This window comes from Leptodactylus fuscus, chromosome 11 (genome assembly GCF_031893055.1).
Source record: "Leptodactylus fuscus isolate aLepFus1 chromosome 11, aLepFus1.hap2, whole genome shotgun sequence".
Taxonomy (NCBI): Eukaryota; Metazoa; Chordata; class Amphibia; order Anura; family Leptodactylidae; genus Leptodactylus; species Leptodactylus fuscus.
The window spans coordinates 33287925-33432103 of NC_134275.1; the positions used below are offsets into that span (position 1 = coordinate 33287925).

Consider the following 144179-nt stretch of genomic DNA (forward strand, 5'->3'; position numbering starts at 1 on the left):
GGTGTGTGTGTGTCCCTTGTAAATCTGAGCCTCAGATATATTGCTGTTTTTGTTCAAATGCAAATTAGCTTTTTGGAGCAATGAAGGAGTTGCCATAGCTTCAGAGAGGTAAGCAGCTACACCCTTGTTGCTCCGAAGAGTTCGTATGAAAATTGACAAAAACAGCGATATCTCAGCAATAGAGGCGATTTACAAGGGGGAAATGCCAATTGATTCAGGTGTCCCTAACCTATCTATCTATGGCAGGGGTCGGCAACCCCTGGCACGCATGGCGCTCTTGGCACGCGTGGCATATCTCACTGGCAGACGGGAGCTGCAGCAGGGGAGCGTCCCTTCAATTCTCTCAGGACGCTCCTCTTTATCTGGCTGCTCTCTGCCCACCAATGAGAGATGAGAGGGTTAACTGGTATTAAAATGAGGCACATGTAGTTACTAAATTGTAAGGCACATGACCAGACTTTGTATCCACAATTGTGGATAATATTTTGGACTATTATATTTTAATGGGCTTGTACACATGGCCGTTGTTTTTGCAGACGTGTGTCAGGCCAAAATTGAAGAGTTGCACATTATGGTGCAGGTCCTATATGTGTCCTATACCTGTCCTATATGTGTCTGCATTTGCAGCCCTGTCAATTCATTTTCATGTATAATTCAGTGAAAACTACATCCGTCCTGGTTTTTGTGCGGGAGGCTTAAGGGGTGCAGCTCATGACTATGTTTCACATATGAAACACTGTATGTCAGCCGGATTTACCAGCTTGAACGTCATGCTGAGAGGGGGACTCCTGGCAGTGCAGTCATCCGATACTAGGACTCCCGGCCTCCTAGCCGCATTCTGCCCCGTGTCAGTTACAGTGCGGGACAGTATGTTGCTGGTTTTCCATGTTGTGGAAATGCAGAGTATTTGTTGCAGATTTTGCAGCAATTTTTTGAGCCAAAGCCAAGAATGGCTACAAGAAGAATGGGAAATATCGAGGACCCTTCTTATATGTCTCCCTTCTGCTCAATCCACCCCTGGCATTGGTTCAGAAGAACTCAGCAAAATCTGCAACAAAAAAAGCTGCATTTCTGCAACGTGGGGTATAGGTGCATTCACATGGATGAAAATGTGAAATCTAGTCCCCAGGCAAACAGTGCTGTCACTTTTGCAACTGCAAAATCACGGCCGCAAAATAACGCGGCGTATACGATCCGAACTCCCATTGAAATCAATGGGAGCTTTTACGGCGTGCAAAGTCTCACACGCCATATACGTGCCACGTTACTCCGTGTGAACGCACCCTAACTGCGGGTTACACATGTACTTGCATTGCTTCTAATGCAAAATCACATGTGAATCCAGGCAAATAGCGTTAAACATATGTGGCTGGGAGCGCAGTATGACAGCATCTCTATGTTTCGGTTTCTGCTATATGACTTTAGTATAGGGGTCGTCAGCCTTACAATTTTTGACCCACACTCCGAGTACCTCATCTTTGATTTTTTAATTCAAATCGGCACGCCGAACAAAAAAGGTTGCCTACCCCTGATCTATGGGGTTAGGTTGATATGCTGGTTCTGGTGACACACTCCCTTTAAGTACAATCCATTCTACTTTCACATGTTGAACGTCTAAATTTATGATTGTGTTGAGAATAGATGATGATGAAATGGCCATAGCCAAACAGTAGAAGGGATTCACTACCATTGATATTATGAGACCTGGTAATCTGATCCTCCCCTCTAAGTAGAGTCAATGAGTTGTGGTCAAGGAATGCTGGTAAACTTGAATTTGCAAACTTTGCTTTGGGCAGTGGAAGGTGCATGACATCTAATAGCCTACAATGGTGGTGTACTAATGCTTACAATTTGGTTTCCACGCTTACTGTCCCCACGGGCAGCTCATGTTAAAAACTGAACAAGTAGTTCCTGGGCTAACCATGTATCTATTGCCCCGACTTGGACATTTTGACCTGGAGCTTGTGCTGTGACAATTCCATTACTTGCTTCACTTAGTCTATGTTAATTTTTGAAGGGATTTTTCAGCTAAATACCCTAAAATGTATCTAAAATAGTGATATCTATAACTATTACCTACCTTACCTGTGTCAGCATGTGCCCAGAGCTACGTGTGACGGGAGCTAGCTGGTCCAGGCACTGGGGCGCCCAATGATCATGATAACAGGGGACTACAGCCTCTACCAGGTACCCTAGTGAAAATAACAATGGCATTACTGTTCAGTCAGTGCCCCATTCACTTCTCTAGGACCACTATCTCCCTCAGTCTCATAGAAGTGAATGGAGCAGTGGTCAACCATGGACACTACTGCTTCATTTTTTTACTTTACAAAAGTAAAAAAAATTTAAAAAAATAAAGTATAAAAAATTTAAATCACCCCCCCCCCTTTCCCTAGAACACATATAAAACTAATACTGTGAAACACATACACGTTAGGTATCCCTGTTTCCGAAAATACCCGCTCTACAAATCTATAAAAATATGTATGGTAAACGCTGTAGCTGGAAAAAACAGTTGTCTAACTGCCCCTTCCCTGAGACTGGTTTTTTTTTTCCCCCACTTGGAATTCAATCTGACTATAGCCAGGCTAAATATAGGGTATCTGCAGTGCTCCTGTTCCGTCGGGAAGGGGTTAATAGGAGCACTGCAGATACCCTATATTCAGCCAGGCTGAATTCCAAATGGGGGAAAAAAAACCCAGTCCTCAAGCTCAGGGAAGGGGCAGACAGACAACCAAAACACCCCCTCCCCATCCCCAGCACCCAGCAACTACTGCACCCAAAAACTCCGACCATTTTCATTTTTGAAATTTTGAAGTTTTTTGTTGTAAAATTAGGGGCCTCGGCTTATATTCGGGTCGGCTTATACTCGAGTAAAAACGTGTCTAAATGCAGATTCGCTATTATTATACTGAACTGCAGAATAAAATTACTAGTTATTTATACCTGTTTTTTGTTCATCTTACGTACCAAAAATGGAATTAAATATAGTATCAAAGTAAAAAAAAAAGTAAAAAAAAAAAATTAAAAATACTGAACAATGCCAGAATTGCTGTTTTCTTCTACTTCCAAAAATGGAATAAATCAATACTTTATATGTACACCAAAATAAAAAATAATCATACAGCTACAGTATGTTGATAAAAAAAGTCACTGTGATGGTAAGGGAGGGGTTAAGGATATAAATGTAGAAGACACAATGGGCAAGCTCGGGCTCTTGCTATAATTTCTAGTGGATTGGCTATTTTTACCACTCTAGGTTCCTCTTATAATCTGATAAGAAGGACATTTCTATTATATTACATAAAGATAGACTGCGGCATTGCTGATAACACAAGATTTCTGTGCAAAACCAGGACGTATTTTATCCAGAGATAGGAATCAGCCCATAAAACTGCAGCATGACAGAGAAGATCAAAAAAGGACATGTAGAGGCTCCTCGAATGTCACCAAAGAGAGGGGCCTTTATATAAGAACGAGATGGCTCATCATGTGTAGTACAAGGAGCAGCACAACTCCAAACACTACAATGGTGGCCAAACATATGGGACCTATTGACATGTAGGCTTCTATATACCGAGTAGATATAGAACACTACAATTCCTAGAGATAGTCCAATGTATTATAGCTGGCCACATACTTATTTGGCTGACAGCTGTACCATGTGGAAAGCCTCTTTACATACAGTACTGGGTCCCAAAATAGCGCATGCGCATGCCATGAGCATGCCACTCAACTCATCCCCAGTGAGACATATGTGAATGGGGGTTCGTCATACACTCACACTATGGTAGTGCCGGATATTGGATTCCTTTCATTTCTGGGGAGATCAGATCCATCAGCAGCTTTCTGTCTGACTTCCATTCAGTCCACATATACCACATTGTAGTGGAATATTTCAGCACACCAAAATTCAATGTATGAAAAACTTTATTCCAGAATCTTCATATAAAAATTAAACACACAGCCAATCAAAAATAGAGAATCTGGATATTCGATGTCAAAGTTATACACGGCATTGGCCAAGCATGTGTGTGTGTCGGGGATCATGGGAGATACATGTCAGATACTATATGTCTATGGCCTTGAGATAGTACAAGATACTTGTCAGATACTATATGTCTATAAAGAGTTAACTTACTAACAACTAGTGATGGCTGAACCTCCTGAGATGTAACAATTAAAAAAAAACAAAAAACAACGCCTCTCTTGGGCTCCAGCACTGCATTCTCCATCATTCAGGTCTGCCATATCTTCCACCTCCAGGTCACTGCTGAGGTCTGTGACTGGGCCTCAGTGGTCATGTAGGGGGCGCTGATATCACCACTCTCAGGTCACTTGGAGCATGGCATATACTGTATCGTGGAACAAACTACACATCTAATTCATTATGCAATTTCAATAAATGTATAGAGTAATTCAAAATAATAATTTTATGGTGGAGCTGGAGTTGGTCACTTTATTCTGACTCCAACTCCACCCAAAACTGGTCCTGAATCCAACTTCACAGCTCTGACGCTACAACCCTGGTGGCCGTGCTCCGGTATTGCAGGTTTAGGTTTTATTATATTACCGGTACTTGGATTTAAAAAGGTAAGAAAAATTTCAGTAAAAATTACATAACTGGAAACTAGAAAGACGTGATTGTCTTGGTCATGTTGTATAAGAGGGGTGTAGGGTTATGTAAGGGGCTCACAGATACCAGTGCTGCTACTTATCTCCTTGAGAAACAATAGGATTAGGGAGACAAAATCTAACCTGTCCAGTAAATGTTTTCTGAAAGGACATAGAGGATTGTCTTATCTATAATATGTGTTTACGTAGGAATGTAGATTGTGGTGTGAACAGAGACCTATGTGATTACTTCCAGCTTTGTTGGCACGGTCTGGACAGCATTATATAAAGGAGCCAGCTCTGATGCTGCCTAGTTCTGGCCTGTATGGTGAGCACTCTGCGGCAAACATTTTGGAAACAGAGGACACTCTAGCTCGTACATTTGGGACAAAGTCATATGTGGCATAAACACTGCGGGGAAAAAAACGAAGCGTTTTACAATCACTGCAAGGTAGATGGGGTCCTAGCGAATCCCATCCGCACCTTGTGGAAAAATACACGCATCAGACACGTAGTGATTTTCATTGTGGTTTTGGAAATCGCAGCATGTCAATTATACGTACAGATACGCCGGTGGTTTCCCTATAAGTATAATGGAAGCAGAAAGTCTGCAGAAGAAACCTCTGCAGATTTTATGTTGAAAGCAATGTGGGAAAACCCACAATGCCTTGCTGCCGCGTTTTTTTCACGACGCTTTTCTGCTGCAACAAGTGATTATGAAGATAATCTTGTTTCCCTTAGTCCTAACAGCGGCACAATGTGGGGTATTTCTGCCCCTGTGTGCTGGTAGGACAGGCGGATTTTTAATTAGCCAATCAAAAAGCGTGGCTGGCCCTATAAGAGGGCACAAGAACCTCCCCTCTGCGTGTCAATACAAAAGTACCTCCATATTTATACACAGTTTTATACATAAGATATGATTCCCAGGGTGGGAAATCTTGTGCCGCTGTTAGGACTAAGGGAAACAAGATTATCTTCATAATCACTTGTTCCCTGTCGTCCGTACCAGCGGCACAATGTGGGGATATAGCAAGTAGGCCCCAAGATGGGTGGGATTATTCCATGACTGAGCTTAAAATGGTCTGGGCAAAGGCAGAGGAATCTGCCACCCGGTCCTTCAGGCGGTAATGCCGAATGAAGGTGGACTCAGATGCCCAGGAAGCAGCTGCACATATTTGATCTAAAGACAACGCACTCCTCTCAGCTCGAGAGGTGGACACTGCCCTGGTTGAGTGGGCATGAAGAAAAGATGGGGCCGGCAGCCCTTGGGCGGTATAGGCGACCTTTATAGTCTCGGAAACCCAGCGGGATATCGTAGCTTTGGCGGCTTTGGCGCCCTTGTTTTTCCCCGTATAGCTAATTAGCAGGTTTTCGGCCTGCCTAAAAGGGTGAGTGCACTGCAGGTAAATTTGCAGGCATCTGACTACATCCAGCTTGTGCCATCTTTCCTCTTCAGGTGAAGAGGGGGAAGGACAAAATACTGAAAGGGAAATTGTTTGGTTCCTATTAACAGCGGATGGTATCTTGGGACGAAACCCTGGGAGGAACCTAAGCTGCACATGGTCCGAAAAGAAAATAGTATATGGCTCTTCAGCAGATAAGGCCTGTAGCTCACTAACTCTTTTGGCAGTTGTAACTGCCAATAGCAGTGCCATTTTGCCGGTCAGTAACTTAAGGGAGACATCCTCCAGGGGTTCGAATGGTTGGTCACAAAGAGCGTTCAGGACCGGAATAAGGTCCCATTGGTGGACAGGGGTGTTCACCACCGGTCTCAGCCTAGTTGCTCCTTTAATAAAGGTGCTCACTAAAGGATCCTGAGACAAACGCCTCCCCAGATAGGCGGACAGGGCCGCTACGTGTACCTTGAGTGTGGCCGCAGCAAGACCTCTGTCTAGTCCGTCTTGAAGGAAGTCCAGGATCGCCTCCGTCGGGGGATCAGTGGAGTCCACTTGATGCTGCAGACACCAGGCATTAAAGATGTTACTAATTCGACGGTAATTCCTGTTAGTCGAATCCGCTCTGGCGCTGGATAGGGTCTTCAAGACGGCTTGTGACAGTCCTCTATTCCTCAATAGGGACTGGTCAACCTCCAGGCTGTCAGGTTGAGTCTCCTCAGATCCTGGCATCTCAGCTCTCCTTGGGTTACCAGGTCTGGGAGAGGGGGAAGCCTCCAATATATGCCCTGACTCATTTGTATGAGCTGAGCAAACCAAGCCCTTTTTGGCCAGAACGGGATTATGGCTATTCCCGAGGCTTGGTCCTGTCTTATTTTGATCAATACCTTCGGTATGATTGGAATTGGAGGGAATATGTAAAACAGCCTGAACCTCCATGGGATGGACAGGGCATCCACTGCCAAGGGATTGTCCTCCTGGTATAGAGAGCAGAAGGTCCCTACCTTGGCATTGAGTCGGGTAGCCATTAGATCGACCTCCGGGAGACCCCATCTCTGGACGATCTGTTGGAATACGTCTGGATTGAGAGACCATTCTCCTGATACGGTAATACCCCGACTCAGATGATCCGCTACTATGTTCAGGGAGCCCTTTATGTGAACAGCGGATAACTGGACCAGATTCTTCTCTGCCCAGGTGAATATGAGATTCGTCTCTCTCAGTAAGGTTGGTGACCTGGTGCCCCCTTGTTTGTTTATGTAGACTACCACCGTCATGTTGTCTGACCTGATCTTGACAGACTTGCCTTTCAATTCCGGGGCAAAGTGTACTAGGGCCAGGTACACTGCTCTGAGTTCCTTGAGATTGGATGACCCCAGCTCCGGACATCTCCATCGTCCTTGAACAGTCTTGTCCTGGCAATGGGCTCCCCATCCCCACTGGGATGCATCTGTTGTCAACAGGGTCCACAATGTCGGGACCGTGGACCTTCCGTCTTTCAGGTGTATCCACCATCTGAGGGAAAGACGGGTAGCGGGAGAAAAGCAGATCTTCTTGTGCAGTCCCCGTGGAGACCTGTTCCAGGTTCTCAACACTTCCATCTGCAGGGGACGCAAATGCCATAAAGCCCAAGGGACTGCTCTGGCCGAGGATGACATTAGGCCGAGGACTCTCATGGCGGTGCGAATAGTTACCCGCCGGGTGTGTAATAGAAAACGTGCACTGGCCTGGATCCTTTCCTTCCTTGGGCTGGAGAGGAAGATCTGCATCGCTTCTGAATCCACTATGAACCCGAGGAATTTCCTCCGTGTGGATGGAACGATTTCGGACTTCTCCCAGTTGATGATCCATCCTAACTCTTGTAGGAAGCTGATGGCAAGGTTGAGCTGCTGGAGGAGAGCAGCAGGAGACTGAGCTTTCAGTAGCCAGTCGTCTAGGTAAGGAACGATGAAGAGACCCTGCAATCTGAGGGCCGCGGCGACCGGAGCGATCACCTTGGTAAATACCAGGGGGGTGGATGTGATGCCGAATGGCAGAGCTGTGAATTGAAAATGCTCCCTGTGGCCGGCCATAGAAACGGCAATCCTGAGGAATTTCCTGTGGGAGTGAGCAATAGAGACATGAAGGTAGGCGTCCTTCAGGTCGAGGGTGACCATCACATCTCCTGGCTGGAGAAAAGCAGTCACGGAATCCACGGTTTCCATACGAAATGACCTCTTCCTGATAAAGCGATTGAGGTACCTCAGGTCTATTATCATTCTCCAGCCCCCGGTGACTTTGGGGACCAGAAAGACGGGGGAGTAAACTCCCCGCCCGAGGTCTGAGGCTGGGACCTTCTCTAGGGCGCCTTTCACAACATACTCGGCGACCGAGGCCTCTAGACTGGCCTGTTGAGAAGGTGGAAGGGTTCTGGTGGCAACGAACCGATCTGGAGGTGGAAGCTGAAAATTGATAAGATACCCGTGCTGTATAATTCTTAACACCCATGGATCTTGAATATGGGTGACCCATGCTCTGAAGAAAGCGGAAAGACGTCCTCCCACAGGAAGGGGGGCCACAGGGAGCTGCCCCGCGTCAAAACTCCGGCTTCCTCTTGGTGTCTTCCCTGGAAGCACCTCGTTCAGTTCCTCTAGGGCGATATCTGGAACGCCTTTGCTGAGCCGGGCGTCTATAGTTGGAGGCCGAACCTCTGCCTCTAGAGGGGGCACGTCTGCCCCTGGAAGCTTGAGGTAAGGACTTCCCCTTACCTTCTGCTAATCCCTCCATGATGGTATCCAAGCCTCGGCCAAACACTCTTCCTGGCTCAAAGGGGAGAGCACAGAGAGCAGCCTTGGATGCAAAGTCTGCACGCCAAGGCTTTAGCCACAGGGGTCTACGGGCCGCAGTAGACAACGCCATCGATTTGGCTGAAATTTTTAATTGATGGCGGGAAGACTCCGCCAAAAAATCTGCAGCCCTATGAACATTCTTCATGGAAGCCAAGATGTCATCCCTGTCCACGCCGGAATCAATATCCCGCTCCAAGGTAGCTAGGCGGCTACGTAGAAAATCGCCCACAGTGGTAGAGGCTATGGCTACTGAAGCTTGGGCAGAGGAAGCAGAGTAAACCTTCTTCAATGTGGCATCAGCCCTACGATCCAGAGGATCCTGAAGATTTGATCCATCTTCAAGGGGCACCAGGGTTCTACGAGACAACTTCGCCACGGCTAGATCCACCTTCGGGGGAGGCCCCCAGGAATCCCATTGAGCCGAATCCATAGGGAACAAGGTCTTAAAGATCCTGGAAAGGGAGTGTCCCTTCTCTGGCTGTTTCCACTGCTGCCCCATAAGGTCGGTCAGCGTGGCGTCCGCATGGAAGGCAATATGTCCCCCAGAGGCAGACGTGGAGGCTTCCCCGTCAACATCTCGGCCCACTGTAGACCGGATGGACTTCAGCAGCCTGCCTGTTTGTTCATAGTGGAACACAGGTCTGCTGGAAACTACTGAGTCGTCCTCGGAGGAATCATCCTCTGCCACCCGTAGATGTTCCAGGGGAGGGAGGGACGAGGAACGATGCTCAGTGCATGGTCTCTTGGTGAGCTGAGACAAGGTAGACTGTATGCCTTTAAGGGAATCATCCTGCAAAAAAATAAAAGGAGAGTACAAGCAAGGGAATTACATTTACCCGAGCGATGCCCAAACTCACCATCTCCTTGACCCAGGCCATCATATCTCTGGGAGAGGGCTCCTCTGGTGAAGGGCCTCTGCAACCGCGACAACGGGCCCATTCGTAGCCTAAAAATAATAGGCGGGTTATAGGACCAGTGGTACCCCAGAGAGGATGACCCTTTAAGCCGCTACCTACCATCAGGGAGCGGTGTGTCACAGTCAAAACAGGAAAGATGCTTCCTTTTAGCAGTAGCTTTCCTCCTAAAATCCCCCGGAGGGGTAGTAGAGGATGACATATCCTACAGAGAGAACAGACCATGCAAACCTTTGTACCAAGACATGTCAAGAATAAAAAGGGGTAGATCTTACCAGGTCAGAAGACCGGATAGCAAGGTGACATCCAACAAGTTGGTAGAAACAGCAGTAGAAGCAACAGGAGCTTTAGGGTTACACAATACCCAGCCTTCAGCGCCACTAGGAAGCAGAAGGTAACTGCTAGCCGGCCGGCCTGACCTTTAACCCGGCCGGCCGGAAATGGGCGGAGCTACAGCTCCAAAAGTCTAACCCAAACAGGGTTAGAAAGGCAAGATTCCCCCCCCCCCCCTCAGCAAGCCCCAACAAGGGCACCTACCTCAGCCTCCTAAGGCCAATTCCTGGCCCAAAACGCGGCCAGAGCCCTGCCGGAGCCTGGAGACCGCCGGCGCCAGTACTAGCAATGGCGCCGCCGTACTTCCAGCTTCCCAACCGGAAGTGCGCACCCGGCCAGCGGTCGCCGCGAAACATCGCCGGGAACTCTTAGTTCCGGCTGCCGCTCCATAGCTAATACAGCCACCGCATCAGCGAAGTGGCCGGAGGACGGGGATGCGGCGTAAGATGAAACAAACAGGTTCACCGGCAGCAGCAGAAGGCAGCCTAGGAGAAGAGAAGGTAGGAAGGAGGACGGAGGAAGGAGGGGGGGAGGGGGGGGTAAGCCACTTACAGGCTAATAACATTAATTCCCTCAACAGGGCCAGAAGATAGACCTTCAATCAAGAAGGGCCCTGGAGTAAGAAGCTAAGAAATGTGCTCAAAGGGTAAGTAACCCTATTGAGCCCAATAAGAGGACACAAGTCCTCCACCTGTCCTCTGTCCACACAGGACAGAAAAAAACACGCAGAGGGGAGGTTCTTGTGCCCTCTTATAGGGCCAGCCACGCTTTTTGATTGGCTAATTAAAAATCCGCCTGTCCTACCAGCACACAGGGGCAGAAATACCCCACATTGTGCCGCTGGTACGGACGACAGGGAACATGCTACGTTTGGCCTTATCCTTAGTGTGCACTATCCAACGGATATATGGCCACTCTATCTATCAGGCAACGTTTATTGGGGCACTTTCTGGCAAAGAAATCTTAAAGGCAAGGTTATACATAATGGGGACAGCCTGGAAGCATTTATAGCTGCTATTGATAGAGTAGAACTGAAACAGAGGGGCAACAGAGATGTCAATGAAGACAATTCTACAACCGGAAGAAGATTTCATGACCGCCTTGGCTGGGTAAAGAGGAAACCAAAATGAGTGTCTGCAATAAGAGACGTCAACAGCGAGGCTCTAGATTTACTTCTCATATCTATGACTATACCAGATCAGTATTATATCCCCTATCTGCAGTGTGATCACGCCCAGGAGCCTATGTGACATTGATTTGGCCACTATGTGGTAGTATTTTTGTGTTCCTGTATGGCGCTATTTATACATTTAGACGTTGCATTGCCCTACACTTTTATAGGTTTATTCACATAGGAACCAGAAATTGCATACCGGTTGCCCAGAATTAGGAAAACATAGTTTCTTCCTAAATAGTGCCTCACCTGTCCACAGGTTGTGTGTGGTATTGCAGCTAATCCCCATTCTTTTTGAGCTGAGTTACAATATGCGATACCACCCATGGATTGGTGGGATCAAGTATCTTTAGTTTGGGCAATGACAGTAGTGGTTCCCACTAGAGATGAGCGAACACTGTTTGGATCAGCCGATCCGAACAGCATGCACCCATAGAAATGAATGGAAGCACCTGTGATGCCGGCCAGCCGCTGGCAAAGTCAGCGTCACAGGTGCTTCCATTCATTTCTATGGGAGCGTGCTGTTCGGATCGGCTGATTCGAACAGTGTTCGCTCATCTCTAGTTCCCACCCTTTAAAGGGGTTGTCTTTATTTTTATTTTGATAGCCTATGTACCCCTGGACAGCTGATATTTGTCATGGTCTTACTCATAATCAGATATTTATGGCCTTTCCTAATGCACAACATAGACCACCCCTTTAAGTACAAAAGATTGCCTGGGAACAAGAAATGATCTCGGCCCACAAGTCCAGACAGTGTCACATTTCAGATACCGCCAACCATATAACTTTTTATATCGGATTATTTCTATGGTTTAAGCCCCATTTACCTTGCCCGATTATTGGGCCTGCTATCGCCCAGTTTATTTGGCTTCCGCCTATGTAATAATGAGCACCTAATAAAGCATCATACCCTCGAGTGGCGATGACCTGACATTGGGGCAGTGTGAATACACCCTTACTTACATTACGTAGACGCGGACACACAAACAGTGCGGCTCAAATGGAGAAAAGGTAATTACGGAAGAAGCCATCCAGGGATGGGCTAATCTGATCGGTGTCGGATCCTTATCTTCTGCTTTTGTTGATGATGTCCCAGCCACAGAAGCCCATTAAATGATAACCCCATAATATAAATATAGACGGTGAGGTCAGCCGGTGCAGAGAGGCGCAGGAACTAGTTCGGTGTTATTAACACATTACTGTACGCTACGCCGCCCTCCGTACACAGAACTACCTTTACAGTGACAAACACCTAGCAATTTATTGACTACAGTCTTGACAGGTCACATAGGTCCCATCTTGAGATTCAATTACAACCTGTAAGAGATATTTCACTCTCCAAGAAAGGCCCCCAGATCCGAGCCCTACCCAGGATGAGATGTAACGTAATAGCCTCTTAAAATTCTCTGGCCCTAAAGCAAAAAGAAAGGTTTGTCAGACAGTCCTGGTGTCGCTTTATGCTGCTGTGTGACCAGCAGGGTAGGCCTGCTATCTATAGTTGTAGCTAACAAAACCAGGAGAAAATATAATAGTAATGTGAGGCTCTGTACACTGCACGATGGCATAGGATCTGTATTCTGCAGGTCAGCCAGGGACAAGTATCACAAGCAGAGCATCAACACTCCAGGGTACATAGTCCTCACTGTGTGTCATTGTGGGAGGTCAGTGGCATGGTCTCAGCATAGTACTGCCGTCCGGGGCTCTGGGAATGAGAACAAAAAAGGTCTGCAAATAACTGTCAGCTACCCACCTGATGCTGAGCTGTCACACAGACCCAAGTCTATAAATCAGAATGCAACCTGGTTCAAGTAAAATTGTATCAGCCCCTCTGCATCTACACAGCCGAAGGCATCATTTATCCAAACCTGCTAATAGTTGTACCAGAATTAGCAGCATCAATAGTACTAGTGGCGGTAGTAGTAGAAGAAGTAGATGTTGTAGTAGTAGTAGTGACAGTAGTAGAAGTAGTAGTAGTAGTGGCAGTAGTAGTAGTAGTAGTGGCAGTAGTAGTAGTAGTAGTAGTAGTGACAGTAGTAGTAGTAGTAGTAGTAGTAACATAATTAGTTGTAGTAGTAGAATTAGTAGTAGTAGTAGTAGTAGCAGAATTAGTAGTAGTAGTAGAAGTAGTAGTAGTAGCAGAATTAGTAGTAGTAGTAGTGGCAGTAGTAGTAGAAGTAGTAGTAGTAGCAGAATTAGTAGTAGTAGCAGCAGAATTAGTAGTAGTAGTAGTGGCAGTAGTAGTAGAAGTAGTAGTAGTAGCAGAATTAGTAGTAGTAGCAGCAGAATTAGTAGTAGTAGTAGTAGTGGCAGTAGAAGTAGTTGTAGTAGCAGAATTAGTAGTAGAAGTAGTAGTAGTGGCAGTAGTAGTAGAAGTAGTAGAAGCAGAATTAGTAGTAGTAGTAGAAGCAGAATTAGTAGTAGCAGAATTAGTAGAAGTAGTAGCAGTGGCAGTAGTAGTAGAAGTAGTAGTAGAAGCAGAATTAGTAGAAGTAGTGGCAGTAGTAGTAGAAGTAGTAGTAGTAGCAGAATTAGTAGTAGTAGTAGTAGAAGTAGTTGCAGTAATAGTAAAAGTAGTAGTAGGAATAGTAGTAGGAAGAGGAGGAGATAGCGGCAGTAGTAGTAGCAGCAGAATTAGTAGAAGTAGTAGTAGGAATAGTAGTAGTAGGAGATAGCGGCAGTAGTAGAAGTAGTAGTAGAAGTAGAAGTAGTAGCAGAATTAGTAGTAGTAGGAATAGTAGTAGTAGTAGTAGTAGTAGGAGATAGCGGCAGTAGTAGAAGTAGTAGTAGAAGTTGTAAGGATAGTAAGGGCAGCATGGTGGCTTAGTAGTTTGCACTGTAGCCTTGCAGTGCTGGAGTCCTAGCATTGAATCCAGCTAAAGGCGACATCTGCAGGAGTTTTATGTCCTCCCCATGTTTGTGTTAGTTCTCCAGTTTCCTCCCACACTCCAAAGGCATACTTATAGGGAATTTAGATTGTGATCCCAGTGTGAGACAGTGACCACTTACATGATAGCACTATATAAGTAACATTAATAGTAGTAGTTGCACTTGTAGTAGACGTGGTGCAGTAGTAGTTGTATTAGACGCAGTATTAGTGGAAGTTTGTACAGTAGTAGTAATAGTAGATGGACTAGTGGTTGTAGCAGTAATCCTGCAGTTCTCATGGTCAGTTATTATGTTGCAGCTATACTCTCTCCAAGCCCAGTGGTTTTGTTGAATATTCTTCTATGTACTTTACTATGAAATTGTATTTATTTTTAGCTCTAGTCAGTAAACATGAATTTCCAAAGCAACTGAAATTCCAATTACCAGGTGTTGTTCACTTTCTTCTGATGCGGATATCTTGCTGCCTCTCCCCTGGTGTGACACCTGCACATAGTGTCAGCCCTGGCACTTGTATAAAACATGACTTCTATGTCATGTATTACAGTATCCTGCAGAAGAGAAGAAATACATTTCTATATGTAACATGGGGAGAGATCAAGGTGCTGTGCAGGTCAGAGGGTAGAATACTACAGAGGGTGCCAGGGGGCAGCATAGTGGCTCAGTGCTTGGGACCCGCATAGGGATTGTGTATTCTTTCTGTGTTTTAATAGATTCCGTCTCACACCTCAAAACATTAAGGCGGTTGCAGACAACTGTGTTGTGGGTCAGTGTTGTATCCATGTATTTCAGGGAGAGCACACTGACCCGTTCTTTTCTATGGGCCCTCATGACCCAAACACCTGATGCATGACCCAAAAAACGCAGAAAAATCTGCAACGAAAAAGCTGAATTTCTCCAATGTGGGACTTCAGCCTTAAGACCCTTGCCCCTGACTGTTTGTTAGGTCAGGGTGCTACCTGGGTTTTTCCCCAAATAGCACACTGATCCGTTCATTTCTGTGGGCCCGTACAAAAAAACGTATGTTACATGAACCAGACACGTAAATTGGTCAAGGTTTGGGTCTGAGTGTGAGCCCCAGTGGGGGCCAGGAGTAATGGCCTCTCTGTAGAAGGCTGGAAAATAGGTCCACGTTGTATAGGCTCTAGAAATTAGGCTTAACCACTTCATGACCGGGTCATTCTCCCTGATTCATGACTGGACACATTTTGGGGTTGTTTGCTATATAGGATTTTGAAGGGTGTAACATTTTGTTCATTTGGGTTATTCAAATACTGTTTTTTTTATTTTTATACACCGTATTTTTAATTTTTTTTGTAAAAAGGGAGGCGGAAGACGTTTCTGCTTTTCACTTTTTTTTTTTACTATTTTAACAGCACAAACCATTTTTTTTATATAATTATCCGTCTCCATTCCGGGAATTTCTATGTAGGTAATACACAGTTTTGTATCATAATAGACCCCTTGGGGAACATTTTAACATTTCATTTTATTCTGATTTTCCCTGTAACTTAAGCTGATATGTTCATCCGATTTAAGGCGAAAGACAACTTTTTTCGTTGCAGATTTTGTTGCATTTTTTTGAGCCAAAGCCAAGAATGGTTACCAAAGTAAATATATTGGAGACATATAGGAAGTACTTATGCGTCTTCTGCTCAATCCGCTTCTGGCTGTGGCTCAATAAACCGCAGCAAAATCTGCAACATTCTGCAACGTGGAAGTTGGAATACAGGGTTCAGGGGTACACTGCAGCTCCCTGTAACATGACAATCACGCGACTGCTGGGCAGTTCCCTGGCACGTGCCAATCGCATGACTGGTTGTTAAGAAGTCGCATGATGATTGTATACACAGCACTCATTGAGCTAGAAGCTGCCTATGCCTCTCTTTGGGAGTGCGGCTGCCACTGACAGCTCCCTGTCCTGCTGCTCCCTGTTCTTGTGCAGACGCTAATTCTGCAGGGACATACGACGCCTATAGCCCGCATGTATAAAGTAAATGTACGGTAAACACGTGGTTAAATCCTGGTGCCTTTACAAACTAAACTGAGGGGCTAAACTGACCCAGGCATGACTCAAAATCATGTCATTGCTTCTGATAAGAATTATCTGGGGAGAACTACAGAGTAATGTGAACAGAGGTATAATAATGAAGGAGGCAGGTTATCAGCAGGTTAATGTATTAACCCCTTCCTCCACCATTCTCCCCATAATCAATAGTGATCAGTACAGTTCAGGCTGTGTTGACATGAAGATCCTTCCCCCATTGCAGTCCATGTAACTCAACACAAGTGGCCTCTGCTACCAGTTAAAAGAAGCCAAAGGTTACGGGGTCACAGATTGTGTCCTTAGGGAGGACTCGGCCATTGAGACTTGCTATGTGAAGTATTCCAGGAAAGGACCACAAAACATGACAGTATCTGGCAGCGATTTTTCTCCCAGATATCTGATACTGTGACAAGCTCTGCATATGAAGGATATTTTCGGAACTTGTTTATTTTCTTGCCGGTATGTTTTTCCTTTTGCATAGAATTACTTTGAAGGACTGAAGAGCCTGGGGGTTGGGGAAATGCAAAGACAGGAGTGTAAACCGAAATTAATGGTTAATAGCGCACTTGGTATTATCAGTCTGAACAGGCGCCAGTCCAGGAGTCCCTACTTCTCCAAACACTCATTGGTCTCCATAGTAAGATACTGTATAAATAAGCGTATGGTTAGAAAGATGCACTCGCTTGACAAGCACGACTGGTTTATGACAGCCCCTTCAGAAATGGCCGTTTAGGGCGTTTTTCCCAATTAGGACACCTTCCTGTTGGTGTCCCTTTTACAAATAGGTTAGAGACGCTTAACCCCTGTAGGACCATTTTTGACTTTTAGGACAAAGCATTTTTTTCTTTTTCTTCTCATCTTCACTTTCTAAGACTCCCAACATTTTTATTTCTCTGAAAACCAAAGCTATACAACGCAAAAATAATAGACCAAACCAATATAAGCAATATATTTCTCTGTTTGTGTAGCTCTGTGATGGTTTGGTTTTTGATGTGGTATAAAAAATCTGAACTAGATAGATAGATAGATAGATAGATAGATAGATAGATAGATAGATAGATAGATAGATAGATCGGTAGATCCAGTGGACCCAGTGGAGTGTTGCCATTTTTTCTCCTGATATGACATTAGGAAGTGTCCATATTCCCTATAATTTGCACCCAGATTATATTATTGGTTCAGCTGTTTTGCACTTTTCTAGATAGATAGATAGATAGATAGATAGATAGATAGATAGATAGATAGATAGATAGATAGGTGATGAGAGGCAACAACCGCAAAATAGCTGTCCACGGATTGTACTCTCTTGCTTTTGGAGGTGTTTTTGTGGTTTGGCTATTATTCCGAGAATATGCCCTTACATTTCTTTTAAATCCAGGCATTTATCTATAGGGATAAGACATACAGACATTGGGAAAAATTAGTGTCAAAAGTAGGGTTGAGCCGATCTTGAGATTTCAAGATCGATTTTAAAATCCGATTTCCGATCATTTTCCAGCCGATCTCGATCCCGATCTTGAAATTTGCTCGATCGCCGATCGGAATCCGATCCTTTCCGAACCCGATCTTCAACCCTAGTCAATGCTTCTCTATGGAAAAAGTAACTTTTAGGGTTGAGCCGATCTTGAGATAACCTCCGATCTCGATCCCGCTGGAAAAGATCGGGTCGGAATTCCGATCGCAATCGTGAAATTTACTCAATCGCTGATTGAAATCCGATCTTTTCCAATCCTGATCACTCAACCCTAGTCAAAAGGTTAAATTTGGGCAGAGGCTAGTTATTGCTTAAAAAAATTGTGTCTGTTTTAGACAGATAGATGATAGATAAATATTTGTTAGTAGACCAATAATAAAAAATGATAGATAGATAGATAGATAGATAGATAGATAGATAGATAGATAATAGATAGATAGATGATAGATAGATAGATAGATAGATAGATAGATAGATAGATAGAAGATAGATAGATAGATAGATGATAGATAGATAGATAGATAGATAGATAGATAGATAGATAGATAGTAGATGGATGAGATAGATAGATAGATAGATAGATAGATAGATAGATAATAGATGGATAGATAGTAGATAGATAGATAGATAGATAGATAGATAGATAGATAGATAGGCAGCATCTTATAAAAGACGCAATATATTTATTTATTTATTTTTCTAAGATGCTGGCAGAGAGATTTTTTTATTTAAAGGGTACCTAAGTTTTCGTGCAGGGTTTTGCTGAGCCGTCTATTCCATGACTGTATAAACCACCTTCATACATGGTGTCCTGTCAGTTTTTTCTGCTGCTAATAAACCGTAATGTAAGAGATCCAGGAACACTAGACTGCAAACACAGAGCAAATACGTGCAACCAAGCAGATAAAACGCAGGAGAAGACCAATCTATGAGCACAGCCAGTAAAGCTGCTATTATCTGTGAATAATATCCCATCTGTAACCACACAAGCAGCCAGAAGTACACACAAGAGCATAGAAGACTCTTCTTACATTGTAAACTGGGAGATTGTAAATAGTAATGAACGTCCTCATTTTCTTTATGATAAGTCGGATTGTAGATAGATGTAAGACTGATGTATAATACAAAGAATGTGACTATAACCTTGTCTTGATTTTGCTGTCTTTGCAGCTAAATCCTCATCCAGCCTCCATTGGCCCCAATAGGTTTCTGCATCATTATATCAGTTTTAAAACTACAATAATGTTGCTGCCAAGCTGAAGATCATTAGCTCCTTGTATTGCTTTGGGCTTTGTTCACATATCCCTGATGCAATGCGGACTTGGTACTTATTTGCCACCAACATGTAAAACGCACAATGTCCGCAGTTCATCAGGGGCATGTGAACACTGCCTAAACTAATACAAGGGGACTTTACCAATGATCTACAGCAGGGGCGTAACTACCGGGGTAGCAGCAGTAGCGGCTGCCACAGGGCTCAGGACATTAGGGGGCCTGGCGGGCCCCTGATTTAATTTTTTTTTTTTTTAAATAAGCTGTTACCTGCTGGAGTATAATGATCGGAGGTCTAGGAGAGGTGAGGGAACATTAAGAACACTGTTACTTACCTCTCCTGGGTTCAGGAAGGCTTCGGGCTTATTTGGTGACGTCCCATATGTCACGTGGGCCGAGACTGCATCATCATGTGTCGTGAAGCAAGCCCAGCTCACATGATGTCTGAGCCATTTTTAAAGATGATGAAGACATCAGTGGGGAGTGCGCCATAGAAATTGTTCATGGGTGATCCACAATGAGGCGTAATACTGCATGCACCCGCCTAACTTCTCACATACTCCCTTCAACATTTACCCATATGCCTGGGGTGGTTATGTGACAGCCCCGGCCACATTTTCTGATTTTCTAGTGATGTCCCATTTCGCTGATTATGGAGACAGGAAACCACCAGTACTCCTCTCTCCCCCCGTCCCCCTCATATTCATCAGCACTCACCGCAGAAGCAAAGAGAAGCAGCATTCTATTGCGTGTCTGTGTCTTCTGCCGGCGTTCTATTGTGCAGGTACCAGTTCTTGATCCCAGGTACGGGCAGAAGAGGGGACAGCGATACCCCAAAGTCATCTCCAGGATAAGTCAGGTAAGTATGATGGGGTGGGGAGAGGGTTGGGGGACTGAGTTAGTTAGCTAGGTAGGTAGATAGGGCTTGTAGTCTGCGGACTAGGTGGGGAAATGGGGGGGAGGGAGAAAGTGAGAGTGGGGGGTCTGAGTGAACTGCAATGCATCATGGTAGGTGTAGGCTAAGACAACATATAAACAAATGCAGAGGACACCAGAGAAAGTCAGAAATCACTCAAAACACTGCGAAAGGTTTTTGGGTCCACTTAGTGGGTTAATAGCAGACCTTTTTTTAAAAAAAAAAAAAAAAAAACATTTTTGCCTGGAGAACCCCTTTAAGGCTGTATTTTATTTTGCTCATTTTTGTGCCTGAAGTGAAGGTTTATTTATTTTGCTGTGTTTTTGTAAATGAACTTGTTGGCTGCAAGATTTGTGTTCCCGTCTATGACTTGGGTCCGCACCACTTCTGTTACCGAGCTACCTCCCCTCCCCCACAATATATGACATACATAGGTAGGTAGATAGATACATAGATATGTGTGAGATAGCTGGATGGATAGATAGATAGATAGATAGATAGATAGATAGATAGATAGATAGATAGATAGATAGATATGATAGATATAAGTTGTAGGGCAGACCAATAAGGATAGAATATAGATAGTATATAGGTAGATAGACATATTCTTAGTATGTATATGATACATACACTGATAATATGTCTGGTATGATCAGTAATAAGGAAGTTACACGTCTGATAACATGATTATTTCTAATAATATCTGGAATATATCACACATAGAGATCTTTGGTCACTGCACTAGTTCTGACCGTGGTATAGTATGGAGACCTCAGTAGTATATGGTCAGTGCTGTATACACCTCCCCTGGACATGTGTCCAGCCCTAAAACACAGGGTTAAATAGTCTGTTTTACATAACAATGTTACCATTACTGTTGCCAAAAACACTAAGAGCATGGGGAAAGCAAGTGCAAAGATTTAGTGATGCAAGTGCCAGCCCCTGTGTATGATACACCCTACCCTCCTCCTCCTCCTCCCTGCAGCTCCCAGTGCACAAGTAACAGCTCCAGCTCCTGTCACCACATTAGTCCTACAGCCTCCAACCCTCTGCAGCTCTGCACTTACCCCTGCCCTATGCCCCTGCTGGGGAGCTAGACCACAGCACAGCCCCTCCTCAGGATCTCAGGGTCTCAGGACAGGTGTTGTCCTCTTCTTGGACTAATACAGCAGCAGCAGACAGATGCCAGGATAGAAGAAGGGTGACCCTACCAGGACCCAGCACAAGGTAAGGGCACCTAGTGTGAATAAGGGGAACCCTTCTCATACCTCTCTACTAACTTTAGGATACATGAAGTCATGTCTTTGTGGGGATTTGGGGGAGAACAGGATATTTGTGGCTGAGGTGAGAGGTGATTGTTGCTATTGATATAATCATCATCATCATTATTATTATTATTATTATTATTATTATGTTACTATTTATTATTTATATTATTATTATTATTATTATGATTATTACTACTATTATTTTATTACTAGCTTTATTTATATTGTACTACATATACATTTTACTCTATCATTATTATTATTATTATTACTTTTAGTAATATTATTTTAATTATTAATGTTATTTGTACTATTAATGTATTATTGTTTCTATTATTATTATTATTAATAATAATAATAATAATAATAATAATAATATACTTTTACTTCCCATTTCATTCCATTGTATAAGACTCTGTTCAAACTTACGTTCAGAATTTCCTCGCAGATTTTTTTTTGCAATTATGTCTGCAGCATTTTTTTTATTTATTTATTTTTTTGCTTGTCAAAAATATCAAACCCCAGAGAGACCCCATTAAAGTCAATGGGACCAATGAGAATTCCTTGTGTCCAATTAGAAAACTGATCTGGCATAACTGTGTTTATAACATTGGCCATAACATAATGTGAACAAATACTATAAATAATACTGTATACTGAACCTTTGTTTTACAACCACTTTGCATATTTAGGGAATTACATGATGAGCAATTTTCTGTGAATTCTGTCAGAAATTGAGAAAATTCAGAAATCTTCTAGTTTTCCCTTTCGGTCAAGTGTTTTAAAAGTCTGCTGAAGTTACATCTGTTTGTGGGAAAGCTGGGCTAAAACTAATGTAAGGCTCTCATAGGGTTGTCTTTTGTCACCTGGCTTTCCTAGACTCCTGAAAAACAAATCTTCCTGGCAATACTGAATAACATGCTATTATATAGTAGGTGAGAGACAAGCCACTCAGGGGTCTAAGAAAGCTGGATGACAAGCCTAATTGTGGACATATAAACATCTCAGGAGTCTAGGAAAGCTGGGTGACAAGCCTGTTGGTGTTTATTGCATAAATTGTACCAAAATCCCATTTTTTCTTTGTTGAGTTTTCCATCCCATGCTGTTGCAGCTTGTACTGTACATGTAAATATTCTGTGTTGCTCCCTTTGGGGGGGGGGGGGGGGGGGGGGGTATCTGTTTTTCTAACCAGCGGGACTCCAAGATCTAACCTGTCTATATGGGATCTGCTGTATTTTATCTTTACACATATTTTATTAAATTATATTATATTAGGAAACCTTTCTTGTTGGGTAGGTGGGAAAAATGTTGTAAAATGATATTGTTACCCACGTGATGTATAAGTACAGTATATACAGTGTATCGTGCCATCTGCATTGCAACTGATAGTAAATGTGATCGCTTTGAGATCCACTAATGGCTACGACTGAAGATGACAGTCATGGTGATAGTGACTACATTCACTTTCACATGCTCTGGACATACAATGTGTGTGCAGCCAAAGCCGCTATATAGCCCCAGCCACTAAACATTGCAAGCCCCTGACATACATCAAGTCTTGGTATGCTAAGTAGGTTTCCTCCAGAGCTAATCTGCATGTTCTATCCAAAGGAGCTTTACATATAAGACACCTAACACCAGCCGAATCACAGCAAGGAGAACCAGCACCCTCCAGGAATCTGTCAATGACATTTTCAAGGGCTTATACACAGTGCCATAATCATATAATGGTCCTTATTATGGTGCCCACAGACTGTTAGGGGTCCACACTATACCTCTGTATGCCTCCAATTTCACATGTGGCATGTAAATTACACATGTAGAGAAAAAGATTACATACCACTGTGGCACATAGAGAGTTTATAGGTCACTTACAGGGATGGTGCGCTTGCTATATAACTTTCTGCATCTTCTTGCACCAGGTAACCCCCTAGGTAGAGAGATAGATAGATAGATAGATAGATAGATAGATAGATAGATAGATAGATAGATAGATATGTAGACCTTTTTTGATCACCCTTTGCTTTCCATCAATTCTTCTTGGTACTGCAGACAGTTTTTGAAGGAACTCATCAAAACGTTGTTCTCATCAAAGATGTTGTTCTCGTCCCACAATCTTGGAGAATTAAGCAGCAATCTTCTGCGGTTGTAGGCTTGTCCCAATCCTTCTGTTTCTTCACATAATCCAAGATAGACTGGATGATGTTGAGATCAGAGCTCTATGGGTTCATAGCATCACTTCCAGGATTCCAAAGGGCAAAAGCCATACCAAATATTGAGAAGATTTACATTTTTCTTCATTAACTTCATTTTGTTAATTGACAAAAAATAAACTTTTAACACTTTCATTTCTGAAAGCATTCTCACGTTAAATAATGTCTTCTACACCTACCTAAAACTTTTGCACAGTGCTGTAGATGTGATAGATATTGATATAGATAGATGGATTGATAGATGGATGGATAGACAGATAGGTAGATAGATAGATAGATGATAGATAGATAGATAGATAGATAGATAGAAGATTGATAGATAGATAGATAGATAGATAGATAGATAGATAGAAGATTGATAGATAGATAGATAGATAGATAGATAGAAGATTGATAGATAGATAAATATAATATACAGTAGATAGATAGCTTTTTATTTCTGTCTCACTACCTGCGATTGTGTTGTTCTATGACATTGTAATATTGTCACAATTCTAACTTAATATTATTATTATTATTATTCCCAGTTGAGGATCATTTCATGCTCAGGCTTCAGTGTCTCGCACGGTTTGCTATTTTTGGACACATCTCATCTATTGGAATTATTTTTACATCTCTTTTATTTGTAGAAATAAAAAAAAAAAACACCTAACATATATTTGATCTCGAGCTGGAGTTTGACAGATTCCCCGCTGAGGGCTGTCTGGTTTGCTCATGACTTAAGATCTGTCAGGTTTGGAGAAGTAGTTTGTGGACTGAATCGCATATTTCCCATATATCTAGATCTCACCATCAGGTTCAGTTTTGTGTCTAAATCTTATGTTGCTGTCACAGTTGTTATCAGTATTAAAGGGGTCCTCTGCCCTAATAGAATATGAGGAGTTTACTGATGGGGTGCCTGGATTCAGACGTCTTGACATTGCCTAGGTGTTTTGACACAGTGGCCATGGGTATAGCTGGCGGGCTGGGCTGGATGTGAGGGGTGCGCCAAGATGCCCCACTGATTTGGCCCGAATATTTAGACAAAGATAGGACAGCAACCCAAAACTTCACCCCAGATTACAGACTTCTATCCAGGTACCAGCCTATATGGATGTGACACATATATGGATCAGAAGCAAGAAGTCCATACAAGATGCTTTGTCAGTGAGGGTAACAACATCTCCCACCCCTCACCCTCCCGCCACTTTATTACTCAGGTCAGTAGATTAGTGCTCAGTCATTTGAGACTTTTTGCAAAAACCAAAGAACCAACTCGGTGAGAGCAGATTGTATGGCGGCCATGACAATAAGTGAAGTATATGGTACTCATATAGGGTTAAGTCAATCTATTGCTCAGAGCCTGAGATTTACCACCCTCAAGACTTGATGGCTTATCACTTAGATAAGACTAATGTCCCTCTGACCTCCCCATTGTGACAAAGATGGTGTCTGGTCACCGCAGGCTACAGACATGGTCATGTAGACATGTAGACTTGGTCATCTCCCGCTAGACTGTCTTCCATTAAAGTTACAGAGTTCACGGTCACTGGACAGTCCTATTTCAGAGATCTGTTGGGGTCTAACCAGTTCTCTTCAGCTTGTCTAGAAAAAATCTTTCTCATGACCACGGGCCGATATCAAAATGTTTCTACAAGACACAGGAAATTCATAACAAAACAAGCTTGAGATATTCTTCTTTTTTTTTTCATCTTTTTCTTTTTTTCTTAGTGTTGACTCTTCGAGGTCTATGGGATCATTGTATAGGCCTGAGTCAGTAGTGGATGTAATGATGGGTCAGTGGTGTTATCATTAGAGTTGTTATCTTCTATTGTAGTTCTGGATTGTGATGTCAATGTGGAGATTGCTGCAAAGAGAAACCCTACAAGCATGGATTAGTCTATTGTTAGACTGCAGAACGTAGAACGTTTGTAGAATATAGATAGTGAAAAATAAAGAATAAAATCATCCAAAAATTCTTTAAAAATTGATTTGCAAAAAACTTGGTTATATGTTGGTGTCACATTCCCTTTAAGCCTTCGGGGCATTTCTAATAATATGATGCTGTTCTGATGTGCCAACATGTGTAATAATGACATTGTATTCTATATTGTATATACTGTATATATATTGTATCAGTCTCATTCCCTAATATACTAGTTACACCTGAGTGTGACATATCGGCCTGCTGAGCATTGTAGTGCGGCTGCTCTATGTAATCTGCCATACCTAGCTGAGCACATTGTGGATAGATACCATAGCCTTGTTTTTCCGCTTCGATCCTTGCAGTAACGCAGTCTACTCCATCTGCACATGTAGTCGTCAAAGCTGTCCTTATGTGTAAGGAAGGAATAAGGAATGTGCTTTGCAAAGACAGAAATACTTGCAGTCTAAAATAACTGGAATAATAAGGAGCAAGTATTTCCTAATGTCCAGCACCCTCTGCCATTGCTGCCGACCTCTCGCTATATAAGTGTGTGGTCATTGGTGCAAAACCAAGGACATATTTCTGGGAAGAATTGTAGGGCAATTGCTTAAAATCGATCAATGTATTGATCAGAGGTGTAACCTGAAGCTCCCAGACCAGCAGGGTTCCCAAGGGTGTCCTGATGGCAGCAGATATCTGGGAAAGAAAGGGTCAAGTATGTTGAAATTTAATAGGGCAAAAGAGCCTTTGGGTCTCCTCAAGCACTGATCACACTGACCAGCAGTCAATGACCCAGGAAGACAGGGGTTAATGTATTATAGCCATGATCCTGTTGGGTGACTGAATCTGCATGTTATACTAATAAGGGGGGTCTGTCTGATAAAGATGCAAAAGACAAGAAAATCTCCATAGTAAAAATAAATGTACACAAGTGCACATTGCAAAATGCAGCAGTGCTCTGTAGAGGGCGCTACGACATACGCAGACATTAGGTATCTGCATTACTGCTATAGCCATCATCTGTGTATATAAAAGTGAAGCTCTTAGCACACTAGATGATCACATTTTGACATCGGCCCCAGCAAGGCGACCTTTTTCTGTTTGCTTGCTTTGGAGGAGATGTTCTGGTTTAGGTTTAATCTCGGATCTGGGTTTGTAGCCCTACAAATATTTTCCTTCCAAAAGAAAATTTGTATTACAGAAAATTTTCCTTTTTCCATGAAGGAGAACTTATTTGCATGTTCTGAAGCCTCCACTGAAGTGAATGGGAACAGGGGTGCATGGGAGGTATCTGGCAGTGCTGTCACCTTCTCTCCCCGCCGAGACTAACAGCAGAAACATCCGGGAGTCAATACAGTCAGTCAGCAGAGCAAACATTCGTCTGGCAGCTGTCTAATATGTACGGACAACCTAATGGAGGATTGCTTGGACCGGGCACAGTTGTAGAAAATTCTAAGTGTAATTCTAAGTCAGAAGCATATATATATATATATATATATATATATATATATATAAGCTTTCAGACGTATTTACTGACAGCAAGCATAGTTCTGGTAAGTACCAGAGAAGTAGAAATGTGAAGGATGTCCATTTTGGATTCCAGGGCTATGTGGCGCCATGCCTGCAGCCATTTTACACTCCTCTTTGTTTAGAGATCTCCCATCCCCCTCCTCATCCTTGGGATGTGACTTCTCTCCGTCCCCTTATCCAATAGCCATGTGCCAGATCTATTTTACACCTTTGCCACCAATCATGTTATGCTACTTATACTAGCCCAACTTGTTCTTTGTCTATACAATGCATTAAAACGACCTCTTTCCCTCCATTAAAGCAGAACCCTCCATGTACACCATAGCTGTGTGTGTATATGTGTTCCTCTATGCTAGCTTATACATCAGCTTATTAATTCGGACTTCAGTATGGCGATACTTAGAGCGGATTGCGCTCACAGAAGCACAGGGACTATATTAGACAGTTGTAGAATGTCTTTACATAATATTAGAAAATCCCTTTAAGTAGATGAAGTCACTGGATACACCATGGTCAGTGGGAATGATAAATTACATCTCTCCAGTGGGTTTAACCTTTTAGGTCGGATTCCATTATTAGTCTTTGTATTGAACTGACTAATCCCTTTGTCAAATTCTATCCTTGTGGTCAAACAAGATTGAATAATGATTGTATTGTGCATATATAATGCTGGACAAAGGGAATAGATCAGCACAATGGTCATATAATACTCCTATTGTGATGATCTGTTATTGAAGTCCTCCCAGTATATTATTAAAGGCTGAATGTAGACAATCGTCCTCTATTAATATGATTGTCCTAATGAATGATCATCATCCGATTACTATATGGAGGCGTCTGTATCAGCATCTGTATCAGCAGGTTGTAGGTTACAATGGATCTGTCGGTATAATAGAGGCAGTTTATTACGAATGGCATTTCCTACACCAGTTTTGATCAATTTCCCCAATGGCTACCCCATTAAACATTATATGGTTGGCTGGTCTTGTTGCAGTTGTCGGATTCAGCAGATCTAATGTTCTTTGTCAGTGACTCTACAAAGACATAACATTATGGAAAGCTTTTAGTCCTCCTTCTCCATTTTAGTAATCCAAAGGGCCCCAGAAGAAGGAACACTATGTTATGTTGTTTTCTGAGTTAGGCATCTGTATCAGTTCACATAACCATAAAAAATCAGTAGATAAAATCATCACCCATCCGGAGACGGTACATTTTGTATATGTTCCCTGTATATAGTCAGCCATTCACATAGTAATGACCTACTCTACTACGCAAGCTACATATCCCAAGTCCCTGTATATACATAAACATTGTATCCACATTACAGTGATACATTTGTGTATCCCAAGAAAGAAAAAAGATCCCTGACCTCAAGACTCGCAGTTTACATGCGTATTAATATGTTTATTTATGATGAGAGATAAGCTCATATTACTATCGCTATGTGAACGTCTAGTTGCAAGCTCCTTCCTGGAAGGGATCGCCCCAGCAATTCTAGGGTTAATTTGGAATTGGACGAATTTAATGTAATGGAAGGATATTACTTTGTAGTATTATATTAATACTAGTGCTAAGAATATTATAGCATATTATGTAGAACATATTATGTAGAACTCTACAGAGGAGGCTTAGAGAAGATCATGACTCTCTTACTTGGTCTTCCATTTTGCCCCAATGTACAGATCAAAATGCTTTGGGTCTTGGATATGGTGGCCATCTATTGAAATTGACTTGGAGATGTCATCAGTATTTATATATGGCCTCCTGAAGAACATGAAATCCATCATCATGACGTAAGACTGTTGTGTTTGGTATTGCAACTGAACGGCTATCAAACCATGCGACCAATGGACATGATATCACATGGTCTGATAGCAGCGGCTCATGCTTTATACAGCTGATCCATGGGGATGTTAGACTGCCATAGATCTTCAATAGATTATCTATCTTAATGGGGTATTCCCACGTCGCATACTCACCAGTCTTCGCTGCTGTAAAATCTTCTTTCTTCCTGCTTTGTTGCGTCATTGGTGGGCGGGGTTACATATGCAAAGCCAGTGGCGAGATGACGTCGCTTCTATGCCACTGGCCCTGCATGCACGCTCCCGATGCAGCTAGGCATTGGACGTACAGCGAATAGTGAGACCAGTCAGTTCCCCAGCCTTCACAATGCCAATACAGACCCGGCATCCGCTGTAATACAGAGGCGGATGCCGGGGAGGGTTAGACACCGGCACAGGTGCCTGCAACATCGCTACGCTCCTGCCCTGCATGAAGCCAGCAGCGGCAGAAGCGATGCTGCTATTCTGCTCCTCCGCTCCCCCTCCCACCGGAATAGCAGCATCGCTCCTGCTGCTGCTGGCTTCATTCACGGCAGGAGCGTAGCGATGTTACAGGTCCGGCACCTGTGCTGGCGTCTAACCCTCCCCGGCATCCGTCTCTCTATTACAGCAGATGCCGGGTCTGTATTGGCGGCCCCTTCCCCCCAAAGTGTAAACAACCCCCCTCCAGGCTCGCTCCCGTGCACTTAGCCCCTCCTCCCTCCCCCCTCAGAGCAGCAGATACATCACTTGACTTTTGACCAGATAAGTCAAGGGCTGTGTCAAAATGAATTGAATAAAGTAAGATAGTGGACAAACAAAGCAGTTTTGCTGAAGCAATGTATTTAAGAAAAGTCTTACATCCACATTAACAAGCAGTATAGATAGGATCCTTGTGATGGGACAACCCCTTTAAGGATAAGTTATCCATTAAGTAAAAAACTTTATAGATATATGGAAATGTTAGACCACCCCGTAATATCTCCAACCATTTCACCATTGAACTCTAACATGGTTGTTGTCCATTACCAAGTACCGCAACCTCTTTATTTGCCCTATAAAGGATGCTGAAAAATACTTAACAACACCCAGAAATCTTTTTGAGTCTGGCTTTATGTCAAGGTATTCATGAGAAAGCAGTTTTATGCTCATATGTGGTCAGACCGGCTGGACTGCTAAACAGATCGTGTATTAAAGATATATGGATGAATAATTGTAAATATCTTGGTTTTCCTCTAGTCATAGGATCACAGCTTATTATATGTGAGGCATTGACTGTAACCTGGAATTGACATTATACTGAACAAACAATGGTGTAAAATGACCAGGGCCTAGGGCATGTAGGGAAATCTCATTATATATCATTACCTTAACGTAAACCTTACACAATGTCACACATTCTGTTAACCTGATATTATGGAAATCAATTTCCACTACGGCTTCATGCAATGGCAGTGGCGTAATTGGTAGCCCTGGGCTCTTATATACAATGTGTAATGGCCCCTTCACCCACTGTGTGTCATTCTTATTACTAGAGGCTTCCTAAGTGGTATAACAAGTTGGAACCATAGCGGGGGTGCGACTCCTACCTCTGCCCTACCTATGCCCCAGTAAGGGGTTTATGGTAAACAAACACATAAAGGAGTTGTCCGAGATCATACAATGTTATACAGGTATAAAAATGCATTAATGTATACCTGCATCCCTCGCTCCATTCCTGCACTTCCCCTCCATTCCTGTGCTGGTCATTACCATTGTCACTCTGCTTGCATGTACAGCGGCTGTGGCAGTGATGCCACATCAATGGGACAACCGCAGTCAATCACTATATATAGTCAAGTGACACCAAGAACAGAAGTAGCCCTTGTTGTATACTTCCTTATCCACAGCAGAACCATGTCAACACCTACTTAGAATGTGGGCAGCAGCGATGACTGACTGGTCTACGAAAGCTTGATATGGAATGTAGAGGCGCTCAATAACAAGAGCCAGAGTCCTTTCCTTCATACCAGAGAACCCATGCCTATGGTTGGGAGTTAGTTTCCAGCTCTGGTTCACCCCAACCATTGTCTAGATCAGGGGTCCTCAAACTGCGGCCCGAGGGCCACATGCGGCCCGCCAAGCACTTCTGTCTGGCCCTGCCGACAACGCTGGCAGGCATGCATTTATAATGAAGCTCCTGGGGAGCTCGGGCCAGGCCATGGAGCGCACTTCACTTTATCTATTGGAGGGCACCGCTCCCGATGTCTGTACGACCTGCTCTGCCTCCAGCCCACTGTTTAAAAAGTTTGAGGACCCCTGGTCTAGATGTTGTCACCACAGCGGGGCCAAAGAGTAGGTTAAGGGAGTTTGGACAGAACAAGTGGCAGACCCAATGGTGGGCATAGTGGCAGGTCCAACACAGAAGGATAGTTTTTCTAAAGACTCCTTTTATATACAATTTTGAAGTCTACATTCCTACTTAGGAAAATCAGTGACATGCGCGCCTTCATATATTAAAATTTATGGCGGACAGAAACCAAGTTCAGGTGGTTCCGATTAAAGTTCCAACAAAATCATCAGTCATGAAAAAATAAAGTTTGTCCTCTTTTGATCTTGTTTTGAAGCCAATAATCTTAGCTTTGAAGTAATGATACCTGTACCCCAGTGGTTGAAGAGTTATCAGTGGTTGAAGTGGGAGCAGCATATACTCACCGCTCTCACCTCAGCCAGTGTGCAAGGGAATGTGTGCCGCTGACTGTGTACAGGGAGAAAAGAAGAACTTCTTATTCTCCTGTCTCTGTGATTTCAGATGACCCCAGGGGACGGAGTGTCGTGAACGTTTATACACAATATCATTCCTCTTCAATATTTAAGAGGGTTTTTGCAAAGTTAATGTGACTGTTAGGGGGTAATTTTATGTCTTGCTACACCATGACCGATTTATCTGGGTACCACATACCATAAAAATCCTGCAGCCTATTTTCCAATGATAAAGTCTTATTCTGTCTATTTGATAAATCGCACCGCAGAAACCTGCAGTGCGCTTCACATATGAATACAAATGGCACTAAAAGTGAGATGCTTTGTTTTATTCCTGCTATTCATATTATTTATGGACCCATACACGGAGTCACTGAAGGCAAAGGCCACAAGGTCCCCGTGTCTCAAATACACAACTGCAATTCAGAAAAAATCCAAGGACGGCTATGACACGAGACAGTAGAAGTCATCGCAGAAGCACTTGGATCATACGACAATGCAACCAAATCATGTTAGCAGAGCGAAGGAGACGGAACATCCTGACATGAATTTATGAGGGGTTCCTAGGTCCTGAGGATGTAGGAAATATATTCTACACCAAGGTCACTGCCTGTGTCTTGTTATGGTTGACATTGTCTTAACTAGATCCAGACTCATTTGGACTGAGCAAAATTGGTTCAATGTTTCTACAACAGTTTTGGGCTTTTTGCCTGTTATTGCAGTGTGTGGTCTCAGTATAATTAAAGTTGAGGGAACAAGTTCATAAAGAGGCGGATTTGGATTCAGTTCAATTCAAAATGTTTGGGGTTTGCCACCCACAAATCTCTATTAAACTCTTTGGTATCTTCAGACCTCAGAGTATAATTGGTGGAGGCCCAGAGATGGTGAGGAAAAATAAACATTGATACTCATGTTCCCTCACCTCTCCTGGGTTCCTTGCGCTGTCCTGGGATCCCTTTGGGTCCTCTTTGGTTGTCTTTAAGCCTCTTCCAGTCTTTTGGGTGATGTTACAGGCTCTGGGGGCAGTTAAGGCCTGAGATCAAGGAATACAACCAAAGAGGAATGCAAGGGAGCCTAGCAGAAATGATGGACAGCTAATGACGGGGATTACGGGTGTCAGAACCCACAGATCAGATATTGATGACCTGTCCTAAGGATAGACCACCAATATTTGAGTCTAGAAAGCCCCTTTAGACTGAAGTCCCATGTTGTGGAAAAGCAGTTTTTTTGTTGCAGATTTTGGTGCTATTTTTCTCCATTCTGCTCAATCTTCTCCTGTTTTTGGCTCACAAAAACGCTGCGAAATCTGCAACAAAAAAAAGCTGCATCTCATGCGATAGGTGGTAAAGATGTCTTCACTTATTTCATGGCCAGGCCAGGGGTAGAGCTACAGGGAGTCTGGACACTAAGGGGGCCCTCTGCAATATAAGTATTCTAACTGGTATAAGGAAGGTCGGGGCCCTATTACAGATTTTGCGTTGGGACCCCGGAGCTCTAAGTTACACCTCTGGGTCAGGTAGTCTATGTGTTAATCCTACCAGTTCTCCAGTATAATGTAGTACCAGTAATACCCTATATAGAGCTTGTGTAGCCTGTATACCACTGCTTTCCTACAGCATCTTATTAATTGAGCTTTGGCATGTGGCTTATTTCCAGCTGTTTTCGGACCATTCCCCTCGCACATCTACATTCCTCCCATCTATAGTTAATCACATACAGCACAGCGCTTCATTACTTTGCATTTACAGATTGAAGCTTTGGAAAAATCTCTGAAATATTTTAGTAAGGCTTAAAAACCTATTTGCTTAAATGAAGTCGCTATCTCTGTAACACCGCAAGTAAATCTCTCCTCCAGAAAATCAGCTGCAACTCATAAGCTTTTCATACATCCATAAATCTCAACATTGCTCTTTCCGACCCTGAGTGTTTGGGATCAGAAGACTTGATGTCATGTAAAACATTGCTGAGATTTCGTGATGTGTGTAAGGCTAGGGTTAAATTTTGGTTTCCCATGTAATGTGTGAATATTCATCTCAGTAGACTATGGCTATAAATCAGATGTATCATGTGGTGCCTCATACTAGAGTCGTGTCTCCCAGCCAGGGTCTTCTGGTACCCAAAGGTCCTTGGAACCTTGTCAAGGTCACCATAGGTTGTCAACTTGATGGACATGTAGATCAAGAGGGACACACTGTGTCTCCAGGGGTGCCCAAAATATCCTTGGGACTCCCAAATGCAGTAGCTGAAGACTTCCATATGCTTGGACACATCACATTTTGTTGCAACTTTTCTAACATCTGGAAAAAGAAATTAAATCATTTCACTTATAACTACATTATTACGGTAGTTTATTGACCTTTTTAGCATCTCAGAACATCGCCTTGTTCTGACAACGTCCTGGACGTCTGTTGTGCTTCAAAGAGCAATTTCATTCAGAACTGCTTTTCTACAAATCTACAAAATCTACTCTCTGAGTAATATCATATAGTATTACCAATAATTCAGCTTCTTCACCATTGCTCACAGTACAGGAACAATAAACACAGTGATGTCACAAATTACTAAGAAAAATACACACAAAATTAGTAGAAAATCTATAAAATTTTATTAATGCCAAGATTTAAAAAAATGTGATTCAAATAACATAAGACACATATATAGGGGGATATAATAGCGAAATACCGAAAATTACCAAACCATAGGTGGCTAAGACTATAACACTGAGGGGTAAATATAATGCATTATAATACAACACACTATAGTCATAGGTGCCTGGATGTAATATATATAGCTGCACGGCCAAGGGTATCTCAAGTCATAAGGCTAATGGGCAAGTAATACCATGGCCCATAACAGAATGCCATACAACCAGACACAAATACCAGATGTAAGTAATAGGAAAAAAATCCCCCCACCCCCCAGTGATATAACATACCGCCTATGGAGTAGAACTGCCCGACGCGCGTTTCGTCCACCGAGATGGACTTTGTCCACACAGTGATGTCACAGTACAGAGATAATACACACAGTGATGTCACAGTACAGAGATAATACACGTAGAGATGAGCGAACAGTGTTCTATCGAACTCATGTTCGATCGGATATTAGGCTGTTCGGCATGTTCGAATCGAATCGAACACCGCGTGGTAAAGTGCGCCATTACTCGATTCCCCTCCCACCTTCCCTGGCGCCTTTTTTGCTCCAATAACAGCGCAGGGTAGGTGGGACAGGAACTACGACACCGGTGACGTTGAAAAAAGTAGGCAAAACCCATTGGCTGCCGAAAACATGTGACCTCTAATTTAAAAGAACAGCGCCGCCCAGCTTCGCGTCATTCTGAGCTTGCAATTCACCGGGGACGGAGGTTTCCGTCCAGTTAGCTAGGGCTTAGATTCTGGGTAGGCAGGGACAGGCTAGGATAGGAAGGAGAAGACAACCAACAGCTCTTGTAAGAGCTAAATTCCAGGGAGAAGCTTGTCAGTGTAACGTGGCACTGACGGGCTCAATCGCCGCAACCCAGCTTTCCCAGGATCCTGAATGGAATACACTGTCAGTGTATTCCCGTATACCCGATATATACCCCGATACCCGTTCCAACGGTGTGCCCCCCCACCTTCACCCCAGAAATACCCTGCAAGTCCCCTAGCAATAGAATTGGGGCTATATACACCCACAATTTTTACTACTGGTATACAGTGCCATTGTCTGACTGGGAATTCAAAGAATATATTGGGAATACAAATACCCTCATTTCTTGCTACTGCCATATAGTGCCAGTTTCTGACTGGTAATTCAAAGAATATATTGGGGTTACGTGCACCCACAATTTTTACTACTGGTATACAGTGCCATTGTCTGACTGGGAATTCAAAGAGTATATTGGGAATACAAATACCCTCATTTCTTGCTACTGCCATATAGTGCCAGTTTCTGACTGGTAATTCAAAGAATATATTGGGGTTACGTGCACCCACAATTTTTACTACTGGTATACAGTGCCATTGTCTGACTGGGAATTCAAAGAATATATTGGGAATACAAATACCCTCATTTCTTGCTACTGCCATATAGTGCCAGTGTCTGACTGGGAATTCAAAGAATATATTGGGGTTACGTGCACCCACAATTTTTACTACTGGTATACAGTGCCATTGTCTGACTGGGAATTCAAAGAATATATTGGGAATACAAATACCCTCATTTCTTGCTACTGCCATATAGTGCCAGTGTCTGACTGGGAATTCAAAGAATATATTGGGGTTACGTGCACCCACAATTTTTACTACTGGTATACAGTGCCATTGTCTGACTGGGAATTCAAAGAATATATTGGGAATACAAATACCCTCATTTCTTGCTACTGCCATATAGTGCCAGTGTCTGACTGGGAATTCAAAGAATATATTGGGGTTACGTGCACCCACAATTTTTACTACTGGTATACAGTGCCATTGTCTGACTGGGAATTCAAAGAATATATTGGGGTTATAAATACCCTCATTTCTTGCTACTGCCATATAGTGCCAGTTTCTGACTGGTAATTCAAAGAATATATTGGGGTTACGTGCACCCACAATTTTTACTACTGGTATACAGTGCCATTGTCTGACTGGGAATTCAAAGAGTATATTGGGAATACAAATACCCTCATTTCTTGCTACTGCCATATAGTGCCAGTTTCTGACTGGTAATTCAAAGAATATATTGGGGTTACGTGCACCCACAATTTTTACTACTGGTATACAGTGCCATTGTCTGACTGGGAATTCAAAGAGTATATTGGGAATACAAATACCCTCATTTCTTGCTACTGCCATATAGTGCCAGTTTCTGACTGGTAATTCAAAGAATATATTGGGGTTACGTGCACCCACAATTTTTACTACTGGTATACAGTGCCATTGTCTGACTGGGAATTCAAAGAATATATTGGGAATACAAATACCCTCATTTCTTGCTACTGCCATATAGTGCCAGTGTCTGACTGGGAATTCAAAGAATATATTGGGGTTACGTGCACCCACAATTTTTACTACTGGTATACAGTGCCATTGTCTGACTGGGAATTCAAAGAATATATTGGGGTTATAAATACCCTCATTTCTTGCTACTGCCATATAGTGCCAGTTTCTGACTGGTAATTCAAAGAATATATTGGGGTTACGTGCACCCACAATTTTTACTACTGGTATACAGTGCCATTGTCTGACTGGGAATTCAAAGAGTATATTGGGAATACAAATACCCTCATTTCTTGCTACTGCCATATAGTGCCAGTTTCTGACTGGTAATTCAAAGAATATATTGGGGTTACGTGCACCCACAATTTTTACTACTGGTATACAGTGCCATTGTCTGACTGGGAATTCAAAGAGTATATTGGGAATACAAATACCCTCATTTCTTGCTACTGCCATATAGTGCCAGTTTCTGACTGGTAATTCAAAGAATATATTGGGGTTACGTGCACCCACAATTTTTACTACTGGTATACAGTGCCATTGTCTGACTGGGAATTCAAAGAATATATTGGGAATACAAATACCCTCATTTCTTGCTACTGCCATATAGTGCCAGTGTCTGACTGGGAATTCAAAGAATATATTGGGGTTACGTGCACCCACAATTTTTACTACTGGTATACAGTGCCATTGTCTGACTGGGAATTCAAAGAATATATTGGGAATACAAATACCCTCATTTCTTGCTACTGCCATATAGTGCCAGTGTCTGACTGGGAATTCAAAGAATATATTGGGGTTACGTGCACCCACAATTTTTACTACTGGTATACAGTGCCATTGTCTGACTGGGAATTCAAAGAATATATTGGGGTTATAAATACCCTCATTTCTTGCTACTGCCATATAGTGCCAGTTTCTGACTGGTAATTCAAAGAATATATTGGGGTTACGTGCACCCACAATTTTTACTACTGGTATACAGTGCCATTGTCTGACTGGGAATTCAAAGAATATATTGGGAATACAAATACCCTCATTTCTTGCTACTGCCATATAGTGCCAGTGTCTGACTGGGAATTCAAAGAATATATTGGGGTTACGTGCACCCACAATTTTTACTACTGGTATACAGTGCCAATTTCTAACTAGGAATTCAAAATGCGCAAGGCTCCCGGAAAGGGACGTGGACGAGGCCGTGGGCGAGGTCGGGGGAATGGTTCTGGGGAGCAAGGTAGCAGTGAAGCCACAGGGCGTCCCGTGCCTACTCCTGTGGGGCAGCAAGCATTGCGCCACTCCACAGTGCCAGGGTTGCTTGCCACATTAACTAAACTGCAGGGTACAAACCTTAGTAGGCCCGAGAACCAGGAACAGGTCTTGCAATGGCTGTCAGAGAACGCTTACAGCACATTGTCCAGCAGCCAGTCAGACTCTGCCTCCTCTCCTCCTATTACCCAACAGTCTTGTCTTCCTTCCTCCCAAAATTCCGAAGCTTTACAGAACAATAACCCAAACTGTCCCTGCTCCCCAGAGCTGTTCTCCGCTCCTTTCATTGTCCCTCAACCTGCCTCTCCACGTCACGATTCCACGAACCTAACAGAGGAGCATCTGTGTCCAGATGCTCAAACACTAGAGTCTCCTCCATCTCCGTTCGATTTGGTGGTGGATGACCAGCAACCCACCCTCATCGACGATGATGTGACGCAGTTGCCGTCAGGGCATCCAGTTGACTGGCGCATTGTGCGGGAGGAGGAGATGAGACAGGAGTTGGAAGAGGAAGTGGTGGATGATGAGGACACTGACCCGACCTGGACAGGGGGGATGTCAAGCGGGGAAAGTAGTGTGGATGTTGAGGCAGGTGCAGCACCAAAAAGGGTAGCTAGAGGCAGAGGCAGAGGTCAGCAGCTTAGGCGAAGCCAGGCCACACCCGGAATCTCCCAAGATGTTCCAGTTCGTACCCAGCCCCGAAAAACTCCCACCTCGAGGGCACGTTTCTCGAAGGTGTGGAGTTTTTTCAAGGAATGCGCCGAGGACAGATATAGTGTTGTCTGCACAATTTGCCTCTCGAAATTGATTAGGGGCTCTGAGAAGAGCAACCTGTCCACCACTTCAATGCGCCGTCATTTGGAATCCAAGCACTGGAATCAGTGGCAGGCAGCAACGGCAGGACAAAGGCCGCCTGCCGTTCACGCCACTGCCACTGCCTCTGCCTCTGCCTCTGCCACTGCCACTGCTGACTGTGCTGGCGATGCACTCCAGAGGACGAGCCAGGACACCACTTCATCTGCCTCCGCCACTTTGTTGACTTCTACCTCATCCTCCCCTGGTCCTGTCTTATCTCCTTCTCCTGCACCATCAAAGGCACCATCAGGCGTTTCTTTACAACAACCCACCATCTCTCAGACATTGGAGCGGCGGCAGAAATACACTGCTAACCACCCACACGCGCAAGCCTTGAACGCCAACATCGCTAAACTGCTGGCCCAGGAGATGTTGGCGTTCCGGCTTGTTGAAACTCCCGCCTTCCTGGACCTGATGGCAACTGCGGCACCTCGCTATGCCGTCCCTAGCCGTCACTACTTCTCCCGGTGTGCCGTCCCCGCCTTGCACCAGCACGTGTCACTCAACATCAGGCGGGCCCTTAGTTCCGCGCTTTGCACAAAGGTCCACTTGACCACCGACGCGTGGACAAGTGCATGCGGACAGGGACGCTACATTTCACTGACGGCACACTGGGTGAATGTAGTTGAGGCTGGGACTGCTTCCCAAACTGGCCCGGTGTACCTCGTCTCCCCGCCTAACATTCCTGGCAGGGACACGAGAAGAACACCCCCCTCCTCCTCCTCCTCTACCGCCTCCTCCTCCGCCACCGCCTCCTCCTCCGCCACCGCCTCCTCCTCCGCTGTTAGATTGACCCCAGCTACGAGTTGGAAACGTTGCAGCACTGGCGTTGGTAGACGTCAGCAGGCTGTGCTGAAGCTGATCAGCTTGGGGGACAGACAGCACACTGCCTCCGAGGTGAGGGATGCCCTCCTCGATGAGACGGCAATATGGTTTGAGCCGCTGCACCTGGGCCCAGGCATGGTCGTTTGTGATAACGGCCGGAACCTGGTAGCAGCTCTGGAGCTTGCCGGACTCCAACATGTTCCATGCCTGGCCCACGTCTTCAACCTAGTGGTGCAACGTTTCCTAAAGAGCTACCCCAATGTTCCAGAGCTACTGGTGAAAGTGCGGCGCATGTGCGCCCACTTTCGCAAGTCGACAGTAGCCGCTGCTAGCTTAAAATCTCTCCAGCAACGCCTGCATGTGCCACAACACCGGCTTTTGTGCGACGTCCCCACACGCTGGAACTCAACGTTTCAGATGTTGAATAGAGTGGTTGAGCAGCAGAGACCTTTGATGGAATACCAGCTACAAAACCCTAGGGTGCCACAAAGTCAGCTGCCTCAGTTTCACATCCATGAGTGGCCATGGATGAGAGACCTTTGTGACATCCTACGGGTCTTTGAGGAGTCCACAAGGAGGGTGAGCTCTGAGGATGCGATGGTGAGCCTTACAATCCCGCTCTTGTGTGTTCTGAGAGAATCCCTGATTGACATCAGGGATAACTCAGATCACACAGAGGAGTTAGGGATAGCATCCGATCCGTCACAGCTGGAGAGTAGGTCCACACATCTGTCCGCTTCACTGCGTTTAATGGAGGAGGAGGAGGAGGAGGAGGAGGAGGAAGAAGAGTTGTCCGATGATGTGATGGTGATACAGGAGGCTTCCGGGCAACTTCGAATCGTCCCATTGTTGCAGCGCGGATGGGTAGACATGGAGGATGAGGAGGAAATGGAGATTGAACTTTCCGGTGGGGCCAGAGGAGTCATGCCAACTAACACTGTGGCAGACATGGCTGAGTTCATGTTGGGGTGCTTTACAACCGACAAGCGTATTGTCAAAATCATGGAGGACAACCAGTACTGGATCTTTGCTATCCTTGACCCCCGGTATAAAAACAACATCTCGTCTTTTATTCCGGTAGAGGGGAGGGCCAATCGCATCAATGCTTGCCACAGGCAATTGGTGCAGAATATGATGGAGATGTTTCCAGCATGTGACAGTGGCGGCAGGGAGGGCAGTTCCTCCAGTAGGCAACCAAGTTCTCACCGGTCCACACAAACGAGGGGCACACTGTCTAAGGTCTGGGACACCTTGATGGCACCCCCTCGCCAAAGTGCCGCCACGGAGGGTCCTAGTGTCACCAGGCGTGAGAAGTATAGGCGCATGTTGCGGGAATACCTTTCCGACCACAGCCCTGTCCTCTCCGACCCCTCTGCGCCCTACACGTATTGGGTGTCGAAGTTGGACCTGTGGCTTGAACTTGCCCTATATGCCTTGGAGGTGCTGTCCTGTCCTGCCGCCAGCGTCCTATCTGAGAGGGTGTTCAGTGCAGCCGGTGGCATCATCACTGACAAGCGCACCCGTCTGTCAGCTGAGAGTGCCGACCGGCTCACTTTGATAAAAATGAACCACCACTGGGTAGAGCCGTCATTTTTGTGCCCACCTGTGTAAAGCACCCCAACATGAAACTCCATGTCTGTACTCAACCTCTCCAATTCCTCCGCATCCTCATACTCATCCACCATAAGCGTTGCACAATTCTGCTAATACTAGGCTCCCTCCAACATGATTTCCCCCAACTCTGCTGGTTAGAGGCTCCCTCCACCCTGATTTCCACCAACTCTGCTGGTTAGAGGCTCCCTCCACCCTGCTTTCCCACAACTCTGCTGGTTAGAGGCTCCTTCCACCATGAATTTGCCCAAACTGGGCTGTTTAGAGGCTCCCTCCACCATGAATTGGTCCAAACTGGGCTGGTTAGAGGCTCCCTCCACCATTAATTGGTCCAAACTGGGCTGGTTAGAGGCTCCCTCCACAATTAATTGGTCCAAACTGGGCTAATTAGAGGCTCCCTCCACCATGAATTGGTCCAAACTGGGTTTTTTAGAGGCTCCCTCCACCATGAATTGGTCCAAACTGGGCTGGTTAGAGGCTCCCTCCACCATTAATTGGTCCAAACTGGGCTGGTTAGAGGCTCCCTCCACAATTAATTGGTCCAAACTGGGCTAATTAGAGGCTCCCTCCACCATGAATTGGTCCAAACTGGGTTTTTTAGAGGCTCCCTCCACCATGAATTTGCCCAAACTGGGCTGTTTAGAGGCTCCCTCCACCATGAATTGGTCCAAACTGGGCTGGTTAGAGGCTCCCTCCACCATGAATTTCCCAAAACTTGGCTGTTTAGAGGCTCCCTCCACCATGAATTTGCCCAAACTGGGCTGTTTAGAGGCTCCCTCCACCATTAATTGGTCCAAACTGGGCTGGTTAGAGGCTCCCTCCACCATGAATTTGCCCAAACTGGGCTGTTTAGAGGCTCCCTCCACCATGAATTGGTCCAAACTGGGTTTTTTAGAGGCTCCCTCCACCATGAATTGGTCCAAACTGGGCTGGTTAGAGGCTCCCTCCACCATGAATTTCCCAAAACTTGGCTGTTTAGAGGCTCCCTCCACCATTAATTGGTCCAAACTGGGCTGGTTAGAGGCTCCCTCCACCATGAATTGGTCCAAACTGGGCTGGTTAGAGGCTCCCTCCACCATTAATTGGTCCAAACTGGGCTGGTTAGAGGCTCCCTCCACCATGAATTTGCCCAAACTGGGCTGGTTAGAGGCTCCCTCCACCATGAATTTGCCCAAACTGGGCTGTTTAGAGGCTCCCTCCACCATGAATTTGCCCAAACTGGGCTGTTCAGAGGCTCCCTCCACCATTAATTGGTCCAAACTGGGCTGGTTAGAGGCTCCCTCCACCATGAATTTGCCCAAACTGGGCTGTTTAGAGGCTCCCTCCACCATGAATTTGCCCAAACTGGGCTGTTTAGAGGCTCCCTCCACCATGAATTGGTCCAAACTGGGTTTTTTAGAGGCTCCCTCCACCATGAATTGGTCCAAACTGGGCTGGTTAGAGGCTCCCTCCACCATGAATTTCCCAAAACTTGGCTGTTTAGAGGCTCCCTCCACCATGAATTGGTCCAAACTGGGCTGGTTAGAGGCTCCCTCCACCATTAATTGGTCCAAACTGGGCTGGTTAGAGGCTCCCTCCACCATGAATTTGCCCAAACTGGGCTGGTTAGAGGCTCCCTCCACCATGAATTTGCCCAAACTGGGCTGTTTAGAGGCTCCCTCCACCATTAATTGGTCCAAACTGGGCTGGTTAGAGGCTCCCTCCACCATGAATTTGCCCAAACTGGGCTGTTTAGAGGCTCCCTCCACCATGAATTTGCCCAAACTGGGCTGTTTAGAGGCTCCCTCCACCATTAATTGGTCCAAACTGGGCTGGTTAGAGGCTCCCTCCACCATGAATTTGCCCAAACTGGGCTGTTTAGAGGCTCCCTCCACCATGAATTGGTCCAAACTGGGTTTTTTAGAGGCTCCCTCCACCATGAATTGGTCCAAACTGGGCTGGTTAGAGGCTCCCTCCACCATGAATTTCCCAAAACTTGGCTGTTTAGAGGCTCCCTCCACCATGAATTGGTCCAAACTGGGCTGGTTAGAGGCTCCCTCCACCATTAATTGGTCCAAACTGGGCTGGTTAGAGGCTCCCTCCACCATGAATTTGCCCAAACTGGGCTGTTTAGAGGCTCCCTCCACCATGAATTTGCCCAAACTGGGCTGGTTAGAGGCTCCCTCCACCATGAATTGGTCCAAACGGGTTTTTAGAGGCTCCCTTCACCATGAATTGGTCCAAACTTGGCTGTTTAGAGGCTCCCTCCACCATGAATTGGTCCAAACTGGGGTGGTTAGAGGCTCCCTCCACCATTAATTGGTCCAAACTGGGCTGGTTAGAGGCTCCCTCCACCATGAATTTGCCCAAACTGGGCTGGTTAGAGGCTCCCTCCACCATGAATTGGTCCAAACTGGGGTGGTTAGAGGCTCCCTCCACCATTAATTGGTCCAAACTGGGCTGGTTAGAGGCTCCCTCCACCATTAATTGGTCCAAACTGGGCTGGTTAGAGGCTCCCTCCACCATGAATTTGCCCAAACTGGGCTGGTTAGAGGCTCCCTCCACCATGAATTGGTCCAAACTGGGTTTTTTAGAGGCTCCCTCCACCATGAATTTGCCCAAACTGGGCTGGTTAGAGGCTCCCTCCACCATGAATTGGTCCAAACTGGGGTTTTTAGAGGCTCCCTCCACCATGAATTTGCCCAAACTCTGCTGGTTAGAGGCTCAATCCACCCTGATTTTCAAAACAAATGTTGGTGCCAACCTCAACTTACTACAAGGGCCAAATTCACTGCTGGTGACAAGCTCTCCTCACTGCAAGTGCCAAATACACATGTTTCAAGGTGTTTTCCTACTGTCAGAGAGGTGGTATTGAGTGTGTAAAGTGTGTAGTTGTTAGGCTGTGATGTTGGGGTAATAGAGGGTCTTTGGTGTGTTAGATGCCCCCAGACATGCTTCCCCTGCTGTCCCAGTGTCATTCCAGAGGTGTTGGCATCATTTCCTGGGGTGTCATAGTGGACTTGGTGACCCTCCAGACACGGATTTGGGTTTCCCCCTTAACGAGTATCTGTTCCCCATAGACTATAATGGGGTTCGAAACCCGTTCGAACACACGAACATTGAGCGGCTGTTCGAATCGAATTTCGAACCTCGAACATTTTAGTGTTCGCTCATCTCTAAATACACGCAGTGATGTCACAGTACAGGGATAATACACACAGTGATGTCACAGTACAGGGATAATACACACACAGTGATGTCACAGTACAGGGATAATACACGCAGTGATGTCACAGTACAGGGATAATACACACACAGTGATGTCACAGTACAGGGATAATAAACACAGTGATGTCACAGTACAGGGATAATACATACAGTGATGTCAGTACAGAGATAATAAACACAGTGATGTCACAGTATAGGGATAATACACACAGTGAAGTCACATTACAGAGATAATACACACAGTGATGTCACAGTACAGAGATAATAAACACAGTGATGTCACAGTACAGGGATAATACACACAGTGATGTCACAGTACAGAGATAATAAACACAGTGATGTCACAGTACAGGGATAATACACACAGTGATGTCACAGTACAGGGATAATAGACACAGTGATGTCACAGTACAGGGATAATACTCACAGTGATGTCACAGTACAGGGATAATACACACAGTGATGTCAGTACAGAGATAATACACACAGTGATGTCACAGTACAGGGATAATATACACAGTGATGTCACAGTACAGGGATAATATACACAGTGATGTCACATTACAGAGATAATACACACAGTGATGTCACAGTACAGAGATAATAAACACAGTGATGTCACAGTACAGGGATAATAAATACAGTGATGTCACAGTACAGGGATAATAATAAATGGTAATAAATAAATAATAAATGGGTAATAATTACAGTGCCGTTAGCAGTTCCAGTGATCTGAAGATACATTTCTTTGCCAAATGAGAAATAATTATGTGTAAGAATGAAGTTATTAAGTTGCATCACAGACTCTCAAGCGATCCCATTTGCCTCAAGATGTACTCAGGGTTGGGATATTTTTCATGCTTCCAAAGATACATAACCATCGTGTTTTTTTGATCTATCACTCTTAGGCCTCCACCTAATATACTATTACATTAGAGTATAATGCAGCGGCCATTAAAGTTCATCCGAGACAAATCTCTATTTCTTCAATTTCATAAAAAATAAACAAACAATTTATAATATTCAGGTAGGATCCGGCTTCACCCATCTCTAGTTACAACTTACTAAACTCTTCAATTGTCTAATATCTTGTCCTGCCATAAGACTGGACTGCTCCTCACCTTGGACGACTTGTAATCTTCACTTGTGAGATATTTCAATTTGATCTTTCACCCTTATAGTCCAAAAATTGTTCCCGGCCAGGGCAGCCTGAATTGAGGAGGTTAATTTTTTTTTAGATAATGCAAATCTTCCCGAGCTCTCTGCTTAGGTTAAGCCTGACAAGCAGAACGTATTAGAGATTTATGGTTTATTAGAGCAATTCCCACCAAATGTTTTTCTCAGGCTGAAGAATTTCAGAAGGAAAAAAAGAGCGAGCAACTGTTCGCAACATAACTATGACACAAAGGATGGTTTTGTTATTAACATAGTCGGAAGCAAATTTATGGTGTCCATAGAAATACTGGGCATTGGCGAGGAAGTTTTAGATGGGGAATGAATGGAAAAGAACTGATGATTATTGTAAGGGTAGACTCCGTCCCTGTGCAGAGCGACCACATGTGCGCGGCAGGCTTCGCCAGCTTTGGTTGGCTTTAACTGTATATGTTCCTCATCGTTGCCAAGTAGCTAAATAATAGCATTGTAAAGAAAATAGCTTTAATAGCTCTGGCTGATGTAGGACACGAGGCCACTCATTTATAGACAATTATGTAAAGGTCAGATGTAAAGTGGATTCACGCTGAGGCCCCGTCTACTTAACGCAGTTTGCGTGTTAATTCTCTTGTTCCTGCTTTTTACTGACCATGGTTTCATGCCAATAGCTAATGTTCTTTACTCTAACAACTGGATAAAATAGAGAGGATAGATGGCTATATAAAGCCTGACGGGTCATGTTATGGCTTCTCGTAGTATATATGATGAGTTCCATTTTCAGAGCTGTGACCACCATGAAGCACCTTATGGATACTTGAGATGAGTCATGGATCATATAGAGATAAAGACGTGGGTAAGAAAACACAATAGTGGCCAAGTATAATAAAGTCATGCAGTATTGGGCAAAAGATTCAGAAATAGAAGGGTTAATAGTTTATATTTGTCAATTATCAAAATTAAGCGAGTGAAGAAAAGAGACATGGAAATCCCATCAATATTGGATGTGACCTTTCCCTTTGCCTTCCTTCAGTTCTTTTTGGTACACTTACAGACATTTTGGATGGAACTTGGCAGGGAGGTTGTTCCCACCATTTTCTGTGGATTTAGGCTTACTCAATCCTTCTGTCTCTTCATGTTATCCAAGACAGACTGGATGATGTTGAGATCAGGGCTCTGTAGGGGCCATATTATCCACGTCTCAGAAGTCAATCAGTAGGCCAGAAGTGGATGCGCCGGAGCCCAGGGGAGGTGAATATAATAGTTCATTATGATTAATCACCTCCATTTGGCCTCTACTTATAATGACACTTCCAGTTTGGATGTGTTTGGTCCAAACAAAACTGCAGGGTGAACCTCTTGAATATACTCAAGACGAATGTCACAATACATACTCACCATGCCCTGACACAGTATTCAACTGGGTGCCAAAATGTCACACTCACTCAATAGAATAAATGTTCAAATTCAGCTTTCTTGGGGTAGATGATCCTTTTTAGTTATAGGTTACGCACCTAAGAGACTATTACTGCACTCAGCTACTACACTGAAGAGTGCTGTTTGATGCGTCTGTAGACTACCAGGCAAAATGAACAGATATGGATAGGAGAAAAGCACATTAATAAGATAATAAGAACAAAATTATACTTACAGGGTTCCAAAATCGAACATCTAGATCAAGCTGGAGACATCTACATATGAAAGAGATTCCAACCATTCTGTGCTTAGCTAATCCATATGGAGGTTTGGGAGATTCCAGTAAACCCTAACTCTGATTTTGTAGGAACTCAATAATAACCTAATTACCATTGGGCTAATTTGACTACTGATGGGGCAGAATCTTCTACAGATATAATTAATGTCACAATTTGCTTGCCTGAATTGTGCAAGATAAGCAGAATACTAATGGAATTGTATACAATGATATGGTTGACCTCACTGTGGAAATTACTAGGGGGTATATGACAGAATGTCAATTCAGAGTGAAGACGCGTAAAGGGCAACTGGAGGGCACACGCCAGGAGGATGGAATTCCATCATCAAAGATCACATGGACTCATCCCATGGGGTCCAGAACTCAACTGGAACCCATTTTGCAACTTGTATGATTCTCTTTCATTAAATAGAAAGGATTCTCTGATGAGAATAGACACTTATTTGGACATGTTTTACCAAAAGGTAGGAGAAGGATCATAGGAAATCAATATGGAATCAATTAAGAAACTTACATAAAGGTTCTATCTGGAGCTCTATCTGGTTCCATTAAAGCAAGGAGAGTAAATCTAATGTTGGAGAACAGTGAAGCTCGTAACATACTAGCATAGAAAGTACCGTATATAGGATACTCCGCTAAACAGGCCCGAGGGCTATAGAAATAAGTTGGTTATAAATAAACCGTGATCTCAGAGCATGATCTAAGCTGTAGTACCGGTTACAAAGAAAAACTAAAAATATGTGCAACGTCGCCTTTGTTTCCAAATATTTAAATTCTCATGGCTCTTAACATCTGTCGTAGCTTCAGTGCAATGTGTTCAAGAGCCCGTACTTCAACTTGAGGAACCAAAGAGGAGAACAACATAGGCTGCTGCATTGCACCTGTTAGCGCTGGCATCTAGACATGGATTGAGATAACTATGTAGTAGTGTGTCTTACTGATGCACTACTACATCATACAAGATGACCCTACTTAACAGATGGATCTGAGGATCATTGAGCCACCTGGAAATAAAATAATTGGAAACTGACATGTCATGGCTCTAAAACCAATGTACTTGTAGTTGTAGCATAAAGATGTAATGTATATACATCTCATCCACAGTGCTGTACTGTACATGGTAATAGTTATCTGATGGCATAACTGTATAATGGCCCATGTAATGCTCAACCACAAGGTATAATAGTCCCCATATGCACCTCTACACAGTATGGCCCCCGTAATACCCAGCAAACTGTATAATGTCCCCTTATGGCTCCCACCCAACATAAAGGCAAGGATCTGCCCGCACACAATATAATGGTTCCCTTCTGCCTCCACACATAGTCTAATGGCCCCTCTTGCCCCCCCCCACACAGTATAATTGCACTCATTTTCCCACACACACATAGAAAATGATCCCTTTTGACCCCATAAATGTATAATGACCACATTTTGCCCAATACACAGTATAGTGGCCCCTTTTTGGCCCCACATACAGAAAAATGGCCCCTTATTACCGCCACACAGTAAATGTACACTCATTTGCCTCTACACACAGTAAAATTGTCCCCTTTTGACCCTACATGCAGTGTAATGGCCCCTAGTATTATGGTTCCTAGGTCCTGGGGAGTGAACACTTTGACAGATTTCTTCAGTACTTATTGCCCATTGCTCCCCGGCATTCCCACCTCCCTCTCTGAGCTCCATTTCTGGCACAAATCACCATATGATTACCAGGCCCCCCCGCCCCGTGTCCCTGCTTAACTGTGCCCAGGGCAAGTGTCTCGATTACTCCCTAATTCATGGATTGTCATGGAGAGGTGACCATTTGTCCCAACTTCCAGACTCCCACTGATATGACCCTGTGAGATGCCTCCCTATAAGGCACGGCACTTCAGTATAGATAACTATGGAATATATTATATCAACATCTTCCCCAATCAAATTTCTTCATCAACACAACAATCATTATATAAATTGGCAGAAAAAAGTTTGACTTGACTTCATTAAAATTCTCTTTTTTGTGGTATCTTGTTGACATGAAAGCTCCCAAGTTTATATAAAGACCATATGTTTAGCTTCCCGAGCCTTGCCCAGTAAACAATTAGATGATTATTTTGCACTTTCTTGACAAGTGAAATGCATCGGGAGCACAAGTGCTCATAAAAAACCCCATTCCAACATAAACATTTGGATTTCTGAAAAAAAGAGTCTAAGAAGTCTAAATTAGATGAAGCCCAAAAACATGAGAAGTCTCAATGGACATAAATATCAGTAGCTCTAATAACAGACCGTCCCGATGTCAAATTATAGTTCAAGTATGCAGTAGAAAAACTGAAATGAAAAAGTTTTTAGCTATTTTTATGTATATTTTTCACTGTATTTTGGATAGGCATGTCGATCATTCTTGCATTTTTTGATGTTCTTAGATCATACATCTTGTTTAGTGGAAAAACTGGTTAGAGTTTTAGTTCCTGGTCATGGGACATGTAGCTTGTTGTTTCCCAGTGGGAGTCCATTTGTGACTAGGAGCGCATAGAAGTGGTTGGACAACAGACGTGTTCCTAGGAAAACAATGTCATTAGAAGCTAACTATTGGTCAAATGAAGGATTGCAATACCACCAGTGTGTCCCATTTCCCTTGCTAGCCTTTACATGTGGTCATATACTCTTCCAAAAAGCTAATAAATCACTAATATTCCTAACTCTTATTTAATTTAATATATGATTTCTGTTATAAACAGAACCAGATAGAGATTAAAACCCTATAAAAAAAAAATTTAACCTCAAAAGATGACTACCTTTTTGGACTTCATCATTGACATCATGTCATCCTCAAAGATATGAGATTCAATGAAACAATGGAAAAGTTCAATGATAGGGCATTGGCCAAGTCCTAAAGCACAAAGCCAATGAAGACCACACAATATATGGTTGCTGCTTATGGAGAACCTGTAACCAATTGGTGACCAGTGAAAAAGGATAAGAAAACAAGGATCTTAGCTTGACCAAGCGAAGCAAGGAACTTATTCTTTGAGTATGATTCTCTGATAGATGATGTGACCACCAGTTTTGGGATAATACAGGTCCATTAGTCCTCTAAAGTTCTAAAGATCTACAGTATCTGTTTCTCTGAAGGTTGTAGGACACAAAACTTTTGCAAATCTAGAGTGATCCAAGGTAGAGATGATCTACCTCACATAAATGTCAAATCTTTAAGGAGAGAGAGGTGATGTTAGATGATAAATTTTCCCAAATGTTCTCAGGATATCCATAAGTGTTTATTATATATGGATTCATACTATAAGTCTTTGAGATAATATCCTTTTCATCATCTTTATTGAGAGTATACAGTAAGACAAATGAGGTGGACATGAACCGAATCGCTAAGTTCTAACCCCGGCCCCATGGTCCTGGTGGATTTATTTCATTTCCCGGAAATTTTCTCAAATAACTTGGTCAATGTAAATTCCCAATGCCAATCACTCGTCTCTAAGCGAATCTCCAGACTCTGGGAAGATTATATCTTCATGTTTACTTAGATAGAAAAAAAAATATAAAGGTCACTGAAGTATTGATCCCTTACATGTCTAACATACAGTATATGATTTAGTGTAGTCAACTGTTCCATGGAGAACATGCTATAGAAAGCAATACAGGGGCAAGGACGTGGCTCTAGATGTGCGCTTACGTGTACCAATGAGCTTATTATATGATTCACTAAAAAGAGGAGTACGGCCATTGACTGAAATGTGAAAATCTCGGCACATAATTGTGTCAAAAAGATCATCTGTCTACATGTGGGTCAAGACGAAGTGTAGATGGAGTATATTTTATTGCATGCAAGGCTAGGCAGATACAGAAGTCCAATGAGAGACAGTAGTGTATATTAGACAGCTAAGGAAGTAGCTGCAGGATCTGGTGGACCTGAGATGTGGTAGGGACCTGTCTGCCCACCACTGACAACTGCAAATAGTTTTTGAGAATATGGGTTAGTAGAAATGGATTCTAAATAATATTACTAATGGGGTAGAAGGGCAGGGACAATGAGAAGAAGAAATGTCTCTTTCACAGTCCTCATACCGAACTCCTAAGATTGTGGGCAGTAGGTTATACTTCATTTCTCATCTTGGACCCCAAATAAACCTTACTCCATCTTTGTTAGTTATGTACATGGAAGCAATACTTTCTTTACACCTAATATATCTTAAGAGTCCATTCAGACCATATAGCAGTTGTATCTCCTGGACCGATGGATGAGTACATGAAGATTTAATCCACATTATTGGATGAGTCCTAGTGAGCACGTGAAACGTGGTAACTATATAGAAATAGGTGGACGATACAATGGAAACAATTCCAATAAGCACAAGTGTCAGACACAGGAGAATATTGAACTCTGATGACATATACTGTATAGACCTTTCACAGTAAATGGCATGGAACATATAGATGGCAATTGGATGCAAGGAAGTCAATACGGTTCACTACTTCATTATACGGGGATCTGATCAATCATAGTTCACAGTCCAAACCTAATGAGGACAATAATCAACTTACATTTATATCATGTATATAAAAATGGGAAGAGATGTCCTAGAATTTATGTGCCAGTTATACGAGATCTAATGGATGTGAATGTCATTTATCCAAGTAGACAACTACATGTTCTGTGTGAGATTTTCACACATAAACCCAAATTTTCAACTAGTAACCCCTGTCCATGCTGTTAGGATTTAGATGGGTTTGACTGACATGGTAAATCAGCACATAAAGACATTATTAAATTGTCGACCCCCAATGACAGATGCGTGGTAGTAGCTTACTCCAATATTTCTACTGATAACATATGTAGATACATGTAGGAGGGTTGGGGAGAGTCGGTAGATATAGCTCCTACTATTAACTATCTATTATTATGGCCAGCCATAGCTTAAACCACCACCATACACTTTTACAATCTCAGTGCTAGATAATAGTAGTTCTGTAGACCTTGGACGGATAGAATTAATCTCAAACTGATGATGGATGAACCATCAAGATAACTTCTTTGGGATGAACTAAAGTTAGATTACATTTCACAAAGCAGACAAGTGATAGTGTTAGAAGGTCATCACACCTGATGTAGGGTCATTTAGGTAGAACTTAATCGAGTTGGTAGAACCACATACTAGGACCTAAATATTAGATAAGACCAAGACTGACAGAATTAACCTGAAATGATGATGAATGGACCATGATGAGATGTTTGGGAAAAACCAAAGCTAGTTTTTGTTTTAAAGTTGGGACTTGGCAAGTCATTTCGAATAAAGAAAGGCATTATTGGCCAAAAGTACAGACCTCAAATTAAGAAGGTCACCACAATTCAACAGTGTTTCAATACCAGAAGTAGAGATGATATATATTGAAATAAGGTTGAGTCAAGTAGGCTTAAGTTGAGTTGGTAGAACATAGTTACAAGTGAAGCCACCACATGCACTTGTCATTGGTACAGAGTTCGATGACACCAGTCTTCTAGACCCAGGTTGATAGAACTGCATCCGAAATGATAAATTATGAGCCATCATGAGAAGATGTTTGGCAAGAACTGGAGATAATTTATGCTTTAAAGTTTGGACTTCAGGCAAGTGGTTATAGAAGGTGATCACAAGTCTGTTATGCCAGAATTGGAAGATATTTGCTGGCTCATGTAAGATGTTGTTACCTAAAAACCAAGCATGTTGAGAATTTCCTGCATTTCTCCTCAAAGTCAAGCATGTTCTTGTCCCTGTAATGGAAACACATGGTGGGGTGGGTTAGAAGTGCTGCTTTCTCAGCTGTGGCTGTATTATATTGGGACATAGACCTTCGGTTCTTCTTTTTACAGCTGTTACTGGGAGGATCCTTTCTTTTTTTAGTCTCATGGGGATTCTGCGATGTGGATTAATGACATTAAAAAAACTGTCCATGCACTTAACATACAATCCTTACATTTAGCAATATATTATGCCATAATCAATACATGTATCAGGAGATCAATGCAAAGGGTTGAGAGGTAAATGTCATGATATTTGCAGAAATAAAACTTGTAAATATGTAAGAATATATAATTACCTAAAGAACTATTAATACCACTGTAACCACAACACAATGGTTCATATGATAATATGATACACAGATATGAGTACATTTCTGATACCCTGTATTAGCCCTTCAAAGTCCCCTTAATCCTGTGTCCACCACAGGGTAGAATGGCAAGTTGGTGCATTCTCTGGCAGCCATCTCTTGGGGCACAGGCATCGTCAGCACCACAGATGAATGGGAGCTGATCTGCAATACCTGATCTGACCACTACTCAGAGAATGGAGGTGTCTGCTTGCTGATCCATTCTCTGTGAATCAGCTGCTTGGAATAGCTGATCAGTGGGGGTGCTGGTTGTGGGACCTGAATCACAATCTACCAGATATACGAAAAGAAGAATCTTAACAGGCATGTCCCTTTCATTATATACATAATGGAACTAGGGGCCCATAATCATCATTATTAGCCCCATTTTGCTGTAGGACATATTCCACTTGATATTACGGCATAAATCCTGCAGTTTTATCCTCGTGTGAACCTTTCCCTTTTATAGTATTCATTAGAGGTAAAGCTGGAGATGGAAATCCCGGAGAGGTGACTTTTGGGATTCTTTGTCTGATACGTTTGCCTAGAATTTGCTTCCTCCTCTCTTTGTACTCGGATAGGTCACTTTGTCTCCTAACACAAGGAGCAAAGAACTAAATTATATGGTGGGCTGAGCATGAAAATAGTTTATAACCTCTCAATGTGTACTATATACACATACATGTAATATTACACATACATGTTATACTCAAAATAACTAAGCTATATGTCCTGTGTTCATAAATAGGACATGTCAATTCTCTTCATAGGCCTTATAAAATTATACCTTTATGTCTGTTGCCTTAGAACTGACACAGAAATGTCCTCCTATTTCCATATGCAGAGGCAGACAAGCCACAGGTCGGTGGTAGATTGTTAGACTTGGGGTGATATACAGGGGGTGCTTTTGCACAGGGGTCACCTGATGTAGGGGATTGTAGGGTTATAGGGTGGACTTGATGGACTGATGTCTTCATCCAACCTCATCTACTATGTCACTGTGTATGTGTCTGCCACTGTCAATATGTGATTCAATACAATGTTGGCCACAATTCTCTTGGCCAACTCTCCATTTATACCATAATTGCAAACTCTCCCAAACTTTTGGTGGTATGACCTCCCAACGTCCAAGAACTGTTATAGGTCACATGGGCACTTTATGGCTTGAGCACCTCACAAAAAAGGGGCATAACCAACTCATTTCAGTTATATGTATAATAGGTTATAACAGATGGATATTGAGCAAACCATGTGAGATTCATTTTGTGGATGTTTGCAAGTTTTGCCCGCCAGTTTAGTTTTGTACTGAACTGATACTGTCCTTCCCTCACCTCTCCTGGGTTCCCTCTTAGCAGCTGGCTGTTCATTCACCTGGGACAGGACTCAGTGGTCACGTCATGACGCCTGGGACCCTTGATGTCACGCAGGGGGCTGAAAGAGGACTGCAATGGAGTGCCTGACCTTGCGAAGAAGCCCAGTAGAGGTGAGATATTTTAGTGTACCTCTACAGATCCTCTGGTTATTATACCCTAGGGTCTTCTGCTTCTCAGTAGTGTAGGTCCTCTCTGGCCATCACCCAGCTAACTTTGGAGTTGGCTCTCTCCATTGACTGCCGGTCCTCTTCTCTTTGTTCTCTTCCCCAACTCTGTATGCAAGTGCACTGACTCTGTTCTCTAAAGAGGATCTATCACCAAGCTCCCCAAACGTCAACTCTTTGCATGCTACAATAGGTGGTAGTCTACTGATCCCAGTTGGATTTTTTTCTGTAGCCCCCACCATTCCCGAGCATAAGTGATGTTAGTGTAGGCACTCGATATTCTAAATAGGCTCTTTATTGTAGTAATTTGTTCAAGCAGACAGGAAAGGACCGCCTACCTGACAGAAGAGAACCTACTAACATATTGGGTGCTGAAACCAACACCTATTGTAGAGTTGATGTTGATGGAGACAGAGGAAAGTCCTGTAAAAGGGCCAGAGCGCACCAATGCTGTGGCTCGGTAGGTAAGTGTCCATGAATTATTAGAAAATATTGATAACTTACAGTAAAATATAGTCACTGTTGCACATGTATGTGTTATCACGGATCATTAGTGTGCAATATTGGCGTCTATTTATTTCTAATATGTTTTCATATAACACATTTTCTACATTATCGTACAAGAAACCCCCGATCACATCCTAGTAGGTATTACACGGTGCCATGTGTCTTTCCGCAGTTTCCTGGACACATCGAGAACAGATTAACCTCCCCGACTTCAAAGTGTCCTTGAAAATTGCTTTCAAATGTTGGCAAATATGAGAGGTAAAGATGAAGGATGGGTTTTATAGAGGTCTTGGCAGGCTGACTGCACAGAATACGAACTGCCATCCCAGGGGGTCTCACAGTCACATTTAATGACATTTCCCTAAATTCAGGTTTGAATTCCACCTGGAATAGCGAAAATCCAGCGTCCTACCACTTCAAAGCAAGCTGGCAGCCAGCAGGTGTAATCTCCGAGCCTGCGACACAAAAAGCGTAAAATCTCTAAGGGGATAGCTGGCAGGGAAAGGAAGGGCAGCCAGGCTGCATAGTTTGATCAGATAAAGATTGTGCAATGGCTCGGACTGGGAGAAATGGGTTATCAGAGCAGGCCTTGGCATCAGAATTAAAGGGACACATGCCTCCCCCATCACATCTCATGCCGCATGGTTAGCTCTTCATTAACTCTTCTGATGCTTCACTAGAACATTGCATGTAAATACCCCCTTGACTGATCAACCATAGACCAAACTATGCCATGAGAGTGAAGTAGCCAGAAAAAATTCCACTAATGGAACTGCACGCCCAATGGCCATCTTATAAGAAATCACAAAGAGTTTTTGGGTTAAAACATTAGAAAACAAAGTCAAGGGGAAAAAAATTGAGATTTTGTCATTTTCTGATACCGCATTAATCCCCCACCATTTACAGTATAATCCCTACTTTAGACAGGGACCACACGGGCGGCAGTCACGGCAGGTAAGCCGCCACAAAATCCGCTGACGGCTGTGGTAGCAGTAAAGTTGTTAAAATTCAACAAATCTCATACACATGCTGAAAACTAAACTCTGCAGCGCAAAGTCGCCTGCATGGTAGGTTGTAATCTCGTAGCACATCAGTTATGGTTGCAGGTTTCACCTTTAGCTTTTAAGCTTTGCTGAGAGTTACTGGAGGCCCATCAGAAACTTACTTGTGAATTGCAGCAAAAAAACATTACATTTTTAGGAACATATTGCAGAAACTCCCTGACAAGTATTCTCAGTATGTTCATCTCTTGTGGTCTCAACCTTAAAGGAGAAAAATGGCTCTGCTTTCTATCCAGAAAGAGCGCCACCCTTGTCCAGAGATTGTGCCTAATATTGTAGTCCAATGAATACCATACGAAGTCCATGGACATAACTTCTTGGGACCCCATCCCGTAGAACGATAGGGCTGCATCTTGGCTTTCCATGATCAACATCTTGGTCTAGCATCCTTTAATCCCACTACCAATACGTACTGAGCCACCATTCTCAAAACAAAACAAGATGTGTTACACCAGATGGTCATTTGTTCAAGCAGACAGGAAAGGACTGCCTACCTGACAGAAGAGAACCTACTAACATATTGGGTGTTGAAACCCAGCACTGATTGCTCAGGAATGGTGGGGCTAGAGAAAAAAATTCCAACTGTAGAACAACTCCTCTTGAAGAGTTGATGTTGACCAAATTTCGTCAGGGCCCGTCAACTATCTAATGTGTATTTAATATGCATTTGTTCCTGTGTTAGGAAATAAAAGAATCAGGTGTCTAGAGGTAACTTACCCCCTCCTCAACTTCAGAACACATGAGTGTTCATATGTATGGAAAGGTCAGGAGGAATAGTTGTCAGTCAACAGCAATTGCATGACCACTTTAGACCACTAATGGCCATGATGTAGACCTTTTAAGGTCACCTAGACAATAATATTCTTTAAAGTCTGGAGGACTTACACAGTAGTTGTGTTTTGTCATATCCATCAATTTCAGAAGAACCTGCCAACCATCGGATGTCTAGAAGGGCCTCCTGACTCTACTCCACTGGTAGTTGTTGGAGGAAATAAGGATTGACCAGTTGGATCCCAACATGCCTTATCCATAGTTCTTAGACAAGATAAGCTTTTGTCAGCGGTTTTCTCTCCTTTCCCATCCGTATATGTACATAGATGTGAGTTGGGAGTAGAGACGTAATTTTAAACCTTTGAAGCCCACTCAGGTTCTAGAGCAGGGGTAGGGAACGTACGGCTCTCCAGCTGTTGCAAAACTACAACTCCCAGCATGCATACTGGCTCTGCTGTTCTTGGAACTCCCATGGAAGTGAATGGAGCATGATGTGAGTTGTAGTTTCACAGCAGCTGGAGAGCCGAAGGTTCCCTACCCCTGTTCTAGAGTCTTGTAGCAACTGGTGCACATCCATGCACATCCATGTTCCTGGCTGGGAGAGATAGCTTACAGATATCTTATGACTATATTCCAACAAAAACCTGTCTTTTTCATTAGGCGTACAGACAAATCCCTCAAAGTCTTCTATTCAAGGGCTTTATGTTCTTTTCAAGCAGGGAAATGTCCATGGGATTTGTAAAATTTCTCATTTGTGAAGCAGATCTAAACTACGAGAGTAAATGATCGGTAAGTCAGCGAATGTTTCTTTCCAGACATCAAATTAGCGATTTGCGAGACGTGATTTTGGCAGCTCGTACAACGTGTTCATCATTAGACATTCATTTATGAGAACAATGTGAAGTAATTGACATTTTTCTATTGTAATTTCTGATCCACGACAAACATGTTATTTCTGTATTCAGATGAAATATAATAATCTTTAGGCCATTTCCATTCCTTTATGTAAATGTCTATCTCTCCGATATACCATACCAGTATTCAGGGTGCAAGGGTCGCAGTCACTGCAGTCTTATAGTTTGGGGGTATTGTTTTTTTTTTTTTGTTTTTTTTATATGTAGATTGTGAGCCCCACATAGAGCTCACAATGTACATTTTTCCCTATCAGTATGTCTTTTTGGAATATGGGATGGAAATCCATGCAAACACGGGGAGAACATACAAACTCCTTGCAGATGGTTTTATGCCCTTGGTGGGATTTGAACACCAGGACCCAGCGCTGCAAGGCTGCAGTGCTAACCGCTGATCCACCGTGTGGCCCCCTGTTTGGGGGTATTGTTGAACAAGAATTGGGCCAGAGGCTATTGAAGGTGTAAGGGACGTTACGAAACATTACAATGGCACAGATCACCTGTAACCTACAGCTGAGCTTTTGTTGTAAAGAGTTAATAAAACTTGATGTCATGGTCTGGAGATTACAGGGGAAGACAATGTCCCCTCTGCCCTGGTATTACTTAACCATTTAGCATAACAGGCATACTTGCAGGGATTATCCATAGAGCGCTGCGTTCACTGATACCTCTCACATCTTCTCTGCTGTGGATATGGAAGTTAATGACGGGACTCTGTCTCCTGTACATGTCATATGTCTCTTATCCATGTTTGCTTTGCTGGGTGAAGCAGATAATCTCCGTGTCTTTGTGACCAGATTATTAGCTTTACGTCACGGTGGGGGTATTAGTGCTCTTGTCATGGATACTCAGGATTGGTTGTATAATAGTAGAATTATGTCTATACTGTCAAGTGGGTGGTGTCAGGCAGGTGCAGGCAAGGGGATGTGGCAGGCTGTGACACTGCCTGCCTCTGATTGGACATTGTCAGGGTGCTTAGAATCACACCACCTTTGCCTGCTCCTTCTTGATACCACCCACTTGTCATTAGAGAGCCTATGTAGCAAAATCGGGCACCAAAACTAACTGAACCTATTGGGGGCTAGAGAAAAATTTTGCAACTTTGATAGAGTAGAGAGGCATCTACTAAAGGATGCCAAGAAGTGGAGTAGGTGGAAGTGGCAAGATCCTCTGTAAGTTATTAGACAATGGGTTATGCTAGGTTCACATTAGCATCAAGTTATCTCTTGGTTGGGTCTGTTGGAGGATTAGAACAACAGACAAACCGATCACTAAACTACGTCTGCTTAGCTCTGCTTATGGCTGGGATAAATCGCGCCAGTGTGAATGAGGAGCTGGCCATATGTGCACAACTCCAAGCTCTGAGATACTATTGAGATATATGATATAAACTAAATATCTCTACATCTGACAAACTCAACCCTGCTACATCAATATGCCAGAAACCCTGACTTTAGTCACTTAGTCACTCCGTGTCTCCATTCCTTCAATATCATCTCAGACTGTCTTGACATTATTGACTATACATGTCCACTGAGAATAACATCTCGGTAAGTCTTTCTGCCCGTCCTCCCTCTGATCATTTATTTCATAGAATTCTTTAGTCTCCCTTGACAAGTCTGTCTGGTTCTCTCCATCATGATAAAGGTCACATCTATGGGTATGCCTAAGGCCAGTACATTGCTGCACAGAGATGAATCTCCGCCAAGCACGCAGGTGTAGTGAACTCCAGTATCTGTACAGTCAAGTGGTATCAGCCCGTAAGGGATTGGGAGCAGTCTCAAACTTGCTTTCATTGGACGTTGCTGCTATCTGTTGGACATCTCCAGTACTTCAAAGTGGAAATTTACTTCATCGACTCTGGCTTTTGCTGTATAATTCCACATAATCTGATAACAGATTAATTTTCCATTTTGTGCATTCCCACAGAGGAGCATGTTTGCCGTTGCCTGGAATAACCCTATCTTCTTCATATCTCATATATTAAAACCGGTTTCTTTTATTGCCAGTATTAAAGAGTAAACACATGAAATGTTTGGTTAGCTCCTGTGCTTGGTGCACCCAGTATCTGCCAGTTTAGTGGCCTTGAACCCTATTTTTGGTGATGCAGTGGGCAAACAAACCCGGTGGGCAGTTGTCCTTTTACTCATAAATCGAGACCAGTGTTAGAATGGAGCTTCTTGGGTCCACCAGGAATGATGATCCTATGTGCTGACCATGCACATAGGATGTTTTATTTACGCCATAATCTTTGCTGCATATTGAACATGGTGGACATATCATCACGGAGGTCTACAAGGTTATGTGCAAGTCAAACTATAAGAAGTAAATCCAATTGGCTCTAAATTCAGTTCCAAAAGGAGGTACATTATTGTGCCAGACCTGAATCCACCAGAGAATCTCCTTGGCCAAACCAAGGGGCAGTTAGGAGACACAGCTATCGGAGAAATGAGCATTTAAGTGACATATCTCTATCTCAGTGGTGCGACAAAGACTGTTGTGCAGATGTGAACCAAACCTTGGATGAATGTTGGGCAAACCCACTACTGTGGATGACTATGTCCCAGATTATGTCAGAAAGAAAGGTTTCAATCTGTGGCCAAAGCAGAAAAGAGAGAACCTTCCCTCTACTTTAGTATGTTCCTACAACGTTCCGGCAGGAGGCTGGGTTAGTCTATTAAGGCCAGCGTTAAATATATTGGTCCTGATGAATCTCAACTGTTTGTTGGAAGTTACCCCTAATTATTCCTGATTTATGCCAACAAGGGCACCCCAACCTCACTAGCCCTAGGGAAAACTAAAACCACCACTATCCACACTACAGGTTGGAGATTTGGCCATCATGACTCTACTACTCCGATCCTCTTTTCGCTCTTACCTAGGCTGCAAGATATTCTAGACTGAGCCAAATGTATGGGGGATCAAGAGGAGTGCCTGTCAACCCAATAAGTGTGTAGCTGACCGATAACATTCATGTATGACCGACCTTTGTAATTTAGTGGGATTGCTTTTGGTTTTTGTGATGTCATAACACATGGAACGTCTTCTTTAGTGATCTATTACAATAATGGCCTGAATTAGTAATCCAGTGAGGCATTGCCCAGGTCCAGATGATCTACTGCTTTAGTGTTGTGTTCCCAATAACCGATCCTGTCTGATAAACTCAGTGAAGACTATCATATCGAGAAGCTAGATGCCCCAATGACCTAGAATCAACAAAAATACCCCCAACACACAGAACACAGAAATGGCATCACCAGGAAGAACTAGCTCAGGAATGAGCCACTGGACTATCTAACAATGACTCCTAGAAAACACTTAAAGGAGTAGTACAGAATTAAATATGACCAAGGAAAACATCTACAAGGAGTTGTCTCCCCGTGCTTGCGTATGTTTCCTCCAGGCATTCCGGTTTCCGTCCATATATGAGCCCCATATGGGACAAACATGTCTGTAAAGTCTTGCAGAGTGTGTTGCCACCATAGAGTAAGAGAAATAAACAAACCATGGGCTGTTTCTTCCAGATACAGCGCCAAACATGGTTACAGGTTGTGCCCAGTATTGCAGCTGAGCTCTGTCCTATCTGCTATACACTGAATAATTGTAATTTTTGGCTAGTATTTGGAAGTAACTGACTTTTACTTATAGTTACTTACCAACAATTCCTTATGGCTTGCCAATAAGGAGGAGGATGAGAGTTGTACTTCTTATAGATTACATTCCGTGTAGCTGTGTTTTGCAGATGGTGGAGCATTGTGCTGAGATCTATTCAGTCCCTCCAGGGGGAGAGGAATTAGTGGTTTTTAGAAACCATTAGAGGTATTTGCTGGTTTACAGAACGTCGGCCAATGCTCTGTTGTGGTGGAACATTCCACAGACGCGCACTACAAATGGTCTGGTGGCCAATGTCCTGTCATGCACTTGATAAGCTTTTCTACTACAGGGAAATGTGGGAAGATCTAATTCCTTAGTATCTACTTAGTATTGTGCAACACAAGTGTGACAGAAAATCATCCCCATGCTTTATTATGTTTACTTGTGTATTGCTACGGTGCACTATGGGACCGAGACAAAAGTGAGAAGCACATGAAAGTATCTGGTTAGTTGCTTGGGCTGGTGTATATGGGCTCATTTCTGCACATAGCTTCATGCCCCCATTAATATGTGAAGGTAATACCTGCCTGTGACCGCCAGGATGAGGGGAAGGCAAATTAGGTAGTTGCTTAGGGCATCATTGATAAGAGGAGAGCCCAGCATATCAATTCAGTGACACCGGTTAGGGACTCCTTGAATCTGTGACTCCATTGGTGTCATTTTTGTCAATATGTAAATGTGATCTTTTGGGCACTAAGGCCAATGTCATTGCTCCAAAGAGCTCACAAAAACAGTGAATCGCAGTAATGGAGCCCCCTATTTATGTGCAGAGTTGGGTTGATATGAGAACTATATTTAAATTTCTTTGGAGAGACAATCTGATATTGTGTCTGAGCTGTGGAAAATTTAGTAGATGCCAGGGGGTGAACAGCAGCTCCGTTTAGGCCATTGGTGAAGAAACGGGGGGAATCTATCAATCCTTCTATGCCAGTTTTTTAGTATTGAGGGATGCTATTGTGGTACACATTTGATTCAAGGACCTTTCTTGCACCAAACATGCTCCTCAACCCCCGTTCTCCACCTCGTGAGCGGAGTAGGAAAGGCCTGGGATGCCGGGGCTCCAAATGTTTTTTGGATAGATAGATAAATAGATAGATAGATAGATAGATAGATAGATAGATAGATAGATAGATAGATAGATAGTATTGGTCAGGTCTAGATAGTTTGCAAACACCTACTACTGCTAACCCCACACACCATCTTATGCACTTGTAAGGTGAATCAGCTCAGTCTTTTGGGGGTTATTTGGGTCCTATTCGATAAAGATATAACGACAATATCTACATAAGAGATCTCCACTAAATGATCCTGCAGTGTGTCTGTGTTTCTTTCGTTTTAGCTGCTATGATTCATAGGATTTTCTCTATCTGCCATGAGCTTGTATGTGTTTCTCTCTTGTTATATACTACTGTACCATCTATGAAACTGTATCACTGAAATTTCCCCATTGTGGGACTATTAACCCCTTAAGGACCAGGCCATTTTTTGGTTTCGCATATTCGTTTTTCCCTCCTCACATTTCAAGAGCCATAACTTTTTCATTTTTCAGTTCACAGAGTCACATGATGGCTTATTGTTTGCGGGACAAATTGTACTTTGTAATGGCACCATTCAATATGCTGTGCAATGTACTGGGAAGCTGGAAAAAAATTCAGAATGAGGTGCAATTGGAGAAAAAATGCATTTGCGCCATTTTCTTATGGGTTTAATTTTTACAGCGTTCACTGTTTGGTACAAATGACATGTTACCTGTGTTCTACGTGTCAGTACGAACGCGGTGATACCAAATTTATATAGTATTTGAAATGTTTTGATACTTTTAAAAAAATGATAAACTTTGCAAAATAGAAAAAAAAAATTGTGTCATCATGTTCTAACACCTGTAACTTTTTCATATTTCCATGTATGGAGCTGGTTGTGGTGTCTTTTTATGCGGGACAAGATGACGTTTCTATTGATACCATTTGGGGAAAGATCTGATGGTTTGATCACTTTTTATTCAATTTTTTATAAGAGGCAAAGTGTTGAAAAAAACGCTTTTTGGCTGTCTTTATTTTTTTTGCCGCTACGCCGTTCGCAGTACGGAATAAATGTTTTAATATTCTAATAGTTCGGGCATTTTGGAGCGCGGGGATACCTAATATGTTTATGTTTAATGTTCTTTAATTACTTTTATAGCTAATCTAGGGAAAGGGGGGTGATTTGAACTTTTATATTTTTTTTATTTTTTTAATACTTTTAAAAACTTTTTTTTTTCTTCTGTTACATTTATGATCAGACCCCTTAGGTACCTTGAAACCTAGGGGGTCTGATCGCTCATACTATTCACTGCAATACTACAGTACTGCAGTGAATAGCAGAATCGCAGCAATTCTATTAGACGATGCCTCTGGCCTCTGGCATCGTCTAATAGATCTAGTGCAGAGACAAGCCTGGAAGCCTTCAATAGGCTTCCGGCTGTCATAGCAACCGATCACCGCCCTCATGTGACGTTCAGGAGGGCGGCGATCGGCAAAACATGGCGGCGCCCATGCCGCCTGCGCTGTTTACACGCTGCGGTCACGTTTGACCGCAGTGTGTAAAGGATTAACAGCAGCGACTGGCTCGGGCACCGACCGCTGCTGTTATTGGCAGGTCCTGGCTGTATGATACAGCCGGCATCTGCCGTGTATGGAGCGAGCTCAGCGTGTGAGCTCGCTCCATACATCCCCATGCGACCCATGACGTACAGTTACGTCAAGGGTCGCTAAGGGGTTAAAGGAATATCTTATCTTATCTTATCTTATAAGTCAAAAGATATGTGCATCATATATTAAAGGGGCTCTATCATTGGGAAAAGTCATTTTAACTAATCACATCCTTGCATAACCTATAGAAAGACTATTCCACGCCTACCTTTGGTATGTAAATTGCCTCAGCGGTTTCTGAATAAGTCCGTTTTTATTCATATGCTAATTATACAGGTGCACGATATATCGTGCACCCCCTTTGCTATTGTTTCCTATGTACAGGCTGATGATGATGATGATGATGACTCAGCATACTAAAGGTAAGTGTGGAATAGACTTTCTAAAGCCTATGCAAGGATGTGATTAGTTAAAAATGACTTTTCCCAGTGATAGAGCCCCATTAAAGCAGTTCTCCAGGCGTTATCAATTCATGACCTATCCCTGTGGCCCCAACAGAGTATAATTTTTCCGCTGTGGTCCCCATACAGTATAATTTCCTTTTGTAGCCCCCTCAGCATAATGTCCCTCTTATTGTGGCCCTTACAGTATAACGTCCACCTGATTGTGGTCTCTGCAGTGGTGGTCTAATGCTCTCCTCATTGAGCCCCCCACAATATAATTCCCCTTTGTGCCTTTCTCAATATAATGTCCATCTCATTGTGGTCCCCACAGTATAATGCTGTACTCATTGAAACCCCCACAATATAATTCCCCCTTGTGTCTTCCACAATATAATGTCCCTCTCATTGTGGCCCATATAGACTCTAAATAATCCACAAATAATGCACACGCACAAAAAAAAATACCACCTCGACCTCCGCTACAGTCTCTACTGCCGGAAGATTGGGAACAGAAGGCCCAATGTAGTGATGTCACTACATGCCCCTGCCACTAGGGGAGACGGAGGCTGAATGGGGAGAGTGAGGGTGGACGGTTCCCTGCTTCACCATCATGCTCAACTGCATCTGCGTCCTCCAGATGAAGTTGTAGTCGTAACGTTACTACCATCCTTTGGGACAGCTCCCAAAATCTGGGACTGTCCCACTGAATCTAGGATGGTTGAAAGCTTTATGAGGGCCCATTACTAAAGAATGGTTAGGTACCGGCCATATCAAGGCCCTCATAGCTGAGGATGCCCAATAGTCTCTCTGCCACTCCGAATAATATTACAAAGCTAGAATTCGTATTTGAAACTGATGAAAACTGATAAGTATGAAACAGGAACATGATGGAGGGAGCGACAGCGCTGCTTCTTGTTCTGCACCTACGGATTTCAGACCATGTCTAAATAAGCGGCATGAAGTGTAAATGTTACTGGTATTTCAGCTCTTATGGAAAATAATTGAATGTTTACATAGTGATTTACTGGGGAATAATTTCATAAAGGGAAATGTCTGATAGGAGCAATTTTTGTTCTGTAACATCATCGACTCCCCAGATAGACGAGGGCAAGCTCTACACTAAGGTCTAAGGGCTCGTTCACACGGGCACAGAGGGGGCGGATTATGGCGTGGAATCCACGTCATAATCCACCCCCTCACAATGGTGGTCTATGGAGACCGCTAGCGTTCTATTTTCCGCTAACGGAATGTTGCCACTAGCAGAAAAAAGAAGTGAGCTGCCCTTTCTTCAGGCGGAATCCACGGCTGATTCAGTTGCGGCGTCCACCTCGCGGCAGCATGCTCTAGTCTAGGCCCATTCATTTGGGCCTAATCCGGAGCGGAAAGCCACGATGGGATACCATGCACTACACCGGCATCCCGTCGTGGCAGCCATGATGAAATATGCACATGAGGAATTGCGTGTGAACTTAGCCTAAGGCTCTATTCACTCCAGTGTCTGTTATAACAAGATCCATGATGTATATAATGGATCTGATGAGTAACATGTCCATTGGCTAAGGGTGAAGGAGATTTGTTTATTCCTTCCATCTGAATCGGGCTAGTGTAAATCCAAGAACCTGCTGCAAAAACAGTCATGTATAGAAAGGATTGTTCCTTCACAGAAATTTCTGCACCAAATCTTGTATTGAATATTGTCCTTGGAGCCTAGTGCTGCAAGACAACGGTGCAAACTCCTCAACCAACCATTAAGGGTTAACCTGTGTAATAGCTTTATTGATAGTACATGGATGACGACGCTGGGGATACATTGTTCCTAATGTTTTATAGATTGCAGGGAATGAGGCGTAATTTCGAGACATATTATATGGCGATTCTGAGAATTACATTGTTGCTCAATGTACAACGAGCCCTCTCATGATGCTGAGAAAAATATCAAATAAGGTACAACATGGTCCTTGACAACAAAATCTCTACATCAGTCTATCCGAGATAAGGAATGTTAGATTGCTTTAGAAATCAAGACTAACACCAACCATACACTTAAGATGGTAGAATTCTGACTGCTAAGAATGGGGGTGTTTTACCCCAATTGGGAATGTAGCTACGGTGGTGTCAGGAGGAGACAGATGTACCCCTACTCCCATTCACTTCAATGAGAGATAACCAGGCACTGTGATTGGTGACCCCAAGTGTATCACATCATCCAGGAGGCCGAAAGAGGTAACAGAAGATGAGTATGAATGTTTGTTATGTCTTGGCACCTCCCGTGGGCCTCTGGGGTCCAAAGAGTATAATAATCTCACTTTTGGTTTTATCTGATTAAGTTCAAGCCAAAATGAACCGAAGGATTGATACGTCCGAACCTGAGGGTCAGCCATCTTTAAAAGGTAGATAGGAGGCCTTTTATTAATTTTGCATTTGGACCCAGGAGTTACATCCCTGCATACCCCTGTACAAGAACAACCTTATTCACATTTATTAAATGTAATTTTTCAGACACAGACATTTCTGCGCCATTAGTGGACCAGAGCAGACTACACGTTCACAACCCAGAACCAGAGCACTACAAGATAGTGATAACCACTCTGTTTCCCACTAAGGGTTAACCTGTGGAAATAGCATTACCGCTAGTACAGAAATGTCATCCATCAGGATGTGACTATATGAGGGTCTATGTTTTATAGATTGTATGAAATGAGACATAATGTAGGAACATGCTGTATGCCGCCTCTATGTTAGACAGATATTGCACAATCCTATATTACATCCTATGGGTTCATAGAGTCGGTGAAGTGACCCCTGTCAAGATGGAGGGGTAAATATAAAATAATGCTCAATGCGGCCCTTGACAAAAGCAATTAAAGCAGTCACCCGCGCCGCACCTCGGCTGCCATTCCAGCGCACACAGTGTCACCAGTCTAGTGGTTTCGTCGTCCTCTTCAGAGTGCTTCATATTAATCTGTCACAGCTCCGCCATATCCTGTATGTAACTTCATGCAGAGCCTTGGACATGTTCCACATCCTCTGGCTGCCGCGGCCTGTAGGGTGTCACCGCAGATGAAAGTCTGACTTATCATGACAAATAAATTATATGGTTTACTGTTATGTAACAGGAGATTTATGTTCTTCCGTGACACGGGGATATCTATCCAAAAAGACAGTAAGCAGAGAACTGCCAAGAAGAGTCGGGGGATACGAAAACCTGAACTTAATAAAACCATATTTACCTCAGATGTAGAGGACGCCCCTTGTCATGGGGACAGGCCTAGGTGTAAAGAGACCATCGGAAAGATTTATGGACTGTCCATTCATATATTTGTACATTGTTATTAGGCCGGCCCCTAAACCATCTTTTACCAAACTGTACAACCCCAGTCATTGTATCCTAATCTACCCATTCCCTTAAAGGGATTTTCCTCACTGGGCAAGTTATCACCTATTCTACCTCTAGTAGGTTTATAGGTCAGTCATGATGGATTTGTACCTTACTATGTTATGTTACCATATAAAAACGCATCCCATTTTATAACTGACATATCATAGGGGGCGCTGTTACAGCCCCTGGAAGTATCCAAATCTCCCCAACTTTCTCACATATCAGATGTATCTCTGGCTGCAATAGGAATATCCAAGCATGTCCATATTTTTTCTCAAGAGAAGTAAACACATCTCTTGAGAACAAAGAATTGGGCATGTTGAAATTCAACGTCTGAACCTTGTTTACCCAATATCTGTCGAGAAGATATAGGACACCCCCATATGCATAATCGGTCAGTCAGTCTTGTTGAAATGTATGGCTTTATTTGACTTGGCTCCTATATGTATGGCTTTAGGCACTACAGAGGTTTAATAACACTCTATATCCTTATGTATCTGACGTACATGTGCAGACAACATGTTCTAATCATATAAGTCTGCAGTTCGGCAGTATTCAGAGGAGATACAATCTCTGTAGAACAATATAAATGGTGGTTAGAGGTCATGTCAGCAATAGATGACATAAGTTCTGTCCGGGGAGGCCTACACTGACCTGTTCTTGACCCAGGGTGGAAGGCACGAATATTTTAGCACCAGTTTTAAAGGTTTTTTTTTTTTATCATATTGCTTACTCTTAACTAGATCCCAGACAACCCCTTTAATATGACTACCTTTGTATGGGGGTCTGAATTACTGTGTCCTTTGGCCCCTATCCTACACCTTTTTCCTCTGTTACATCCATTTCATGTTTCCACCCCCAAACTGTAGCCACGAAGGCCATGTGTCATACCTATTCCTACTTGGCCACCATAATTTTATCCCCATGCCACCCTCCCACTCACCCTACATTACAAGCCATGTGGATACTTGACCAGGCTTACAGCTCTCTAAGCTTAATCCCTAATAAGTATTTGCTGCAGTGAGTAAGCCACAAGATGTTAGGACCTGGCCACCACACATGGTTTCGACTTCTCATGGTGAAACCTCAGCAATATTGTTCCATTTATCTTTTGGTTAAACCAAAATCTTGTGTGGGTTAGTGTGACCCTACATGGGCTACAAGTCCATATGGGAACCTCAATAACAGCAATCAATATAGAGTGGAATCAGCTATAGGGTTATACATTGTCTTCAACATATGATGTCAAACAGAATTATGGTGTAACCCAAGTAGCACCATGTGAGGAAGACAACCAGAAAGCCCCCATGTTTGGTGATTGGTGGCGGTCCCAGCTCACAAGTCCCACTAATCTTGTCACCTGAAATAAAACCCGAAGTACTTCTAAGGAAGAAATAACCTACAAATAGTAATGAATATCTTCAGAATTAAAGAATAGAAGGATAAGAGCTCCTAGAAATGGTGAGAGAAGAATGAGGTCAGTCGTGGTGACAGAGATGGGTGGAAACAGATTGATGTGGACGTATTGCTAAATAAAGCAGGATTACATAAATTGTGGAGAGGGCAGGATCTGGAGTGGTTGGATGACATCTAAGGGAAAATACTAAGTTGACTCTAAGATACCTTAGCCGTAGAGGTAGAAGGTAAGGAAGATTGTAGATGAAATCTATCTCAATATAATTTTCATCCTTTGGATAGATGATAGATAGATAGATAGATAGATAGATAGATAGATAGATAGATAGATAGATAGATAGATAGATTAGATAGATGGTTTGGATAGATAGATGGTTTGGATAGAGAGAGAGAGAGAGAGAGAGAGAGAGATAGAGAGATAGATAGATAGATAGATAGATAGATAGATAGATAGATAGATAGATAGATGGATAGGTTAGATAGATAGGAGATAGATAGATAGATAGATAGATAGATAGATAGATAGATAGATAGATAGATAGATAGATAGATAGGAGATAGATAGATAGATAGATTAGATAGATAGATAAGAGATAGATAGATAGATAGATAGATAGATAGATAGATTAGATAGATAGATAGATAGATAGATAGATAGATAGATAGATAGATAAGAGATAGATAGATTAGATAGATAGATAGATAGATAGATAGATAAGAGATAGATAGATAGATAGATAGATAGATAGATAGATAGGAGATAGATGGATAGATAGATAGATAGATAGATAGATAGGAGATAGATAGATAGATAGATAGATAGATAGATAGATAGATATTACAATTTCTAACTGTAATGAATTTCATGGACCGAGAGGGAGCAGCTACATCTCAGGGTGCATTGAACTAAAGATGATACATTGACTGCTACCCATTGTATCATTTGCATATACAAACCTTGGGACAATTACAATATGCTAGTTCTAATGAAAGGACTGTGAACCAAAGACTGATGACAATACAAGCATGGACCTACAGAGGTATTAGAGATCTATAGAACAGCTTCTGTGGGGCTCAACAAGAAAAAGGGTCATTGCCAATACTGTGACATCACTGTGTGTATTATCCCTATTCTGTGACATCACTGTGTATATTATCCCTGTACTGTGACATCACTGTGTGTATTATCCTTTTACTGTGACATCACTGTGTTTACTTTCCCTGTACTGTGACATCACTGTTTTTATTACCACTGTACTGAGAAAACTCTGTGTTTACTTTCCCTATATTGCGGCATCACTATCTTTATTCACCTGGTACTGTGACATCACTGTGTGTATTATCTCAGTACTGTGACATCACTGTCTATATTATCCCTGTACTGTGACATCACTGTGTTTATTATCCCTTTACTGTGACATCACTATCTTTATTCACCTGGTACTGTGACATCACTGTGTGCTTTATCATTCTGCAAAAGAAAGACCAAAATAATCACAAATGTTAGTAGCTGCTGGCGGAGGTGATGGAGTGGGGGCACGTTGCATGTTTTTCTGTAGGACTTTATGGTTATTTGCTAAGCTCCTGAGCCTTGATCTTGATGCATGGTTTATAGGTTCAGTGTTCTATATACAAAATATGTCAATGAACATTGTCATAAAATTTCCAGACTTTCACTCTTGGCAGTCCAGTTTTGTTCCACAAATGTTCCCGCCACTTGGCTTTGTCACCTTGTCTGGTTTTGAAAAATCTTCTGCAGTTTGGCAGTCACTGAAATAGTCTTTCATTATGTAGAGTGTCTTTCCTTTTATTGTTTCTTCCTGTGACCTCTAAGTCATCTTGCAGCCCAAACCATAGCACCTTGAGGGAGGCAAGGATGAACACCAGAGCAAACCTTACTAACTTGTCTGTGGGGTTGTCTGTCCTTGAGTCTGCCCTTGAGTCTGTCCTTGAGTCTGTCCTTGAGTCTGCCCTTGAGTCTGTCCTTGAGTCTGTCCTTGAGTCTGCCCTTGCCTCCTTGTGGGATTCCCAAGATGTTTCTTTTTCTGTTCCCAGCTGTGTTTGTATTGAGGACACATCCATCTAGATGTGTTGACTGGTGGCCACCTTACCACATATCTTCTCACCCAGTTACTGTGTATGTAAGTTACTACTTCACATAAGACTCTTCACGTAGCACTGAGCAAAGAGACCATAGCACTTGTACGATGTTCTTGGATAGATGTACACCTCAGATGAAGAATACACAAATATATGTAAACGCATCCAAAGATCTTGGACAACCCAAACTTATCTGTTACACACAAATTTGTGAATGCTAAGACTTTTGTTACATAGGTAAACATCAATTTTAGACTTAGTAGTTTCTTAAGTTGCTTAACTCATTTCTTGGGAATTACCTGCAAACCCATAACCATGTTCGTGGGCCTTAAACCTTAAGAATCTTCCTAATAAAGTAAGACCCTAAGATGGGTTTTACAAGCCCCACATCCTAGTAAACTTTGGTTTTATATCTTTCCAGTGGTTTGATGTGAGGTTTGTCAAACTGGCCATTGGGGAATGCTTAAGAAGTTGAATCTTGAAGTCGTGTAAATCTGGTATCTCAGTTGGAACAACCCAAAATTTCCCTGCAATGTGCCCACCAGAAGTAATGTAAGGCTTCCAAACTTTATAAATCCCCATGATGTATCTGTAAAAGTTTCCCAAGTCTTCTCATGTCTATAAATGTTTACCAAGTATTCCCTTATGCTTATAAATATTTTAAGAATTCTCCTATCTATAAAAATTTACAAAGTACTTATAAAGGTTTATAGACTGGCCATGTGTGTCTTATAATTAATCTCAATGGTTAAAACTGCCCCCTGCAATCCTCCGAGTCTATATGTTCTCTGTAGGTTCTTTCCAGTTTTTAAGGTTCCTATAGACATTCAGTAGCTACCACTTGTTCAGCCAAGCATGCATGTGTTTCCAGTGGGGAGAGGGGAGATGTAAATGTAGTAAGGTAGTGGGCAAGGATTGGGAACAAAAGTCTCAAGAATGTCAATCATTGTCTTCTGGGTTGGCCCATGTATAAGGGATGGGCGAACCTCCCCAGATTTGTTTTGTGAATAGTCACGAGGTTCATCCACCTGCTCAACTTGCTCAGCCTGAATCCTAAACTCTAATATTATATACCTGCACATGGTTTTGAATCCAGCATGGCTGAAATAAACATGTATGTTCTGCCGATTAGACTGTGCTTAGTAATGGAGAAATCGATAGAGAGAACTGGCGATCAGGTTATTCTATGTCCAGCTAATGTGAACTGTAGACAATGGGGGTGTATTCTGTATAGAGTACGCTGGGACAGCTCAGCACTATATGAATACCATACATTACTTCCCGGCACTTTACCAAGTTCCTTCACCAAATGGACATTAAATTGGTTGTAGAGAATTAAACATTGTCCATTGTCCATTGTCGGACCAGAACAGACTAAACATTTCAACATATCCATCTAATGACGGACAACATTAGACTTTGAGACCCCATTGACTATAATGATAGACAACCATGGATCCTGTAGGACCCCATTGATTATAGTGATGGGCAACACCAGATCCTGAAGGACCACATTGACTATAATGAGGCGGTGTGTGCAATACCACATATAACCTGTGGATGAGCCAACTGATCAGTGGCAAAAATTGTAATTGCCCAATTTGCTTTTTTCCCTCGTTTCTGTTATGTTCGGTTCTGAAACTTCTTGTAAGATTTTCCTTCATCCTTTCGTGAATATACAAATGTAAAGTCAGACAGAGTCTAATATGTTGTATGCTGAGTAATATGTAGAAACTGCTTCATATGTGACATAAGCTGTAACAGACAACAATAAGCTGCTGCCACCTAGTGGGCAAATTACAGGAAATAATACAAACAGCTCAAATAGTGGCTCATTATAAGATCACAGAAGGCAACTTTTATTTCATTTAGCTTAAAGGATGTAAGTATATAAGATGGCAGTGGTGGGTTATGTACTTTGTTATTCATGGTCGTATTCACTATTGGGTGTATATGACATTCCCTAAAGAAATGTTATAGGTATTGTTTTATATCATTGCTGTTTCATCGTATAGTATATTACTATTATGTATTTTGTATATACAGTATATTACATTCCTATTAGGTATTTGATATATACAATATATTATATTCCTATTATGTATTTTGTATATATAGTATATTATATTCCCATTAGGTATTTTATATATACACTATATTACATTCCTATTAGGTATTTTATATATACACTATATTACATTCCTATTAGGTATTTTGTATATACATTACATTACATTCCTATCAGGTATTTTGTATATACAGTATAGTATATTCCTGTTATGTATGTTCTATATATAGTATATTATATTCCCATTAGGTATTTTGTATATACAGTACAGTATATTCCTATTATGTATGTTCTATATATAGCATATTATATTCCCATTAGGTATTTTGTATATACAGTACAGTATATTCCTATTATGTATGTTCTATATATAGCATATTATATTCCCATTAGGTATTTTGTATATACAGTATATTACATTCCCATTAGTTACTTTCTATGTATAGTATATTATAAGTGTAGGGATTCTTGGCCAATAACTAATAGGCGCAGGGGTTCAGCGTACGTCTACATTTTATTCAATGACACTTGGCGCCGTCCAGTATCTGAATATTGTCCAGGTGCTTGGCACAGCCTGTGACTTGAGAGTATATTACATTAGACATGTCACATAATTGTATTATTTTTCCAATATTCCAATAGTTAATGCAGTGAACTGTAAAGGGAATTGGCAGCAAAGTAACGACAGGGGTCAGCGGTTGTGGTTGGTCTTGGCTGATGCACCTAAGGGAGTGTAATAGTCCCTGGGTAACATAAGATCATCAATGCAGAATAGAACCAAGGAGCTTTAAAGAGGTTTTCCAGACTTATAATATTGATAACCTATGCATGGATGAGGAGTTCGGGGGTCACACACCCACACTATACATAGCGCAGAGTTGGAAGCAGTTACTCTGTGCCCTATATAGTGGCTGGGCTCCATCACTGCAGTTCAGTTCTCATTGAAATCATTGAAGTCAATGGAGCTCCAGTGATGGGACCTGACCTTTATACAGGGACCAGACCTAACTTGCATCCAGCTCCATGATGGGTGGGATATGGGAAAGTAGCTCCATACGGTCAATCAGTTTGCCCCCTACCAGTCAGACATTACTACCCATTATAAGAATAATGGGGCATCCTCTTTATAGCTTGGTATGTAATTCTACCTCTTAAGGCTGAATGTGATAAAAACCTGCACACTATGGGTCCCTCTAAACAAATTGAGGAATTTCGGAAGAACAGAATGAACAATGATTTATCAGTATGAGAAATGTGGCCACCTGGGATAGGATTTTCATATGACACTATAGATCACCCTATATAGAGAAAATTTTGGGTGAATGGAGAGAGAAAGATTTGGGTCACAGCAAAGGAATTAATGAGCAAATCTGAAATTGAGCCCCTAGTAGATGAAGAGAGTGTCCGCCAAGTGACTGCTCCTACAGCTTGCTATGAAGTGGTGACACTGGGTACATTTACTGTAATAATTATCACTTCCTGAAATAGAAATTCACTCCGGGAATGCAGCAAACGCTGGAATTTAATGGCTCCGATTATGACGTACGCTACTCCAGTGACTGGTAAACACGCAGCCTCAAAATAGACTTATGTAATAGGCACCTGCAGAATACTGATGAAACATCCAGAGAGAAGACTGATTCCTGGAAAATTATACCGCAACCTCTCCCTCATAGGTGGGACACAATGTGCTGCGAAAATATTGTGTGACAAAGCGTTCCCAAACAGGAACATGACAATAACATGGAAATTACTATTCATATGAGTCCTGGTGGATGACCCTATACTGACTAGGTGCCAGGAAACCCTGTGATAATGGGATACATAGCTATGATGAGAGCGGAGCCAAGTGTGGATAGCACCTGGATCAAATGGAGTCAGTCACCAGAACCAGCAGATCAACCCAACAGATAGGTTATGGTCAAATGAAGCAAAGGGTGTTTTCCCCTTGAGAATCACCGCCTTCATCTCTGGGGTATTGCCATTCTAGTCAATTTGTAAATGGCCTCCTTGGAGCAACAAGGGAGTTACCATTGCTCCTCAAAGATAAGCAAAAACACCCTCAATGCTCCAAAGACCTAATTTATATAAAAGGCTTATTATGACAATGGTGGCAATGATTCAGGAGATCTTGACTAATCTATCGGCTGGGCGAGGGTGATATTTGGGTTCTGATGCCAGACTCCATGGGAGAAGATCTGCTAATATCACTCATACACTTATCTGGTAGGTCCCCAGGACAGGAGATATGTGGGATATGTACTTTGTAGTTCACACAATTATATATAATGGACTTATCCACTTAATACATCACAATCGCTGAAGCCAATGTATTAGCTTTACTTCACTTAATATCACCTAGGCTGGTACAATAGACTGGTACATTTTGGCCAAGAGCTCTATGGCATCATAAAGATAAAACTTTACCAAGGACTCCATACTATGAGGGTTTTATGTCTTATTGTGCTCCATATTCTACTTTTATGGCATAAAGCCAAGGCAAGACCACCAGCAGATGTCCTGACTAGATGACCCTTGCCTTATGCTGGCCATACGCTTTAGAGAGCTTTCAACCGAAGAATCCCCAATTTCCTTATTGCCGTGGACCCTTTCTTGGCTGGCTGAGTATATTCTCAGTATGGAAAGGGTTATACATTTCTGACAGACACCTTTGGTGGTGGCTTTCTTATTTGAGAACAAAGAATTGTATATGCTCAGCTTTAAAATGTTGACCCCTCTTTCCCCCAACCATACCCATGCCATACCCATTGATGTGGTCAGCTGTTCCAAGTGAGTTTGGCAGATTCACCATTTGTATGTCCTCCCCTAGTTGAACAAGAAAGATACTTCAACACTCAGTGTAGAACTTGAAGGACATCACAAAATAGTGGATCCCAAAGCCCCGAAGGACTGAAGCAGCTGTAACTGTTATTACCATATTCCACTGGGAGCATCTCTTTGTATTTCCGTTACTGATGGGCACGTCGCTCCCTTCTCCGCTATAGTAAGCCCATTCTTCTATGATGTGAATATTCTGTATTTCTTGTGGAAAAAACATATGCGGGAATTTATGTGTGTGAATTTTTCTTACAGCTGTGCTTTATATTTACCACAATTTTTTGTCTTCTTTCCCGCCAGATGTCTGTGACACACAGCCCTTTGGCAAGTATTATCACCAACATCACCGAAGATGTGGACAAACGTAACCCTTATGTGGCACAATGGAACATTGCCCTTCTGACTATTGTTTTTGGTTTGGCCACCTTTGGAAACTGTCTAGTGCTGTTCACTCTTCTGAGAAGACGGAAACACAACGCTCTCATGCACACCTTCATGATTCACCTGTGCTTGGCAGACTTAGTGGTTGCTTTTTTCCAAGTGTTACCTCAACTTATCTGGGACATCACAGACCGCTTTCAGGGTCCAGATTTCCTTTGCAGATCTGTCAGGTACCTCCAGGTTGTGGGAATGTTCGCATCTTCTTATATGATCGTCGCCATGACATTCGATAGGCATCAAGCAATTTGCCGACCTATGATGACTTTTAAAAAGGGATCTGCTCGGTGGAATATCCCTGTCTGTTTGGCATGGGTCGCATCCGGAATCCTCAGTCTTCCACAGATTTTTATATTCTCAAGAACGGAGGTCCATCCAGGTGTATATGACTGCTGGGCAAATTTTGTCAAGCCATGGGGCCTTAAAGCTTATGTGACTTGGATTACTCTGGCAGTCCTCATCTTGCCCGCACTTTTTATTACTACGTGTCAAGTTCTGATCTTCAGGGAAATCCACAATAGCTTATATTTAGGAACAGAAAGATCACCCGGATCAAGAAGAAAAGAAAAACTGGTGGGTGGAATGAATGGTGTGCCAGTAGTGTCAGACTCAGGGGTGACCAAAGCCATGTCAAAGACTGTGAGGATGACTCTAGCTATCGTGTTGATCTACGTGGTTTGCTGGACACCATTTTTTATTGCGCAGTTGTGGAACGTCTGGAATGAAGAATCGGGAACAAGCCGTAAGATCATTTTTAGACTATTTTTGTTATGTTGTACTGTCGTAACGCTAATGAGTTTACATAGTAGTACATATATTAGGGTTTACTATACTTAATATAAGAATTGCTAATATACTTTATAAGAATTGCTTATAGTTATTTATGCCATTCTTAACATACACTGATTATGAGTAAGCGAACTGGATAGAACTGGATTTGACCCAAAAGTTTTGGGTTTTGCTACCCACGAAACGCTGTTATACCCTAGGACAGGGATGGCGAACCTTTTAGAGACCAAGTGCACAAACTGCAACCCAAAACCCACTAAATTGTCACTAAGTGCCAAAAGGCAATTTAACCTTATTACTGTGCAGATCCACAATTTCGGACAATTACGGACTCGCAAAATACGGTCGTGTGCATGGGGCTTTACAGAGCTTTCAATTATACAAACAACTTTGTACTGCATTTGGTATAATTTTGAACAATTAATGTTCACTATTTATAGCATACAGATCTGTTTTATAGGACCATGCAATGTTATTATGACCTGTAATAATATCACATGTCTGTTATAAAATACTGTGTGATATAAATAGTAAAGGGTCCCCACACAGTCCATTCTGCTCCACAGTGACCACCACACAGTATAATCTGCTCCACAGTGACTCCACACAGTACAATCTTCTCCACAGTGACCCCACACACAGTACAATCTTCTCCACAGTGACCCCACACACAGTACAATCTTCTCCACAGTGACCCCACACAGTACAATCTGCTCCACAGTGACCCTACACACAGTACAATCTGCTCCACAGTGACTTCTATGCAGTACAATCTGCTCCACAGTGACCTTTACACAGTACAATCAGCTCCACAGTGGCTCCCACACAGTACAATCTGCTCCACAGTGACCCCACACACAGTACAATCTGCTCCACAGTGACCTTTACACAGTACAATCAGCTCCACAGTGGCTCCCACACAGTACAATCTGCTCCACAGTGGCTCCCACACAGTACAATCTTCTCCACAGTGACCCCACACAGTACAATCTGCTCCACAGTGACCCTACACACAGTACAATCTGCTCCACAGTGACTTCTATGCAGTACAATCTGCTCCACAGTGACCTTTACACAGTACAATCAGCTCCACAGTGGCTCCCACACAGTACAATCTGCTCCACAGTGACCCCACACACAGTACAATCTGCTCCACAGTGACCTTTACACAGTACAATCAGCTCCACAGTGGCTCCCACACAGTACAATCTGCTCCACAGTGGCTCCCACACAGTAAAATCTTATCCACAGTGACCCCCCACACAGTACAATTTCCTTCACAGTGGCCATCACACAGTATAATCTATTCCACAGATGGGTGCCCACAGAGAGTGCTCAGAGTGCCATCTCTGGCACCCGTGCCATAGGTTCGCCATCATGGCCCTAGGATCTCCTCAGACCCCAGAGTATAATGAGTGGAGGCCCAAGAGAGGTGAAAAAAAATAAAAACCATTTATACTCATTTTCCCTTACCTCTCCTGGGCATTTGGTGGTTACAACCCGCTTCCTCTTGCCTCCTCTTCAAGCCCTTTTTGGCTGACGTGACTTGCCCCAATGACAGGCTGGGTCAAGGCGCCATGACCCCGGGCACGTAAAATCAGCCAGAAGCCTGAAGATGACACTTCACAAATATCTGTCAAAACAAATTTCTTGAGCTTTGCCTATCTCTAATACTGACAGTTCAGAGAAGGTCATACATTTTTCCCCCAAATGAGACTTTTATGCTATTAGAAAATACTGTTCAATGAGTGTCCAGTTGCTGGAACTCCATCTGATCCTTAGATTGGGACAGTTTTGGTAGTCAGTTCTCAGGTAGCTGGACGTTGTAGATTAGGCCCCTATAACGTGTTCTTTGGGCACATCTGTTTTTGTAAATACTAAAGATGAATGAACTGGTGTCTATCAAACTTGTTATGAGTTTTCCAAAAAATTGGGGTTTGACTGAACTCAAAACTTCCACCATACTCTGGGAACTCTTCAGACCTGGAGTATAATAAGCAGAGATCCAGGGAAAATGTGGAAACATCATGAACACTGGTACTAACTTTCCCTCTCCTCTGGCTCCTTCACAGTCCTTTTCAGTTGTCTTGCGGCCTCTTCTGGCCTCCTGGGTACTATGATGCACTCCTTGTGACCAATGAGACCCAATCACAGATCTCAGAGGTCACCCAGGACTTATGATGTCACCCAGGAGTCTGGAAGAGGCCTGAAGAGTACCCTGAGAGATGCCACAAGGAAATTCAGGAGAAGTGAGGGAAGGTGAGTATAAATGTTTACTATGTTTCCACACCTCCACTGGGCCACCACTTGTTATACGGTGGGATCTGAGGCAACTGCAGAGTACAATAATAGCACTTTCAGTCCAAAACCAAACAGGCGGATGAACTTAGTGAATATTCACAGAACAATTCTCACAATCTCTAAAAAACACTATTTTCCATTAGAAAAACACTCAGAAACATCATCCAGCTGTCAATTTATTAATAGATGCCAGGGTGAATAGCAGAGGGACAGTACAACACAAATTTCTAAGAAAAGTTGTGGCGATATCAGTCATTTCCATAAATAAGTGGTACTGAAGCATCTTGAGGACTTGTTCGAAGTGACAGAGAGATAGGAGTGCTGACTACAGTCCATGACTGGAGATAACCTTTTGTTGTTCCCAAAGCTCTTCACACTGGATTGTCTACCAGTAACCAGTCTCTGCAGCTCTAATAAGCAAACAGCGAGGCAATAGGCAAACACTTCAGGCTCTGAAAGAGAAGAGGATTCATAAAATAGAGTAGATAATATTAAGAAAGTCATCAGCAAACTATTATGGAGGAGAAAAAAATAAGATGGTAGATATTGTCTTGCGTAGTTTTAGAACCCATGGTAGGTCGGTGGTTGACACTGGAACCTTGGGTTCAGGTTATCAATGCATAGGCATAGAGCTGCTAACCAGCTCTCGATAACGTTATTAGAATTATTACTATAACATTTGCCCAGTTTCTATGGATCATATTAGACAATGTGCTGTAGAATATGGAATATAGATTGGTGAGGATTCCTCTTGCTGTGTCCCCCATTGATTGTGAGATCATTGCCATTTCTGGCAAATGGTATCAGACTGGTCTAATAGTATGAGACTGACCCAACAGGGTACCTGAGGATCCAATACAATAATGGTCCATTATAAGACACCCAAATTTGATGGGTGCTATTGTCTACTTCCTAGGGATTTTAGATGGCAGACCCTAGAATAATTTTATCTGGTAGGCCTTAGTTCAATACTACTCTCCATTAATGTCTATGAAAACCACCAAGAGCCTTCCATAGGCATTAATGAAGGGTTATCAAGCAGGCATGGCTACTTCTCTGGCTAGAATAACCTACCACCTCTTTGACAGACTGGATGTTGTCTGGATGTTGTGAAATACACAATTCTTATGGTAATAAAGGAAAAGAAGCCTACGCTGGTCTTTCCATGTACAGTATACTTATCTTATATCATAGGTATAAGTGATCAACTAATAGTAGTCAACCCTTTGTGTGTCAATAAGGTCTTTATTATATCAGGTTAATTATGTGTACCATCAAAGTTACACAGCCGGCTCTACATGGCTAGTCATTTGGCCAACCAAGTAGCCTTACAAGTAAACTAAGCGATATGTTACCAATCTCTACCCTGAGACAACCCCTTTAAGGTGACATCCCTTTCAACCATGTATTTTCATCCAGCAGTGAAAGAGTGCCCTTTAAAATCCCTGCTCTGCCAAAGAGTGATTTGGATCTGAGCAAGAATACAATTCCACACCCATGAATGTTTTCACTGCAGCCTCAACCTTAAAACCCCAATAAACATCACGTTCTTCTCCAAACACTCTGCAGGTGTTACTGTTGGACTTGGCTTTGGATGTGTTCAGACACTAGCCTGGAGATATACGTCTCCTCTTGTGCTGTCTGTGCTGTCGCTGACTAGTTCTGTCTGGTAGGATAAGCTCCACAATAGTCACTGTGCAAGTCAAAGCATTTGTAAAATTCCTGCGGACTTTGGAGGGACTTTATTTCGATGTTCCAGATCCTCCGGGCTTGTCACAAACACTTGCTCGGAGAGGTTTGTGGAGGGGCTGATCATATCTATTATTGTGTGGGATTGTGAGAAGATTTTTCCTGGCAGGGCATTGCCAGAGGATGCTGTCAAATTTATGAGATGCGACAGACAGAAAGCAGGAATGTGATAAGATGTTCTGGTACAGGGAATCCTTCCAGCATGGAGGCTGACCAGGGGGTCCCGAATCACTTTGATAAGCATATATGGTATCATCTACAATAACCCATCGCTGTGCTTCATGGAAAAATTCATGGAAATAAATTTCAGATAATCTAGAAATCTAGATCTTGGGTCTCTACCCTTGATATATACAGTAGAAATTCCCAAAATTGGATCCACCATATGAGACCAATGACAGCCATCTTATACATAATGGAAGATAACTCATATAATAAAGTATATGCTCCAGTGGGTATTACAAAAGAAATAGAAAGTTATTGAAATATCCCTCTACCACTACTATAGGATAGCCATACATTAGAGTAATGTCTGCCCAGACCCACCAATTCTGATAGAACTGGCCAACTAATGTGTAGTGTCAGCTTAAAAGGGTATTCCCATCTAGACATGTATGGCTATATCTATAGATGTGATTCCTAACTCTGACACCCACATCTATTTTGATAATGGGCCCCCTTGGCTGTCTCAGCTATTTTTGGAAGCCCCAAATAAATAAGTGGAGGGATTTGCGCATGCGCAGCTCTCTCTAATTCACATGTGGTGGCAAATGGGGACCCAGTTTTGAAACAGATGCTAGCCCCAGAGGAGGAACTTGCATGTATTATAGATATAGCCATAAATGGGATATCCCTTTAAGAGATGGAGCAAGTCCCACTTTAGGCTAAGGCCACCTGACTTTGGCTAAAAAAAAAAAAAGCTGCATTTCCACAATCTGGGGCTTCAGCCTTAAGGGGTTCTTAAGCTACATCGCTGGATTCTAAAACCTAATTACCTTGGTGCTGACCATTAATGGAGATGGTAATGGAATTTCTTTTGAGGATCAAATTTTATTTTTGTGACCCAAAAAAATACATTTCTGCCCTGAACCAGACCCTTTGTAGATTCATATACAACACCTTGAATGGAAGGTTCTGGAACTCAAAAAACTGGCACATACTTAATACTTTTTAGGCTATCTGTTGCGCCAAACGTGCACCACAACCCTGTTCTGCACCTCACTTGCCACATTGTGTGAATGTGGGCAGAGCGGAGAGCAAGATGGGCCTGGACAGGGACACCTTAGCCCTCCATAAGGGCTCCAACTCTTTTAGTGGGTTTCCAACGAATCTCTCATTGATGGCATTTCCTAAGCATAGACTATTAATATTGTAGTCCTGGAAAACCTCTTTAAGTGTTATTACGTAAGACTGGACAATCCAGTCCGTGGTATAAGTGGTTATACATCTTAGATAGTTATCTGCCAAACACCTACTTGGTCCAGTCCCCCATACATATGCACACTTGCCAGGCATATTGGCCCCATAAGAGTGTACATCCTTATTGGTGGATATAGCAAGGTGAATGACACATATGGTTACATTATAAGTTATTTTGTTCTTGTCTTTCTTTCCTTAGACTCAGCCATCCAGATCCTTATGATACTAGCAAGTCTGAACAGCTGTACAAACCCTTGGATCTACACCATCTTCAGTAGCAGCGTCTCTAAGGACATACAAGCCATCATGTGTTGTGGCTGCAAGAAGAGACAACGGAAGAACTCTCTGCCCGAAGACTCCTGTTTCACTGGGACCACCTCCTTACCTAAGGAGTCACTGTATTAAATCGAGCTTGGAGAGCATGTGTGCACCAAAAATGAACAGTCATAGACTGATAGGACAGACATGAACGTTGTGCCAATAAAGCAAGAGGACGATGGTGGTAGAAGCCATATGTCTACATAATAATTGAGGCTTGTTGAAGGCATCATCAGAACTTCATGTTCCTGTGAAATAATCTTAATGCACTGCACCTTATATGTCCGTGTCTTAACAGAGCCGTAGTTTCTGAAGATGGGTGAGGTTCTTAGTATACATGTTATACATATCTACTCTCTATTGTTAGTATATGGACATCATGTGAAAAAAAATAATATATATAGTGTAAAGAACTATCGGGAAACATAATAATGGACCCAATATCTCACTCCAGTGTCCAAGAAGATGCAACTTTTTGAAGAATAATAGGAACTTTCTGGGATTTAGGAGTATCCTACAAGAATCACTATGAACTTCTTCCATCATCACAATGTAAAAAAAAAAAAATTGGGGGTATGCATTTCTGTACTGAATAGAAATGACAATATTGTTGATTTTTGTGTATTTGGAGCTGGATTTACGGCTCACCGTGATGCTGTGAATATTAAGTGGATTCGGTGAGTAAGGGAGCTTGTCATATTTTTTTATTGCAAATTGTCTACACAATGTAATCTACTAAATATGGTAAATATGTGAAGTATACAGTCAGTGCTTAACATGTACAGAATAAATTAATTTTAAAAGAAATTCTTTGATCGCTCCATGTTGCTGGAGAGGCCAGTACCGAAAGATGAAAATCTCTGGATGTCAAGAAGATAAAGGACTCGTCTGCTCTTGATGGAACGTAAAGGGGTTGTCCAGTTATGGACAGTTATCCTCTATCCAATTTTGGTGCATGGCCCTCTTGGACTAGATATTACAGTATCGAGTAGTTGAAGTATTAGATGATGAATCATGATGACATTCTGTGTGTCTATTGAGCAGGTCAGGATTTAGAGGAGGAATCTCAAAGGTCTAAGGGCCAAGTGTCTGATCACTTCGGGCCTGATCACTGGGTCCTCTAATGATCAGGAAGATGGGGGACTGAAAATCCCCCAAGACCTCCTTGTGAATGGAGCGCCAGTTTGACACCCCATTCATTTCTTTGCCGGAGATTACAATGAATGGAGCGCTGGTCACACTAACGTATTGGAGCTCCATTCACAAGGAGGCCTTAGGGGGACTTTCAGACCCTATGTCCTTCTGATCATTGCGGGACTTGGGACCGGGATCCCAGCAATTGGAAATATATCTCCTGTCCTGATAGCCCCTTTAAGCTCTCTATTTCCAAATTCCTATCAGAGGTTCTTCAGACTTGGTTCATCAAGATCATGACCTCATTCATGAAACCTGGGTCCAGGAGCCTTAAGATGGCTCTTTCCAATTTGAGGATATCAGTACTATAAATGATACATCATAGTTGGGGGCTGGTACAAATTTTGCAGGAGCTTCATATTACACTTTTGGCGCATGGCCCTATTTAACTAGATTTTTCAGGATCTAGTAGTTGAAGTATTACAGGATGGATCATTATGACATTCTGTGCATCCTCTGAGCAGGTCAGGATTAGAGGCTCAAAGGTCTAAGGGTAAGTTCATACAGCGGAAAGTAAACAAGGATCTGAGGTAGACTTTGGGCCTCAAATTCCTCTCCAATTTCCGACCATGGCCTTTCTGCCACAGCTTTCACCCACTGATCCGACCCAGATGAATAGAGTTATTTAGCAGTAGCCTCACACCGCGGATTCCAAGGCTGAACCCACAATGGATTCTGCAGCAAAGTCGAGCAGAATGCTTATTTTCTCAGCGTCCTACTTTGATCTCTGGAATAAATTTAGCACTGACCTTGAGGCCGAATCCACCTCAAAATCAGCACTAAATTATTCTATGTGTACATACCCTTAGACTCGGAGAAAGCAGGGATTATACATACTTATAATGTGCCATTGATTGATGTTACCCATGATAACTAGACTTCAGCTGTCCTGTACAGATTCTCTCTTGTTCAGTTTCTTGGCCTATCACAGGTTTGTTAAATGGATTGTATACATTGTACATGCGCTGTCTCCAGGAAAATGCCTGACTGAGCAGGGTTTATGAGATCTCTTACTGCACGGATGACATCTACAAGAAGACAAAGCAACAAACCTTCAGTCTTCACAATGTGACGAAAATACCTTCTGATTAGGGGAAAAAAAAACCTCCGATCATGGCCAGCTGCATGGATGTCGCTATGAGTTGGTGTTTGCTCGCTGCGTACAGACATTAGCAGTGTTTATGCACATTAGCTTCGGAAAGTTGTTTGCCATGACTAATTAACCCCCGAGACCCTCGGCATCTCCAGGCAACATTGGCCGGTTCCATAGCATCTGTCGAATTGCCTATAGAGGACAGGTGTGAAGACTTCCATTCTGAAAATGGAGATATATTATGGGGAAAACAACACTTTATAAGGAAGGATTCACTGGCGCGTGAAGGTATTTAATGCCTCATCTACAGCAGCCTTTGTCAGACCGAAGGCACCACTTGTGGGAATTATAGTATGTGAACGAGTTTTCTGGGCAAAAAAAAACATTTTTCAAAAATGGTTTGTTAGTGCTATTAATGGGTTAATAAGAACAACCAAATACCTTTAGCAGTGTTTTTAGTAATTACTGGGTTTCTCTTGGAGCTCCTGGCATCTTCTGCATTTGTTTACATGGATAGCTTCCTACTCTGTTTCCTACAACTACCATGATACATTGTACTTCACTCAGAGCTGACTCACACTATCTCCCTCACCCCTCCCACTCTCACACCCCTTCCTGGCTCCTCCTCTTTATGACATTTTGGCCCCCCAAAGGAAGTAATGCCCGTGCCCAGAAGATCTGAACAGGAAGACAGGTAAGTATGATGGGGTGGGGTTAGTATAGGTGACGTTCCATTTCCAGAAATGAGAAAATGACACCCGGTGATCTGGGTAAATCTAAATTTTTGGTAAACTAAGTAAGTTAGAAGGTAGTAGGGTGTTTAGCTTACTGTAAAAATATTATTTTATCCTGGACAACCCTTTTAATGATAATGTACATGTACAATGTATGATACAATGTATCTATGTACAATGTATACTCTTTTTAATTTGCCCCCCATTTCTTCCTTATATTTGTCTGGACTGAATAGAATAGCAAATTTAGCCCCGCAAATTTAGCCCCACCCACTTTTGTGTTGACTCCGCCCATTCATTAATTTTTCATGTGCCCGCACACAGTATAATCCTCCTACAGTCACCCGTAAATTATATGTCCCCCCTCTATCTCTCCCCCAGTTTCATATACACCCTTCATCTGCCCCCAGTTTCATGTCCCCCTTCCATCTCTGCCCCCAGATTCATGTCCCCCATCTCTGCCCCCAGATTCATTTCCCCTCCATCTCTGCCCCCAGTTTCATGTCCCCTCCATCTCTGCCCCCAGATTCATGTCCCTCCATCTCTGCCCCCAGATTCATGTCCCCTCCATCTCTGCCCCCAGATTCATGTCCCTCCATCTCTGCCCCCAGATTCATGTCCCTCCATCTCTGCCCCCAGATTCATGTCCCCTCCATCTCTGCCCCCAGTTTCATGTCCCCTCCGTCTCTGCCCCCAGATTCATGTCCCTCCATCTCTGCCCCCAGTTTCATGTCCCCTCCATCTCTGCCCCCAGATTCATGTCCCTCCATCTCTGCCCCCAGATTCATGTCCCCCCTCCATCTCTGCCCCCAGATTCATGTCCCTCCATCTCTACCCCCAGATTCATGTCCCCCATCTCTACCCCCCGATTCATGTCCCTCCATCTCTGCCCCCAGATTCATGTCCCCCATCTCTGCCCCCAGATTCATGTCCCCTCCATCTCTGCCCCCAGATTCATGTCCTCTCCATCTCTGCCCCCAGATTCATGTCCCCACCTCTCTGCCCCCAGTGTCATGCCGTCCTCTCCATCTCTGCCCCCAGTGTCATGCCGTCCTCTCCTTCATCTGCCCCCAGTTTCACGTTCCACCTCCACATTACACTTACCTTCTCCCTCGCCGCTCTCTGCGCGCCTCTCTCGCTGACACATATGCAGCTGAAGCAAGGAGCTGACACAGGTCAGTTCCTCGCTTCGCCGCTGCCGCTGGCTACTGGCTTGTAGACGCGATGTGACACAGGTCAGCTCCTCACTTCAGCCGGGACCGCGTGACATGTCACCCAAATCGTGAATGTCCCGCGGAAATCGGGACGGTTGGGAGGTATGGAATAGTAGTGTGACTATAGGATCTGACGACACTGAGATTTTTTGCAGTCTGTTACTATGGAGATGCTTTAGTTTGTATTCCAGCTGTAGACACAAAACAGTAGTCATGTCGCCTGGACAGCTGCAGACAGTCATCACCCTTGGCAGTATACAGCTGACAACAGTGACTGTTGTTGTGGCATCACTGCCGCCGCCGCTGTGTATACAGAGTAGCAGAGGTGACGTCCGGCCCACCATGGGGACTGAGTGGAGGATGTAGGGAAGTATCAGTGCCGATTTATTCTCTAACCTTACCCTGCTGCCTGCAGTAAAATTTACAATATGGGACAACCCTGTTTAGGGTACATTGGAGTAATAAAGATAAACTGATTCCAATGTCATGCGAGATCATATTATATTATTTTGCATTTTATTATGCATTATTTTGCATTTCACATTACACAAACTAAGGTAACATGAAGAGTGTATGCTATACAGTGCGGAGTCAGCCACATCGTCCGCAGCTCGAGACAAACTCCTAGTTAGGCCATTAATTCGGGTCTAATCAGGAGCGGGAAACTGCAAAGGAAAGTCACACGGAGGAAAAGGTTTCGTACATGTGAGCTGACCCTAACAAAGAAAATCCAGGTGAATCTAATTTTAAAAAGGCCTCTAGAAATGAGACGGGAGAGCTGATCTTTTGCTCAGAAACTGCTCCACCTTTGCACCTGCATTGCTAAATCTCCTCCATTGTGTCTGCTGGACAAAGACATGGGACAGTGTAAGAATCACAATAATAACAGTGTCTGATACTAATGTGGGGGTCATGATGGGGTGGGCCCAGGTCAGGTCTTGCTGTGGGGCCCATGTCAGGTTACTTGATACTCCCCAGCATACCGGTCATTTTTATCTAATGAAGAAGTGATTTAGGATACTCAGACTCTTCCATAAATCTACCATGTTGTCCACATTTCCATCCCATAAATCAGCTCACAGATTCCCGACTAGATTAGAACATTTTAGATCATTTTTTCTCTATGAAAAGATAGAAGCCTATAATGAAGGTTGTTAACCAATAATATACTGTATCCACAAAATAATAATCCGCAATTCGGGATTCAGGGATAGCTAAAGTACAGTATATACCGTATAACATATGGATGCTGAGAATTGGGCATTCCGTGGACAATAGCCAATAATAAATCCCCTAACCGAGATTAAAGTCTATTTACTGCCAAGGTTATAAATATAAGGGTTACAACAAACCACAGCGTTTCCTCATAGGTAAATATACAGGCCACAAAAGTAGCACACAAACACCACAACAGCCAAAAGAGAGTGGCCGTATTGAAATAATGAGCAATTAAGGTAAAATACCAAATATTTATTATAGGAAATATCCCTAAAAATTACAGCAGACAAGCAGGGACATAAGACAACAATACAACAACAGGGAACCGCACAAGGCAGAGCATATAATAAATATATCTTATAAATAGTAATGAATACAAAATTAATAAACATTGAAATACAAAGAAGACAAAGGCTACAGACAAAGGTAATAATTGATAGCAGTAATAGCAAAATACACCACTGCACACATACTTCAAAACCAGAAGGTAATAGAGAAAAGACAGTCACACCAGAATGATGAAAATATTAGACTGCCCCTAATTAGTGGACCTACAAAGATTATATGACAAAATAATCCTTACAAAAGGGACCCAAAGAGGGAAAACAATTAGTCATAGTTCAACCATCAGGGGATAGAAGTGCACCAATAACTAATGCACAAGTGTTGAACAGAGTAAATGGAGGCTGTCAATGAAAATTAGTACTGAGGTTTAAGAAGTGAAGCAGTGAGATTAAATATAAAACCTATTACCTGTAGCCATGTCAATGCTGACCACCTTGAACAGGATATAGCACAAGTGCGGGTACCCGGAAGGTCGCCCCAACGCGTTTCGCCAAAGGCTTCCTCAGGAGGCATAACCATGCTGCATACAAGCAGAATTTATATAGGGGAAAATATCAGTCCAAACAGGTGTGTGCGAGCGAGCCGCGGACGCGATGCTGTCGCGAGAGCCGGGCCGCGCATGCGCACACGAGCGGCACAGTCAAAGACGTGCCGATTATGTGACACAGAGGCACGTGACCGGGTCGCGCGAGAGCAGCGCGCGGCCGCAGCTCGTCTCTTACTGAAGGACCAACACGTGAAGAACAAAGTATTCATTGTCCCTACGTGAAGATAACTACTGAAGGGGAACCCAAAATCAGAGAATGAAAATAAAGAGAAAAGGAAGAAAAGAAGCACAAGGAGTAATTCATGCAAGGTTAGTATAACAAAAAACTGAACATGTAGAAGGTAGATAGGGTGATGAAAATAGAACAAATAAATAAATACGACAAAAAAGATACATAATAGAACAGAGAAAAAATGTAAAAATTGCACAATTGAAATAGTGAAGTGAATAAATTAATAGTGACATGACACAAAATATAACACATAAAAAAGTGACAAACTTTAATATAAGTGTAAATGCCAATAAAATATTGGCTAACAACAAGTGTGAAAATTATGAAAACACATAATGAAGGCAATAAACTGTGAGAATTAATAATGACATAAGACCAAAAATACAACATAAAAAAGTGACAAGGCTTTAATAATGTGAATGTAAATGCCAATAAAATATTGGCAAGCATATTGAAAGTGCATATTATACAAAAAGTGAATAAGACTACAGTTCCACATGAAACAGATTGAAATGCAACATCTTTCTCCCGTACTTTGCTTCAATTTATCCGATATCTCCAAATATACGCACACTCAGGACAGTCCCCTAAATACCCTAATATAAAGAAAGCAAAAATAAATAAATCAATACACAAAAAAACAAACAAACACAAAATACTGCTGTATACAGACTAAACATAAAAACAAAATTACAAATAAACAACCGGGTAACCACATTTATAAGAAAGAACCAAAATTGACGGCCTCATTGAGACCTTTAGGTGAAACTGTATCAAGTACCGTTATCCAACGTGTCTCATGTTGCAACAGGATTCTTTTGAGGTCTCCACCCCTAGAACCTAATCGAATATGATCAATGCCGCAGACCTTAAAACCCTTAGGGTTACAATCGTGTACCTCTTTAAAATGTCTCGGCACAGGTTGTAGTTTCTCCAACTCAGACACATTTGAAGCTGCTCTAATCCTACTCACATGCTCCGAAACCCGTGTTTTTAAAGGTCTCGTTGTCATGCCTACATAAATCAAGCCGCAAGGGCAAGTAGCATGGTATACAACACCTGATGTATTACAATTAATATAGTGTTGAATCCTATATGATTTAGTCCCTGTTGCATCTAAGAATTCTCTGGATCTAATCATGTAGGCACACATTGAACACCTACCACATGGATAGAAGCCACATGTTGGACCTTTAAAACCAAACAAGCCTGTCGGCTTAACAACATAATGGCTGTCCACCAGGAGATCACGCAAATTACGTGACCTCCTCCAAGTGACACTGGGTCTTACCGGTAAATGTTTGGCAATATCTGGATCTGTGAGTAGAATCGGCCACCGAGCTTCAAGGACACCATAAATATCCCGCCACTTCGAATTGTAAGTCGTAATGAAACGTAAATTCGGATTCATCTCCTGACTTGGATCTTTAACCCATCTCCTGCTGTCATGGGCCAGCAGGGATGCACGAGAAGATTTTTTAGCGCGTTCGTATCCGTGTCTAATGGCTGTAGATTTGTAACCTCTATCCCGAAAACGTGATGCAAGATCCATAGCCTGCACCTCGAAATCGGAATCATTTGAGCAGATGCGTCTCGCTCTCAGAAATTGACTAATTGGAATCGCATCAATCGTTTTGTAAAAATGAGCAGATGTAGCGTGTAAGAAGGAGTTCGTAGAAGTCTTCTTCCTAAAGAGATTAGTCGAAAGATTACCATCGGGGTCACATGAAATTACAAGATCGAGAAATTCGACCTGGGTCAAACTAAATTTCCAAGTGAGGCGGATATTCAGATTGTTGTCATTCAAAGCACAAAGGAATGGAAACAGCCATTTCAGTTTGATATATCTAATAACTGATGGACACAGTAATATTTCAGGATTGAAATGAGGTTTATTGTACTAACAGAAAATGCGCAATATGCATTAAACCAAAATTTGACCGGTGCAAAAATATGGGCACCTCAACAGAAAAGTGACATTAATATTTAGTACATCCTCCTTTTGCAAAGATAACAGCCTCTAGTCGCTTCCTGTAGCTTTTAATCAGTTCCTGGATCCTGGATGAAGGGATTTTGGACCATTTCTTTCTACAAAACAATTCAAGTTCAGTTAAGTTTGATGGTCGCCGAACATGGACAGCCCGCTCTCAAATGATCTGAAAACAAAGATTGTTCAACATAGTTGTTCAGCGGAAGGATACAAAACGTTGTCTCAGAGATTTAACCTGTCAGTTTCCACTGTGAGGAACATAGTAAGGAAATGGAAGACCACAGGGACAGTTCTTGTTAAGCCCAGAAGTGGCAGGCCAAGAAAAATATCAGAAAGGCAGAGAAGAAGAATGGTGAGAACAGTCAAGGACAATCCACAGACCACCTCCAAAGAGCTGCAGCATCATCTTGCTGCAGATGGTGTCACTGTGCATCGGTAACAATACAGCGCACTTTGCACAAGGAGGAGCTGTATGGGAGAGTGATGAGAAAGAAGCCGTTTTTGCACGTACGCCACAAACAGAGTCACCTGAGGTATGCAAAAGCAGATTTGGAGAAGCCAACTTCATTTTGGAAACAAAGATTGAGTTGTTTGGTTATAAAAAAAGGCGTTATGCATGGCGTCCAAAAAGAAACAGCATTCCAAGAAAAACGCATGCTACCCACTGTAAAATTTGGTGGAGGTTCCATCATGCTTTGGGGCTGTGTGGCCAATGCCGGCACCGGGAATCTTGTTAAAGTTGAGGGTCGCATGGATTCCACTCAGTATCAGCAGATTCTTGAGAATAATGTTCAAGAATCAGTGACGAAGTTGAAGTTACGCCGGGGATGGATATTTCAGCAAGACAATGATCCAAAACACTGCTCCAAATCGACTCAGGCATTCATGCAGAGGAACAATTACAATGTTCTGGAATGGCCATCCCAGTCCCCAGACCTGAATATCATTGAACATCTGTGGGATGATTTGAAGCGGGCTGTCCATGCTCGGCGACCATCTAACTTAACTGAACTTGAATTGTTTGTCCAAAATACCTTTATCCAGGATCCAGGAACTGATTAAAAGCTACAGGAAGCGACTAGAGGCTGTTATCTTTGCAAAAGGAGGATCTACTAAATATTAATGTCACTTTTCTGTTGAGGTGCCCATACTTTTGCACCGGTCAAATTTTGATTTAATGCATATTGCACATTTTCTGTTAGTACAATAAACCTCATTTCAATCCTGAAATATTACTGTGTCCATCAGTTATTAGATATATCAAACTGAAATGGCTGTTGCAAATACCAAAATATTTAGAACTAAAAATGATTAAGATTAATAGGGGTGCCCAAACTTTTTCATAGGACTGTAACAACATTCAGGACTCATGACTGGGTTTATCAAGTTTTTTATTACACAAAAAAAGCCAATACAGTAAAATACTTTACTTTGTTAAATAACTGTTACAAACTGTTATAAAATATTATAAAATATTATTTATATAAACATTTTTTTTGCAAAGATAAAAAAGTTTTAGAACTTTCTTACAGGATAAGAACATTTCACAGGGTGAACAGATCTTGGCTAAAGGAACCAGTTGTATGACTAGTGGATGCCCGAGTGTCAGCTGGTTGTCTAGCATGCCCTTGCCCCTGAAGAGAAGGCTGGTACTGTACACCTTGCTGTGGATACTGACCCTGACTGCAGTACAACGCCCCTTCCTGGGAATACTGGCGCTGTTGTTCAAATGGCCTAAACTGTTGCTGGGGTTGTTGTGCTGGCATGAGACCGGACTGTATAAGACTGGCAAGATGTTTCGGATCCTGCTCACCCTGGAACTGGTTAAGAATGCTTATGATCGTTGATTGGCACAAGAGCTGGCGTTCAGGAGGGATTTTCTCCATGTGCCTTGCCACCATCATGCCGAAATGCGCATTACCACTCCATTCTGTTTGTCTTTGCATGTAAGACAGCACTTGAGTATCCAGCATGGAACGTGGATCCATGCCTGTCCCTTCTGGTTGTTTTCTTTTTTTCCCACGTCCGGCAATTCTTTTTGGACTTGAGGGCTCGACCATACTCGGTGATGAAGGGGTTTGCGAAGGAGATGACACGTGAGAACTTTCCAGTGTGCTTTGGTCCTCAGGCTGCTCCTCAGGCTCACCTTCCAGATTGTCAAGAGTTCTGCAAAAACACAAAGAATGTTTTAGTATTTTTTACTGGCAGACTAAACAATTTCACTGTACTCTATATATCAAATCTATATTCACTCTCCAATGTCCATTGTTTCTTTTAAACACATGAGTTGTTGCGTGTACATGTACGTTTTTTTCGTATGGCGACCAGATCCACTCTTGCCCTTTTGGGCATTCAACTCGCGCCGAAATTGGTCTCTGCACGTGTTCCAGCGAGTTTTGATATCATCAACTGAAATAAAAATTTAAAAAATTAATCACCATGTATGAAAATGTAAACTGTGATTTTGTAGTGTTTTCCCTTTTGCACTTATGTAATTTTTTGCGTTTCACAGTAGAGGCCATATCCCATTCGTCAGGGTGCAGTGTCTTGCATATATTCTCCCAGGCGCGGTCTTTTGCTATTATATCCATATAGTCCTCGCACCTTTTATCCCACAGTAATGAGCGTTCCTGTAAAATATTGTAAATAATGTACATATTGTCAATTTTGTTTGATTACGACCAATAAAACATTATGAAATATTACAGTATTCTGTTACCCTGTGGCTCATTCCCTAGTAGCCATAACTAACCCCCCACCTTACAATAGTCCCTAGTAGCTATAACTAACCCCCCCCACCACCACCCTGGCAATGGTCCCTAGTAGCCATAACTAACCCCCCACACACACCTGGCAATGGTCCCTAGTAGCCATAACTAAACCCCCCCACACAAACACCTTGCAATGGTCCCTAGTAGCCATAACTAACCCCACACACACACACACACACACACACACCTGGCAATGGTCGCAAAATCACAGCCACAAAATGACGCGGCGTATACGATCCTAACTCCCATTGAAATCAATGGGAGCGCATGCGGCGCGCAAACTCTCACACGCCGTATACGTGCCAGATCACCCGGCACGTTACATCGTGTGAACGCACCCTAAAACTACGGTAGTGTAAGACCAGCCTAAGTAGTAAGGTGAGAATTCTCAGGCAGTTCCCTTTCATGACACTAGGGACAGCATTTCCATGATACAGTCTATCCTTGCAATTTCAGAACCTCTTGAGTGGGTATTGGGAGCTTTTAACTACAGGACTATTAATCCTCATTTTGCCAGGGGCCCGATTGGGCTGTTCAAAGGCCCAATCGGGCTCCTGACCATCTCAAACAGGCTCCTGTAGCAATCATCGGGAGTGAATTACCCAAATAGCAGACACAGGGTCTTCTGATCCTTGCTTGTGTACATTGCCAATAGGAGCCTGTGCTTCCCCTCCCCCCCAACACTGTAGTGAGATCGGAGTGTGCAGGGGGAAGTCTGCTGGCTGCTGCTATGATGTAAAAGCTTTCACTACAGCCACAAAGCTGCACATGAGCCTCTCCATGTCCAGTTCACCCAGCAATTCAGCCACGTGAGTGAATTTTTTGGATAAAATATGTGTATATTTGTTTACAGTGTCTTATATACTGTGTGAATCCTGTATGTTTGTAGACAGGTGTGTTCATATATTGTAAATATATGTATGTGTGTAAATATATGGTATACTAGCCTCCGCCCGCAACTTCATCTGCGTGTTGCTGGTATTGATGACCTGCCTATATTCAGCAAATTGCTACCATCGATGGTTCGCCTGCTCCTTCATTTTGGCAGTTCTCAAGCTGTCCTGCTGTTAAACTTGTTCCTCGCGCCATGCCTGTGATTGTTCTGGCATCTCAGCAGCTCGCTGGGATGCCATATAATGAGCATGTTATTGGTGTCGATAACCTGCCTGCTCTGGCATTTCAGGTGCTCTAAGAGCCGCTTGACGCCTAGCTTGCTCAATCCTCCTGAGCTCCGCTTGAGGAGAAGTCTGTGACTTCTGGCTACCTTCATAGCTCTCGTGATTTTAGAATTTTGCTAAAAATTAGATTTTTTTTTCCCAGCATGTTTAAAAGTAGCAAGCTGACAATTTGGGTTAAAGGGGTTTTCCCATCCAGTGTCTCAGCACTGGAGCAGATCAGATAATATGCAGATATTTGTACACAATGGACTCAATGTTATCTGTGTGATTACATAGCGAGATAATAAACCTGGCTTTATCAGCAAAGTGCAATTAACTGATAGTCCTGGCAGCAAGAGCAGTAAATATAGTATGTGAACGTAATTTCATAACAGTCGTGAAGCTATGTCATTTACCGGGATAAAAAGTAGCCTGTGTGTTAATCAAGGTTACAAACTATCTACGTACCAAATTTCATCCAGATCCGTTCAGCCGTTTTTGTGTGATTGAATAACAAACATCCAAACCCAAAAACTTTAGTAGGATGTATAAGGCCCAGTTCACATCTGCATTTGGTGTTCCTTTTGGGGACTCCCCAAATGGAATACTGAACACATTAAAAAGCAGTTAGCAAAGAAACCACACGGACTTCATATACTATAATGGAGTCTGTGTGTTTTCTGCACAAATCATGCAGAGAGAAAAGTAGTGCTTCAAGTACTTTTCACTCCAAAAGATTCATACGGACACCACGTAGAAAACACATGGACCCCATTATAGTATATGAGGTCCATGTGCTTTCTTTGCTAACCACTTTTTAATGTGTTGAGTATTCCATTTGGGGGTCCTCCCACCCACCTCCGGACAGTACGTGTCCATAGACTGGTACTGGGGGGAGGCGTTCCTCACCGTTCAGCATCATGGCTGGGTGGTAAGGAACATCCCATAGTACAGTGCTGTGCTCTGCCGCACCTCCCATGAGGCGACATGAAGCGAGCGCTTCAGGCGGCACTATGCCAGGGCCTCAGCGAGGGCGGCATTTTTGCTAACCTAAGCCAGTCCAGGACAAGCTGTCCTGGACTGGCTTAGCACGGAGCGGTGGTTTGGGGAGGCCGCTGGAGCAGTGCTGCCCCAGCAGCCTCCCCTCACGCTAAGGCAGAGAGCAGGCAGTCTCCGGGCCTACTCTCTGCCGGCGAACGGGGCTAAGCCCCGCCCCTTCACTCGGCCACGCCCCCGATCCACCTGGCCACGCCCCGATCCACCTGGCCACGCCCCCTATCCGCCCCCTCCTCCCGGCGGGGGGGGGGGCGGCTTTCTGCAGTTAGCTCGGGCGGCGAAAGGGGAAGGTTCACCCCTGGTGCTGTGGACTCTACTGTCAGGAAGGTTGCTCCTCACAAACTGTCAGAAACACCCTTCTGACAGTGAAGAGCTACGGTAACGGCACTGACAGCTCTTCGCCAGGGGCACATAATGGGAAAGCCGAGCTTTTTTTTGTGGCAGATTTTACTTCAGTTTTTGAGCCAAAGGCAAGAATGGCTACAAATGGATTGTGAATTATATAGAAAGTTTTTCTATATGGCTTTGGCTAAAAAAAACTGCAAAAAAATCTGCAACAAAAAATAATCTGCCCCAGGGCTTGCTCCAACAGCAGTCCTCACCACACTTAACCGCTGAGGCCAATCATCCACCTCAGCAGCCTAAGGAAAGGAACCAGGATGTCACTCACCTAAGATGTCACGTGTCATTTCCTTAGGCTGCCTATGAGCCTCAGCAGTCACGTGAGGCGAGGACATCTGGCAGAACAAGCTACTAGTAGGTTCACCAGCATCCTTCATTGACAGTAATATGTTAGTCTAAAAAAAACGGCCTCCTCCAAGTCTTACTAGCCATTAATCAGCACCTTTGTCTCTCACCTATGTCACTACTGTAATGGACAAAAAGAAATCCTAATAACGGTAAGATTTTTTTTTTTTTTTAATGACTATATAGAGAAGAAAACTCTCTATATAGTATTGAAAATATCATAGACATGTGGTAATCTGCCCTCTTCTACCCCTTAAAAGTCATCCATCACAAACCTGTTGATTTTCTCAAACTTGGACAACTACACATACATATTATTAAACAGGAATAGTGATATACAGGTGATCTTACTTACCGCCATCAGCTGTACTGGTCTCTTACTACCACTTGTGGGACTATATGCATCATTCAGAGGTAAAAACAAAAAAATCCCGCCTCCTTCACCCCTTATTAGCCGGCCAATCTGAACCTATTCCTCTCACCTATGACAGTACTGTAATAGACAAGAGGAAATCCTAATACCAATAAGATTTTTTTTTTAACGACTATATAGAGAGTATTACTCCATATATAGTATTAAAAATATCAGAGGCACATAGTAATCTGACTTCCTACAAATCAATACAGCATCAGTAGGTGCTATCATGAATTTGAGGAAATCTACTTACCGGTGAAATACACATGCTCATGTTTAGACAGGAGCACTGATGTTTGGCTGCTCCTACTTACCACCATTGACTGTGCAGGTCTTCTACTAGCCGGGTCCATTAGTGACGTCCAGTTGTCTTCAATAGTTGCGTTATCTTCCTTGAAGATGTTCCTCTTAAGTCCAGTCTTCGATGTTTTTTTTGAAGAAGGGTCCTGTCTTTGGTCTATCCATGGTTCTTCTGCCAGGAGCTCAGGGGACATTTTTCTCTGGTGATATGAGAGCCAGTATCTTGCAGAGAGTTCATCAGGTGATACATGAGAACCATCTGAATATGGCCTGATCTTTCACTGGTATACGTCGTTTCTTGGCTTCTGCTGCCTCCATTCTGGCTAGGTTGAAGCGTTTGGCATGGCCATGTGGTGCTGATGTTTCTGGGATGTGTGGTGGGGGCATCCAAAGCGCTTCCACAAACCCCCAATTAATATTCTCGAAGAACTGGTGGCTACGGATGTTTTCATTCACTCCCAAGCGCTTCGCAGGATCTCTCAAGAGGAGCTGAAAATGAGAAATATCATTATGAATATCTACAAATATCTTACACACAAAAAATACAATATCATTGTATAATACAATGGTGGGATACTGACCTGTATGATGGAAACTGTGTATAATACCATAATACTGACCTGTGTGATGATGTCTTCGGCGCCGGAGGGTATTGCGGTGTACAGTCTGGGATGGTACGTCTACTTACTGGTAAGCATAATATTTAGGATGATGCCAAATGAATACCAGTCCACTCCAGCGCCATACTCCTCCTGTGCCAGCATCTTCCATAAGGAGGGAACAGTTAATATGTGGCTTATACAAAAATCATTGATACAAGCGAATCACTGCAAAGAAGGAAAACATTGTTTCTCACCTCAGGAGTGACGAAGACTTTGGTTCCAGCATATCCAGTGGCTGTGCAGCCTCCAAACATGTTCTCAAGTGCAAGTCCGAAATCACTGATCTTCATATGGCCTGACTCAGCCACCAGGATGTTCTCGGGCTTGAGGTCTCTGTGGATGACGCCGTTCTGGTGGAGGAACTGGATGCCACTCACAAGCTTGGCAGCGTAGAATCTGGCGCTGGAGATGTCGAGTCGCCCCTTCAGCTGCAGAAGTTGATTGAAGTCTCCGCAGCTCATGTAATCCAGCCCTAGTAGAACATGCATCTGTAACATAGAAGAGACAAGGCAGAGAGAAGAAAACACAGTTACCACACATCATATACACTCACTGGCCACTTTATTAGGTACACCATGCTAGTAATGGGTTGGACCCCCTTTTGCCTTCAGAACTGCCTCAATTCTTCGTGGCATAGATTCAACAAGGTGCTGGAAGCATTCCTCAGAGATTTTGGTCCATATTGACATGATGGCATCACACAGTTGCCGCAGATTTGTCGGCTGCACATCCATGATGCGAATCTCCCGTTCCACCACATCCCAAAGATGCTCTATTGGATTGAGATCTGGTGACTGTGGAGGCCATTGGAGTACAGTGAACTCATTGTCATGTTCAAGAAACCAGTCTGAGATGATTCCAGCTTTATGACATGGCGCATTATCCTGCTGAAAGTAGCCATCAGATGTTGGGTACATTGTGGTCATAAAGGGATGGACATGGTCAGCAACAATACTCAGGTAGGCTTTGGCGTTGCAACGATGCTCAATTGGTACCAAGGGGCCCAAAGAGTGCCAAGAAAATATTCCCCACACCATGACACCACCACCACCAGCCTGAACCGTTGATACAAGGCAGGATGGATCCATGCTTTCATGTTGTTGACGCCAAATTCTGACCCTACCATCCGAATGTCGCAGCAGAAATCGAGACTCATCAGACCAGGCAACGTTTTTCCAATCTTCAATTATCCAATTTCGATGAGCTTGTGCAAATTGTAGCCTCAGTTTCCTGTTCTTAGCTGAAAGGAGTGGCACCCGGTGTGGTCTTCTGCTGCTGTAGCCCATCTGCCTCAAAGTTCGACGTACTGTGTGTTCAGAGATGCTCTTCTGGCTACCTTGGTTGTAACGGGTGGCTATTTGAGTCACTGTTGCCTTTCTATCAGCTCGAACCAGTCTGGCCATTCTCCTCTGACCTCTGGCATCAACAACGCATTTCCGCCCACAGAACTGCCGCTCACTGGATGTTTTTTCTTTTTCGGACCATTCTCTGTAAACCCTAGAGATGGTTGTGCGTGAAAATCCCAGTAGATCAGCAGTTTCGGAAATACTCAGACCAGCCCTTCTGGCACCAACAACCATGCCACGTTCAAAGGCACTCAAATCACCTTTCTTCCCCATACTGATGCTCGGTTTGAACTGCAGGAGATTGTCTTGACCATGTCTACATGCCTAAATGCACTGAGTTGCCGCCATGTGATTGGCTGATTAGAAATTAAGTGTTAACGAGCAGTTGGACAGGTGTACCTAATAAAGTGGCCGGTGAGTGTACTTCTATTATACATGAAAGATGTGTATAATACTCAATCCATTTCTGTCCCAGCCAGCTTTAATTTTCCATCTTTTTTTTATACTGACCATCCAAGAGCAATAACTTTGCTGACAATGCTGATATATACATTAAATGTTGGGAAGGGGTTAAAGGGATATTCTCGTGTAATGAAGAATCATACAATTCTGTGAATTTTTTCATCACAGTTTCTATGATCTCTGTATAGCTGGATTCTCAGTGACTGCTGAAAGTCTGTTTCAATTTAACAGAACGGACTGACATGGACAGCAGCACATGTGTTCATTGTTCCCTGACAAACCAGAATAGAAGCATGGGAGCGGATGTGAACATAGCCTAATTCAGTAGGAACAGGGTCTGCAGTACCAGACCCAGTCGCTTACACATATCTGTTCATTATGGTAGGTACTGTAGTGCAATGAGAGGGTCGGAGTACCTCAGCGAGCGCAGGTACCCACTACTGCTACTGTCTGGGTTACCTGTGTGAACATAATATATAAGAAGTCACTACTATACCTTTGTCTGGAATGTAAAGGCCGGCTGGATAAGGAAGAGGCTCCCAGACACCAGCTGTAGGACTCGATGTTCCACACATCCGCACATGACGTCAACAGTGATCCCCAAGACTGGGGAGATAAATTACTACTCGGCAGGTAACGCCTTTAAATGACTATTACATAGGAAGGAACAGAAAAATATTTGATATTGCAATAACTGGTATAAAATACACAATAAAATGGAAAAATATTTATAGTGACTACTAAATGGCGCAAATAAAATGACCTAATTGTTTATTTTATGTAAACAGTGACAATCTGGAGTCCAGTTTTATTATATGGGGTCTATATTTAGCTGTGCCCTTTTATAAAGGTCACACCCCTTGAAAAGGCTACCCCTACTTTTGCGCCTACAACTCTGAGACTGCAGACAGAGCTGCAGGGGATCGAGGAAAGGTGAGTATAAGTGTTTTTTATGTTAAACATTGAAACTGGGGGCAGAGATGGAGGGAGAACATGAAACTTAGGGCAGAGATGGAGGGGGGGGGAATGAAACTGGTGGCAGAGATGAGGGGGGACATGAAACTGGGAAGCATATAAAGGGGGGACATGAAACCGGGGGAGAGATGAAGGGGGGGGGGGACATGAAACTGGGGGTAGATGAAGGGGGGGCACTTAAACTGGGAGGATATTAAGGTGGACATTAAACTGGGGACAACTGGAGGGGGATATTAAACCGTGGGAGTAGTTGGAGGGGGACCTGTCTTCCGCTAGTTGCCCCCAGTTTAATGTCACCCTCCATAGCTCGCCGCACATTTTGTCCCTCTTTCTGGTCTTCAAAAGTTGGTAGGTATGATCTAACATTCCTATTATGTTACACTTAGTATACTCCACTATATTGTATGCACTTAGAGCTGGATTTCAATCAAATAGTCACACCCCAGATGTAAATGTGAAATATAAATCTAGAATATTCTTATTTCTGGTTGTCTCAGTGCAATAGAACTGGGGAGGTTGTAACCTGATACTATCAAAATAGCCTTACAAATAAATATGTGTGTGTGTGTGTATTTGTGTGTCTATATATGTGTGTATGTGTATATATGTATGTATATGTATGTATGTGTGTGTATATGTATTTATGTGTATATGCACCTACCTGAGGCTCTCTGGTCTTTCTGCAGGTCTTGGGGCTTCTGGACATCTTCACTGATCTTGATTGATGACTTCCATGCTTCAATTGAAGAAGTCTTGATGAATCTTCTCTTCTTGGCATATTTCCGGTGGGCAGTCACATCTTCTCTCCCATCCTGGATGGAAGAAGGCATCTTGGAGGATTTGGATGGGACAGTTCTCTTTCTCTTCTTCGAAGTCTTCTTATCTTCATCCAGTGAGGTAAGAATGTCACATCACTTCTTCTCCTTCCATCTGATGATGAAGTCCTCTTCTTCATCCTTCTGGTCCTGCTCATCAGCCGATGAGGACAGGACAGGACATCGTTTTTTCGGTGCTTTCTTGAAGATTAAATCTTCTTTCTCCATCACTCTCTGCTCATCAGCGATGAGACAGAGGTAGGTTTTCTTTTCTTCACTCTTCTCCTCCTCAAAACAATCTCCTTTTCTTCCAAATCCATGAAATCACAGTGAAGGGATTGGCAAAGGGGAGCAGCCGATCAAGAACGGGGAGCGAGGTGTATTAAGCGAGCAGCACAGTTTAAGGTGGACTGAAGGGGGACGTGAATATTTGTTGGGAGGCCATGGAGAAGGGTGTTACAGTAATCTAAGCGGGAGATTATGAGGGCCTGGACTAGCATCTTTTCAGTTTCTGGGGTGAGTAAGGAGCTGATTCGATGGATGTTCTTGAGTTGTTGGTGGCAGGAGGTGTTGAGGGTTTGAACGTGCAACTTGAAGGATAGGTTGGAGTCCAAGGTTATCCCAAAGCAATGAACCCATGGGACAGGGGTAAGCGTGGTTCCGTTAACTTTGATAGATGGGTCAGGTAGAGGGGCCGTACGAGGTGGGGCGAAGATGATGAACTTTGTTTTCTCCATGTTGAGTTTGAGAAAACGGGAGGAGACAAAGGAGGCTACGGCCTAACAGGGAGGTAATGTCTGGTCCAGAGAGATATATTTGAGTGTCATTGGCATAGCAATGGTATTGAAAACCATGAGATTCTATGAGTTGGCCCAGGCCGAGAGTGTAGATGGAGAACAGGAGGGGTCCTTCGGTCGGTGCCTTGGGGGACACCTACAGAAAGAGGGAGTGGCAAGGAGGTGGTATGCAAGTGAGAAACTCTGAATGTGCGGTTGGTGAGATATGAGGAGATCCAGGAAAGGGCCAGGTTTGAGATACCAAGAAATGAGAGAGTTTCTAAGAAGAGGGAGTGGTTGACTGTGTCAAAGGCAGAGGAGAGATCAAGGAGGAGGAGGACAGAGTAGTGACGCTTGGCTTTGGCAGTTAGAAGGTGATTAGTGACTTTGGTTAGGAAAATTTTAGTGAAGTGGTGGGGTCTGAAGCCTGACTGTAGTCTGTCAAAGAGCAGGTTGAACGAGAGATAGGAGAATAGTTTGGAGTGGACATGTTGCTCAAGCAGTTTTGAGGCGTACCGGAGCAGTGAGATGGGTCGATAGTTGGTTTCTTAAGTATAGGTGTGACTGTGTCGTGTTTGAAGGCAGTAGGGAAGGAACCATTGGCTAGGGATAGGTTGAAGAAATGGGTTAAGGCTGGAGTGATGATTTCAGAGAGTTTGGGGATGAGATGTGACTGAATCGGGTCAAGTGCGCAGGAGGTGAGGTGGAATTTGGAGATTAGGCAGGAGAGCTTTTCATCAGTGATGGTGGAGAAACAGGTTAAGGATGAGGAACACCAAGCAGTTGTATAGAGTGGTGGCCAGAGTTGTATAGTGAGACTGTCTCTGATGGTGTCAATTTTACTTTTGAAATAAGAGGCGAAGTCGTCAGCTGAGATAAGCGACGTCGGAGGGGGTACCGGAGAAGGGAGTTAGTGAATAGCTGTTTGGGGTTGCACGATAGGGCTGATATGAGTGTGGTGAAATAGACCTGCTTTGCAGAGGGAGTGCGTTCTTGAATATGAGTAATGCGTCTTTGTACCTGAGGAAGTCCTCCTGGGAGTGGCTTTTCTTCCAGAGGCGTTCTGCAACCCATGAGGTTGCATGTATAACAACTGTAATACAAATACATGACATGGTAAACCAAACAACAAGTAATGATTATACCAAATACAATGCGGTGAGATATGGCCAATATATTATTGAGCATACACCATGGGGTGACATTTGGTGGGATTTGCTCCAAAGTTTGCTTTGTGAAATATAATTCTTACACTATTGATGAAATAAGCCCATTTTATCACTTTTACTGAGATTTGTGTTCCAACCAATAAAAGTTATATAAGTCGTTCCCCTCAGAAAATTGCCCATTGTTCATAAGCAGAGCTGGGATAAAGGTTGGTCAAGGGGAACCATTACTGCAGCTCATAGACACCAATGGAAGCTAAGCTACAGTAATGTCGCCTGGCCACTATACAAAGAATGGAGCTATCTGCTTCAGATCTTTGTACTGTATAGCACAGGAGCCAGACATTAGCCCTCACCGATTAGATATTTTAAAGAAAACCCTTGACAACTCCTTTAAAGGGATCCTATCATTGGATACCCTTTTTTTCTGACTAACACGTAGGAATAGCCTTAAGAAAGGCTATTCTTCTCCTACCTTTAGATATCTTTTCCCTGCCGCCGTGCGGTAGAAATCCAGGTTTTCAAATCCGGTATGCAAAAGAGTTGTCTCCAGCACCACCTCCATCTTCGTCTGTTCAAACTTCTACGCATGCGCAGTCGGCTCTGCCATCGAGCCTCGTGCAGAGCCGACTGCACATGCCCGCGGCCATTTTTTTGTGGCCGCTTACGTTTGTGGCTACAAAAAAATGGCCGCGGGCATGTGCAGTTGGTTCTGTCCGAGGACCAATGGCAGAGCCAGAGCTAAAGTTTCCAGTGAGGGTCTGATCTCCTCATAGAGATAGGCTATCTTGTGAAATATAATTTAGCTCTATGAGGAGATAAAGCTCTCCCTAAATGTCTAGAACTCGAATCAAATGTCCTTAAAGGGGTTGTCCAGGATGTAGGTTTGTATGCCCTATCCTTAGGATAAGCCATAAAGATCTTATAGGTGGAGGCCCCTGCACTTGTTAACTGTAAGGGACCACATCTGGTGCCCATATACAACATGAGGCCGCTGGGTCTGGTCCCTTATATAGGCTAGATGCCGCCACTTCAATGGGACCAGAGCTGTAGTACAGGTTTGTCCCTACATATTCTTACACTGTACAGTCAGCACTTATAGGATTTAGACTATGTAGGGATACACACATTAAACATAAGGAATAATAACATCCAGTTCTCTAATTCATACATTTTCAGGAGGAATAACAGAGGATCAGTACAATGTAGAGTTTCTATTTGTTATGTCATGATGAAAAGATGTATTTGCTAAAACAGAATATATAAATAGGTAAGGAAGTATATAAGTGACAGTCCATCCATCTCAAGCAACCATTGGTCTCAATGGTCATGTGAGTGTCTTGGGAGAGAAAAAGGGCCAGGATAGAAAAATGGAGCACTGGGGATAGGTACGTCTTTTTTGTTGTTTTTTTGTTTTATACTCACTTCTACAACCCCTTTAAGCGCCGTAACAGACAGGACCATGATGGAGGTATCTGCATCTGTATCTGCCAATGTGTAAACATATCATGAACTTTGTAGTATATCAGATTGTGTACAGCAATAGACAATGTATGGGACTAAGAATAGCTTGTCACAGCTAAAAACATGCTCCAGCTCCAAGATATCTCAGCGGCCCCAAGAGTGCACTGAACCCCCGCTATGACTTAGACTGATCGAGATACCTAAAATATGCTACACTGACAAACCGGGCCGCTTCATAAGTCTTATTGACGTAATGGGGCTACATCTGTTCCTGACCTGCTCTATTTTCAGTTTATGTCCCTGTTAGTGAGTACGATGATAATACCGTCCACATCCTGAGCGGTTATATTTATAAGTATATTGCTGGTACTGTGGGGCTGGAGACAGAATGATCTGGAGAATTTGGTGGAATGACTTTCTTCCAGAGAATTAACAATCTAGTATGTTTACTAGAGGCGAATGTCCTGAAAAAAGGGCAAATCCAAGGACATTGAATTTACCCTGCGACATGTGAATGAGCTGCAATACCAATTATAGCCCAAGTAGAAAACCTTATTCACACATCAGTGTTTTGGTCAGTGATTTGCAGAAGTTGAATTTGGGATTTTTTTTTAGAATAGATCATAAATATCTGATCTTGGGGAGGGGGGGGATCATCTGTATGGGGCCACTTCCAACACCTGTATAAATAGCAGCCACTGTCTGCTCTGTTGATTCTTCTTGGTCATAGTCTTAGGCCCCGTGCAAATCTTTCCCAAAGGGGGTCCTCGGTCAGTTGCCCATTAATCACATGAATATACAATCTAATCATTAGCAAAGACATGTAGGCTACTGCCATGTGACCATGCACCAAAATGCCTTTCTATTCTTTGTAGATAAATCAAGAAGAGATGACAGATGGAAGGGAAGAGCAGAGCGCCGGCCAGGAGCATCACAACATCCAGAGCTACCGTAAAGCTCCCAGTTGGCCATATACACCATCTTCTGAGGATATGGATTGCTTCAATGCCAATGTTGGAGTATATGACTGCAGAGATCATGTTCTTGACTGGGTTCAGAAATGGGTATTGGAACAGCAACTACATAAAACCTTTCAAATACACCTGGCAATTTATTCACATAAGCAGCTGCATGATCTGCCAAATAACGTCAGGGAGGCATCAGGATTCATAACTCACTGGTACGTAGATGAAGAACACCAACCCATAGACCTCGAACTGCCCTTGTGAGGGCAAACTATATGGGCCAATGCATATCAGTATATGTCATGCATCTGACGAATTTGCTTCTATCTAATAGCAGTGTAAGGGCGGGTTCACACCTGCGCCCGGTCTCCGCTTTGTGGGTTTGTGGGTAGTCAGTGTGCGCCTGTGAGAGTTTTGTGGTCTCCGCGGTGAAACCGTTTTAGCCAGACACAATGTCCTGCATGTCCGACTTTGTGTCCGGTAAAAAGAAAACGATTTCGCCACGGAGACCACAAAATGCCATGGATGCTCACGGTCAGTTTGCCCATTTTTAGTCATCTCATCTTCGCTGTGTAATATATCCAATTATCCCTTTGGACACGATATATATCTTTTTAATATGTGTGTTTAAATAAAGAAGAATTTTTAAGGAAGAATATTGCTGGACCGTCCTTCTGTTTGTGCAACTTCCTGTACGGAATCTTTCCTATGTCGGAGGAATCGCTTTGGAGGTCCGGGCAGCTTCTTCCCCCGTCCAAAGGGTCTGTGAGTGTTCCGTTTGCCATTGTTGTGAACCTTTTTGGGCTGTGTTCTCCCTTCCCTGCTTTTCCCTGCTATTTTTGTGTTTTTTCATTTTTAATCATGGCTTCTTCCATATTCCTTCAGAACAAGTAATGTTAGCGCCAACATCAGTTAGCGTGTCTGTGTTAGAGTTGTGGCCACCATAGTAGGCATTGTGTCTGATAAGAGGGCATTGTGTCGGACCTATAGATGTGTGAAGTCCATAAGCCATAATGCATGATACTACAATTACTTATACAATGTTCCACTTTCTGATCTGTTGCAGAAACCTTCTGTAGATATATGTGTATATATGATGGAACGTGTAATCAGACATTAGTCATCATGCAGGTTCCAGGGTGACAGGGATAATGAAGGGCATTTGTTTCTCCATCACTGACTCATAAAAGTCATATAAGGACAAGTGAAGATGTGCAAATACTAAAAATAGTCCAAGTTCAACCCAACCGTGACTCAGTTCTCATGGGCACCAGGTGGCGTTCACCCATTTATGTTTCCAGGATAGTGCAAGGACATACTTTATTATCTGCGGCAATGCTTAGTAGTGGCCAATGTATTGATATATTTACTCTTTCTCCATTGGCAAAGTGCCATGTACGCATAAGGATTCTTATAGGCCAGGAGATACTTTTGGAATACCAGCTGTTGTGAAACTACAACTCCTAGCATGCTCCATTCACTTCTATAGGTTGCCTACACCTGTTATAGGTAAAAAGGTAAGCAAATTAGCTCTTTCTAATAAAATAAATGTGTGTCTCTAACGCCACCTGTTGGAAGGTGGCTATCTTATAACTCAATGACCGACCACTAGTAGGCCTTAAAGGGATTCTACCATTAAAAAACTATTTTTTCTAGGTAACACGTTGGAATAGCCTTTAGAAAGGCTATTCGTCTCCTACATTTGGAAGTGCTCTCCGCCGCGCCGTTCGTTCAAAATACCGGTTTGTACCAGTATGCTAATTAGTTCTCTTGCAGCGATGGGGGCGTCCCCCAGCGCAGGAGATGCGATTGGGGCGTCCCCATTGCTGCTCGATAACCGACTGCAGCGCCGCCTCTATGTTCTTCTGTATGCTCCCCTTCCTTCTTCAGCTTGATCTAGGACGCCTGCGCAGTACGCTCTGTTCGGCGAAGACTTCGAGGAACGTACTGCGCATGCGCAAAATTGCAGTGTCGGCACTATGGCCGCGGGCATATGCGCAGTACGTTCGGCAAAGTTCGCCGAACAGAGCTTACTGCGCAGGCGTCCTACATCAAGCTGAAGAAGGAAGGGGAGGATACAGAAGAACATAGAGGCGGCGCTGCAGTCGGTTTTCGAGCAGCAATGGGGACGCCCCCATCGCATCTCCTGCACTCAGGGACACCCCATCGCTGCGAGAGAACTAATTAGCATACCGGTACAAACCAGTATTTCGAACGAACGGCGCAGCGGAGATCACTTCCAAAGGTAGGAGACGAATAGCCTTTCTAAAGGCTATTCCGACGTGTTACCTAGAAAAAAATAGTTTTTTAATGGTACAATCCCTTTAAAAAATAACTAGGATGCTTATCTGGTTTGGCTTACATCCTAGCCACTTTCCAATGCCTCTTAAAGGGCCGGATATTGACTTAAAGGATATCTCCCTTCCAACAGGTAGAGCTAGAGGCACAGATAATCTACATACATATCTAGGAGAAAAACAAATGCACGGCACACAAGGCTTTGAAAATGTATTCAATCTGGCATATAAAGAGAGCCAACAGCGTTAGTTCATGAGGAAAGGGGGTTGAGTCCCCGGAATCACGTTGAGTCCACAATATTTTATATATGGATTTTTCGGTTATTTTTTTATGTAGTATCAGGTGTTAAACACTTAATAAACATCATCAAACCCTGTCTTGAGCTTTGGAGAGTACATTGGTCTAGGAAATAGGATTTCTATAAACCTGTTTGGAATTCCGGGGTTTGGGGTCGGTGACTCCCCGAAGAGATGAGGGTTACATATATTTTACTACTTCAGTCAGAAGGCGGTATTGGATTGGTTACACTCTCCTTCATTTTATTCTTCCTTTGTTTTGTGAATTACATGACCAATTGCGACCCTAGAGTCGGGGAGAGTCGGACGTAACCGTTTACTACTGGAGTAGGAGAAGTGGATGGGGTTGGACAGCTTTGGTTTCATTAAAGGTCTTTTTGGTCATTGTAATTGGGCGTTGAGTTGATACACCCCTGCTCCTGAGTTGGTGCCTTAATCCTTCAGTGAAGGACGCTTTCCTATCTATTGTATACAAGTGAGACATTCTACAATGAGTCTCTCTTCTTCCTTTATTGCTTTGTTTGGGACAGGAGAGATGGCCGACAATCAGCCGTACCACGCCATCACGATTACTTTAGTTGGTGCCCAATGGAAATACAGTAGATCCATATACAACAAACCATGGCCGTTCATCTACAGTCTTCAAATACTTTGTTCAGCAAACCTGGTGCAGGTAGTGGTGATAAAAACAGTATATGGCACCCGTGGACTCCAGCATTCAGATCCTGGTCAATCACAGCACTAATGTGGAACAAGAGGCAACGCTAATAATGGCTGAAGTATCAGAGCGGGAATATATAGAGGTAATAGATAGCATAGTAATAGCACTCATCTATGGGGGGAGGGGGCGGTGATCCGAAAGAGCCTGAAGGATAACCTGGGAAAACAGGAAAATAGAGCAAAGATGTAATACATGAGATGGATGGAAAGTAAACAGGTCACTATCCAGGGCATTGAAGAGCTCTGTGCAGGATCAGACCCCAATTATAGGAAAAGAAAAATGAGTGCATATATATATATATATATATATATATATATATATATATACACACACACGCACTTAATATTCTATATATTCATATTATATATATATATATATATATATATACAGTATATATATATGATACAGATTTCATATTCTGGTTCTTAGCTCACACATCTGCTGTATATAGGATATACTTTCAATAAGAAAAATATTAAACTGGCAGTCACGGAAATTACATTGCCTGGCAGGACATAAAACCAAGCCAAAGGCTGCTATAGGGGCACTCCAGGCTACTCAGCCCAGCTGCTTCTGTAGGGGGTACTCTAGGCTACGCAGACAGGTTGTTGTTGTAGGACAGGGGTTGGTGACCTTTTTTGTATGGCATGACAATTTATATAAAAAAATCAGAGATGAGGTAGTTGGAGTGCTGTGCAGTAATTGTAAGGCGGCTGTCATACTGTGCTCCCGGTCACGTGCTATTTGCCTGGCTACGCCTCACCTGTACTTTTCCATTAGAAGCAATGTAAGTACATGTGCAACCTGTGATTAGTGGTAAATGCTTGTGACTGGGAGCAGAGTGAGGTAACCCATAGGGTGGTGACACACTATGTACCTGGATGCGGCTATAGGTGCATCTAATTCCCAGGGACCACCCTAAAAGAAGCACCCTTAGGCCCCTGCACAGAGATGGCACAGATAACACACAGATTGGTATCAGTAGTTTTCACTGACCCATATATCATAAATTAATTAAACAGGGCAGCAAATGCGGACAGCTATAGGACAGATATAGGACCTGCTCCATATTTTGTGGCTCTTCAATTTGTCCCAAACACACAACTGCAAAAACAACGTCTATGTGTATAGGCCCAGTGAAACGTGTTATCCACAATGGCGGATAAGAAGTATGGCTGTGTGCATTACAATTTAACAACTCCATTAATGGCCATTAACCCCATCATGTCCCTCACATTAACCCCTGTGTGTTATACATAAGAGTTACTGATATGTGAGAGACTTGGAGGTAATAATTAAATATCTTCATCACTGAGGTACTTTATTAGTACCCTCACATGTCTCCCACACTAGTAACCCTTATGTGAGGCACACAGGGGTTAATGTGAGGGACATGATGGGGTTAATGGCTATTAATAGAAGGCACGTGAACTTACTAATACTAAATTAATAACCTCAAAAGCTTGACATTAATGGGAGTGGTAACCCTAGCATGTACCTTATGTGTTTTGCTGTCAGTTTGATGGCAGGAGCTTTCTTCCCCGGTGCCTTTGCACTGTAGCAGGGTCCTTGTGCTGTACAGTCAGGAGTTCCTCCTCCTGCACTTTCTTCACCCCTCGCAATGGTGGGCAGAGAGGGCAGCAAAAGAAAGGGAAGTGTCTTTTTAAGGGCTCCGCTACAGCAATGGTATAGGACGTGTTTCTGGGGTGCCAACCGCTGTTGTAGGGGATACTCCAGACTGTACAACCAGACTTTGTAGGTGGTACATGAGAACAAGATAACAGCCGTGCTTTCTATTCTTGCACAAACCCTTTAGGAACCTCCGGTTTTGACCTGCTTTTGTCATTTTGAGTTAAAACAAAAAAAAAATACCAGAAAGTACCTGGTACTGATACTTACTTACTTTAGACTAGGTACCAAAGCGGTCATGTGTCCAAAAACTACTCAGCTGATAGTACAGCATTAGAGATGAGCGAGTACTGTTCGGATCAGCCGATCTGAACAGCACGCTCGCATAGAAATGAATGGACGTAGCCGGCACGTGGGGGGTTAAGCGGCCGGCCGCCGTCAAAGCGGAAGTACCAGGTGCATCCATTGATTTCTATGGCGCGTGCTGTTCGGATCGGCTGATCCGAACAGTACTCACATCTCTATACAGCATCACAGTGGATGAAAACCATCTCTAAGACCTGGTACTTCCTGCGGTGGAAAATGAATTTACAGAGTGTCCAAACCGAGCTGGTACCATGTAGTGTGAATGTGTCCAAATAGGTTCCCCTTGTTCCTGAGATCTTTCCATCTCAGGGCTCGTTCACATCTGCGCCCGGTCTCCGTTCTGCAGGTTTCCATTTCCTGTACAAAACAGAGGCAGGAGACGGAAACCTGCAGGACCCTTTCTCACCCATTCATTTGAATGGGTGAGAAAGCTGTCCAGCCGTGAGCGGCGGTGAGCATTTTATGCTCTCCGCTGCGAAACCGGTTTTTTAAATCCAGACACAGAGTCGGACATGCAGTACTCTGTGTCCGGATTAAAAGAAACGGTTTCGCGGCGGAGAGCATAAAACACTCACGGCCGGACCCGGTCTGTGGTTTCCGTCTTCTTGCATGCAGAAGACGGAAACCACAGAACGGAGTGCCGAACGCAGGTGTGAACCTAGCGTCACCTGATTTTGTTATTATGTCCTATCCTGAGGCGAGTGAATAAGTGCCTTTAGTGACAAAACCCCTCCAACTATATATGGCCCGCGGGCCGTACATATAACGGTCACCAACGAAGAGGAAGATGAGACTCCACGGACTGTTATACCCCAAACCACCCACCCCACCACTCACCCACCCGAGTCCAACTCCCCCCCCACACACACACTTTACTAGCTTTGGCAATGCCAAATATCTATTCGGAGGTGCCAATAAAGCTTTTTGATTTGATTTGAATGCCCAGGTCTGGTCTATGGGGTCCACGGGTTACCACTTTTTGTTACAGAAAGACTCTCCATCTTTTGGGTCCCCGTGCGGACATGAATAATAGAGAGCTGAACCCTAGAGGGAACCTACCATTCTTCTTATCCTGGCAATAATAGGAAGAGCAGCACTGGGGCACAAACTGCTGCTCTTATGGAAGCAGAAAGCACAGACATACTATGGACATTAAATATCTCAGCAGTTTGTAAAGGAGAAGCACATTGAAAAACAACAGGAGATTTACAGGGACGTTCTGCACCAAGGAACCTCAGAAATAAAGCTGAAAGAAATATGGATCTATAAATGATCCTGTAACTAAATCTGCCCCAAGAAAAAAAAGTGCTAAGATTTACCGTAAAGAACAAAACTGCAATTTCTAACCCAGCAGTGCTGCCTATTAACATACATATCCTACAATACTTCATGTGTAAGCCTGTGTACATACAGCGCCAAGGACAACCACACAGGGATCTGCTGTAAAGCTTCTTACATCTGGTTTCCATCTTCGAAATCATGCAAAGGGGTGCCGCACAAAAAAGTACACAGGGATTCGGTGCATCGCACTCTTAACTGATAGGCCCCGCTAAACCAATTTTCAACAATGTAAGCTTGAGTACATGTTGTCCCTGACCCCCAAATGGGTTATCACCCAGGATCCAGGACACCTAAGAGTCACCGCTCCTGGAGCACTTCTGAGGCTCTTAAAGGGATTTTCCATAATGGTGACCAATCCACAAGGAACTTGAATAGCAGCAGCCTGCATGCACTTCCCCGTCCAGTGATATAACTTACAGCACTCGGGGGCTGTGCACAGGTCATCGGTATGAAAAATCCATTTGGGGCCAGAAAATCCCTTTAAACTATTTAGCCCATGGTTTCGATCTGAGTGTTGAAAAAAATACAGTTGGCTTATATTTGTGGTGACCGACAGGCCGATTTATATTCACAGATGCACAGCAGTCTGTCAGTCACTGTCCTAAGGGGCAGGGGGGGGGCTCCCTCATGTATATACAGGTCTCTTACCTACTCGCTAAGAACAAGCCTGAGGACCTTCAACTGACAGAGATAAGAAAGGAATCCCCTGCCATATTTGTATACCATCGCTGGTATCTGCAGCAACTAAGGGCTTATAAACTCGGCTCAGAGCCTTGCCCTATTTTGGCCATTACCCCATTAATCCCAAATGTCTTAAATCTTGATACATTTCACTGTACATGTATATATGACAGGTCATGGTCTATCATAGTGATGGCTAAACTTTTGAGCTCAGCATGTCAAAATAAAAAAAATAAAAAATTGGGGAGCCACACAGTGGCTCAGTGGTTAGCACTGCAGCCTTGCATCGCAGGAGTCCTGGTGTTCAAATCCCGCCAAGGGCAAAAAAACATCTGCAAGGAGTTTGTATGTTCTCCCCGTGTTTGCATGGATTTCCATCCCATATTCCAAAAAGACATACTGATAGGGAAAAATGTACATTGTGAGCTCTATGTGGGGCTCACAATCTACATTTAAAAAAAAAAAAAATCCTAGCTCTGCTGCCGTATCACATATTTTTATGGTCCCCACATAGTATCTCCCTTTTTTTTTTTACCCCCTCCCCCCACACACAGCATATGATCCCCCTATTTATGGCCCCCCACACAGTTTATGATGCCTTTTTATACCCCGCCTTATACAGTATATAACCTTTTTTTTTTTTTTTTTTTAAGCCCACCTGTAGTATATGGCTCCTTTTTTTCCCCACAGAGTAACAGCTGAAATTTTTACTCACATGTCCATGCTCCAGTCCTGGCCACCTCCAAGTGTACGCTGTATCATCATGACATAAGTGTAGCGCCACATAGAGGAGGCAGCCAGGACAGGAGCATGGACAGGTGAGTAAAAATTATCGGCAGCTGCTTACTGCAATAAAACAATAAGTAGCTGCTGATTAAAAGGATGCTATCAGTCAGACACAATTTTTTGTAGGTACCACGTCAGAATAGCCTTAAGAAAGGCTATTCTTCTCCTACCTATCGTCGTCTTCTCCGCGCCGCTGTTTGCCTACAATCCCAGTTCTTGTCGGTATGTAAATGAGCTCTCTCGCAGCACTGGGGGCGTCCCCAATGCTGCAAGAGAACTCTCTCCAGCGCCGCCTCCTCTTCTTCAGCAGTGTCATCTTCAACCTCTTCTTCCGGCGGTGGCTTGTAACCTTGGGCAGAGCAGACTACACAGTATTGTAAGTGGCCAATTTCTCATGGCCTGTGGGCATGCGCAGTCTGCTCTTCCCAAAGCCTTAAAAGTTACAAGCCACCGCTGGAAGAAGAGGCTGAAGATAACGCTGCTGAAAAAGAGAAGGCGGCGGTGCTGGAGAGAGTTCTCTCGCAGCATTGGGGATGCCCCCAGTGCTGCGAGAGAGCTCATTTACAAACTGCCAAGAACCGGGATTGTAGACGAACGGTGGCGCAGAGAAGACGACAAAAGGTAAGAGAATAGTCTTTCTTAAGGCTATTACGACGTACCTTAAAAAAAATTGTGTCTGACTGGTAGGATCCCTTTAAAAAAAAAAATCACCCCCACTACCACCACCTCATGTAAGGTGCACTCATGTGGCTGCTACTTGGTTCAGTCAATGAATGTCACCCAAAATGTCTTGGTGTGTCACCTTTGACATTTGTGTCATAGGTTCACCATCACTGGTCTATCAGATCCCAAATTAAAAGAGTGCTACCAAAGAGAAAACCTTAGTTTTATGCTTTACTCCTTTGTCCTCCTTCGATTGTTTGAGAGGCGCAGGGCCCAGAGGTTTGGTCAGGTCACCTGCAAATTCTTCACCACTTGATCCTTCTTCTCATGAACAGCAAGCATCACCCTGATGCGGGGATATAGGGAGTGAGGTGCTGACCTGACGCTTTTTCTTGCCCCCTGTAAGGCAGCACCGCTATCTTTTCCTTTTTGTGCACTCCTGAATGTAGAGGAAAGACAGTTTGGCCATAAAGAGAAGACAGGCCTGAAAGATTTCACCGAACATAGCTGGCTTTGCTTTGGCCCACACCATGTCCATGTCTTTATTTTGGAGAGTTGGAGGAGGGGGACAAAGCATGGTTATAAAAGGGGGCATTACCTACAAACTGTAATGTAGCTTCATTAAAAATGTCATTGTATTATGTGCACCACTGGCCTCCTCCTCCCTGGTAACTGTGTACATGTAAGTAGAATTACTTGTAAAGAAACCAGTAATAGTAATAATGGATAGGGGATGGAGCAGACTTCTCTGTATTGTACATACCTCGTACCTCAGGATGAAATGCTACCATAATGGCTACTAGCTGCAGAATATCTGATCGGATACCACATGGGAAGGCTTACACAGCTTACCCAGCAAGACCCTGCACATATTTCAACTTTTCAAGAAAACTCAGATCCCCTTTAAACTAAGGCTGAGTTCACATCCATATTTTAACAGTCCGTTTGTTCATTCTTCTTGGTCCTCCAACTAACCAGAAGAACAGACACCGCGCATGTACCTGGTGTAACTCTGTTTAAAGGGAACCAGTCAGTATATCCTCATGCATCAGTGGTTTAATATTCCCATCCTGACTTTGTCCACCCCAAGGTTCTTTCATTCAAAACTTTAAGGGCGTTTCGTGGGACTTGTATATTGATGGCTTATCATTAGGATGGGACATTAATGTGTAATAAGTGGGGGACCGCTACCATTCTGCGGCCTCTTCACTGAATACCAAGCACAGCACTCTACACATCGTACGGCCTGTGCTTGGTATTGCAGCTCAGCCCCAATATGTGACTGATGAACATCAGGTCATCAGGACATGGAAGATGGTTCAGCATCACAGCTGATCAGTGGGAGACCTGGGTGTTGGACTCCCACTGAGCACATATAGATAACCTATGGTAAGATTCATTTGTCAATATATGTATTCTGTATGGAGTTTCTGGAACCAAAAAAATTAACTCTTAAAAACCATTTAATAGCAGTGACTAGTAAGACATCATAGATCGGCACGCCATACTATTACCACAATGTAACAACTACTAGGTTTAATAAATATATGCAAGTGAAAACACAAAGCAGGTCCGCTGCGGCTCTTGGATCATTACATTTTCCATTGACATTGGCTACTTCTGTATTGTTAACAATGGTGTTACCATGATTTCACCTTTCCCGAGAACCCTTTACCACCCCCCACAGATGTCCATGGGGTCCTCGCTGCTGTAACCACCAACAATCAAATGTCCCTGCCAAAGGAAACTGCTGGGCACTGGTACATAAGAAATATATGACATGGCGTCCACAGAATGGACCCATAATCTCTTATGCGGTAGCTCTTCACCCATGTCATAGAAGGAGACCTCCTGTGACATCCATTTGCCCCAATTTGCCTAGTATTTTACACACAGATAAAACCTACATGAAAATTACTCATCAAAGGAGATCTTATCTTGTTATACACTGTATTATCATCCAGAGCTGCATTCACAATTCTGCTGGTTGGTTGTGGCCCCCTAAACACGCTCAGGAGCGAGCCCAAAACACTGAACAGTGACAAACCTTACCATCAGTGCATAGGTGCAGATGACAGCACAACGTCTGGTGTAAAGGCGACATTCTGGACAGATATTGGGCCTGCAAGGACTATCGCAAGAGTTCAGCTCTGAAGCCTGCAGAATTGTAAGTGAAGCTATGGAGTAAGAGGTTACAGAATTTTATTTTTTTGTGCAGATTAACTCTATAAATAGTAAAACCATGTTCTATAGGTGACCATATGATTTACTGCCCAAAGACACAGGATAACTGTTGCCCCCATATGCTAGACTCATTTTAAGGGGTTGTCCAAATATTGACACTCACTCCTACCCACAGGATAGCCAGCATGTGTCTGATCAGTGGGGACCGACCGCTTGGATGACAACAAGAATAGCGGTCCCCCATGCCTCTCGTTTTAGGGAGCGACAGAGGAGCATGCACACTGCCACTCCATTCAAGATAAGTTAGTCCGGCCGTCCCAAAGGGCTTGAGCAGAGCGGCAGAGTGAACACCTTACCACTACTCCCATCTAAATGGGAGACATTGTCGTGATCAATGAGGAGCCCCAGCAGTCAGATCCTCACCCCAGATCAATTATCACCTATCCTAAGCGATAAGTTTCAACCATCAACAACCAAGCAGACACCAATGACGCCGCTCATCTCCAGTGAAGGCAAAAGAATCATACAGGAAAAACAACCTGTCTGGGCCACGACTACCTGGATAGTGTGGGAAAGGATCCGGCCGCCCCGATGTCTATGGACAGCATTACACTAAATTCATTTGTCCTGAAAACATTACCTAAAATACAAAGTGATATATAAGAAGTTACTGTGTATATGACAAACGTGAACTATTACAATGCAGAAAGATTTTTGCTAAAGGGAGATCTCTGAGAAAATATATAAAGGATATAAACCTGGTCCCCAAATGCTTCTCCGGCAATGCAGGGGGACGGTGATGGTTCACTTACTTACTAGTCTAGGAACCTGGGATCCCTATAAACCCTAAGGATTACAGGAGGGAGTATAATGGATAAGGGTATATTCACACGTGACAGATACGGCAACATATTATGTGTGGATTTTAAAGGGGTCTCTCTCTCTTTATATATATATATATATATATATATATATATATATATATATATATATATACATATATAACCTATTATATCATCATTATGAAATCATAAAGGTCCTCTCTAACAAGTCTGCAGCAAATCTACAGCGGGAAATCTGTCTGTTCTGGGAATAGAAAAACATCCCCCTCCCCCATGCCATCAATACCACTATCCTTACCTAGGGTGCCTGGAACTGCAGCTTAGCTCCATTTACCATAATGGATATAAGCTGCAATACCGAACACAGCCTGTAGGCAAGAGTGGCGCTGTCTGGGGAAAGAAAAACAAATCAAAACAATACAGACCAGCCATACTACCCCAGGAAGCCATTTGCCCATATGCCAACATGGACATGTCATATTCCAAAACTGCAGAAATTTCTGCAATTGTCCAGTTCATCTGAACGGGGCTTGCAAAAATCCATGAATCAAAAACTGATTCAGATGAAGGGGAGTCACTGTCAGCATCAAGTCTGCCACGTGTGAACATATTCTAACAAGGTATTAATAAATGGAGGCCTCAGAACTACCACCCCCAACAGGACAACCTAGGAAGTTCAGATGAGAGTAGAAATAGGTCACTTTTTGAAGCAATAAATACTTTACTGCTGCAGATGGATTTTTTATTTTTTTTGCCTAGCTCTAGGAAGGTGCATGCTCGTACTACAATGTAAGAAGTCTAGGGAACAGAGGAGAAGGTTACCACAAATCATCCTCCGAGAAAGTGCGAAATTTTGGTTAAAAACAAAGTTGCAAATAATAGTCTTGGCCATAATATTGCAAAATCGGATTAATACACAGGCTAGAAACAATATATTACATTCTAAGAGACTGAAAATCAAAGCAAAATTTCCTTCACATCCTGTAAAATACTGCCATGCATAAGTGTAGGTGCCTGGAAGGAAAGGGCAGAGTGTGAACAGGTCCTTGTACAGATGGTTTCTCATGCATGAAGGTCCTGTCCATGTAATTCGGGCACTGCTGGAATATCAGAGCCTGAGCGTACAAGGGCAGCTGGGATAATAAAGGGCCATAGAACTCTCCTGACAGGTCTTTTTTTTTTTGGTAAATTCCCTATTACAATTCTAGAGCAACTGTGTGTTGTGATAGCCCTCTGTTATTCCTCCTGGAAATGTAGGAAAAGTGATCACTGGGTGATACCATTCCACTTGTGGGGTCCTAGTCAGTCTGATGCTTTCCAATCAGGAATTGAAGTGTGATTAAGAACACCACTGTCAATCAAAACTTCTTTAGCCACTTTATTCTAACATTTCCAGGAGGAATAACAGAAGGACCGAACAACGCACAGTTCTAAGAAAAACTTGTAGCACTACTTCCTACAACATATATACCCAGAGGGCTGACAGGTCCTCTTTTTGCTAAGGGTATGCAGCTCACTTTGGGCACATCGCATGTCAAATTGCAATAATCAATTTGTAAACTGCTGCAAAATGACAGTCTCGAAAATCCAGCAGGTGAAGGCAGCCTGATACGAATCCTCAGGAAGAGCAATGTGTATTGTGCCCAAAGTCACCACATAGCTGTAGCATTAATAGGGAAATGAAAACTTACTGCCTATCTACAGGATAGGTGATTCAGTGTCTAATTGGTGGAGGTCCGACTGTGGAGCCCCCACCGATCACAAGCTGAACAGGTGCACTGCTGCTCTATTCAACTATGGGACTGCCAGAAACAGCAGCCTGCCATCTCTACTAGTTCCATAGAGTCGTATAGAGCTTAGGGCACATACCCTACCACTGCCTCATTCACACCTGGGACTCAGGGACCCCCATATTTATAATCATCAGAGGCCTCGGCAGTCAGATACAGTTCTGTACTCTGCTTCTCATCTGCAGAGTAAGCAGCACACATGCTTGACCACTGGTTACTCCATTCATAAAGAGTACTTGAGGGCCCCCATTCTTGTGACTGGTGGGGGTCCCAGTGGTAGATTATCCATGAATCAGACACTCCTGTTGATAAGTGATAAGTTACCATGCTGGGAGTACTCCATTAGATGGGCTGGACCGTGTTATGAAGTTGTCTGCCATTGATAGCAATAACTTCATGATGGGTTGGGAGGAGGATGACCACTGGGTCTCCAACGATCCCTCACCAGGGCTGCAGTTCTCCTGTCCTGGTGAATCGCAAGGCCAAACATACACCCTGCCGCTCTGTTCATTCTCTATGGGAGTGTCAGAAATAGTTGAATGCCCCCACAGAGAATGAACAGAACAGTGAAGTACATGCGTGGCCTATCGCCCCCTCAGGACATTCTCACAGTCAGACCCCCCCCCCCCATCACAAAATAAACTCCCCATCCTTCTCTATCGAGCTTGATCCAACCCCTTTAACGTAGCCTACATTAAAAAGTATGGACAAGCTGGACCTTCGGAGCGCTCTGTACAATCTGAATAAATGGCAAGACATGCTGCAATCCCTGAACAGAATTCTTCTGAACCAACTGGATGGTTTGTATGTTCTGGGCTCCTGGATTGACCGTCTGTATATTCTGGAGCCCCTGGACATTTTGAACAGTCTGGAGCCCCTGACTGTTTGGTACAGTCCTCAGCTGCAAGTTCTGAGGAAGCTGTACAGTGTTGTGGCTTTGAAGGCCTGGTAGCACCTGAAGCTGGCTCTGCCCTACTTGCAACTGGCTTTGTCCAGCCTGCAGGCCTTGAATATTCTCTACAACATGGACATTTGGATCTGCTTGAAAGTTATCGACCACTTGCAGAGTTTGTTCCCCTTGAGCGCTCTGGATAATAAATACTTTCTGACATTCTGGGCCAGAATTCACAGGTTCTTGCATATTAGACATGGCTTGAATCTGCACATTGGAGACATCTTGAATGCCCTGAATATTCTCTACGCCTTGTACACACAATCGTGTTTGCTCGCCATCTGCATTCTGCAAAACCAGGACATTCTGCAAACCGTCTTCAGTCTGAACGGTTTCAAAGTGGACATCCTGAACTTCTTCCATAGACTGCAAGCTTTCCACGCTCTCACTGGTGCTAAGTAGCTCCTCGCCCGGAGAATTCTGCATAACGATCAAGTTTCGACTCTCTTGTAAGCTGGAGATACCTTGCGACTCTTGAAGTGCTTGTATATGAAGATCTGAAAGGTGCGTCGTATTGGGGCTTGTCTGGAGCTGGACGCCGGGTAGTTCTTGGTGGATATGTACACTGGAAATATTTTGGGGGCTAGACAGGGTCTGGATATTGGACAGTTCTTCTGAGGTTGGTAGGGTCTTTACTTGGATGCTGGATACATCCTGAGAGCTAGGTAAACTCTGAATAGTTACATCTTGTGTATTGGATACCTGTTGGATTTGGAGGTTTGTGGCTTTCTGTGAAGGTTGCATTGTATTTATTTGTACCGTAGGTAACTGCAGAGGGCTTTGCTCGGCCACGTTCTGCAACACAATGATGTTCTGCCCCATGGGTAATGTTTGCGCCCTCGGAAAGCTTTGGATAGTCTGAAACTGAAGAGGTTGCACACTCGGCAGTGCCTGGCTAGTGTTAGGCATGATGAGAATATTCTTGTTCGGGGGCGTAATATTAGAAGCTGCGCTCAATGCTTTCTGCTTCACTCGCTTCCGTGGAACTTTGCTGGGCTGATTTTTCTGACTTGCGTTGTTTGGTATGGTTACAATATTAGCATTGGTACTTGGTGCAACAGGAATCTTTTGCTGGGAGTTCAGTATTTGATGAGAGGGTAGTAATATAAGCTTTGGGGAGTTTTGTTGTGGTACTTGTACCAAGAAAAAGGTTTGTGGGTTTAATGAAGGGGTCTGATTGCAGACCTCTAGGTTTAATGTTGCGGGCACATCAGATACAATGTGCACTTTTTGCGTGGTGGGTGCAACCTGTCCATTCTGAGTGACAAGTGGCGTTTGTGTGACCACCTCTGCCTCCCCTGGAGTATTTACTGCATGAGTCCGCATGTGTCTCTGAAGATAAGAGGACATAACAAAGCCTTTGTTACAAACCGTGCACCTATACGGTCTGTCAGTAGAGTGTGTGCGCTGATGTAGTTGCAAATTTGAAGAGTGGGTAAAGGTTTTGTCACATTTTTCACACTTATAAGGCTTCTCTCCTGTGTGAGTCCTTTCGTGCTGCCGTAAATTAGAAGTCTGAGTGAAGGTCTTACCGCACATGACGCAGGCAAACGGGCGCTCACCAGTGTGCAACTGTCGGTGGCGACGTAAACAAGAGGTGTTTTTGAAGGACTTCCCACACTCTGTACAACTATAAGGTCTTTCCCCTGTATGGAGCCGTAAGTGGTACTGATAATGTGAGGACCATTTGAAGGTGAGGCCGCATTCTGCACACTTGAATGCCCTAATACCGGTGTGTACCCGCTGGTGAATAGACAATAGTGAAGAGCGTTTAAAAGCTTTACCACACTCTGAACATTTGTAAGGGCGCTCTCCAGTGTGATCTCGCATGTGGTAGCGAAGTCCTGAAGAGCCTTTGAAGGCTTTATTGCAGTCGGTGCATTTGTAGGGGCGGTCGACAGTTTCTGCAGGGGCCGCTGCTGTAAAAGGTTGAACTATTTCAATGGTTTGTGGGCAGGTGACCTCTGCTTCGGTCTGTATCAACTGCTGCTCTTCAGTGTGGGTTCTCTGGTGCATCAACAGGCTGGACAGCTGCACAAAGGTTTTCTCACAAATGGAGCACTTATAAGGCCTTTCATTAGAGTGGGTATATTGGTGGCGCGATAACCCAGAAGCATTCTTAAATGTCTTGTCACAAGATGTGCAAGAATAGATCTGCTCATCGGTATGGCTCTGCTGATGCTCGAGAAGCAAATCCTCATTCTTAAAGGTCAAGTCGCATGTTCCACACTTATAGACCATCTCCACAGTCTCCATCTCATCAGCTGTAGTCAAGAAAACTTCAGTGTCGGCTTGCACAAACGTTTGCTCGATCGTGTGTGACTGCAAATGTTTCTGTAGGAAAGCTTCTGAAATGAACACCTTGCCACACAAGTCACATTTGTGTGTGTGCCCACTAGTGTGTGTGCGTTGGTGAAGGAGAAGGTTAGAAGAATGGGTGAAGGATTTACCACATTCATTGCACTTGTAGGGACGTTCTCCAGTGTGGATCCTTTCGTGTTGCTTCAGGTTCGTTGACTGCGTAAAGGCCTTGCCACATACTGTGCACACATATGGCCGTTCTCCTGTGTGAATGTTTCGGTGCCGTCTCAGACTTGAGGAGTTCTTAAACGCCTTGTCGCAGATGTTACACTTGTATGGCCTCTCGCCTGTATGTTGTCTCATGTGGTACTGATAATGAGAGGACCACTTGAAGGCCATTCCGCAAACATTGCACTTGAAAGAGCGAAATCCAGTGTGGACACTTTGGTGGATCTGCAATAGGGATGAACGCTTGAAGGCTTTACCGCAGTCTCCGCACTTGTATGGCCGTTCCCCTGTATGGCTTCTCTGGTGATACAGTAATGCTGAGGAGCCTTTGAAAGCCTTGGGACATTCTGAACATTTATACGGTCTCTCTCCAGTGTGAGTCCTTTGGTGATGAATGAGTCTAGAAGACCACTTAAAGACTTTCCCACACTCGTGGCACTCATACTGATGGCTACTGGTGTCTGCAGACTGTACCAGAGGTTGCTGTTGGACTGATGACGTCTGAACTTCCATCTCCTGGGCTCCTACCATTTTAAACAACTTTGCTAAGAAAGAATAGAGACAAAATACACAGCAGTCAACATCACAAGCCAATCATCATCATCATCATTTACATTGCAAGGAATAGTTTTAGCTCTGGTCAAAAGCAATTGGATACATGATCGTCATATAGCCATTGCTCTTGGTGAATAAATCACATATTACATTAGGTTTACACCTTCGTCCTGTTTATTTGGTCTGACCAGAAGAACAAAAATGGACACAATTGGATCTGTTAAATGACAAAAATGGAAGCCAGTGACTATAAGTGACCTTTTTTTTTTTTTTTTTTTTTTTTTTTAACCGAAACCACTGGAAGAAAAAAAATAAATAAATAATCTAGATTTGCAATTTTTTCGTCTGGTGATTTCCAATGAACCTGCTGAATTTACTCTTCTAAATGTGATTAAAGGGAACCTGTCAGGTTGATCTGGGACACTAGTTTAGTTTACCCCCGTTTGCCTTGTTTTAAATCCATCCATGCCCACAATGAAAAAATAAATCTCTATACTCACCTAGAGACGAGTCTGAGAAGTCTCACTGGACTCATCTCTGGTACAGTGAAGCCAAAGACTTACATCCTGACTTCGCTGTGCCGAGGTGTAGTCCTGTGGCTTCACAGAAGAAATGTGCCAGTGTAAGGAGTACAGCGGCAGGGTAAGTATAAAGCTTTTATTATTGCGGGCACTGATGGCTTTATTACAGGGTTATTTGGGACACTAAACCCTCACACTATAAGGAACTGTGGATGGTTTATTGTCCCAGATTGTCATGACAGATCACCTTAAACTTTATTGGCAGAGAAAATGGTATGGATGAACTTACCTTAAAGCGTAACAATATTATATAACTATAGCTACTTTATTCTTCTGGGCTATTACCTAGAGACCTGTCAATTTAGCTGAGTCAGAGGGGAGCAGCCCTGATCATCCAGAGGTCTGCGTTTACTGGGCTGCAGATGACATGTCCAAGGTCTGTGTGCCCACCATCAATGGTGGCATCAATGATACCATGTTCAGGTATGGCAGGCACAGGAATAGCACCTTAATGCTGCAGGTCAGTAAACAGAGACCTATAGGGAACACCAGGGCAGTTGCATTGGTGCAGAGAGGGATTGAACAGAAGCAACCCCACCCCCTTATATTACATCCATATATACCCTAACAAGATGCACACAATGGCCTGTTCTATCAGACAAGCCCTTTAATCTGTGGTACTACAAATCCCAGCTGGCTAGTTCAACCTCAAGCTGTCTTGTATGGTAACCTGAGGGTTGTAGTGGGGTCTCCCCCTCAGTCACTAACTAGGATGACGTGGGGGCTATTCTACATGTACAATCCCGTTAAGCTGAGGCACTACATATCCCAGCATGCCCTTACAGCCTAAACTGTCTCGCACATTGCAGCCCTACAAGTTGCCATAGTTAGTGAGGTCTCCTCCAGTTATAAGATGGGGGCGCTAGAGGTCTCCAGGATCCGCTTCTCACATTAACCCACCAGCAGTCCGGGCAGCCCGTCACATCCTCGGTCACTGGCGAGCCGTACCGGAACTCTTCCACAGTCTTCTTACTCCCGTTACTAGGCCCTCATAGCTTCGCGATGACGTCAACTGCGTGCGCGGCGGCTTAGCGAGTGACGTCATATCAATGCGCCACCCGGAAGCGACGGAGGGAGGATTGGAATTTAAAGAGAGAAAATGGCCACTGGAGGATGCTGTGTATAGCAGGGTGGGCTGAGCAGACACAGCTGCTAAATATCCTCAAGGCGGCGCTGGTGCTCTCTTATACGCCCGTGAAAACACAGCAACCAGTCAGATAGCTGATTTCATTTTTTTCACTACAGTTTACAAAATAAAAGGTGTGATCTGATTGGTTGCTCTGGACATCCTCTCCAAGTTATACTTGTATTACTTATAGTGTTCTATTGTACCCAAATAGACTCTCCGCAATGATACAAGGGACAGAGGCAGATAACATATGGTGACAAAGAGTTCTGACCCCCTTAGGACATGACCTGGTGTGATACTTAAAGGGGATGTCCATTGAAAATAGAATGGTGGAACTCGTGGGCTCCTGTTCTCAATGTCAATCTTAGTTAAAGGGGTTGGCCACTTTCAGACCAATATTGACAAACGTACAATAAAAAGATATACAATTCTCCAGTATACTTTCTGTATCACTTCCTCAAGGTTTTCTAGATTTCAGCTTGCTGTCATTCATTCTGCTACTTCTAGAGCAGTGGTTCTTACCCGGGGTTCAATCGAACCCTAGGCCCTATGCACGGTTCATTTTGTGTACCAGTAAAAAAACATATACCTATGTCTTGAATTTGGAAAAAAATCATATTTGATTTATCACTAAAGAAGGGTTCGGTGAATGTGCAGATGAAAGTGGTGGGTTTGGTACCTCAAACAAGATTAAGAACCACTGGTCTAGAGAATAAAACTCTGACCATGGTCATGTGACTTACGGTCCATGGTCATGTGATGAGCACACAGGTGCTGCTTGTTATAGTCACAGCACAATAATCAGACAGCTGCCTGGTAATCAGCTGTGCACCTGTGTGCTCATCACATGACCATGGACTGTAAGTCACATGACCATGGTCAGAGTTTTATCCACTAGAAGTAACAGAATGAATGACAGCAAGCAGAGATCTAGAAAACCCTGAGGAAGTGATACAGAAAGTATCTTGGAGAATTGTATATCTTTTCATTGTACACTTGTTTGTTAATATTGATCTGAAAGTGGCCAACCCCTTTAAAGGGGCTCTATCAGCAAAATCCTGCAGATAGAGCCCCACATATGCGTGCATAGCCTTTAAAAAGGCTATTCAGGCACCGTAAATGTTAAATTAAACTCCCCCCCCCCGTTTTAAAATAATAACTTAAAAAAGAATGTTCTCTACTTACGGAACGTGCACCCTGGGCGGGCATTCAAGGTGCGCCGTCTTCTTCACCGCCTCTTCTTCCTCTGACGTCTTCAGGTCCCGTCCTCCGGCGCTTGCTCGCGGACACTGATAAAAAAAAATAGCCCGGGCGCATGCGCAGTAGCGCGCGGCCTCTACTACGGCTACTGCGCATGCGCTCAGTGTCCGCGAGCAAGCGCCGGAGGAGGACGGGACCCGAAGACGTCAGAGGAAGAAGAGGCGGTGAAGAAGATGAAGACACACCCTGAATGCCCGCCCAGGGTGCACATTCCGTAAGTAGAGCACATTCTTTTTTAAGTTATTATTTTAAAACGGGGGGGTAGTTTAATTTAACATTTACAGTGCCTGAATAGCCTTTTTAAAGGCTATGCACGCATATGTGGGGCTCTATCTGCAGGATTTTGCTGATAGAGCCCCTTTAAGTTCCTTAACCATTTCAGGACTGCACAATTTGTGTGTTCATACATGCTGTTTCCACCATCTAACAAACCTAACCTCGATATCTCCATTGCAGTTTCAGGCCTTACTATAACTCCTATGCAGCATGCTTGCTGGCTCCGGGTTGTAGTTGACTCAGACCTTTCCTTCACCCCCCATATCCAATCACTCGCACACTCTTGTCACCTCCACCTCAAAAACATCTCCAGAATACACCCTTTCCTTACCAGAGATATATTAAAGACACTTTTTGTCTCTCTCATTCATTCTTGCCTTGACTACTGTAACTCCTTACTAATCGGTAGACATATTGCTGAATAGCCTTTAACCTAAAAAACGTATGCTTACCATCAGGGCCGGCGTCAGCGCACGGCATAGTCGGGCAAGTGCCGGGGCCCACAGAGCCTCTGGGGGCCCCCCGGCACTTGCCCGCCCCAGCACTTGCCTGTCCCAATATCAGCTCATCGGCGTCGGACGGACGCCTATGAGCTGAATTAAATACATAAGCGATTAAAACAGGAGCTGTGTGTGAGATCAGCTTCTGCTTTAGCTGTGGCCCGGCGTGCGTGTGTAGGCGCGATGACGTCATCACATCGCGCCTACAGACGCAAGTAGGGCCGCAGCTTTAAAGCAGGAGCTGATCTCACACACAGCTCCTGCTTTAATCGCTTATGTGAATGGAGTGAGAGCGGAGAGAGGAGCGGCGGGGGAGCGATGGAAGGTGAGTGTAAGTGTGAGTGTAAGTGTTTTTTTTGTATTAATTATTAAGGTGGAACATAATGAAGGGGGCCCATGAAACTGGGGGAGGGGGGCAATGGCATGACACTGGGGAAGATGAAGGGGGTGGGGAGAGAACGGCATGAAACTGGGGACAGAGATGGAGGGGGCCCAATGAAACTGGGGGGGCAAATGAAGGGGAGGGGGGGAACGGCATGACACTGGGGAAGATGAAGGGGGTGGGGAGAGAATGGCATGAAACTGGGGACAGAGATAGAGGGGGTGGAACAGCATGACACTGGGGCAGAGACGGGGGACATGAAACTGGGGCAGATGAAGGGGGAGAACGTGATGAAACTGGGGGCAGAGATGGAGGGGGGACATGAAACTGGGGGCAGAGGAAAGGTGTATATGAAACTGGGGGATAGATGGAGGGGGGGCATATAATTTACGGGTGACTGTAGGAGGATTATACTGTGTGCGGGCACATGATAAATTAATGAGAATGCGCCGCACATTTTGTCCCTCTTTCTACTCTTTAAAAATTGGGAGGTATGGCGTTGGTGACGCCACACTCCTGTGTGACGTCACTCGCTTCATCTGCAACACACAATGTCTCGACTCCCCCACCTCCTTTACAAGGGGGCCCACTGAGGCTCTGTCGCCCAAGCGCCCATAAAAACCTGGAGCCGGCCCTGCTTACCATGCACAATGGGCGTTTTGTGCACTCCTTTACATCATCCATCGTTGACGCCCTCCTCTGGCTTCTTCTCTGTGAGACGTCCTCCTTCTTTTGTGATGTCCCTAATTTCAGTACACAAAAATGGCGCTGGAGCGTGCGCAGTAGCTTTCAAGGTCAAGAGAGGACCACTCGGACATATAAAGTCAACAAGCCATCCAGGAGAGGGTTAATAGTTCAGACATATTAAGACGCATGCCAGTTTCCACTGGTGTTAAAATAAATTTTTCAGGCTGAAGCGTCCCTGCCTCAGCATACCTTTGTCTCCGCCCACTTTCAGAAAAAGTGGTGAATGCATCACAGGAAGAACAATGTGGCTCATCTTTCGAGCAAGAAGGTCGTGGACTATAAAGGTGCAATATCTACGCCGCTGACTGCCCTTTGGGTTTCTGCCTAAATCCCCGGAAAAACTGCATAGGGACGGCTTGCCGGTGGTCAATTTAAAAACCCCTTCATTTTACTGGGTTTTTAAAGCAAACTGTCGGTGTCCGTATGCAGCCTCTCCGCAGTGTCCGACGTTGCGTCCATGCAAAAAAAAACTGTTTCACCGCAGAGAGGCTGCATATGGACACTGGCGTTTTGCTTTAAAAACCCATTCAAATGTCAAATGAATAAGTTTTTAAACTGACTGCTGGCAAGCCGCCCCTATGCTTTGTTTCCAGGGATTTAGGTGGACAGTGGTGCTAGTGTGAACACCGCATAAGCCAGAAAAATCATCTACATTTCTCTTCATATTTGAATTTAGAAAACAGTACAATGTTCCCAATGCATGGAAATAAAAACTATTATAAAGATTTTGTGCTTAGCCCAAGTTTTTGAACACACTGCTATAATTTTGAACTCTCCTGTACCCACAGCCTCCCCTCAATTCCTATGTTGAGTGGCTGCAGTAGTTACATTACGTCAATGGAGCAGTATACAGCAGAAAGCAGCGATTGACTGCAGGGGTCCCATCGATGTGACATCACCAATGCAGTGTTCTGTATACAAACATTGCAGAGATGATAGGCAGCACATCTCAGGAACAAAGGGGAGGATGTAGGTGCACAAGTGTTCAAAAACATGAGCTAAGCACAAAACCTTTATGATAGTTTTATTCCCTTGCGTTGCATATTCCATTGCACTGTTTTCTAAATCAAAACAAGAAGAGAAATATAGATAATTTGTAACTACTTTACAGAAAATAACAAAAAATTAACATTGGACTGTTCAAAATAATAGCAGTGTCTGTATTTGTCTTTATAAACTCAAAATATCTACTTTTTTTTAGGATTTAGCATTCCTGTGAATTAGTTAGTTGTATAGCCACAGTCCTAGGGTTCGATCGAACCCTGGTTAAGAACGACTGGTTTGGATTTTTTTTTAATGTCACCCCACAAGTGACAAGATTGGGCTGGCCACTCCATAACCTTAATTTTGTTGGTTGAACCAAGATTTTACTTGTTTACTGGAGTGTTTAGGGTCATTGTCTAATGGGCATTTCATCTTAATCTTTCATCTAATTTAAATATAGAAGAGAGAACCCATAGACCACCCATAGATTATATATGTCCAGGTGATCCACCTCTAACCCTGTAGGGCAATATATATACTTCCTTGCACAAAAGCAGCTGTAGGAACGGGATTCCAGCTGTTACTACTACGATCACTATGTGTACAGCTATGGGAGCTGCCATGATGCACACCCCTCTGACCCGGGGGTCACATAACCGCTGGGTCCTAGAGTACAACCTAGGAAGCTAAATTCTTCTTGTAACTGGGGCTTTTCGTATCAGCACTAGTTACAGGACAAATAGTAATAATAATAAAAAAAAAGTTAAAATGCCCTCTCGAAGGTCTATTATGACCTTATTGGGGAGGGGGGGGCACAATGTATAAAAAAATAAAGTGAACCACTACCATGCCCCATCACTGGTTCTAGCCAAAATAAAAATGACCATAACAGAGAGGCTGGCGCCCAACGCAGTATAAATACAGCAGTTTGGCCGTGGTGTTTTACAGTCACTGCAAGGTAGATAGGATTCTAACAAAGTCCGTCCACGCCTTGCAAAGAAATACGCACAGCGAACACACTACAATTTCCAAATCTGTTGCGGTTGTGGAAATCACAGCTTGTCAATTATATCTACGGAAATGTCTGGAGTTTCACTATAAGTATAATGAAAGATGAAACCTCTGTGGACTTTCTGTGAAAAACGCTGTGGGAAAACCCGCGATGCGTTGCTGTCGCATTTTTTCCTGTAGCAATTTTTAGCTGCAGCCCACTACATGGGGGGTTTGCCTAAAAATGACTCCTAGTATCTTTTTTCTATCCGCTATTCTGAGCTTGTATGTGTTTTTTATTGTAATATATTACTGTATTATCCATGCTGCTGTAACACACTGAATTTCCCCTTGGTGGGACTATTAAGGGAATCCTATCAGTAAAATGCTATTTTTTTGTGACTAAGACGTAAGAATAGCCTTAAGAAAGGCTATTCTTCTCCTACCTTGATGTCTTCTCTGCGCCGCCATTCAGTAGAAATCCCGATTCTTTTCTGTATGCAAATGAGTTCTCTTGCAGCACTGAGGGCGGGCCCTAGCGTTCAAACAGCACTGGAGGCTTCCTCAATGCTGCTAGAGAAATCTTCAGCGCCACCTCCATCTTCATCTGGAACAGCCTCTCCCCGCATCTTCTCCCGGCGCTGGGGTCAATCTTCTACGCATGTGCAGTTAGCTCTGCCAACGGGCCTCAGGCAGAGCCGACTGCATACGACATCCATACGCGGCCATTTTTGTGGATGCTTACGCTCTGTACTCCGTTGAACTACAGAGTACATAGCCGCGGGCATATGCAGTCAGCAAGTTCTCTTGCAGCATTGGGGGCAACCTCAGTGCTGTTTGAGCGCTGTGGCCCGCCCCCAGTGCAGCGAGAGAACTCATTTGCATACTGAAGAAAACCGGGGATTCTACTGAACGGCGGCGCGGGTAAGACATCTATAGGTAGGAGAGGAATAGCCTTTCTTAAGGCTATTTCTATGTGTTAGTCACATAAAATTGAATTTTAATGATAGAATCCCTTTAAAGTCACGTTGTGTTATATCAGGGAGAATATGTCTTACCACCAGCTGTCCGATGAATCTTTACAACCAGATGTTTCGAAATTCCGTTTATCTCCAAGAGAAGACGTGTCCTATGTGGAAACATCTGCTAGAAGGATGTTCGTGAACACAGCAGTTTATAGGGAATTTGCTGGCTCGGCAAAAAAAAAACAAAAAAAAAAACCCTTTCTGCCAAGCCATCAAGTATGACTGTGTTCACATGTGACAGTCTCTGCAAACAAAGAACAACAAGCCTAATTTGTCATTGTTTGGTCATGCCCCTCGCCTCTCCCATAAATACACCACACTGTCAACAGCCATGAAGGGAAGCGTTTCAAATCATTTTGGTTTTGACAACCGACAATGCATTTTCCCAGTTTTCTTGGCCCCTCAGTTCTCAGCGAGCTGAAGTCCGGCATATGTCACAATTTCAACTCTGTCGACATCTTCAGGAATGAGATACAGTTGAATACAATGGTAAACCGAAAAGAAGTCACTCCACCCTTAACCTGTGACACCAGCCGTCTGTGGTTTGACGCAAGCAGTCGCGATGTGATGTCATTGTGCTTGCTGCTCCCAACCAGAGACATCACAGTAATACTACATGGGAACTTTTTTTGCCGAAACCTCCCTTTTAGGGTCAATAAGGATGCAGCATACTATGTGAGGGCCACTAAAGTGGCATTATAGTGTGTGGGGGGATAAAATGGCATTATATTGTGTAGTACTATTAATAGAGACAATACATAGTCAAGCACTGGAGGCCACTCAGAGGGCATTATACTACACCAGCTACTATGGAGGCATGATACTGCATTGGGTTCACTATTATCCTGTGTAGCCACCACTTAGGAGGAATTATATTGTGTAGAGGGCATTATACTGTGTGTGGACCACTAAGGTGGCATCATACTATTTGGAGGGGCCAATAAGCAAACATTATACTGTGTGGGTATTATGTAGGGGAAATTATACTGTGTGTGGCCAGTGAGAGGCATTATACTGCATAGAGTCCATTCTGGCTGCATTATACTGTGTTGGGGCTGCTTACGGCCCATAATGTTGTTTGAGGGTCGTAGATCACATACTATACTGTATGGGGACTACCGGAGGGATTACTGTGTAAAGGCTACTGAGAGGGGGTTATACTGTCTGGGGGCATTATATATATATGGGCACTAATGGGACACTACACTGTGTCTCTAAGGGGATATTATACTGTGTGCTACAGAAAGAAGGGGACTATTACTATGTGAGGGTCCAAAGGCATTGAGTGGGGTTAAAGACATGGGTTAAAAAATCCCTCTGGGTGGAGAACCCATTTTTGTAACCATTTCACTGGGACCACCAATGACCCAGTGTTGTAACCAAAGATGAGGATTGAGACATATGACTTGCTCTCCTTAGGGTAAGTTCACATGGGGTTTTTTGGATCACAACTTGAGGTGGAGGCCTGAAGAATGAGCACCTTGCTTCTTTTTTTCTGGAGCCGGCACAAGCTCCTGAGTGGCTCCCATTGATTTCAATGGGAGCCGTCTTTTTGGTCAGGATTTTGAGGCGAATAAGGCCTCAAAATCCAGACCAAAAAACTCAGTGTGAACTTACCCTTACAGTCCTTCAAAACGACATGGCCTATGTATAGTCAGGTGTGCCATAATGGATCTGGTCAAGACCCAAGGGGGTCTATTTTAAAATACCCAAAGGCAACTGGCCACCTGACATTTTTTTCCTTGTCTTCTTCAAATCCCTTCACACCCCATAAGAACCTTGCACAACACTACACAAGATACTTTTGCCATCCGGCTATAGGCCTCATCTTAAGAACTTGGATTTTCTTAGTGGTCCTCATGGGGAATTTAATGGGAAACCTTTTTTTTTTTTCTTTTTTTGAACATAAATCTCTGTTTCAAGAACAAAAGTAGAAACATGTAAAGCAATGAACCCACTGGGTCCAGCTTACAAGAGTTCCTCTGCTTGGTGTACATCAAAGCATACTTAGGTGGGGTCTGTGAGTGACTATGAAGGAGGACAGCATAAACACAACTACAAATACAATGTCGTGCAGGTCAGACAGGCGCATACTCACGACCGTACATTACATCCTGGAACATCTGGCAGGCCGCTCTGCTTGTCATGTTTTGCTTTCCTGGAGTAAAAATAATTCAGATGTTTAAGGGTTTTCATGTTGTTTGCGCCCGGGAAATTGATGATGTCAGCGCTGACTTTAATTCTCATTAATAAAAACATGGCATGTTATAGTTCTTTCCTTTCACCAGTTGGTCTCCATTAAACAGGGACGTTGCCTTAGAATCTGGTTCAGGTTCTCCAGGAGTTAAAGGGTTTCTTTAGTCCAGCAGATGCCAACATCTGGGTAAGTTTAGGAGACTCCAGATTATTGAGGATTTCCAGGAAACTGGTAAAATGTCACTACAGGGGGTAGATTTTCTGCTTTGCTTAGATTACGTAGATGACAATACGGCAAAAGTGGGGTGGTCAGAGAGAGGTGAGGCTGATTTTTGTTGGGTGGATTTTTGTTACTCTGAAGCAGTACACATCTTCCCAATAACGAAAGCAGAAGTAGAACTAGTGAATCTGATTCTGACTCAAATTTTCCAAAAATTTCCGGCTTGGTCCAAACTTCAAACTTTGGAGGTTTGTCAACCATAAAACACTCTTAGTGAGGGTTCACACGGTGTAACGTGCCGCGTGATGTGGCACGTAGACGCCGCGTGAGCTTTTGCGGGCCATTCACGCTCCCATTGATTTCAATGGGAGAGGGGATCATTTGCAGCCGTGATTTTGCAGCCGCAAAGGTTATAGGTTGGACTTGATGGAACGGTGTCTTCATCCAACCTTATCTACTATGTAACTATGTCATATTACAGAGACATTTTTTTTTCTTATGCCATAGGCCCTGATCAATGGGAACCAGACTGCCTTCGAATCTATGAGTTGTTAGGGGTTCCTGGTGTGGGGAATCTCTCAGGTAGATGATTGTAGCAGTGCAGGAAACAGGGACACAGACACTGGATTGTGCACAAGTTCAGGCTTTATTCACTTGCAGTGCATTAATTGCCTTTGCAAAGGCACAAATAACCAAAACAAAAACCTTCTCGGCTGAGAACTAACTTAAACATAAGGAAATGGTTCCCTGACTATAAAGGAGACTGACTACCAGACTCCCACCTTGGCAACAACAACGGGTGGCACAGTACCAAACAGTAGGTTTGGTCTGGACAGGTCAGCTCTGTCAGCGTGGTGCCACACTGCTAGTCCTCACACACAGACTATAATCAGGCTTTGATTAGTCAGCTGACCTCCCTGGTATGGGTCTTTACCAAACACCCTTTAGCTGCCTGGCTGGGACATACATGTCTTCCCAGACCACACCTTTCACTCTCTCACACTGGTCATATCCATTGGAAACTATCAAGCAAAGACAGCCACCACTAAGATGATTAGAGGAAATCTTAAAAACTCTGCAAATTTTTGAATGATTTATATTTGTAAAAATGTTTAGTTATTCTTTCTCTGCATATGAGATATGGTTATATTTTTGGGAAAAAACGAAGAATAAGGCTTATTTGCTAAAATGGAACATACCCCTTTAAGTCCACGCTTTGTGATTTACTTGCATATCTTTACTTGTGTCCATTTAACATCAGTCATTAAAGTTTCATGTGCTGAGGATCTCTATGGGGTAAATGTTTCCAATATTAATAGTGATCTTTATACCTGGTTTCTTCCACAAATCTAATAAATAATGCAACATGTGATAATGTAGCAGATACTCGGGCCAAACACTATAATATAGCACACAAATCACTGCCATCTAGTAATGGAGTATCCCTGGAATGATCCTGGTGACAGTATCGCTGCCTGGATCTAGACTGAAGTAGTGCGAAGAAGATATCAGGTCCAACATGTCTCCCGAACCAATAATATGGCCATGTAGGGGCCTTTAGAAGGGCAGAAACATTCCTATGTGGCCACAAACTGGGGAAGTAATATATGGATATGCGGGGATACTAGCTATAGGGGCAGCAGAGGTAGTCATCGCTACTGGGAGATATGTGGGAGTTCAGTTGCATTGGGGCCCAGAAGCTTCAAGCTATGCCCCCACCCAACAGACTATATTGAGAGGTGGCCTGATTTTCCAGATTGGTCTACACACAGTTTTGAGTCCTCTGGACTCACCCCCTCAGCTGTGAATTATTTTTTTTAGACTAAGCATTTGTCATGAGTCATGGCCCGCCCCCGAGGAACTTTTATTTGCACATTCATAAAAAACTAATTATCTCTGCATCACTTCATAAGTCTGTGGGAACGAAGGTATGTTTCTGTCATCATTTTTGGTTTGGGAGTTATTTTGGACATGACAGACTCCTAAAGGGGCGCATTTAAAGGGGTTCTGCCATGAAAAACTTGAATCCTTTATCCATAGAAGAGAGGATAAATGACACTGCTATAGTACAGCTTCCATTGTAGTGAATGGGAGTGAGAGGGCACCTGTAACCATCAGGGGTTCTCCTGTGTTCACCATGGCCACATTCACAATGAGGAATTGGTATAGGGGACCCCCACCAATCAGAACAGATCAGCAATCCTATGGATAGAGGATACATTTTTCATGGCATAACCCCTTTAATATAACAGCGTCATTCCTGTAATTCCAGAACATTTGATAATCTGACATTCAAGAATTTAGAAAGTCTCCTAGTCTAACCCTTGTATCCAGCGCAGACTAGCCATATAATGGAGAGTTTCACAGGACAAACAGCAAATTGTATTTGTGGACGACTCCCTGCAGATTTGTCTACCCCAGTAAAGGGGCGCTATGCTACTTTCTATGGCAGGCTGATACACATTTATATACGATACCAGTGCCAAGTGTTTGTATCATACACTAATATTATAGTCCAAGGATCAGCAACCTTTAGCACAGAAGCTGTTGTGAGACTACACTTCCCAGCATGCACACTGTTCTCAGAATTTCCACAGAAGTGCCTGGGGCATGCGGGAGTTAGAGTCTCACAACGGTTGCTGACCCCTGCAGTATATGATGTATAGTGTATAGACTTATAAAAAGCCCTTTAACTCCTTTTTTCCTTTACAATATTTTCTCACTAAGGCACTTTTTTGCGCCAAAGATGCTCCACTTTGATCTTTCTGCACTCAATTGACATTTTTTACAAAAGTGAGATGAAGACAAGGGCAAGGACGTCTCAGCTTGACAAATTTACTGGCAGACAATTGCCGTTGGTTCTACCACACGTAAGCGCTAGGGCCTGACTGGCGTATATGTCATTTCTGGTGCAGGGTCCTCCCGCGCCAAATTACTAATGGATGTTTATGGTTTAGGAAAAGAAAAAGGATGAAAGCAATGTCAGAATTGTCAAAGCAGTCCTGAAACCCAGAAATAAATGCTCTGTGGGGATACATTTACCAGAAGGGTGTGATTCAGAACATTCTCCACTGGGTGGCAGCAACTGTCTTTTATTCTGAGCTTCTTGCTGTAACACTGACCATGTCACTATTAATAAAATGGCAATAATAAAAGTTATCTTATTGAGTTTGTCACTAGGTCGTAGCAGTAAGTGGAGTGATGGAAGCTTGTAGGCCATGAAGCCAAGTCTGGGGGCACCCGCAGTTATCGTGTTAAAGGGAGAATGTCATTAGACTGACGCTAGGGCTACATGGCGATTTGGGCCACGCAACCAAAGATCACAGGGTCACCCTACAACTCCTTCACTAACAGTAGTGAATGCGTAAGCAAATTGGGCATAAAGTAAAGTGCAAAAAATCTGAAATTGATAAATGACCCTCGGTGTCTGATGAGCAGATTCATACAGTTACAGAATCAGATTTATTAGATACATGTAACATGATAGGATGATTAAAAATTCTTCAGAAACGCTGCATTGGGGTTACATCCACTAAAACCTGCCTTTAATTTAATTTAATATCCTCTACTGACATTAGAAAGTGTTATTCCCAATAATCTCCACCAGACGGCGCCATTTTCCTTGAATTGCAAACATATTGCATATTTTCTATCTGAAGCTGTGATCTGTTGGCTATAGATGATCATGCAATAGTTTCAGATTAGTCAATAATTGATACTGAGCCAGGGGTGTAACTACCAGGGTAGCAGACCAAGCAGATACCATGTGGCCCACAGCCAAGAGGGGCCAATTCTACAGAGACCTAGGGTGCAAACAGGGCCAATGAGGCGACGTAAAGCAGCCGCCTCAGGCAGCAGTTTGGGAGGGGGCGGCAGCCACAGGACTTTTTTTTTTTTACCTAACAGTATTAAAGTTAAAGGACCTTTGATGATGTCAGTGATGTTGTCATCAAAGGTCCTTTTGCAATTCGGCATCTATCCAGGGTCTGCTTTGGGGGGGGGGGGGCAAACTTCCTCAGGGGCCCCATACTTTCTCTTCCATCAGAACTAGATCGGCAGCAGATAAATCACTACCATTTGCAAGGGCTGCCGATCGCTGTTTGTTTCCCTGCACACATTAGCACAGGAGTTTCCTCCATGTCCTGTGCACCCAGCAATTCAGCCAAAGGTAAGTATTAGAAATGAGCGAACAGTAAAATATTCGATGTTCATTTTGAATAGCCCCTCAATATTCGACTATTCGAACGAATATCGAACCCCATTATAGTCTATGGGGAAAAAATGCTCGTTTCAGGGGACCCCACTCTTTGACTCAGGAGAGTCACCAAGTCCACTATGACACCCCAGGAAATGATGCCAACACCCTGGAATGCAACTGGGATAGCAGGGAAACATGCCTGGGGGCATCTAACAAGCCCAAGTCACTGTATTACGTCGGGATCCCTGTCAGCTTGCGATATGCGGGAGCTGACTTTTTCCCATAGGAATGCATTGACCAGCGTTGATTGGCCGAATGCCATACAGAGTACAGCATTCGGCCAATCAACGCTGGTTCTGCCGGAGGCTCGTCTGTGAGGAGGCGGAATCTAATATTGGGCCGGAATGGCGACTGCTGTGGACCGATCTTAGACTCCGCCTCCTCTGACAGAACCAGCGTTGATTGGCCGAATGCTGTACTCTGTATGGCATTCAGCCAATCAACGCTGGTCAATGCATTCCTATGCCGAGATGTAGCAGTGCTGGCCATGCGCTCAGCTCGCCTACACCAGAGATGTAGCAGAGCTGAGTGTGCACTGTATCCCTGTACTATGACATCACTATGTGTATTATCCCTGTACTGTGACATCACTGTGTGTATTATCCCTGTACTGTGACATGTGGATTATCTGTACTGTAAATTACTGTGTATGTTATCCTTCTATATAAAGAAGATCAAAATAATTTAATACTTTTTAATCTCTGAATTTACTGTGTGAAGGGGTTTTCCCATGAAACAAGGTATCCCCAATCCATAGGATACAGATTACCTGCCGATCACCCCCCTCCTCCCCCTTCCCGATCATGGAACGAATGAATGGCATGTTCTGTATAGTCACGCAGCAGGCACCACTCAGTTCTTTTCAGTGGCAGCGCCAGCGATAGCCTGCCCTCACTTTTCTAGTCACCCCAAGAATCATTGTTTAGGTCTAAAACCTCAATTTTTATCATATTTGTCATCTGTTTTTTTTTTGTTTTGTTTTGTTTTTTTTCTCATATCAGCTTCTCAAAAAATTTGGAAATTGATGTTTAATACCTAATTTTATTGTGTATAAAGTGGATTTTTGGGACATTGGAGAAGATTAACATTCCCCACAAATTGCACCCAAAAAGTGTAGGTAATCGTGTGCCGTTATTGTGTGTATTTTGCATATTTTTCGGACCTCTACAGAGTAATAAAATCTATTTTACAATTGTTAAAATACATATATAAAAACGCCTGGTAAGATGCGCCACCTTCCTTGTCTGTGGTAGATTTCTCTATGATGTCAATGGCACATATGAGACAATTGATTCACCTTCATATACCTTCAGTGTTCTCTGATTGACTTTTTAGATAACAATATGTTTGAATTTTTTGTACTAATTTGGTGCTAGCCAAGCATGGGTTAAACTTGTATATGGATTGTCAATGGATTTGTAGATTGGAGAAACATCGCCGCCTCATGGCTATCCCAGGAATACCCCTGAGACTATAGAAGGGGCAGATAATCCAGCACAGCTGAGATGCTAGGGGTGCGCAGCCACCATATTTATATCATAGTGACAGCTGGGATTGGCATGTCACAGAAAAGTGTCAGAGGCAGGGAGAGAGGGGCTGAAATTGTATCCACACCACCGCCTCAGCAGGACGGGGACGCCGCACACTTTCAGATACACTGTGATAAAAGAAGAAAATAAGTGTGGGGTCCTGTAAACCTAATGAATTAATGGAAAGGTAGAGGCGAGGGTCCGCAAACTCCAGACAGTCACAGGCACAATATCCGGACTCTCCTCAGTCTCCCCCATCGCTCCTGGACTCCGGCCGCCATGATTCCTGATCAGTATCTGATTGAATGTCCTATGGATCCTGACAATGAGCAGAAATTCCTGCAAAATCCTGAAGTGTACACCGAAGCTCCCGAAAAACTGGATGCACGGGATCCTCGCGGGATCAACAAGCACCTAAAGGTACATATGGATTGCTATGGAGCTGTCCTGTCTAATAAATATTTAGTAAATGAATTCCCTGACATTATTATATGTTGGGTATAATAAGTCCATTATAGGGGGGTAGCTGTAGGGGGTACAGATATACCCCAACTCTGTTGGCACAGATGCTACGCAAATGTAACCAACATCTGATCCATAATTTGTGAAAACACTTGGTTATGTAGGACTTTACATTCTGCATATTAATATATATACACATATATTTTACAGTACATATAGAATCTATATAAGTCAATGGGTAGCTAGTCTAGAGATGAGCGAGTATATTCGATCGAATACCTCCCCTCCATGGATATTGGGGTTAAAAAAAAGGCGCCAGGGAAGGTTGGAGGAGAATTAGATATTTCCCGCGTTTACCGCGTGGTATCGACTGAGTACACCAATAACTATGCAGGGGAGGTATTCGATCGAATACTACTCGCTCATCTCTAGTAGCTACCTCTACTTCCCCTATAGATACACCCAGTACCCCTCACTATTATCGCTAGGCATAAAGGTAAAGATTAGGGAGACAGAAATCTGCAGTCTGAAATTTTTAAAGAGCAGAATAATTGCTCTTAATACTTAGTAGGAAATGTCATGTACATCGGTCTCATTGCCTGTTTGGAGCTCAGTCTCATTCAAGTGAAAGGGCCTGAGCTGCAATACCAAGCACAGACAGTATACAATGTACATCGCTGTGCTTGATTGTAGTAAAGAGGCCTCAGGATTTGTCCAAGTGATAAAATCTCTTCAAACAACTGAATGTTGGGGTGCCGAATGTCAGATTCCTACCAAACTGATAATGATGAGCTATTCAATGGGTAGGTCATGATGAAAATGGAACTGGAAGACCCCTTTAGAGGGTTGTCTCATTATAGCGGAACTTATATCTCTCCCGACATGCCTAGTTCAATAAATACTTCTCCATGTAATAATTTTGAAGCATCTTTTAATGTCAAGCAGACACAGTACAAGAACACCATGATGGGCACACCCAATTGGTAATTTAATTAGAAATGTCTAACATAGAAATGGTACAAAGCATAGTTATAAGAAAAAATGCTTTATGATTGTTATTTGATGGGGAATCTTAAAGGGGTTGTCCAGCTTGTAAACATTACCTGCAAATACATTCACAGCAGTGCTAAATCCTCACTGTTCCCTTGTGCACCCTTTGCTTGGCTTTATTTTACTTGCTGCTCCTTGTATTATACCTATTATTTACATGCTGTGGATTTCTGGACAAACTACATTTCCCATGAGTTATCTGCCTACTCTCACTCTCTGTGTACCCCTCCCTCTCCTGGAATAACATCACTCTCATATACAAGGTCACATGCTGCTATGATGTTTCATTTGTAAGCTCACCCCCTCCCCCATATACACACACATACTGAGAGCAGCAAACACAGAGAGTGAGAGCAGGCACATGAATCATGGGAAATGTGGTTTGTCCACAGATTCACTGCATTAATAGTGAAACAAGGAGCAACAACTAAAAGAAAGCGAAGCAGAAACTTCACAGGGGGACAGTGAGGATTTTGCGCTAGTGTGGATGTATTTGCAGATAATTTTGGGAACCTGGATAAACCCTTTAAGTATTTACTAAAACAGGCATATCTGGAAAGGTGACAGGCAACCCTGTGATCCCACCGTGGTGGGAGTTATTACTCAAGACCAGAATATATAGAATATTTACTGTACTGTGCAAAATTTTGAGGCAGATGTGTAAACAATGCTGCAAAGTAAAAATGCTTTAAGATATAAGAGTGTTACACCAGGTTCACACTAAGGGAGCCTGCACATGAAGTTTACGCTCGCTCATTCTGAACGTAAAACTCGTAAAAAAAGTTAAAAATGGGATGCTTTTTTACCTATTGCTTTCAATGTGATACGCACATATGGGATCTGTTTTTTACGCTGCTCACTCTGAACGAGTTTTACATTCAGAATGAGCAAGCGTAAACTCCGTGTGCAGGCTCCCTAAGGGTGAATTCACACTGACTAAAGCAGCTCCATTCATCTCTATGGGAGCCGGCATACGAGCGCTCCCCATAGAAATGAATGGGCTGCTTCTTTCACTCCGTGCAGTCCCATTGAAGTGAATGGGGAGTGCCGGCGTATACGGCAAGCTCTGCTCATGCCGGAGCGTACACGCCGGCACTCCCCATTCACTTCAATGGGACTGCACGGAGTGAAAGAAGCAGCCCATTCATTTCTATGGGGAGCGCTCGTATGCCGGCTCCCATAGAGATGAATGGAGCTGCTTTAGACGCCGCTTATTCTGAACGTGTTTTACGTTCAGAATAAGCTAGCGTTTACTCAGTGTGAATTCACCCTAAGGGTGCATTCACACTGAGTAAACGCTAGCTTATTTTGTAAAGTAAAATTACACTTGTAAATTTTGCTATCCCATTGACTTCAATGATATTTTTTTACAAGTGTAAAAATACGCCTGTAAAAAATACGCCTGTAAAAAATACGCCTGTAAAAATACGCCTGTAAAATGTCATTGAAGTCAATGGGATAGCAAAATTTACAAGTGTAATTTTACTCTACAAAATAAGCTAGCGTTTACTCAGTGTGAATGCACCCTTAGGTTGTCTTTCTGTTGTTCTGATTCCACGGAAGACCAGAACAGTTGAACCCGTTGCACCACTGTTAGGGTGCATTCACACTGAGTAAACGTTAGCTTATTTTGTAGAGTAAAATTACACTTGTAAATTTTGCTATCCCATTGACTTCAATGATATTTTTTTACAAGTGTAAAAATACGCCTGTAAAAAATACACCTGTAAAAAATACGCCTGTAAAAATATGCCTGTAAAATGTCATTGAAGTCAATGGGATAGCAAAATTTACAAGTGTAATTTTACTCTACAAAATAAGCTAGCGTTTACTCAGTGTGAATGCACCCTAATAGTGGTTACACAGAGCCTGGCGGACTGAACAAATTGACTATAATGGGGCCTGTTAGGTGTCATTTCAAAAGTAAACCAATGTCATCCAT

At 43.3% G+C, this 144179-nt stretch overlaps 3 protein-coding genes across 3 annotated transcripts in view; 2 read left to right on the forward strand and 1 right to left on the reverse strand.

Annotated features, from left to right (window-relative positions):
* Nucleotides 1–20897: 20897 nt before the first annotated feature.
* On the forward strand, nucleotides 20898–84149 carry AVPR2 (arginine vasopressin receptor 2). The gene is made up of 3 exons (XM_075260204.1): nucleotides 20898–21079; nucleotides 76658–77537; nucleotides 83253–84149. Exons 2-3 carry the CDS (start codon nucleotides 76658–76660, stop codon nucleotides 83456–83458), a joined length of 1086 nt encoding a protein of 361 aa, XP_075116305.1. The 5' UTR covers nucleotides 20898–21079; the 3' UTR covers nucleotides 83459–84149.
* Nucleotides 84150–121238: 37089 nt separating this feature from the next.
* On the reverse strand, nucleotides 121239–126250 carry ZNF628 (zinc finger protein 628). The gene is made up of 2 exons (XM_075259733.1): nucleotides 126130–126250; nucleotides 121239–124638 (listed from the first exon to the last, which is right to left on the reverse strand). The coding sequence occupies exon 2, from the start codon at nucleotides 124622–124624 to the stop codon at nucleotides 121307–121309; it is 3318 nt and encodes a 1105-aa protein (XP_075115834.1). The 5' UTR covers nucleotides 124625–124638; nucleotides 126130–126250; the 3' UTR covers nucleotides 121239–121306.
* A 14525-nt stretch (nucleotides 126251–140775) lies between these two features.
* The window catches only part of LOC142185005 (caveolin-2-like), a 6603-nt gene continuing 3199 nt past the window's right edge, over nucleotides 140776–144179 (forward strand). Inside the window, exon 1 of the mRNA XM_075260215.1 lies at nucleotides 140776–141145. Coding sequence (XP_075116316.1) covers nucleotides 141005–141145 — 141 coding nt within the window. The 5' untranslated portion in view covers nucleotides 140776–141004. The remainder of the gene's footprint in view (nucleotides 141146–144179) is intronic.

What these genes read in the sequence shown, in the direction of transcription:
- AVPR2 (XM_075260204.1), top strand. Translation starts at nt 76,658, where the DNA reads ATGTCTGTGACACACAGCCCTTTGGCAAGTATTATCACCAACATCACC. An exon ending in TGAAGAATCGGGAACAAGCC is followed by an intron (nt 77,538 to 83,252) that starts GTAAGATCATTT and finishes TTCTTTCCTTAG; the next exon opens with ACTCAGCCATCCAGATCCTT.
- ZNF628 (XM_075259733.1), bottom strand. Translation starts at nt 124,624, where the DNA reads ATGGTAGGAGCCCAGGAGATGGAAGTTCAGACGTCATCAGTCCAACAG.